At 46.5% G+C, this 106,687-nt stretch overlaps 1 long non-coding RNA gene across 2 annotated transcripts; it reads left to right on the top strand.

Moving 5' to 3' along the window:
• Window positions 1-21,928: 21,928 nt before the first annotated feature.
• LOC138845406 (uncharacterized) lies at window positions 21,929-59,136 on the top strand. 2 transcript variants are annotated; one of them, XR_011382500.1, is made up of 2 exons: window positions 21,929-22,053; window positions 57,150-59,136. It is a non-coding gene; the product is annotated as an uncharacterized lncRNA (long non-coding RNA). The 2 variants fall into 2 exon arrangements; XR_011382499.1 differs by lacking the exon at window positions 21,929-22,053 and adding an exon at window positions 53,870-56,741.
• Window positions 59,137-106,687: the final 47,551 nt, after the last annotated feature.

Here is a 106,687-nt window from a genome sequence, read left to right as displayed (position 1 = left end):
AAGTTTTATTGATACTGACAAGGCACTTGAATTTTGTTCAAGTACTAGACAGAGTAGTTTAAGTAGAATTTCAGCTTTGGGTGCTGATGGTGGGGCAAGGGCCTCCTCTCTCATGTCCCAGGGAGAGTTGATCTCCATTTCTGATTTACAAGATAAGGGTAATAATCTATACTACGGGGGCCTTCATTTAAGAATTTTATTTTCGATTAGGCTTGCAAGGGGTATGAGGATAAGAATAGTGGAGAAGTAAAGAATGGATGCTACTTGGCTGATAGTAATAAACGGGTGTTCTACTGGTTGTCCTCCAATTCATGTAAGTGTGAGGAGGTCTGCGATGAGAACTCAGAACAGGATCTGGCTGATGGGTCAAAATATTATGCTGTATTGTTTAGAAATGTGGAGTAGAGGAATAATAGCTAGGACTAGGATTGATATGACTAGCACTAGCACTCCTCCCAGTTTGTTAGTGATAGAGCGTAGGGTGGCGTAGGCAAATAAGAAATACCACTCTGGCTTAATGTGAGGAGGAGTGTTAAGGGGATTAGCAGGAGTATAGTTATCTGGATCTCCAAGTAAGTCAGGGGAGAATAGGCCTAGAAGAAGGAGAAGTAAGATTAGTATGAGAAATCCTTGGGCATCTTTAATTATGTAATAAGGATGAAAGGGGATTTTGTCTGAGTTGGAGGGGATTCCTAACGGGTTGTTAGAGCCTGTTTTGTGAAAAAAGAGTAAGTGAATTATGACTAGTGCTGCGATAATAAATGGTAGAATCAAATGAAATGTGAAAAAGTGAGTGAATGTGGCTTTGTTTACTGAAAAGCCTCCTCAAATCTATTCAACTAAGTTTGTTCTGATGTAAGGGATGGCTGATAAGAGGTTGGTAATTACTGTTGCCCCTCAGAATGATATTTGGCCTCATGGGAGAATATAGCCTATGAATGCTATTGTTATTACTGCAAATAATAGAATAATGCCGATGTTTCAGGTTTCTAGATATGTATATGAGCCATAATAGATTCTACGGCCTACATGTACATAGAGGCAAATAAAAAATATAGATGCTCTGTTGGCATGGAGATATCGAATAAGTCAACCATGGTTTATGTCTCGGCAAATATGAGTTACCAATGAGAATGTTGTTATTGTGTCTGAGGTGTAATGTATGGCTAGGAAGAGAACAGTTAAAATTTGAATGATTAAGTATAGGCCTAGGAGAGAACCAGAGTTTCATCAGGCAGAGATGTTTGATGGGGTGGGCAGGTCGATCAAAGAATGGTTAACAATTTTTAATAGGGGATGTGTTTTACGAATGTTGGTCATTAGGTTCTTATAGTTGAATAACAACGGTGGTTTTTCATGTCATTAGTCATGGTTTGAGTCCATGTAGGAACTATGACATATGTTGTATTTTCATTAAGTGTAATATTTGTGGTTGGTTTTGTGGGATTCTCTTTTAAGCCATCTCCAATTTATGGTGGGCTGGGATTAATTGTTAGTGGTGGAGTAGGCTGTGGAATTATTTTAAGTTTTGGTGGTTCATTTTTAGGCTTAATAATATTTTTAATTTGTTTGGGAGGAATGTTGGTGGTGTTTGGGTACACAACTGCAATGATGACTGAGGAGTATCCTGAAACTTTGGGGTCTAATGTCATGATTTTGAGTATGTTAGTGTTGGGGGTGATGTTGGAGTTAGGATTAATTATGTTTATGATGTTAAGTGATGAGGTGGAGGTTGTGGTTGATTTTAAAAATATAGGGGGTTGAATCATTTTTGAGGGGGATGAGGTGGGTTTAATTTGAGAAGATGCTGAGAAGATTCTTTCTTTTTTTTTTTTTTTTTGACAGGCAGAGTGGATAGTGAGAGAGAGAGAGAGAGAGAGACAGAGAGAAAAGTCTTCATTTTCGCCACTGGTTCACCCTCTAATGGCTGCCACAGCTGGCGCGCTGTGGCCGGTGCACCACGCTGATCCGAAGGCAGGAGCCAGGTGCTTCTCCTGGTCTCCCATGGGGTGCAGGGCCCAAGCACTTGGGCCATCCTCCACTGCCTTCCCTGGCCACAGCAGAGAGCTGGCCTGGAAGAGGGGCAACTGGTACAGAATCCGGCACCCCGACCGGGACTAGAACCCAGTGTGCCCACGCCGCTAGGTGGAAGATTAGCCTACTGAGCTGCAGCACCAGCCTAATTTGAGGAGATTCTATAGGGGTAGTGGCATTGTATAGCTATGGGGGCTGATTAATGGTTGTTGATGGTTGATCTTTATTTGTGAGCATTTTTATTGTGACTGAAGTTACTCATGGAGGGGGGGTAGGAGGGTGGTTAGGCTAAAATGAATAAGGCTAAGAGCAGAGAGATCAGGAAAGATAAAGAATAGTATTTGATGAGGCCTTTTTGTGTAGATAGGGAAGTTGATGTGGAGATTTGAATGCCTGAAATATTTTTGGGGATTGCTTTTTCAGTTCATGACATATCTAAGAGTAGTGTGGCTACATTTTGGCTCACTGAAAGATTAAGGTAAGGTATTAGGTGGGGTGTATTGTTTAGGGAAAAATCCTAGTATGTTTGAGAAGTTGAATGAGGTAGATTGTGTGCTCATTTTTAGGTGAAGGCTTAGTTGATTAAGTTCTATGGCAAGGGTAAAACCTAGAATAGTAACAAATAAGGAGATTATTTTTATATATAGGGGCATGGTTATTTGGGGGGTTTATTTGGCTGAATGAGGTTGGAAATTAAAAATCCTGTGAAAATACTTCCTGATGTGAGGTGATTAATGGAGTTGATGAGTGAGGGGTTGTTTTCATTAATAATAATAAGAGCTGGGTAGTAGGGTTGACATAGGAGAGCAAAGAAAATAATTCATGTGCTGTAAATGGCTGTTAGGGAGGTAGCAATAAAAGTAATAATAAGGGTTCAGGCATTGGTATAAGATGTGTTTGCAGATTTAATAATTAGGTCTTTTGAATAGAAGCCTGTTAGGAATCCTATACCTGTGAGAGCTAAACTGCCAGTTGTAAGAGCGGAAGATGTAAAAGGTAGTGTTTTATACAGGCCTTCTATTTTTTGGATGTCTTATTTTTCATTAAGGCTATGAATAATTGATCTGGAGCATAGAAAGAGCATGGCTTTGAAGAAAGCATGGGTGCAGATGTGTAGAAATGCTAGATGGGGTTGGTTGATTGTGACTATTATTAATCCAAGTTGACTTGAAGTGGAGAAAGCTATGATTTTTTGAATGTCATTTTCTGTGAGAGCACATAGGGCTGTGAAGAGGGGGTGATTGCCCCCAGGCATAAGATTAGTGTTTGGGCAGTTTTATTGTTTTCTAATAAGGGGTGAAACCAGATGAGGAGGAAGATTCCAGCTACTACTATTGTACTTGAGTGGAGTAAAGCTGACAATGGAGTTGGACCTTCTATTGCTGAGGGTAGTCGTGAGTGAGGCCAAATTGTGCAGATTTACCTGTGGCAGCTAAGATAAGCCCAATTAGTGGGAGGATTGTAATATTGTTATCTGTAGTAAATATTTGTTGAAACTCTCATGTGTTGAGGTTAATAACAAATCAGGCTGTGGCTATATCTCCAATGCAATTATATAAAATTGCTTGCAGGGCTGCAGTATTAGCATCTGCTTGGCCATGCCATCAGCCGATGAGGAGGAAGGATATAATTCCTACTCCCTCCCACCCAATGAATAGTTGTAAGAGGTTATTTGCAGTAACAAAAATTAGCATGGTAATAAGAAATATTAATATTTGAAGAATTGATTAATTTTAGGATCTGAGTGTATATATCATATGGAAAATTCTATAATGGATCATGTTATGAAAAGTGCGATTGGGGTGAATAGTATGGAAAAGTAATCTAATTTAAAGCTGGACGTTAGTTTTAGGGTGTGAATTGTTATTCAGTGTCAGTTGGATACTATAATTTCTTGATTTGTTACAATAAAGATTAGTGTTGGGATAAGGCTATGATAAATGCATAGGATACCAAAGTTTTTACATAATAAGGGTAGTTAGTATTATTAAAAATGCTAGTGAATAAGGCTACAATTGGAAGGACAGCTACTGAAGTGGAGAATGAGTTAATTACTTTTATTTGGAGTTGCACCAATTTTTTGGCTCCTAAGGCCAATGGATTACTTCTATCCTTTAAAAGTTGAGAAGGCCATGGGGTTAAGCATGGGTGCATGAGTTAGCAGCTCTTACAAATATTCTTGGTAAAAAAGGAGGGATGATCTTCTATTATTAGCTTCACAATCTAATGTTTTTTTTTTTAACTATATTTACAGAACATTGGGCCTAAAATGATCTTTGGATTAATAGCTAAAAGGAGAAGTGGGGCTAGGTGAAGTATTATCAAAGTATTATCTCAAGTGAATGTTGGGGAAAGGTTGTTTGTATGATATGTAAATTTGCCTCTTTGAGTGGTTGATAATATATAGAGGGAGTAGAGTGCTGTAATTAGAACATTAGTCCCTATTAAAATAATAGTGAGATTAGATCATGAAAAGGATGCTATTGGCCAGCTCCGCGGCTCATTAGGCTAATCTTCTGCCTTGCGGCACCGGCACACCAAGTTCTAGTCCCGGTCAGCGTGCTGGATTCTGTCCCTGTTGCCCCTCTTCCAGGCCAGCTCTCTGCTGTGGCCAGGGAGTGCAGTGGAGGATGGCCCAAGTGCTTGGGCCCTGCACCCCATTGGAGACCAGGCTAAGTACTTGGCTCCTGCCATCGGATCAGCGTGTTACGTCGGCCGCAGCATGCCGGCCGCGGCGGCCGTTGGAGGGTGAACCAACAGCAAAAGGAAGACCTTTCTCTCTGTCTCTCTCTCTCTCTCACTGTCCACTCTGCCTGTCAAAAAAAAAAAAAAAAAAGAAAAGAAAAGAAAAGAAAAGAAAAAAGAAAAGGATGCTATTATGATGAGAAGCTCTCCTAATAAGTTGATGGTAGGTGGTAGGGCTAAGTTAGTTAGGCTGGCAAGTAATCATCATGCTGCTATTAGTGGCAGGATGGTTTGAAGCCCCAGGGCTAATAATATAGTTTGGCTCTGAATGATTCATAGTTAGAATTAGCTAGGCAGAATAGTAAAGTGGAAGTAAGGCCGTGAGGGATTATTAGAGTAGTGGCTCCTATAAAACTGCATGGGGTTTGAATTAGAATCGTGACAATTACTAAGGCCATATGACTTACTGAGGAATAAGCAATAAGTGATTTTAAGTCTGTCGAAGACAGAGCTGGTTATAATTCTGCCTCAAAGGGAGAGTATAAGGAATGGGTAGGCTATATAATCTGTGACTGGATTAAGTAAGATAGTGACATGTATCATGCCATAGCTGCCTAGTTTCAGTAGGATAGCTGCTAGAACTATTGAACCTGCAATGGGGATTTTGACGTGGGCTTTTGGTAGTCAATGGTGGAGCCCATAGAGTGGTATTTTGGTATTTTAACTAGAAATGCTAATATGCATGCTAATCATATTTCTTTTTCTTTTTCTTTTTTGACAGGCACAGTGGACAATGAGAAAGAGAGACAGAGAGGAAGGTCTTCCTTTTTCCGTTGGTTCACCCCCCCAATGGCCTCTGTGGCCAGCACACTGCGTAGATCTGAAGCCTGGAGCCAGGTGCTTCTCCTGGTCTCTCATACGGGTGCAGAGTCCAAGGTCTTGGGCCATCCTCCACTGCACTCCCAGGCCAGAGCAGAGAGCTGGACAGGAAGAGGAGTGACAGGGACAGAATCCGGCGCCCCGACCAGGACTAAAACACAGTGTGCCAGCGCCGCAGGTGGAGGATTAGCCTAGTGAGCCATGGCGCCGGCCACATGCTAACACATGTAATCATATTAATGAATTAGATCATGACATTGACAGAGGCTCATTCAGAAATTGCATAAGGAGGAAGTTAAGGGATCCTGTGGAGTTTTGGAGGTAGATTAAGGCGACTAGAAGAGGTAATGATCCTATAAGGGTGTAGAATAGGAAATAAGTTCCTGCGTTAAGTCGTTCTGTCTGATTACCTCATGTGTAATAATGATTAGTGTGGGAATTAGTGTTGCTGCAAATAGAATGTAAAATAGAATGAATTCTGTGGCTGAAAATGTTATTATTAGAAATACCTGTAAGGGAATTAAAAGGGAAATATACATTTTCTTTCATAGTAGAGTCTGTTTATCTAGATGATGTTGGCTTGCTAGGATTATTAAGGGGAGGAGTCAGACCACTAGTATCAGGAAGGGGGTAGATAAGGCATCTGAAAAGAATGTTGTTGAGAAATTTAGGATAGTATCATTTGGTTGATTCAATAAAAAAAGGGTGGTTAGGCTAATTAGTAGGCTATGTGTCATCGTGTTAATTCAAATTATGTGGTTCTTAGATCATCATATGGTAGGAATAAGTATAATTGTGTGGAATAATAGTTTTTAGCATTGCAAGAGGTTAAGGTTTTGGAGATAGTCCATGCTGTAGGTGTTAGAGACTGTAACTAGTAGAGCTAACCCAACAGTGGCTTCACAGGTCGCAAACACTAGGAGGATGATTAGAAATATAAAAGACAGTGTAAAGTGGGCATTTAGGGCTATTAATATAATTAAGATAAGTGATGATAACCTCATTCCTTCAAGGCATAGTATAGAAGATATCAGGTGAGACTGGTAGACTAGTATGCCTAAGAGAGCTAGGAGAAATGCTAGAAAAATATTAACATAGATTGAAGGCATTTTGATAATTATGGCCCTGCCAAAGTCTAATGAGTCAAAATCATTTGTTTTAACTAAACTAATTATCATATTCAACTCATTCTAGGCCCTTTTGGATCCATTCGTAGGCCAACCCTAAGGCTAGAATTGAGATTAGTAGGAGTGCTATAATGAGGACTAGATTTAGATTATTGAATTGCACAGCTCATGGGAGAGGGAGGAGGAGGGCAATTTCTAGGTCAAATAGCAAGAATATAATGGCTACTAGGAAAAATTTTATTGAGAAGGGGAGGCATGCAGATCCCATGGGGTCGAATCCACATTCATAGGGGCTTGATTTTTCTGAATAGATATTTAGTTGGGGTAGTCAAAATGCAATGGTCACTAGGATTAGTGAAATGGTCGCATTAATTAATAAAACTAGAATTAGGTTAATTACTCCTTTTTGGTTATACCAAAACGAACTGATTGGAAGTCAGATGTACTAAGTAATACTAAAAGAGTAAGACCCTCATCAATAAATTGACACATATAGGAACAGTCAAGTTGTGTCAACAAAATGCCAGTATCATGCAGCTGCTTCAAAGCCAAAGTGATGGTTTGATGTAAAGTGGAAGGTAAGTTGTTGTAGAAGGCAGACTATAAGGAAAGTCGATCCAATGATGACATGAAGGCTATGAAATCCTGTGGCTATAAAAAAGGTTGAGCCATAGGCTCCGTCTGAAATAGTAAATGTTTCATAGTATTCAGATGCTTGGAGGAGGGTAAAATAAATGCCTAGAAGAATAGTGGCATACCTGAATAGTGATAGCTATTTCAGGCAATAGTGATAGCCTGTTGCATATTTTTATGGTTACCTTCTGTTAAGCTATGGTGGGCTCAAGTAATTGAGACTCCTGAGGCCAGAAGGACTGAGGTGTTGAGTAGGGGTACTTCAAGGGGGTTCAGAGGATTAATGCCTGTGGAGGTCAGCAGCCCCCTGTTCTGGGGTGGGGGCTAAACTTGAGTGGTAGAAGGCTCAGAAGAAGCCTGCAAAGAAGAACACTTCTGAGACAATAAATAGGATCATTCCATATCGTAGGCCTTTTGGACAATAGGAGTATCATGGCCTTGGAATGTGCCTTCTCGTACAATATCTCATCATCATTGATATATGGTGAGTGTATTTGTTAGTAGGCCAATCAGGAGAAGTGTAGGGAATTAAAGTGAAACCATATGGCTAAGCCTGATGTTATGAGAAGGGTGGATAGGGCTCTGGTAAGTGGTCATGGGCTTGGGTTAACTATATGATATGCGTGGGTTTGGTGTGTCATTAGGTATTATCATGTAGATACAGGCTTACAAGAAATGTGAAGATGTAGGCTTGAACCTAGGCCACGGCAAATTCTAGATTTGCGAGGAGGATAAGAATAATAAAGGTGATTGCAGCTATTGTAGGACTAATGGAGATTAGGACAAGTGCTGCACCTCCAATGAGATGCATAAGTAGCTGAGCTGCTGTGATGTTAGCTGTGAGTTGTACAGCTAGGGCTATTGGTTGAATAAAGAGACTAATTGTCTCAATAATTACTAATATAGGGATAAGTGGAATAGGGGTTCCCTGTGGAAGGAAATGGGCTAGTGATACTTTGGTTTTGTAGTGGAATCCTGTGATTACAGCCCCTGCTCATAGTGGGATCGCTATCCCTAAGTTTATTGACAATTGGATTGTTGGTGTAAATGAATGAGGTAGTAGGCCTAGGAGATTGGTTGAGCCAATAAATATAATTAGAGAAATTAGTATTAAGGATAAAGTTCATCGTTTAGGGGAATGCATTATTATTATTTGCTTCAGAATTAGTTGGGCTAATCACTGTTGGACTGAAATAAATTGATTATTGATTAGGCAAGTAGGGGCAGGAAATAATAGGGTGGGGAATATAATGATTAGTACTATGACTAGAAGTCCTATTATTGTAGGGGTAATGAAAGAGGAGAATAGATTTTCATTCATTTTGTTTCTCATGGGGAGGGAAAAGAAGTAGACTCAAATGCCTTTAACACAGGGTTCGTAGGGTAGGTGTACTTATGAAATTTAAGTTGAATTAAGGCAAATAGTGAGAGAATTGTAGCGATAATAGTGATTAGTCATGTGGATGTATCAAGTTGTGGCATTTCATTATGGAGAGGGTTAGTTGGCTCTCATTCTCTAGCTTAAAAAGCTAGTGCTAGTTTAGCTTCATAATGAGGTTAAATCATAGATAGTGATCAATTTTCAAAGTGTTTTAGTGGAACTATTTCAAGAACAATAGGCATGAAGCTGTAATTTGAGCCACAGATTTCTGAACATTGGCCATAGAAAAATCTTGGTTGAGTTGAGATAAGGGTGGCCTGGTTAAGACGTCCAGGGATAGCATCTGTTTTTAGTCCTAGTGAGGGCATGGCTCATGAATGAAGCACATCTTCCGATGAAAGTAGTATACAGATTGGCAGTTCTATTGGAAGTACAACTTGGTTGTCAACTTCCAGTAATCGTAGGTCACCCGGGTTTAAATCGGATGTTGGGACCATATATGAGTTGAAGTTCAGGTCCTCATAGTCCATATATTCATAACTTCAATATCTCTGGTGGCCTATGGTTTTTACTGTCAGGGAGGGGTTATTAATTTTGTCTATTATGTACAAGATTCATAGGGAGGGAAGTGCAATTAAAATCAGAATAATAGCTGGGAGAATAGTTCAGATGGTTTCTACCTCTTTGGCATCTATTGTGCTTGTGTGAGTAATATTTGTAGTTAGTATTAGTGAAATAATATAGAAGACCAGTGAGCTGATCAGAAAAATGATCATAAGCGTGTGGTCATGGAAGTGGAGTAGCTCTTCTATAATAGGAGATGAGGCATCTTGAAAGCCTAGTTGAAATGGATACACCATGAAGATATATAGGGGTTGAACCTATAAATTAACTTTGACAAAGTTATGTAATAGTTTTACTAATATCTTATTGAAAAAGTAATAATGGTTATGCAGCTGGCTTGAAACCAGTCTTAGGGGGTTTGATTCCTTCCTTTCTTGACCTAGGCCTTTTGGTAAACAGGTTCTTCAAGTGTGTGATATGGTGGCGGACATCCATGGAGCCACTCTAGATTTGTAGTGGTTAATTCAATGGTTTCCACCTCTCGTTTCAAAGCAAAGGCTTCCCAGATTATGAAAATTATTACTATTACAGCAGTGAGGGAGATGAAAGACCCCATTGATGAAACAGTATTTCACTTAGTATAGGCATCCGGGTAATCTGAATATCGTCGGGGCATACTGGAGAGTCCAAGGAAATGTTGAGGGAAGAAGGGAAGAAGGTTGACTCCTACAAATATTACAGTGAAGTGGATTTTAGCCCAAGTAGGGTCTAAACTGTAGCCTGAGAACAGGGGGAATCAAAATCCTCCTATGGATAAGACATAGTGGAAGTAGGCTACCACGTAGTATATGTCATGGAGAACAATATCTAGAAAAGAGTTAGCTAATACAATTCCTGTAAGGCCACCTACCATAAATAAGAAAATAAATCCCAGAGATCAAAGTGTGGCCGGGGATCACTTAATATTTCTGCCATGTAGAGTTGCTAGTCAACTAAAGATTTTTATTCCCGTAGGAATGGCAATAATTATAGTAGCTGGTGTGAAATAGGCCCATGTACCCATGTCTATTCCTACTGTGAATATATGGTGAGCTCAAACCCAAGGAAGCCAATTGATATCATAGCCCATACCATACCCTTGTAGCCAAATGGTTCTTTTTTGCCAGAATAATGGGTTACAATATGAGAAATCATTCCGAATCCTGGAAGGATAAGAATATATACCTCAGGGTGTCCAAAGAACAGGGGGGAATTTTGAAACTATATGTCTCCATTCCTCATCAAATTTTCAGTTTATTCACTGATTGGTTTATAATGGTATGTATTCATGCTTTCTTATTTTTTGATTCAGTTATAATCTAGTAATGTAATTTATTTTGTTTATCCAAGATTGGGCTGTTGAGGACTTTTTCAAGCTGGCTTCTGCGTTCCTTTGACATGTCCTCCTCATTCCTTCAATACTTCTTTGCTTTTTGACAAGCAAGATGTCTCCAACTTATTCAGTGCTTTTTCTGTCCCAAGCTAGAAACATGCCCTTCCCCTTTTCTCAAAGTACCCTGGGTTCCTTTTAGTGGAATGGTATTTAGAAGCCATGATCTGGAGGTTAGATATTGCTTATTGCTGTTGTGTGCCCTTAAGCTCTCTGAGGTATGTGTGATATGTGTATGTATGTATGTATGCATTTATGGGTGTTTATATACATACTTGTGACTATATTTCTCTATCTGTATGTTTTAAAAACTAAGTTCATACCCATAACTTAAGTTCTGTTCTAAATGCAACATTACTCTTTTCCCACAATTTATACATCCCTTCTCAGACAGAAGACTGGTTTCCATTTACCTTAATGCATTCATCACTTGATCAATCCCTGGGGGGGAATAATCAGTTTCTTTACCACCAGTCGCTCCCTTTGTGGTGTGGTTCCTCTGCCCAGCTCCCTTGGACCTTGATAGAGTGTGCTGGGCCTTGCATATTTGAGGGTGCTCTCCTCACCCTACTGAGGTGTGAATCTCCATGCATGGCTGCCCCGTACCCTCTACATACAGGCGCTGGCTCCTCATCACCCCTTGGGCTCTGATATTCCATCCCGGTCACCCTCTCCATGTAGATGCCTCCTGTGCTGCTTGGGCTTTGACACCACATGTTAGTTGCTGCCCACACATGAACAGGTTTCTGGTTCTGTTTGGGTGTGGCGCATGGCACCAGACCCTTTCCTCTTTATCCCATGGGAGGTGTGGCAGCGCTTGCTGGGCTGCTCATCCTTTGCATGTGCTGTCATCTTCCCACTCAGGCTTGACTCTGGGATCATCCAAGCTGTTCCACAACCCCACGAGGCTACTTGCTCACTCTGTGTGGAATCGACATACAATGCTAAGCCACCCTGCTGCAGGACCATGTTTCTCAACCTGTTTAGGCTCAAAAACTTCCTGGTAAATGACCAAAAAAAAAAAATCTAAAAACAAAAAAAAGCCCAGTACCACAACAGAAACCACACAGCCAACCAACCAACAAACTGAAAACAAGCCTCAAGAAAATGAGTCCAGATTCACATATGTACAAACTAAATATTTAGGTTTAATTAACAACATTCTAATCAGTTTGAATGCCATGTGGATATTTTTGGTTTTTGCTCTAAAATTCCTTTGCCCTATCTATTGTGATCACCTCTTCTCTAAAGTGCTTATTGAAAATCAGGCGCTATGATATAAAAGTCTGGATTTTTAAAATCCTCTTAAATGTAGCTTGACTCACTAGATTTAAAATCCCATAGGTAAATGATAATAATACTCAAAATTTGAATTTTCGTTCACATTCTTGAATGTATGTGGTATGATGTGTTGTGATTATTCACCCATATCAAAATGATACGTCTGACACCTGGCTTTGCAGGCAAAACAATGGAAGCCTGATGCTGGTGGAAAGGCAGCTTTAGTCTGCTGAGAGAAAATGAACTCCACATCAGAATTCTGTAATACATGCAGAGAAAGAAAGAATATATTTTTAGAGCTTTATAAAAAGGATGGAAGAAGAAGTTCAAATGACTAGCAAATATATGAAAAAAATGCTGACTATCACTAGCCATCATGGAAATGCAAATCAAAATCACAATGAGGGGCCTGCACTGTGGCACAGCAGGTTAAAGCCCTGGTCTGAAGCACCAGAATTCCATAAGGGTGCCAGTTCTAGTCCTGCTGCTCCTCTTCCAATCCAGCTCTCTGCTATGGCCTGGGATAGCAGTAGAGGATGGCCCAAGTCCTTGGGCCCCTGCACCCACTTGGGAGACCCAGAGATTTCTGGCTTCAGATTGGCACAGCTCCAGCCATTGTGGCCATCTGGGGAGTGAACTAGCAAATGGAAGACCTCTCTCTCTGTCTCTACCACTCTCTGTAACTCTGTCTTTCAAATAAATAAAATAAATCTTTAAAAAAAATCACAATGAAAGAAGCTCCTAGCTCTTGGATTTAGATGGGCCAAGCACAGGCCATTGCAGCTATCTGGGGAGTGAACCAGTGGATAGAAGACTCTCTCTCCCTCTGTCTCTCTCTTTCTGTCTGTCTCTCTCTCTCTGCCTCTGCCCCTCTGTAACTCTGCCTTTAAAAATAAATAAATAAATTTTAAAAAAAGAAAAAAAAGTTTTGAAAAGGAAAAGAAGACCTCTCTCTTCTCAATCTGCTCCCTTTGCTGTGAGGCCTCTAGTGGTTGTGTGGTCTCTCTGAAACACAAGGCAGCTTTGTGGACATCACTGATGATGCTTGTCAGCAGGGATGGGGCCACACTGCCAGACTGCTTTGTTAGTCATCTCAACTGTCCATGTCCATTGCAGCTGCTCTGGAACTCATAGGAAGATCTCAGTTTTTGCAAACTAATGGAAGAACCACTTGGGTAAGAGGGAGTTTGTTACAGGGTTTTCCGACAAGTTAATGCATGGAAGTTACATCATTAGAACAAAAGAATGCCTTAATTCTATGTTGAAAAAGAAGAGTGGAAAGTGGTTTGCTGACAGGAGTCCTCTACTGCCCTTATACTAGAGGAAGGTTTATCCATCTTTAAAACTAATGAATGTGTTAGCATTCTAATTGCATTTAGAATTCAGAGTATAACTTGTAGAAATTGCTAAGATGCTTCGCTCAGTAAAGATGCCTAGAATACTTGGAAAATCAGAAAACATAACTTTTTTTCAGTTGGTGTGAAATTTTTTATGTGATTTTTGCCTCTGTGCATTTATTAAAAATATTTATGCAAAATGTTTACACAGTGCCTGGCACTGGATAAATGTTGGCTCCTTCGTGTCATGTGAAGCATAAAAATTGCATGCATGAAGTTATTTATTCAGTAACATTTAAAAAGAGAATCTTTTCCTTCCCATTTCATGATTTTTTTTCTCCCTAATGCTTAAAGAAGCATTTCTCAAACTGTTCAGTAATTTTGATGTGATTGGACACTTTTATCTTAGTCCAGGTTTAATAGACAGCACAGTCAGTGCTCAATGTCAAAGTTATTTGGGAGGGTGGTTTTATTAATCAATTCAGTTAATGATTATATTCACAATCTTTAAAATTCTTGTGCTTTGATAGAAATAGTTTTTCCCCTATTTGAGCTGGGACTTACACAAAGAAATGTGGTAATAGGTATGCCAATTACTCTGATCATTTTATACACATTTATGCACTCATAGCAATGTCACACTGTACCCCAAAAATATGTATGATTACTGCATGTCAGTTAAAAATAAAAATATATTAAATTTTAGAAGTAATTTTTCTGTTTCTACAAAAAGAAAATGCTGCTGGAATCTGTAGTGGAATTTAGGAGTTGTCTCCAACAATAGTGAGTCTTGGAATCCATTGATATTGAGTCTCACAGTTGTGAAGAAGAGGATAGCTCTCCATTTAATTCCTTCTGATTTCTTTCATATGTATGCACGTGTATATATAAATATATATACATATATATAGTTTGTACTTTGGATTATTTAAAATGGCAGCTTTTAAGAAATTAATTTCCAGTAGTTCCTTGTCACAAAAATAGTTGATTTTTAAAATTCATTTGTTTATTTGAAAGGCAGAGTTTACAGAGAGATGGCGGGAAATGTGGAAGGTAGAGAGCTTCCACCAGTTCACTCCCCAAATGGCTGGAGCTAGGCCAGTCTGAAGCCAGGAGTCAGGAGCTTCTTCCTTGTCTCCCATGTGGGTACAGGGGCCCAAGGACTTAGACCATCTTCCACTGCTTTCCCAGGCACATTAGCAGGGAGCTGGATTGGAAGTGGAGCAGCCAGGACTCAAACCAGCACCCATGTGGGATGCCAGCATAGCAGGTGGTGGCTTTACCTGCTACACCACAATGCTCACCCCCAGTAGTTGGTTTTGTATATTGCTCTCATATCCTTTGACTTTCTTAACCTCATGTATTCTAGGAGTTTAAAATTCTTTTTGTTAATATAAAGAGAATAGATGTTATGTATTACATAGGTACAGTTCTAAGAAGGTAAGCATACTTCCCTCCCTCCACTTTTCCCTCCATCAGTCCCCTCCTTCCTTTATTGTTTTTCTTTAATCTTTGCAGATACATGCTTTCAATCTACTCTGTAGTCATAGGCTTAATTCACACTAACCATAATATTCAACAAGTAAAAAATAGGAAGACCAGAGTTCTACAATAGTATAAACAAGGGCTAAAAGCGACAATCATATCACAAAATGTTTGTTTCATTCCTATAAATTTTTGATATTCTATATTAACAGCCACATATCAGAGAAAACACATTTGTCTTTTTCGGACTGGCTTATTTCACTAAGCATGATGGTTTCTAGTTGCATCCATTCTGTTGTGAAAGGCAGGATCTCATTCTTTTTTATGGCTGAGCACCATTTAATAGTGTACACACACACACACACACACACACATATATATATATCGCATTTTCTTTATCCAGTCATCAGTTGATGGATATCTGGGTTGATTCTAGTAGTTTTATACTTTGGGATTATCTGCACCAAAAATTTTACCATCTGAGTGAAAACAGTTTTCTTTGTTTTTTCCTATTTGTCTTTTATTTGTACTTGCCTTGCTGTTATGGTGACTAGAAACTCCAGTAACTACTGAATAGGAGTATCTTGTTCCTAGTCTTAGAGGTAGAATATTATCTTTTACCATTAAATATGATGCTAGAGTAGTTTTTTTAACTTTCATTGTTATTTTAAGTTTAATTTCACTTTATTGGAGAGAGAGAGAGAGAGGTACCCATCTTCCATCTCCTAGTTTACTCCTCAAGTGCTCACAACAGTAGGAGTGGGTCAGGCTGAAGCCAGGAGCCTGAAACTCAAGCTAAGTAAACTCAAGCTGAATCTCTCATATGGGAGGCAGGAACCCAAGTACTTGAGCCATTATCTGTTAATTATCAATCATATTTATATCATGACTGGATGTTGAATTTTGTTAGGAACTTTATCAGCATCTATTGAGATAATTATGTTTTATTTCTTGATGTGGTAAATTATATTGCTTTTTGACAGTTGAATGAGCCTTGCTTTTATAGGATCAACTGCATTTGTTGAAGATATGTTTCATTTTTATATATTGTTGAATTGATACTCAGATATATTTATTAAGGACTTTTGTATCTTTGTGAGGGATGTTAAGCTGTGGTCTTTTCTACATTTGTTAGGATCAGGATAATGCTAGTCTTATTTGATTTAATTAATTTATAATCTAATTGGCTTTATTTTTATTTTCCTTAAGAGTATGTATCAAACTGATACATGTTGACCCTTTAAATGTTGGAAGAACTTGCCAATAAAATATCTAAAGCCTTAGGTATTTGTTTCATGGGAAGTTTTAAATTATGGATTCATTTTCATTAGTAGTCAATAGGTTTGCTTAGGTCATCTACTTTTTTTTTTTTTTTTTTTTTTTTTTTGACAGGCAGAGTAGACAGAGAGAGAGAGAGACAGAGAGAAAGGTCTTCCTTTTGCCGTTGGTTCACCCTCCAATGGCCACTGTGGCTGGCGTGCTGTGGCCGGCGCATCACACTGATCTGAAGCCAGAAGCCAGGTACCTATCCTGGTCTCCCATGGGGTGCAGGGCCCAAGGACTTGGGCCATCCTCCACTGCACTCCCTGGCCACAGCAGAGAGCTGGCCTGGAAGGGGGGCAACCGGGACAGAATCCAGTGCCCTGACCGGGACTAGAACCCAGTGTGCTGGTGCCGCAAGGTGGAGGATTAGCCTACTGAGCCACAGCACTGGCTGTCTACTTCATTTTTGAAGAGTTTGGAGAGTTTATGGTTATTGAGGAATTTCTCCATTTTATATAAGTTGTCAAATTTGTGTACATGGAGCCATTAACAGTATTACTACCTTATTTACCTTTTTTTTTTTTTTTTGACAGGCAGAGTGGACAGTGAGAGAGAGACAGAGAGAAAGGTCTTCCTTTGCCATTGGTTCACCCTCCAATGGCCGCTGTGGCTGGCACGCTGCGGCTGGTGCTTTGCGCTGATCAGAAGCCAGGAGCCAGGTCCTTCTCCTGGTCTCCCATGTGGGTGCAGGGCTCAAGGACTTGGGCCATCCTCCACTGCACTCCAGGGCCATAGCAGAGAGCTGGCCTGGAAGAGTGGCAACCGGGACAGAATCTGGTGTCCCGACTGGGACTAGAACCCAGTGTGCCGGTGCCGCAGGTGGAGGATTAGCCTATTGAGCCATGGTGCCAGCCCTCTAATCTTCTTAGTCACAATGATAATTCTCCTCCAATTTAATATCTATAAAATAAGTGCTTCCAGTATTTTGTTTTTCTAAAACAAGTGATATAGAGCATTTTTCAGATTACATGTGTGTTTGTGAGAACTATTGGAATCTTGACAGTGACCTTAGGTGTTTGAGCTAGCTTCTGGTAGACTTGTGATATGCCACATAGTTATCTGTCTAAAAATTACTTAATGCATTGCAAATACTTGAGGGAGAAATTGGAAAATAACACAAGAATAGGTAGCGAAGATTAAAATGAATAAGTGGTGTAGTGAAATCATCTTTAGGGAAACTAAGTGGGCTAAACCTCTGAACCATTGATTGGAGAAAATTTACTGCTCATTATTTTATCTGATGCAATTATATAGCATTTGAAAGTTGGAATTTATAAATCTTTTAAGTTCTGAAATTAAATAATTTTTACTTAAAAATTTGAGTTGCTATTTTTGAGAATATATTTAGATTAAATTGTAAAAGTTTAAGGTAGCAGATAAGGAATAAACTGAAGGAAGTCAGAAGTACTGAATATGTTATCATCTACAAATGAACCCTTAGACATTCTTTTTAAAATTATAGTTAGATAAATTATAATAAACCTTGTGACATACTTTTTTCTTTTAAAGATTTATTAATTTATTTGAAAGGCAGAGTTACAGAGAAGGGAGCAGGGGGAAAGAGAGAGATAGAGATCTTCCATCCACTTGTTCACTCCCTAAATGGCTACAACAGCCAGTGCTGCTCTATGCTGAAGCCAATTGCCAGGAACTCATCTAGATCTCCTATGTGGGTGCCTGGGCCCAAGCACTTGGACCATCTTTCAGGCATATTAGCAGGGAGCTGGCTAGGAAGTAGAGCAGTCAGGACAAGAACTGGTATCCACATGGGATGCCAGCATTGCAGACGGAAGCTTCACCCCCTACACCACAGCACTGGACCCTGTGGCATGCTTTAAAGTAACTGTATCTTGGAGGATACATGAAAAATTTAAGAAAACAGAAAAATGAGCTCATTTAAATAAACTGAAGGGGAATTGTGGCCTCACATGCACAGCAAACTTTGTGAAACTTGGCAGTTCCTGTTCTTGATTCTAGAGCTTAATGTTGGTACAGTTTGTCTCTGTAGATTTAGAGAGCTGGAGAGGATTTACTGCTAGTCATTAACAGCAGTGACACGCTGAAGCAGACATCTTATTAAATGAGTTTTAAGGAGAAACATGTCTTTTTTGCAATAGGGCATTGGAAGTCATTCAGGAAGATTATAAAGGTATAATGTTTACCTCTGAAACTCTAGAAAATCACTTGTTCAAATCAGAAGAATTTAAAAGGTATAAACTATTGAAAGTAGAGATTTGTAATAGCATTTTTCACATGATCAAAATTAAAATTGCCCTTCTATTTAAAAATTCTTTTTTTACATCTTTAGGTTACTTTTTGTAAATGGGGGAAAAGGCACAAGAAAAGCCATTAATAGGAGTCAGATGACTTTTCTTGTCTCTAATATTAATTTGTTTAATGACTTTGGCAAATTCTGTTACCTCTTTAGTGCTTTATCCATAATGCAAAGGTTTTCTTGATGATTTCAAAGTTGTCTCCTTCCAGTTTTATACTTCTATGTTTTCTTGTCATTTTATAAGTTATACATTCTTTTTTAAAACTTTTATTTAACAAATGTAAATTTCAAAAGTACAACTTTTGGATTATAGTGGCGTTTCCCCCCATAACCCCCCTCCCAACTGTAACCCTCCCATCTCCCACTCCCTCTCCCTCTCCCATATCATCCTTCATCAAGATCAACTTGGTATATACTAAGTAAGCATTTCAACAGTTTGCACCCATACAGATGCACAAAGTATAAAGTACTGTTTGAGTAGTGATTTTACCATTAATTTGTTTAGTACAACACATTAAGGACAAAGATCCTACATGGGGAGCAAGTGTACAGTGACTCCCATTGTTGATTTAACAATTGACACTCTTATTTATAATGTCAGTAATCACCCGATGTTCTTGTCATGAGATGCCAAGGCTATGGAAGCCTCTTGAGTTCACAAACTCTGACCTTATTTAGACAAGGCCATAATCAAAGTGGAAGTTCTTTCCTCCCTTCAGAGAAAGGTGCCTCCTTCTTTGATGGCCCATTGAGTAGTCTTGGTGGGAAAGGTATGCATTCAATTGTAACCTATGCATGCATGCAACATTTGGAAAAATAAAATGACAGTATAAAGTGTTGAATTCTTGTTTATGTGATGCTGGCTGATACAAAATTAGATTACGATGCCTTGAGAATTTACCTGAAAGATAGAGAGGTTTGACTATTCAAATCTTATTCCAAAATGCTAAGAATTATTGTTATTTTCTCCTCAGAACACTAATTAAATAATAATTTAGATGTATTTGTACATTGAAACCAGCATAATTTTGTGAAATTACTGGTGTAGAATTTTAACTATGGAGTCATAGAAAGTGAAACTCAGGTTAAATAGGCTAGAAGTATCTTTGAAAACCCACGTTAGACTTGGGTTCAAATCTTGCTTTTGAAGCATATCTGTGGGGCCTGTGCCATGGCTCACTAGGCTAATCCTCCACCTGCAGCACTGGCACATGGGGTTCTAGTCCTGGTTGGGGTGCCGGATTCTTTCCCAGTTGCCCCTCTTCCAGGCCAGCTCTCTGCTGTGGCCCGGGAAGGCAGTGGAGGATGGCCCAAGTGCTTGGGCCCTGCACCCGCATGGGAGACCAGGAGAAGCACCTGGCAACTGGCTTTGGATCAGTGTGATGCACCAGCCACAGCGCGCCAGCCCAGCGGCCACTGGGGGGTGACCCAATGGAAAAAGGAAGACCTTTCTCTCTCTCTATCCACTCTGCCTGTCAAAAAAAAAAAAAAAAAAAAAAAAAAAAAAAAAAAAAAAAGAAGAAACATAGCTATGTTCTCTTAAGGAAGGTATATAATCTCTCTCTCTTGAGCCTTTTCTGTACATGGGAATAATAAAAATACTGATGCTAGAGGGTTGTGGGAGTTAAATGAACCATGTATTTAGTTTATTGGCCTAATGCCTGGCCCAGGGGTGTAGGATAATTAGTAACTCTTATTTAATGGCTTGCTCCAAATGACCCAGCACAAATCAATGTGTGTCTTAGAATGTTTTAAATCCCTAACTAAAAGTGACTTAAGATACAAGAACATTTGTAAACTAAAATAAAAAGAAAGTATATAGGTCCCATCCAGTTCCATGGTTACTTATTGGTTATTTGGTTAATGGTTGAAGTTCTAGTTTGGCTTTTCTAGAATCCTTGTGGTTTTCTCTTCCTTTGTAGAAAGTCTTTTTAGCTGTGTCACATTCTCACAGGGTAATACCCAAAGGTTGGTGTAGAACCCATTTTCCCTAGTAGATCTGTTTAATACTTGTTTTTAAAATGGACATGCTATTTCTCAGAATACCTCAGACTTTCCTCCTGTTTTATTAGCTACATTTGAGTTCCTTATCCTTTCCTAAGCATACATTGGTTCAGATTAATCAAGATCTATTTCCTTGGAACAAGAGGGAAGACATACTTCCTCAAAGAGTACCATGTGAATACAATCTGTCAGCTATTACAGAAAGCAGGTGGAGAGGGAGTGATTTGGGCAGTTGGTTTACATCTATTGAAGTGTTACTAAAAACTAGGCTTTTCCAATTATGGAAGATTGAAACATCTAGTATAACTCAAATATTACTCTCCATGTGTTAGCAAAAAAGATATTATCTCTGGAATTGTCATAATAAGGATGCAATAAGTAGTGAACTTGCATTCTGATCAGTGTTTTATATTACTTTTCTCCTCTGTACATACCTCCCCTATATGTTAAAAATTAAGTCCTATTACAGTGAATTCCCAGAGACTTAGTTGACTTGCATTTGTAGTAGTGAGTTTTGTTTCAGCAATTATCCCATTGCTTAAGGATGGAAACTATGTAATGTAGAGATTGTTGTTTATAGCTGGATTTTATGTTCCATAGGAGATTGGAATAATCTGAGTACAATTATGAAAATTTTAATATTGGTAAATATTTTAAAAATAGGAATGTGTAATTTCAACTTGATGTAGTAATCAAGGATTTCTTAGGTTTTTCTATGAGAAAGTATATTTACCTTCAGTGGGGTTGCTTAACAAATAATTTGGTTACATTTCAGCTTTACATAACAGTGAATTCTCATTTTCCATCTTTTCATTGTATTTGATGATGATTTGAAAACACCAATGTTTATGCAGTATATACACTGTGTGCTGTATAATTGAGTATACTTTGAGAGGCATCACATGTAAAGAATTCATTTGAGAATTGAGAGGGACAGATGGTCTTGTGGTCTTGTCAAAGGGTAGAGATGCTTCAAAAAATTACAGTCCAGTAAAGAGAACACATCATTAAAGAGGCTTGGTAACATTGCACATATGAATAGGTAGCCTGACTTATGAATTGGTGGTATTTAGTAGCAAGTAGATTCCCATCAAAAATGCATTCAAGAAGAGTACAATAATGACTATATAGCACCATAATCATTTAGAAAACTATAAAATTTGCAATTGTATTCTTTATATACTGTATATCACTATATATATCTATATACATAATACTGTATATATTTTAGCACATAATTACACACTGTGTGAATTATATGTAGTATGTTTTTGAACAATTTAAGAGGTTGCCAAGCATAGTTGGACTGTTTGAAATTCTGATCTCACTGGCTGACTCAAACTCAGTCCCTGAATAAGATGAGGGACTACTGAGTAAAGACTGATATTTGCTATAAAAGTTTAGAATCATTTTGTAATGTGTAACTTTTTTCTTGATTTGGTTTTTTTACCCCCTAAGAGAGCCCCTAATTACTTTGTGTGTGTATGCAGAATGAAACCAATGTAAAAATGTGTGTTTTTGTTCAAGCAACTCGGTGTAACTGTCACCAAAAATCTAAAGAGGAAAAATGCACTTATGCTGACAAATATACCCAGACTCCCTGGAGAAGAATTCCTGTGAGTAACAAATGCTCTCACCCTCCTCTCCTGTCATTTGCTATTGATGTTTTGTCCACTCTTCTTACTCTTAATCACTAATAATTTTGAATCTGCTTATGGCTTTTAGTTTTTTTTCTTAGGCAAGTTGTTTTTTCTAGTCTCTTAGATGTGAATGTGCTGCTTTCTCAAGCTTCACTTGTATGTCCCGCACAAGTGAATGTGCCTTTAATAACTTCCATTCTGCACACTGCAGCTCATTTTATTTGAATGTCTTCTCTCCTGTCATTGCATGTATCTATGAGAGTAATATTTGCAGAAGCCCTACAATAAACAGAAGTCCCATATGCAGCTGTTGCACCTCAACAACATACCACATTTTGAAAATATATTATGTCAGCAAAGTCCTTTTTTTTGCTGAAACTCTCAAAGTATGTTTTAATATTTAGTCAAATGAATGTTGACGGTATCAGGAAATAATGAATGGGAAGGTATAGGCAGTAAAGATTATGGTTTAGAAATAGTTAGGGAATGATTTCCCCTAAAACATAGAGAATCTTGTATTCCATACTTTCTGTGTTTTTCAAAAATGTTCTATAAAAATGGTTTAGGACTAACAAATAACCTGACCATCATTTAATCTGAGTTCTTTAGAACTTAGTTCGAGATATGCTTAAGCCACAGAATCATCATCTAGTCAGTCATCTCATTTTACTATATGGAGAAAGGTAATAGATGTCTATTTCTTGTTAAGAAAATGCCTACTGGGCCAGCGCCATGGCTCAATAGGCTAATCCTCCACCTAGAGGCACCGGCACACCGGGTTCTAGTCCTGGTCGGGGCGCCGGATTCTTTCCCGGTTGCCCTTCTTCCAGGCCAGCTCTCTGCTGTAGCCCGGAAAGGCAGTGGAGGATGGCCCAAGTGCTTGGGCCCTGCACCCACATGGGAGACCAGGAGAAGCACCTGGCTCCTCCCTTTGGATCAGCGTGGTGTGCCGGCTGCAGCGCACCAGCTGTGGTGGCCATTGGAGGGTGAACCAACGGCAAAGGAAGACCTTTCTCTGTCTCTCTCTCTCACTATCCACTCTGCCTGTCAAAAAAACAAAAATGCTACTAAGCCAGCCTTTTTCCCCACTTGTATTTAGCAATGCATCCTAGCATCATACATGAAAAGGGAAATATAATGTTTTATGCAATCAGCAAACCAGTTTATAAACTCAGCTACTAGCCTTCAAAATTTATGAGTTATTTTGTTTCTTTTTATCTATTAAGTATTTATTTGTATGCTCAGTACAAGGTAGGAATATAAGAAATTATTCAACAGAAGTTCAGTGATCCTGTCTCATCCCCAATTTTAGGCTCTTGAAATAGAACTGGGGAGGGAACTATGCAGACAAACCAGAGTTCCATTCACAAGTACATTTAAAATGAACTGGTAATGTATTGATTTGAAGTGTTGCAACATGCAGAAGCTTCAAAATGTGGGGAAGTCTAGTTGAAACAAGGAGCTGGGGCTGGCGCCATGGCTCACTTGGCTAATCCTCCACCTGCAGTGCCAGCACCCTGGGTTCTAGTCCCAGTTTGGGCACCGGATTCTGTCCCAGTTGCTCCTCTTCCAGTCCAACTCTCTGCTGTGGCCCGGGAAGGCAGCGGAGGATGGCCCAAGTCCTTGGGCCCTGCACCCCCCCCACACATGGAAGACCAGGAGGAAGCACCTGGCTCTTGGCTTTGGATTGGTGCTGCACACTGGCCTTAGCGGCCATTTGGTTGGGGGGATGAATGAAAGGAAGACCTTTCTCTCTGTCTCTCTCTCTCACTGTCTAACTCTGCCTGTGAAAGAAAGAAAGAAAGAAAGAAAGAAAGAAAGAAAGAAAGAAAGAAAGAAAGAAAGAAAGAAAGAAAGAAAGAGAAAAGGGAAGAGAAGAAACAAGGAGCTGGATGAGAAGGTGAAGCCAGTGTTTGAATAAGTAGAAAGCAAAATATGCCCACAGAGATGATGTAATATCAGATGTGGAAATGGATCTACTTGGAGATAGTTGCAAAGTAAAAGATTGTGACTCTTGTTTCTGTATCAGGAGTGGGCAATGTATTTCTGCCAAGGCCTATTTGGATATTGATAGCATCATTTGTGGGCCATACAATATGATCAACTTAAACTCAGGCTGCTACAGATTTGTGAATTTTGAGTCCTGCTTACAGCTGCTTTGGCAGGGCCAGACCAAGTGATTCTGCTTGCTTTATGTGGCCCATGGGTCAGATGTTCCCTACTCCTGTTCCAGATGGAGATTTGGGCTTTCCATGTTTCTTTTTTTTCCCCACACAATAGTTTGCACCTTCTGACTGTGTTGCTAAGTACATGGCTGAGAAGTTCCATTTTGCCATTCTCCATGGAAGTCTTTATAACCCTCTGTGATTCTTTCAGCCTCACTGTTCTGGAAACTGGGTATTAGTCTACCTCTTCCCTAGCCAAAAGTGACTGGTTTAAAACAATCCTAATACCTATGAAATATAATCATCGTGGGTGAAATATTTGATCATGGGTGAAATAAAGATAATTTCTCCAGCCCACCACCCATAAATTAAAAGAAGAAGGGAAGAAGCAGACAGAGTGAGAACAAGGAAGAACACACAGCAGGCTCATGAACTACCATTCTGCTAACATCTGATAGGTCCAGGAGGACAAAATCTGTAGAAAGGAGTGTGCAGGGCCAGCGCTATGGTGCAGTGGGTTAACACCCTGCCCTGAAGTGCCAGCATCCCATATGGGTGCTGGTTTGAGACCAGACTGCTCCACTTCCGATCCAGCACCCTGATAATTGCGAAAAACAGTGCGGAAGACACCCGTGGAACCAGAGGTGGCCATTCACCAAATTAGGATCACCCTGAGCAGCTGCAACATCAAGTTCCTGGAGAAGGTGTGTGTTGACTTGATCAGAGGAGCAAAGGAGAAGAATCTGAAAGTGAAAGGATTGGTTCAGCTGCCTACCAAGACACTGTGAATCACTACAAGAAAAACCCCTTGTGGTGAAGGTTCTAAGACATGGGACCAGTTCCAATATGCTTGTGTCTTTTTGGAGAATGTGGGACAGCCCACTTGGTTACCAGCCAGAAACATCAAGCCTACAACTGACAGCCAACCAGAACCAGCTGAACAAGACTGACAGTCCGCCTTATTAGCAGATGCACCTGCCCTATCATCCTACCCCGAGGAACTACCCATAGCCACATCCACTACTGCTTTATACCCACTAGCTCTGGTCAGCCACTCAAATGGCCCACAGCCTGTGTGCAGTCATGCCATTCCTGATTACCATTGTTCCTCATTCCTATGCCCATCTGAGCAAGTACTCCTCTGGTCTCTCATTTTGAGCACTGGTTAGTCAATGATGGGTAAGATCCCCTGGGGGACAATCTAAGACAGGCACAGCTGCATACAGAGACCACATGGAAACAGGGTCAACAATGGTATGGCCAAGAATCATGCCTCCCATTGCTGAAAAATAAATGAAAAGGGGGAAATGTGGTGGAATGAGAAGGCCATGACAAGATGGCCACTGGCAACAGAAACTGCCTGGCAACAGGCTGTGAATGGATGGTTTTGGAAACCATATGACAATGGAGCCTGCCTGGCAACAGGCTGTGGTTGGATGGCTTTGGAAACTGCCTGGCAACAGGGTGTGATTGGTTAGGGCATAGACCGCCCCTTGACCAGATTGTCTGCCTTAGCTATATAAGCAGCTGTAGCAACTAAAATAAATGAGTCTGCAGGCTACTTGCCTCAGGCCTGCTTTCACCCGACTCCCGGGGTCTGTGTGGTGACTCCACACCTCTTGCCCCCACCACACTCCTCCTCTCAGAAATGAATCCACAGCAACAATCATGGGTGAAATATTTAATCATGTGTGAAATAAAGATAATTTATCCAGCCCACCACCCATAACAAACTCAGACTTCAGCTTTCCATGTTATCTGTTACTACAGGAACCACCTCACTAAATGCTTTGAGGCAATAAAATCCAGGGAAAGCAAATGGCATATTAAAATTCCTGTAATTAATAGCTCAGCTAGCATTTTAAATTTAGGACTCCTGACAGCTAGTCCCAGATCCCCTTCTGCAAAAGCATACTGAAAAGCTTCCAGGATGAGAGGTTTGTGGATTGAAATGGGAGGACTTTCCATGTAAAGGAGCAGGACCAATAAAGAACAAGTAGGAAGATACAGTTGGGCAATAGTAATTACCTGATAGTGGCTGGAACACAGATGTATGTTTAGGGAGAGTGGAAATTAGTGTTAAAGCTAGTTGTTGATTATTTTTTTAAGATTTATTTATTTGTTTGAAAGGCAGAGTTACAGAAAGCCAGAGGCAGAAAGAGAGAGAGAGAGAGAAAGTGAAAGTCTTCCATCCACTGGTTCACTCCCCAGTTGGCCACAACAGCTGGAGCTGAGCCGATCCGAAGCCAAGAACCAGGAGCCAAGAGCTTCTTCTGGGTCTTCCATGTGAGTGCATGGGCCCAAAGACTTGAACCATCTTCCACTGCTTTCCCAGGCCAGAGCAGAGAGCTGGATTGGAAGTGGAGTAGCCTGGACTCGAACTGGCGCCCACATGGGATGCCGGCACTGCAGGCATTGGCTTTACCTGCTATGCCACAGCGTCAGCCCCTAAAGCTAGTTTTTAAAAACCATTTATCTTATTTATTTGAAAAGTAGGGTTACAGAGAAAGAGACATAAATTTTCCATGTATGGTTCATTCCCCAAATGGCTTTAATGACTGGGACTGAGCCAGGCCAAAGCCAGGAGCCAGGAGCTTCTTTTGGGTCTCCCACATGAGTGCAGATCCTCTGTTGCTTTCCCAGGTGCATTCACAGAGAGCTGAATCAGAAGTGAAGCAGCTGGGACTCAAACCAGTGCCCATGTGGAATGTTAGTGTCATAGGTGGTGGCTTTACCAGCTGCCTTACAGTGCTGGCCCCTAAGGCTAATTTTAAGGTAAAATTCAGATGTTTAGTCCAGGATTTACTGGAAAAGCAGTTTTGCTGAGTTGTATTGAGTTAAATAAATCATTATATGTTTAATTGTTTAAATGGTAATTATTAAATATTGAACATATTCTCTGATTTTTTTCTTCTGTTCCTTGGGCTTTTGGGATCAGTGGGATTAATTTGAATGACATCATTTTGGAAATGACTTACTATATTTACAATGATTTTCTTTTCCTACTAAAAAAGTTACTCTTTAAAAAATATTCTTTTTTTTAGCAGTATTCTTTGTTAGCAGAAACCCAACATACCTTAAATATGCTTGTGATGAGGGGAATGTGGAGATGCAATGTCATTCTTTGTTGGAAATATTTAGTAATTTGTCGGATTAAAACATATTACAGTGAAAGTCCTCAAGCATAGTTTGTGTAAAATTTTGAATTTTGAAACTCTAGCTTAAGCCATGGAAAAAGTTGAAAATTATTATCTCAGTTTTGGTTGTCACCATTTCTTATACTATACTGAAAAATTTAAATATCTATTTATTCATTTATTTGAGAGGCTGAGTTACAGAGAAACAGAGAGCAACAGAGAGAGAGGTCTTCCATCTGCTGGTTTACTCCCCAGTGGCCACATCCAAAGCCAGGAGCCAGGAGCTTCTTGCGGGTCTCCCACATGGTGCAGGAGCCCAAGCACTTAGGCATTCTTCTGCCACTTTTCCAAGCCATCAGCAGGGAGCAGAGTCAGAAGTGGAATAGCTGGGACAAACTGGCACCCATATGGGATGCCGGCACCATGGGTGGAAGCTTAACTTACTACTCCACAGCACTGGCCCTTAAATGTCTTTCTTGACACTGTCTCAGTCACATATTGTAGAATCTTCCTCAGATTTGTGGGGTGTATTAGCATTTCCTCATTTTTTGTGGACACAAAAAAATCAGTTTGCGATGGAAGATAACAAAAAATGGTGGAAAAGAGTTATTCCCTATAACATTTGTTGGCAGCCATTTGGGAGGTGGAGAGACATACTGAGAGATATACTGAGAGAGAAAATCAGACTCAGCAGTCAGAGCTGCCAGTGGAAGCAGAGTGGTCTACCGACAGCCAGAGGAAGGTATACTGTGCCCGTGTAGATTCGCATAGATTTGTCCAAGCCGATTTTGGTATCACCTGTTGGCTAACAAATAAGACCTTTGGTGTAGACAGCCTTTGAGGCAGAGAACTAAAAAGAAGATGAACAAAGCAAAGAGCAAAAGCAGGGAAAGGAAGAGAAGCTGAGGAGACTGGGAGGAACAGAGAGGCGAAACAGATGATCACTCTTGGAAGGGAGAGAAAGGGTTGATCTGGATGAGTGATCATGATAAGGACTTAATTCTCTGACACAGAAAAAGTGCATGCCCAGCTTTACACTGTATGGCAGAGATCTTAGTAGTCCATTGTGATGATCCATGGCAACACACAAGGGATCTGTAAAAAGTTCATGGAAAATATGTATTATGAAAACATTATGCTTGACTTTCAAAATTTTTTGCACCAAAATAAATAATGTTTGAACAGGATTTAGTTAAAGACACTAAGAAGCATAAGACATTGATTTGAAAAGAACTTCTGTCAGTGCTGCATGAACTCTGCTAAAATCAAAGCATGCATCAAATTTATTGTGAAACTTGGGAGAACAGTGAAGTTGCCAATGGTTTATAAAAAGCTTATATGGCCAAAGTCCCAAAGAAATCAGCAATTTGTAAGTGAGTAACTCATTCTAAGGGGCAAGAGAATGTTGAAGATGAAGCCTGTGGTGGCATACCATCCACATTGATTTGTGAGAGAAAATTTATTCTTGTTCATACCCTACCTAACTGAAGAGGACCAATAATTAACAGGAACTGTAGCTAACACCAGACCTCTCTGTTGGTTCAGTTTTTACAATTCTGACTGAAAAATTAAGTGAAGCAATTGTTCTGCTCAATGGGTGCCAAAACTTTTGCTACAGACAAAAGCAGAGCTTTCAGTAGATGTTTTCAACAAGTGGGATCAAGACCCTGTGGCATTTCTTTGAAGAAATGACCTACATTGAGATGAAACATGGCTTTAAACCTATGATCCTTAAGACAAAACACAATCAGAGCAGTGGTTACCGAGAGGTAGAAGTGATCCAACCAAAGCTTAAGTAGACCAATCAAGAGCAAAGACCTGGGCAGAAGTTTCTAGGGACGCTCAAGGCCTTTTGCTTGTTGATTATCTGGAGGACTAGAGAAAGATAACATCAGCTTATGAGGAGAGCGTTTGGAGAAAGTCAGCAGACGCTTCAGCAGCAGCACACCTAGGAATGCTTCACCAAAGTGTTTCTCCCCCACAGGGCTCCTGCTTGTTCCTCTCATCAAGCAAGGGCAGTTTTGCCTTTTGATGGGAAATGATTAAGCATTCACATGACAGCTCTGATTTGGCTCCTTCTCCCTTTTTATTTCTTACCCTGTAAAAATCTGTAAAGAGTACCTGTTTTGCTTTAGTTAATCATGTTTAAAGAAAAAAAGACTGCCCTGACAGTGTTGAACTTCCAAGACCCTCATTTCTTTAGGGATGGGCTGAGTGACTGGCATCACCACTGACAAAAGGGTCATGACCTTTGAAGTTCCTTTGTATTTGGAATATTTAAAATCTCTAGGAGAAAAGTATTTATTGTTGAAAAGTGTAGTTTAGATAAGAGGGTGAAACAAAAATCCTCCTCAAGCTAGTTTGTTTCAATCTAGTGTTAGAGGAGAAAAAATCTATTGACATAGTAAATTATATGTCATTCTATCAATTAAATAAATTCAGCGTCTTTTCTTAAAGCACTGAAACAAATAGAATGCTAAAGATGTTTATGGATAACAATCAAAGAATTTATGCTTAAAAGAGAAACAGGCTAAAATAGATATTCCTTCCCTGTCCATTTTATTGAGAGGTAGCAGTCTATTCCATAGCAAATAGAAAGTAAAGAAGCAAAAGCAATTTAAGAGAAATTTAAGGTATTCAAAATCTGCTAACACTGACAACCATTGTCAACATTTCATTTGTGGTCTTCCAGACCTTTTTTTATTTTTTATTTTTATTTTTTATTTTATTTTTTTTTTTTGACAGGCAGAGTGGATAGTGAGAGAGAGACAGAGAGAAAGGTCTTCCTTTGCCGTTGGTTCACCCTCCAATGGCCGCCACGGCTGGTGCGCTGCGACTGGTGCAATACACTGATCGGAGGCAGGAGCCAGGTGCTTCTCCTGGTCTTCCATGGGGTGCAGGGCCCAAGTACTTGGGCCATCCTCCACTGCCTTCCCTGGCCACAGCAGAGAGCTGGCCCGGAAGAGGGGCAACCGGGACAGAGTCTGGCGCCCCAACCGGGACTAGAACCCGGTGTGCCAGCACTGCTAGGTGGAGGATTAGCCTATTGAGACGCGGCACTGGCCCCAGACCTTTTTTATAATATGAAATATATGTGTACATGTGTTGCAGATCTATCATATAGCATTTTAGATAGAATTATGTGTTGCATGTATTTTAGTCTGCCTAGTGGTAGTGGTTGCTATTACCACTATTTTGTTTGGCTTATTACTAAGCCAAACTTGTAGTAATAGATTACTTTTATTGAATAAGAATGATTTCCCAGGGACTGGCATTGTGGCATAATGGTTAAGCCACCACCTGTGATGCCAACATACCATTTAGATGCTGGTTTGAGTCCCAGATGTTCTACTCCTTATCCAGCTCCCTGCTAATGCCCATGGGAAAGCAGTAGAGGAGGGCCCAAGTTGTTGGGCCCCTGTACCCACATGGGAAGCCCAGATGAAGCTCCTGACTCCTGGCATCAGCCTGGCCCAGCCCTGGCTATTGTTGACATTTGAGGAATGAACCAGCAGATGGAAGATGTCTTTCTGTGTCTTTCCTTCTCTCTCTATAACTCTGTCTCTCAAATAAATAATTAATTAAATAAACAAATAAAAATGAACTCTATTACTGGATTGTTTATTTTATTTGAGAGAAATAAGACAGAGAAGAAGAGCTCCTATTCACTGATTCACTTCCCAGATGCCTGCAACTGTTAGTCCAGGTCTCTTATGTAGGTGGCAGGGACTCAGCCACTTAGCCATCACCATTGCCTCCCAGGACCTGCATTAGCAGGAAGCTGGAGTCAAAAGCCAGAGTTGAGCATCAGATCTAGGTACTCCAACGTAAGATATAGGTGTTTTAACCACTAAGCTAAACATTTGCTCCTGGATAATTTTTTTTAATATTTATTTATTTTGAAAGTCAAGAGTTAACACAGCGAGAGGGAGAGACACACACAGAGGGACATACAGAGAGAGAGACATCTTCCATCTACTAGTTCACTACCTAGATGGCTGTAACAGCCAGACTGAAGCCAGGAGCTTCATCTAGGTCTCTGAGGAGGGGAGCAGGGGCTCAAACACTTGGGCCACCTTCTGCTGCTTTTCCCAGGCCATTAGTAAGAAGCTGGATCTGTGGGCTGGTGTTGTGGTATACTAGATAAAGCTGCCACTTGTGATGCTGGCATCCTAAGGGCATTGGTTCATGTCCTGGCTGTTCTACTTCTGATCCAGCTCCCTGCTAATAGCCTGGGAAAGCAGGGGAAGATGGCTTAAATCCTAGGGCCCCTGCACCCACATGGGAGACCTGGAGGAAGCTTCTGGCTCCTGGCTTTGGCTTGGTTCAGCTGTGGCCAGGCAGCCATCTGGATATTGAATCAGCAGATGGAAGATCTCTGTCTCTCCCTCTCTAACTCTGACTTTCAAATAAATAAAAACATCTATTAAAAAAAAAAAAAAAGAAGCTGGAAGCCGTTGTCACAATTGGTAGCTTAACCTGCTATTACACAATGCTAACCCTGGGTGATTTTTTTGTTTTTAAGGCTCTTGAAATGTGTGACCACAGTTGTTTTTGAAAGATTTAGACATTTTATACTGCCATCAACCAAGTATGATCAGAAAGTGGGTTGGTGGCCGCAATGTTAGGATGCGTGATTCATTATTTGATGTCATTAGGTTATAAGATCCTATGGTATTTTCCTCTACAAAAGTTAAATATCTGCTGTCATGACAGGACAGGTGACTCCTTAGCCAGGAGAGCTCCCTGTTGAGCCACACAGAATCATTTCAGGTGGGGAAGCCATTCCAACTTGTATTTCTATTGTGACCATTCCTGTTATGGACTAGTTCTTGTCTTATTAATTCTGCCTTTCTTCCTGTTAGCCAAGAACCATTTCATTATGTTGTTTTCTGCATATATTCAACTTCACCTTTTACGTATTGGTTATGTTTTTTGATCCTCAGTATTCTGGAAACATCTGTGTGCTTGTAGTAACATTTAGCTTTCATCATACAGGTATTTCTGGTGCTTAATGTGTACTGAAAAAGATCAAAACTGTTTTGGGTTTGGTTTGGATGTTACTTCTGAGATTGAACCCAGCAGTTCATTTAGAGGCTGAGAAAGGTAGCTGCTGCCTTAGGAAGCTGCCTAAGACAAGCTGTGTTGGCATATGAGAGGATACTCTTAAGTATCAGGAATTGTATTTCCAGCATTAAGTACCGCAATGAAGTGCTTCTTACCTATTAGAATGAAGGGGATGTGAGGTCATCCTCTGCTTAGGAAAGGAATAATACAGTCATATAAAGTACCCTAAGCCCTTGGGACTGAGTTCCGGAATTGATATGAACAAAGCTACTCTGTGCCATCCCCTCTAACTTCCTGCGCTGTGCAGTGCGGCAGCTGTTACTCACCTGTGACCCTTGAGCAGTTCAGATGTGGCTGGTGTGACTGGAGGAGATACTTTTCATTTTATTCAGTTGTACTAATTTTAAGTGTATGTAGCTATATGTGGCTGGAAGATCGTCTTTGAGCTAAAGTAGCCAGAGAGCTAGTGATGCTTCGGAGACAAACGCACCTGAGGGAGTCGGTAAAGGGTGGATCAGCAAAGGCAATTTCTGAAGAAATGAAGGAAAGGAAAGGTGGAGTTTAGAATCAGGTAGCAGGGGAAAAGAGAGGAGAATGCTCTGTAGGAGAAAGTGGTGCCTCCAGAGGAAGGTGGGCGTCTTTCACTCACCTGAGGGAACACACGTCCAGATAAAGTGGCGATGTGGGCAACATGGGAAGAATCACAACGTGGAAGGGCCCTAATCATGCACACAGAAGTGGTTGAAGAGACCAGGAACACTTCTGGAGGATGGTGAATATATGAAAAATCAAGAAAAAATCATTCTGAATATACATGTTTATAAATGTTTTTAAAAACAGAGTGAGATTTCTGACCCTTGTACAAGCATATTCTCAAAAATGGCATTATCTTGGAATGAACTTTTGTTTTCATATATTTTCAATATTGTTTGAAAAAGCATTTAATATGAGTAAAGCTAGGAATAATTACTTTACACATGAAGTAAATTCTAAATTTTCACGTTAAATATTTATTTATTTAAAAGGCAATATTACAGAGAGGCAGAGGCAGCGAGAGAGATAGAGAGAGAGAGAGACAAAGAGGCAGAGGTCTTCCATCCACTGGTTCACTCTCCAGATGGCTGCAATGGCCAGAGCCAGGACAATCCAAAGCTAGGAGCCAGAAGCTTCTTCCAGGTCTCCTGTGTGGGTGCAGGGGCCCAAGCAACTGGGCCTTCTACTACTTTCCCAGGCCATAGCAGAGAGCTGGATCACAAGTGGAGTAGCTGGGACTTGAACTGGTACCCATATGGGATGCTGGCACTGTGGGCTGAGGTTTTAACCCTCTGAGCCACAGTACCAGCCCCAACACAGTAACTATTTTTTTACAGAACCATTTGTCTATCTTGTTAATGAGAGGAGCCAGAATGTCAGAAAAAAATTTCTAATTTCCCACCAAATCCTTTATTACTTATCCTCTTGACTCTGTAGGCAGGGAGAGCAAGATGGATCTAAAGCCTGTACCTGCCCTGTCATATGACCTGACCTGGATAATGTTGAAAACTGAGTGCAGGAATAGATAGACTCTTTTTTTTTTTTTTTGACAGGCAGAGTGGACAGCAAGAGAGAGAGAGAGAGAGAGAGAGAGAGAAAGGTCTTCCTTTTCAGTTGGTTCACCCCCCAATAGCCGCTGCGGCCAGTGAACTGCGCTGATCCGAAGCCAGGAGCCAGGTGCTTCTCCTGGTCTCCCATGTGGGTGCAGGGCCCAAGCACTTGGGCCATCCTCCACTGCACTCCCGGGCCACAGCAGAGAGCTGGCCTGGAAGAAGAACAATCAGGACAGAATCCGGTGCCCCAACCAGTACTAGAACATGGGGTGCCGGCGCCGCAGGTGGAGGATTAGCCTATTGAGCCGTGGCACCGGCTGCTTGCTTATCTTTTAGAAGATTTTTTTTTATTCAAAGTGTGAATTATTTCTCAAATTTATGTTCTATATTTATCAGATTTATGTTCTACAGACATTTTCTCCTAGTCCATTGCTTGTCTTCATGGCTTTTGAAGCACAGATGTTTTCAGTTTCCATGCCATCAGGTTGATCTGTATTCTTGCTGTGTTGTGCCTTGGGTGCCATATCTAAGAAATCTTTGTCAAGTCCAAGTTCTTGAAGACTTTATCCTGTGTCATCTGAAAGTTAATTGTCAGAGTGAGTGCCTGGCCCAGCAGTTCAGATGCCAGCCAGTTAAGATGTGCAACATCTCCGTCTTCTCCATCTTAGAATGCTTGGATTCAATGTCTGGCTCCTGACTCCAGCTTCCTGCTAATGCAGACCCTGGGAGATAGCAGGTGAAGGCCCAAGTCATTGAGTTCTTGCCACTCACATGCAAGATCTGGACTGAGTCCCCAGCTTCCTGGTGGACATCTGGGGGAACAAATAAATGACTAGAGATCTTTCGTGACTCTCAATTAATAAGTAAGCCCTGTATAAACTGATTTTAAACATTTCAAGTTGGTATTATTTTACTTTTTATGTTTAAATCTCTGGTCTATTTTGAGATAGTTTTGGTGTATGGTGTGAGGTAAGGGGTTTTGCATGTGGATATCCAGTTTCCCAGCATTATTTTTTAAAAAGACTGCCCTTTGCTCACTGGGTTGTCCTGAGGACACCTTGCTGAAAATACACTGTCAACAACTATAAGAATTTTACTCTGGAGTCACTCTGTTCCGTGGGTCCATGTGTCTGTCTTCGTACTTGTCCACACTGGGTTCAGAAATGTAGCTTTATAGTCAATGTTGAAGTTACAAAGATAGAAAGCTCCAATTCTGCTCTTGTTTTTTAAAATTATTTTGGCCATTCCTGATGCTTTTTTAATTTTTCATTTGTGGAGCAGAAAGAACAACATATAAATGCAGAGAGTGAGAAGGAAAGAGAGTTTCCATCCACTCCCTAAATGCCTGAGACAGCTGGTGCTGGGCTGGGCTGAAGCCAGGAGTCAGAAATTCAATCCAGATCTCCTATGGAGGTGTGGCAGAACCCCGAGTACTTGAGCCAACACTAGATGCCACCCTGGGTCTCCATTAGTAAAAAACTGAAATCAGGAGCTAGAGCCAGATTTTGAGCCTAGGGACTCTGATGTGGGACACACACATCTTAACCACTAGGCCAAATGCTGACCTCCACTCCCCCACATTCATATCTGTAATAATTGTATGTAAATTGTAGCAGTATCTTGTCAAGTTCTACAAAAATGCACAGTGTAATTTTGATAAGGATTTGGAAGGACAGTCACCTTTCCAATACCATGTCTTCCGATCCACAAGCAGGAAATAACTCTTCAGTTATTCCATCAGTCATGTTTTATATTTATCAGTGTGCAATCCTTACACTTCCATTAAATCCATATCTAAGTATTCTATTCTTTGGATGCTATTGTGAAAGGGATTGTACTCTTCTTCAGGTTGTTGATTTTTGCATATTAATCTCATCCTGAGGCTCACTGTGTATAATGATTAATTCTGATAATGCTTTTACCGGATTCTGTGGGGGCTTTCTACATAGAGGATCCTGCCATTTGCAAATTAGGACAGCTCTGCCCCTTCCCTTCCCATGTGGATGCCTCCCCACCCTTTGCTTGTCTGATTGCACAGCCCCATTTCCCTCTTAAGTCGTATGTAACTGAAGCCAGTCACACAGGAGTCACTGGCTCCCTGGGGCCCTGACCCTTGCTTGTGGCCCCCTTACTGATCCTCAACCCCCATGGCTGCCTCTGCTCTCTGACCATTGTGCCCTCAGAGGGGTGCTTGCCTGCCCTCCATGTGGCTACACTCTCTCTGCACAGGCCAGGAGCTCCCCAATCCCAACTACTGCACCGCAGCAGCGGGTGCAGATTTTACCAGCCCAGATGTGGGTGCAAAAAACAGGCATTGCATTCTCTACCCCCAAATTCTCCCTGGCTCAGAAGGCCCTGTTTCCTGCAGAGAGCCAAGGCCGGGGCCATCCCAGCATGCTCACGCTGGACAGGTGTGGCTGAGGAGCTGGTGCTGGGTCCCATCGTGGGTATTGTGGGCAGGGTCTGGGCCCAGCACAGGGATCCTGAAGCTCCAGCCTCCAGCCAGGATGTGCAGCCTGTGGGCCCGGGCCAGGGCCAGGCCACTCCCCTGGCAGATTGACCATTAGAACTCAGGGGTAGGGAGCAGAGACTCAAGGTTCCACTCGGTGGTGTGACCCACAGCAGCCCTCCATAGGACTCTGGGGGCATCAGGGCTGGGCCTTGGTCATCACTCTGGCCTCCCCTCCTTCCCTCACTGCTGACCTGGGCAAGATAGGGATGGCAGCTAAGGTTTCTTGCTAAGGCTGGAGCCCTCTCTAACCCCTGCCACCCCACATCCTTCCTGGGCATTGCTCTGTGCAAAGAGGAAACATGCCAGGGAGAGCTGTCAGAGTTGTGCCCCCAACAGGCCCCCCATGATGCCCCATGGCCAGAGTCCAAAGGCCCCTCTGCCAGGTCACATCCCAGGCTGGGGAGCAGGAATGTACCAGAGCAGCACCTCCCAGGACGCGGTGTGATGACATCGAGAGGGCAAACTGCCCTGGGCCATGGACACTACTTCCAATTTCCCCAGATAACAGGGTGGTTTCCTTTGTAACGAGGTCTCCGGCAGGCAATGTGCAGCAGGGCTTGGTGTCGTTACGCAGCAGCTTCTATATTAATGGCGACAGAGGAGGATGTAGGCATGGCTGTCACGGAGCGAGCAGGGTGACGGTGTTAAATGCTCCTGTTGCAGTCAGAAGACCTCAGTGCAGTTAAGGGGTGAACAAGCAAGGTTGGATCCATGGGTTCCTCAGACAGCCCCAACTCCCCTGCCCCGAGCACCCCACCTCCCAGCAAGTCAAGCAACCTGAGTGTGTGTGTCCATGCATGTGTGTGCAAGAGCATGCGTGTCAGTGCATGTGCATGTGTGTGTGTGTATGTGTAAGTCCCTCACAGGAGCCTGTAGGACACCCAAGGTCAGTGCTCAGAAGGGGAGGCAGGCCAGGGAACTCCCAGAGAAGGAGGGCACCTGTGTGAAGTCCAGGTGAAGTCTCAGCAGTGTGGGGAGGAGGTGCTGAGCCCAGAGCTCTGAGTGCCAGGCCCAGGCTTATCAATGGGTAACAGCTGTTGGGTGCAGAAGGCAGGCGAAGCTCAATGTCTCCTAGTGGTTCAAAGCTCTGCTTGCTTGAGCTCTTTTAAAAGTAACTGGAAGTGTAAAAGTTTGCATTTGGTGCTGGCTGGCAGTCGAGCTAATGGGTTTCAGGCTGCAATGAGGAGATGAACTTGGAGGCCAGCACCCAGAGGCCCCCAGTCTGCTGCTGCTGTGAGGTCGGCTGCTTTCTGGAGGGAGGAAGCTGATTTAGCTCAGTTTTGGAGGCTGAAAGCCCAAGATGAGGCAACACCTGTGGTCCAGCCTCACAGGAGTGGAGCAGGGGTGGAGCAGACAGGCAGCCAGAGAGGGTCTGGGCAAGGCCTGTGTTCTTAACAACTGTTGTCATGGGAACCAACCATGGAGGGGGGATGGAGGGCTACATCAAGTCCTTCCAAGGGCAGAGCCCCAGGGACCCAGTTACTTTGCAGCTGGCCCTGCCCACATCACCAGGCTGGGGATCAAATCTCTGACCTGACACTTGAGGGGACACACTCAAACCACATCCAAACCAGTGCATCACCTGGGCTCCTTCTATAACAAGTCCCCAGAGGAGTGGTGTGTGCTGCCTCCCAGCAAGAATCCAAGGGGAGCACCCAGCTGAGGCTACCTGGACTCTGATTATGTCTGTGCCTTCCTGAATTGCCTGCTCTTGGTGGAGTAGGGGGTGGGGGGAGCTCTTTAGACTCAGCCACATCAGCACAGACCATGATCCAAATGTGGGCCTAGGGGCATAGCCTTGAGCTTGGTTTCTAGTTGGAGTCACCAGCTCAGCCATTCTGACACAATCCGTCTACTCTAGGGCAGTGGTTGTCAAAGGGAGGCCCCCAGAGCAGCAGCAGCAGCAGCAGAGCACCAGGGAACGAGTGAGACATGCCAGTCCCCAGGCCCCTGATGTCCTGAGTCAGAAACTTGCAGGAGGCCCAGCGGTCTGGTGCAACAAGCCCTCCAGGTGACCCTGAACTCCCAGGTGATGCCACTGCTTTACCAGTCTTGGAATCACTGCCTCAGGTTGGTGGCATCAGACTTAGCTGTGTACTAGATTATGTGGGGTGGAGGTGTGAGTGGTGACAGTGATGAGGCTTCAAACCATAGTGAAGCCTGGATCTGGGCCCCTGGATCTGGTTTAGCCTTGAGGTCAGGTGGGTCACAGTTCTTGAGCACTGATGAGCATCAAGTGCAGCCGATGCTGAGAACCTCTGCAGGGAGCATTGCCCACTGGGTGAAAGTGAGGAGGAGCTTGCAAAAGGGAGGGTCAGGGCCCATAATGAGAGGGCATGAGAGCAGCTGCCTGCATTGTCTCCAAGCCACCATTGTCTCAGTACACACAAGGAACCACCCCACACAGCCCCTGCCCTTTCCTCTTCCTTTCTTTACATCCACCAGGCTTTGCTAAGAGTTCCACTTGATTGGCAGCCACGCTGCTCTGGGCTGGGGTCTCCTGCTGTGGTCTGATCTGCATTGCCCCTGCCCCCCCATGGCTCCTTCCAAGGAATTTGAAAGAGCTTAGGATAGGGAGCCTGGGTGGGCTGCCAGGTATGGAGCTGTCAGCTCACTTCAGCTTCCTGGGAAGGGTGATGGGGAGGTGAGGAGACATTCCCCGGGGGTGGGGCAGGAAATGAGAAGAGTGTGGCTGTCCCCAGGCTGTGCACTGAGGCTGCTCAGCCTGCCCCCCACTCTCCCCTGTGCCCGAGTCATTTGCAGGCTTCCATGTCAGGTGTGCTCAGCAGATCCCTTTCTTATGAAGCCCACGGCTGGCAGGGGTGGGCTCTGTGGTCTCCGCTGGGCAATTTCACTGATATAAAGAATTGTTAGTGTGAGTTGTCATTCACTTTGGGGGCTGGCGCTGTGGTGAAGCAGGTTAAGTCACTGCCTGCAACAAACACCTGCACCCCTATGGGCTCTGGTTTGAGTGCCAGCTACTCCACTTCCAATGCAGCTCTCTGTTAATGTGCCTGGGAAAGCAGTGAAAGATGACCCAAATGCTTGGGCCCCTGCACCCATGCAGGAGAGATGAAAGAAACTCCTGGCTCCTGGCTTTGGCTTGGTCCAGCCCTGACCTTCGGGGCCATCTGGGGAGTGAACCACAGGTAGCTGAGAGTCACGCTTCCTCTGCCAGCCTCGCAGCCTCCCTCCAGCGCCCCCTACTGGCAGAATCTAACAGAGCCATTAGCACAGCTGGGATGCTCCAGGCCTGGTCCCAGCCTCAGTGGGAGCAGGGGAGCTGACCACGATGCCTGCACACAGGGCACACTTCCCTGTGGACAAAGTGGAGGCCTCCTCTCTCGTACTTCTCTCTTTCCTCTCTGTGGCAGGCCTCAGGGCTTCGAACCACCACATAGCTGTCGTTTCTGTCCTGTGGGGTGTAGATGGCACAGGGCTGGTGTTCTGCCCTCTGCGATCCATACCAGGTACACAGCGCACACCTTGCCCCTGTGCCCTGCTGTCCACCCCGTGCCAGAGACGCTCAGCCTGGGCAGAGAGGGAGGGAAGCTGACTCCCTGTTTCTCTTCTGTCCCTCCTCACCTGTCCAGCTCCTTCCTGTCCTGTGTGTGCACCAAAGTGTGGCACCAACACCTCCCAGGGTCTGAGCTTTCCACAAAAGAACAATCCAATTTCTCAGGAAGGGAGCGATCATAAGGTAAGATTTCGCCACATCAGAGCAGCATGTCCATTAAATATGGGCCCAGGTGTTCTCTCTGGGCTCCCTCATTCTGAAAGACTCACAAAACAATTAACTCCCAGGTTACTGAGCTGAGAAATGCACGATTGTCTTGTTGGGGGCAATAACACAGGAGGGACTGTTCGGGCATCTAATTGGCACCCGGCCACACATGGCAGCATGTTAATCAGACAGCAGTTACCTCAGAGAGCTAACTGACATCCGATAAGCAGTCCAGTGACAGCCTAATTAAACGCCTCAGTGGGCTGAGTTTGGCAGCTGGGAGGGGCTCAGGAAAGGGCTGCATGCTCCTGGCAGCCCCCAGACATCAGGGGTCATCGGTGGAGTCTCCTTCCACTCCCGGGAAGTGCAAGGGTCCAGCCACTGGGCCAAGAGGCCGTTGACCTGCTGGAACCTAACGCCTACCTCAGCTCAGAAAATCCACACAGCCCCCAGAGCACAGCCAGTTTCTGTGTGATTCCGGCCCTGCCCCGATGGCTGGTTCTGGCTCCACTCTCCTGTGCAGAGGGCCCTCACTCCAGCGTGAGTTCCCTTCCCTGCCCACCAGGGACGGTGCCCAAATCTCAGGCCTGTTGGGAGGGGCCAGCCCAGTCCCTGCACAGAGCAGGAGCTGAGTGTCTTCTAGGGTCCGCTGTCCTCCCGGAGCCTTCCCTGCCACTGGCTTCTTCCCACGCCTGGGGTCTGGCTGGGCCGCACACCGTATGGCTGTGGCGCTGACACCACCTTCCCCAGCTGTCCACTGGGTGGAGACCAAGCTATGATCATCAAGTGTGGCTTGGACCTGGGATTTCTTTTTAATTATTTATTTGAAAGGCAGAGTTACAGACAGGGAGACACACACACACACACACACTCACACAGATATCTTCCATCCACTGGTTCACTCCCCAGATGGCCACAGCAGCTTAACCTGCTACACCACAAGGGCCTGCGCTGGCCCCAAGGGCCTGGGATTTAAATGCTAGTTCCACCATTCCTTAGCTGTGTGACATTGACTCAGTGGCTTCACATCTCTGTTCTTGAGTGTCTCATCTGTGTCTTCCACATCTGTGGGTTCTGCATCTGGGGATTCAGCCAACCACACATGGAAAGTTTGTTCAGAGAACAAACCTTGCTTCTGTTCTGACTGGGTACAACCTTTTGTCTCCTTGACAGTATTCTGCAAGCGATATAGTATAGCCATTATTCACCCAGCACCTAGATTATAGTTGATACTGTAAGCAGTGTAGGCATCATTTAAAGTGTGTGGAATGAAGTGCACAGATTATATGCACAAATACTCTGCTGGCTTTTGTAAGGGTCTTGAGCATTCATGGATTTTGGTATCTGCCGGTACCCAGGGACGGCTGTGCTCACCACCAGGGTTGGTGCAAGCCTTAGGTGGCTCAGCATGCACAATAGGTATTCAGCGTGTGTTGGCTGCTGCCATCTAGGCCCCCGGGGTGATGCCCCTGAACTTGATTCTCAACCAGGTCATTTGGTTTTGGGTTTTGTTTTTCCCTAGTAAGCATCGTTCTCATGCATCCAGGCTTCTCTCATCCCTCCCTAGTCTCCAAGTGGCCACAGGCTTCATCCTTACTTCTTTGTCTTGAGGGTTGCCCAGTCATTCCAGATTCTGGCTGCTGCAACACAGCCACCGCATGTTTTGTTAAAAGAGAGAGAGGGGTCAACACTGTGGTATAGTGGGTAAAGCCACCGCCTGCAGCAGCAGCATCCCATATGGGCACCAGTTCAAGTCCCGGCTGCCCCACTTCCAATCCAGCTCCCTGCTATGGCCTGGGAAAGCAGCGGAAGATGGCCCAAGTCCTTGGGCCCCTGTGCCCATGTGGGAGACCTGGGAGAAACTCCTGGCTCCTGACTTTGGATCTGCGCAGCTCTGGCCGTTGTGGCCAAATAAACCAGCGTATAGAAGGTCTCTCTCTCTCTCTCTCTCTCTCTCTCTCTCTCTCTCTCTGCCTCTGTCTCTTTGTAACTCTGCCTTTCAAATAAATAAATAAATAAATCTCTTTTTAAAGAAGAAAGAGCGTGTGTGCAGGCACAGGCATTCGTATATCAGCGCACACGCTGATTAGGTCAGCGAGCCCCAGTTCCCTTAAAGTATAAGAAAAATGTGAGTCTTTCTTTGCCCCTGGTTGGTATTCCATCTTAAATATCACTTGGGAGCTTAGATTGTTCATGGATCCAGGTCAACTCAATGAAAACTAATTTATCGAAAGGCTAATTTGCCATAAGTCAACTTACTGAGAGTTAATTTGCTGGAGATCAATTTGCTGAGTCATCAAATCACCAAATCCATCGAAACTGTCAGCCCCTCAGCAGTGGTAGGGTGGGTGGGTGCAGCCATCTGCTTCCAGAGCAAGAAGCACATGGGAAAGTAGTCTTAGATACAGAGGTAAGAGTAGGGCAAATGTTGGAATGATGAGGATGGAAGCTGCCTTTAGGAGCAAGTGCATGTGTCCACAGTGAACCAAGGTTGGATCCCCTGTGTAGCTGAGCTGGGCTAGTTGCTCTGTGGTTAAACAGCTGTAAGGAAATGATGATGAAACTAAAACAAAGTTCATTCTCGGGGACAGCATTGTGGTGGGGCAGGATGCCTACGTCCCATGTGAGTGCCGGCTCAAGTCCTGGCTGCTCCACTTCTGATCCAGCTCCTTGCTAATGCGCTTGAGAAAACATCAGAAGATGGCCCAAGTGCTTGGACCCTGCCACCTACATTGTGAATCCAAATGGGGTTCTGGGATCCTGACTTTGGCCTGGCCCAGCCCTGGATGTTGTGAGCATTTGGGAAGTGAATCAGCAGATGGAAGACCTCTCTCTCTGTAACTCTGCCTTTCAAATAAATAAATGCATCTTTTAAAAAAGGAATTCCCTGTAATATGGTGATACAGTCATCTACAAATGGGCTCTGATTTTTAGTGACTCAGGCTGCTTCCTCCTGCTGTGTGGCCTCGCCTTCAGGTGTGCTGGTTCTGAAGGGAGGACAGTGCTGACCCGGGGCCATGGGCCTGGCCTTTGCACCTTGGCCAAGGTTGTGGCAGGGAGTCTTGGGCAAGAGGATGGGGGGCCCAGGGGCTGGAGCTGAAGCTGGGGTAGCAACCTCTTCCTGGGGGTGTGCTTAGAGGGGTTCCAGACCCCTCCAGAAGCTCAGACGAGTGGCCTGGGCCCAAGGCAATGGACAGGGCCTTGGGGCAGAATCCTTCTTTAACCCCACGCCTTTCATCAGGAACAAACCAGGACTAGCAGAGGCTGGGGACAGGCCGCTGCACACAGACCAAGCAAGGAATCTCAAGACCCCTAAATGTAGACTCATCTATTCAGTAAAAAAGAAAATAAAGTCATTCTCTACTCACATGTTTAAAAATAACATTAACTGAATCTATTGAGCATGTTCTGTGTCCTAGAACCATGTTGGGCATTTGTGTGCTTAGCTCACTTAATCGTGAGAGCAGCTCTACAAAGGAGTCTCTGCTTTAAGTCCCAAGGGGTCAATGGTGCAGGCTACGATGTCTGTGCCCAGTGATACTGGCAAAGGTGGCTCCCTGGCCCAGTTCCGTGGAGCAGTTGAGGAGTAGTTTTCTGAGAAAAAAGCGAGCCTGATTTCCCTGGCCCTCCTAGACTTTCCACATATTTCCATACATTTCTTTCCATTTAAACTAGTCTAAGCTAGTGGTTCACATTATAGAGTTCTGGCTGCTACAGAAAAACAATGACAAACCGGTCTATTGCTCTTTGGGTAATTATTTGTAGCCACATCCACTGCTCATCATCATGGGACTTTTAACATGAAGTCTCTCATGATCAAAGAATACCATTCTATGACGTGTAAGTTAACATCATTTTATTTCCTTTTTTTTCTAAACAATGTACCAGATGAAAGGCTGGTACACAGCAGGGTCACTCTGGTCTAAGAAAAAGCAACTTCTTGCCTGGACGTGATCAGTCCCAAACTCCCTCGCCGACGCTACACAAACTTGGCTTTGTGGTGGCCAAAACAATGAGGACAGTGATTTGGGGCTAAAAGAGCACCAAATGGCTACTCACCCAGAGAAGCTGAAACTAGAAGGAACTAAATCGCTTGGAGATAGTGAAGGGAAAACAAAGCAGATCAAACACATAAAACCAAAGAACCCAGATCTGACTGGATTTTCATAAGTGAGGAGAAAGAGACCACGGTAAGAAGGTGAACCCAGAACGTGGAACCAGGAAGGACGGGAATGGATTGGGTAAGATGAAAACCAAGGGAGGCAGGTGCTGGGCAGTGATGGGTTGGCCCTCCTGGCTCGCCTGAGCTGACTGTGGTGGGGAGAAGCGTCCGATTGTTGTGCACTATTTTCTAAGCCAAGCCTCACTCCCGCTGTGGACTGGGCTCCTGCTCTGACTTCACCCTGCTGTTGGTCAGCTGACCTGCTCACTGCAGGCCTGCACTCCTGAGTGGGTGAAATGTTCTATCGCCCAGAGCCAGGCTTGCTCAGAGGCAGATTGGCCTATTATCTAATCACTGCCAGATCAGGCGTTAGAGCCATGTTCCAGAACCCGAGCCATCATTTCATATAAATGTCTGCCAAAATTTTAAAAATATATAGCAAACTTTTTAAAAGGTTTAGACACCTGAACATGAAAGCAAGGGAACCTTTATTTGCATGAGCGTGTGCATGGGTTTGTATATTTGTGTGTGAATATTATGTTTATGAACATAGAGGGGACTTCAAAAGGCTTATGGAAAATGGAATTAAAATATAACTTTATTTTGTTGCAAGAATTTGAAACCCATACCCACTCATGAGTATAAACACACACAAACACATACAAATTACTATATATATATATATATATATATATATATATAGGCATGGCAAATTCAAACACTCTAAAATGTATCCTCAGTACTATTCCTTAAAATTAACTACTACTAGTTACTTTCTTGAATATTTTATAAAAGGATTACATAATTATAGTGTATTAATATGTGTATTTATACATTTGTATCATTTCCTTTTTTAAAGTATTTGAAAGGCATACTGACAGAGAGATATCTTCCATCTGCTGGTTCTCTCCCCAAATGGCCACAGCAGCCAGGACTAGGCCAGGCCGAAGCCAAGAGCCCAAAACTCTATCCAGGTCTCCGATATGGATGGCAGGGGCCCATGCACTTGGGCTGTCTTTTTCCCAGGTGCATTAGCAGGGAGCTGGATCGAAAGTGGAGCAGCTGGGAATCAAACCAGGGCTCAGATATGGGATCTGGTATCACAAATATGGGATCTGGCTTAACCTGTTATAACACCCACCCCTGTATCATTTTCTTCTTGAATCCATATGAGACATATACTGCTCTTCCTTGTACTCTCCCCATTTAGAAAACATAAATTGGAGCTCTTCCTACATAATCCCTCATAAATCCCTCGTCCTTGTTAAAGCTCTGAGTGCTATTGCATTGCATGGATTTACTGAGCCACATTTGATTTAAACACATAAGGGAGTTCTGACTGCTGTATTTGACAGTGCTTGGGATTGCCAAACTCACTATGTTCAGAATTCTGGGGGGTAAATGGTGTTTCATTGTAGCTTTAATATGCGATTTCTTAATGACTAGTGTAGTTGAGTACATTTTAATAATAGGTTTATTGGCCATTTGTCTATACTTTTGGTAAAGTAGCTCTAAAAGTATCTTTCCTGATTTTCTGTTGTGTGTATACTCATTATTTACTTGTAGTAGATTTTTATATATGCTGGATTCAAGCCCTTATGAAATGATGTGTATGCGTGTGCTTTGTTTTGAAGATTTTCTCACTGTGTATTTGTGATTCTCTTAACAGGTGCCTTTTGGAGTATAAGAGTCCTCAATTTTAATTATGTCTAATTTAGCAATTACTTCCTTTATAGTTAGTGCCTTTTGGGTCCTATTTAATTAATCTTTCTTTACCCAAGGTAATGGAAAAAAAATCTCATGTTATCTTCTAGAGTTTTATGTTTCTGTTTGAATCTACAATCCATTGGGGCCGGCGCTGTGGCTCACTTGGTTAATCCTCTGCCTGCAGCACTGTCATCCCATATGGGCGCCGGGTTCTAGTCCCGGCTGCTCCTCTTCCAGTCCAGCTCTCTGCTGTGGCCCGGGAAGGCAGTGGAGGATGGCCCAAGTGCTTGGGACCTGCACCCGCATGGGGGACCAGGAGGAAGCACCTGACTCCTGGCTTCAGATCAGTGTAGCTCCGGCTATGGTGGCCATTTGGGGTGTGAACCAACAGAAGGAAGATCTGTCTCTCACTGTCTAACTCTGTCAAATAAATAAATAAATAAATAAAAATAAATAAATCTACAATCCACATGTGTTTGATTTTTTTTGTGTGTGGATGATAGAAAGTCAAGGTTAAGAATAAATTTTTCTCCAATAGCTTATTCATTCATCCCAGCATCACACTTACTAACAGACCATTATTGTCCCTCTGAGGTACAATATGGGTTTTGTTATAAACCCAGCGCCCCATATTCTGATGTGCAGTATGTTTCCAGGATCAGCATCCCATGTCATTGGTTTAATCGCTGCTTTCATTTTGTTGGCTTTCTAGGAGTTGATGTTGAGTAGCTCACGTTATCCCTGCTGATCCTTCCTCTTAAACCTTCCTTCGATTTCTATGAAACCTTCAAAGGCGCTTCACTTTTCTTGGCACTTTGCATTTCCATATAAATTTGAAAACCAGCTTGATGATTTCCAAGCTGAAATGGAAAAACCCTGCTGATATTTTGATATGATTGCCTTGACTCCACACATTAATTTGAGGAGAAATTAACATCTGCCCAACATTGCCTTCCAGTCCATGAATATAGCATGTTTCCCCAATTACTTAGGTTACCTCTAGTTTTTCATAGTGTTCATAATATTCAGCATCCAGTTCTTATAGCTACTTTGTTAGATTTATCCTCTGGTTTATTTTTTGTAATACTATAATTGGAATTTTAAAAAATTCTTCTCTATCTGTTTATCAAATCATAAAGCTACCACTACTTTTTGTTCATTGACCTTGTGTCCAGTGGTTTTGCTAGACTTCTCTGTTAATTCTAATAGTTTGGCTATAGATTTTCACATATTCTCTATTGCATACTATATAGCTGTCTGTTATGACTGTTCTACATCTGACTTTCTAGTTCCTAAATCTTTCGCTATTATCCTCGCTTCATCACGCAGGTGAGGATCTCTAGTATACTGTTGCATACGTGAAGTGACAGCAAACATTCTTGTCTCAGTTCCAAAGTCGGGGGAAAGCTTTCAGAATTTCACTTTTTTTTTTTTTTTTTGACAGGCAGAGTTAGACAGTGAGAGAGAGAGAGACAGAGAGAAAGTTCTTCCTTCTGTTGGTTCACACCCCAAAAGGCCACTATGGCCAGCGCGCTGTGCCGATCCTAAGCCAGGAGCCAGGTGCTTCCTCCTGGTCCCCCATGCGGGTGCAGGTCCCAAGCACTTGGGCCATCCTCCACTGCCTTCACGGGTCACAGCAGAGAGCTGTACTGGAAGAGGAGCAACCGGGACAGGACCGGCGCCCCAATCGGGGCTAGAACCTGGAGTGCCGGCACTGCAGGCAGAGGATTAGCCTAGTGAGCTGTGGCGCCGGCCCAGAATTTCACTCTTAAGTGTGATGTTGGTTGTTAGTTTTTTTTTTTTTTTTGTACCTTAATAGAATAAGAAGATTCCTAACCCTAATTTGCTAGAAGTTATGTTTTTGATCATGAGTGGTTGTTGCATTTATCAAATGATTTATCTTTATATGTTAAAATGATCATGTGACTCTTCGTCCCTTCTTCAGTTTACATGGTAAATTAAAACCATTGATTACCTAAGGTTAAGCTCCCGTCTGTCCTTGGAATGTACACATCCAGGCTGTGATGTGTTATTATTTTTATTGATTGCAGACTTGTGAAACTTTGGAGTCTCTGTTTTAAAGGACATTGGCTTTTTTTTTTTTTCTTGTAAAGACCTCCTCTGCTTCTGGAATGGAAATTTACGCTTGCTGCCTAGAACAGGTGGGACGCGCCCCGCCTGATGCTCCGTGGAAGGGGTGGGCATGACTGGTGTTACTCCTTCTTTCAATGTTTGCAAGAATCCACCAATGCAGTGACCTAGGCATGGAATTTTCTGAGAGGAAAGGCTTGCAGACATGGGGTTGATTTCTTTAATTAACCTAGTGCAGTTTAAATTCCTACTTGTTTTAGGGTTTCTTTGAAATCCATCCTTTCCAACTAAATATTCAAGTATATTGGCCAAGGGTTGTCCATCACTTCCACATCTCTTTTGAAGGCTTTGCTGATGTTGAACTTTCACTCCCTTCTCTATTCCTGATGTGATGTCTTGGGTCTGCTTTTTTTTTTTTCTTCCAAGATTAGTTTTCTCAGGGGTTTATACATTTTATTAGTGCATTCAAAGAACAGGCTTTGATTTTGAACTTTGGCTTCTTCATTCTTCCCTGATTTACATTTATTTTCCACTTTATCGATTTCTGTCCTTCTCTTTACCACTTTCTTCCACTCGGTCTGACTTTAGCTGGCTGTCCTTTTCCTAGCTTCTGGAGGTGGATGCTGAACTCCTTGACTTTTGACATTTCATCTTCTCTCATGTGTGCATTTAATACTAAACGTTTGCTTCTATTCATAGCTTTAACTGAATCCCATAAATTTTGATACGCCAATGCCAGTTCCAGATGTTTTCTAAATTCCATTGTAACTTGCCTCTTTCACTCATATTCTATATAGAAATATACTGCTTCATTTTGAAACATTGGGGGATTTTCTGTTTATCTTTGCACTACTGATTTCTAGCTTACTTCCAATGTTTCAGGGAATGTACTTTGTGAAATCCTAATCTCCTTTGTAAAAAAGAAGGCAGAATTACAAAGAGGGGAGGGAGAGAGAGAAAGGGAAAGAGAGAGAGAGAGAGCCAGCTGTGATCCACTGGTTCACCCCCCAGATGGCTGCAACAACCAGGGCTGAGCCAGGCTGAAGTCAGGAACTCGGAACCCCATCCAGGTCATCCACATTGACTTGGGCCTTGGGCCATGAGCCATCTTCCACTGCCTTCCCAGGAGCATTAGCAGGGAGCTGAATTAGAAGTGGAGCAGCCAGCACTTGAACCGGCACCCATATGAGATACCGGTGTGGTATACGGTGGCTTAACCTACTGTGCCACAATACTGGCCCCAGAAATTCTAATCACTTTTTTGGCCCCAGAAATTCTAATCTCTCTCTCTTTTTTTTTTTTTGACAGGCAGAGTGGACAGTGAGAGAGAGAGACAAAGAGAAAGGTCTTCCTTTTGCCATTGGTTCACCCTCCAATGGCCGCTGTGGCCGGCGCACCGCGCTGATCCAATGGCAGGAGCCAGGAGCCAGGTGCTTTTCCTGGTCTCCCATGGGGTGCAGGGCCCAAGCACTTGGGCCATCCTTCACTGCACTCCCTGGCCACAGCAGAGAGCTGGCCTGGAAGAGGGGCAACCGGGAAAGAATCCGCGCCCCGACCGGGACTAGAACCCGGTGTGCCGGCGCCGCTAGGCGGAGGATTAGCCTAGTGAGCCGCGGCGCCGGCCGAGAAATTCTAATCTCTTAAACATTGTTTAACTTGCATTACGAATCAGTAAGTAGTTGATTTGGATAAATTTTGTATGGTATGCTTTGCAGTTTGAGCTGTAGTGTAAATTGGGAAACAGGAGTTAATGTGTTTAAATATGATTTCCAAATTTTTGTATGATTATTCTGCCAGTTATGGAGAGAGGTGTATTAAAAGTTTCAAGCCCCAGGTATAGATTCATTTGTTTTTTCTTTTTCTCCTTTTAGGTTCATCAATCTGAATTATGTATTTTGATACTATACCAACAGTGCCTACAAATTCAATTTTTCACAATCAGAATGATTGTTTACTCTTTTTTTTTTATTTTTTTATTTATTTATTTTTTTTTTTTGACAGGCAGAGTGGACAGTGAGAGAGAGAGACAGAGAGAAAGGTCTTCCTTTGCCGTTGGTTCACCCTCCAATGGCCGCCGCGGCCGGCGCGCTGCGGCCGGCGCACCGCGCTGATCCGATGGCAGGAGCCAGGAGCCAGGTGCTTTTCCTGGTCTCCCATGGGGTGCAGGGCCCAAGCACTTGGGCCATCCTCCACTGCACTCCCTGGCCACAGCAGAGGGCTGGCCTGTAAGAGGGGCAACCGGGACAGAATCCGGTGCCCCATCCGGGACTAGAACCCGGTGTGCCGGCGCCGCTAGGCGGAGGACTAGCCTGGTGAGCTGCGGCGCCGGCCTGATTGTTTACTCTTTTACCATTACGAAATACCTCACATTATCACATAGAACATGTGACTGTAAAGTTTATTTTGTCAATACCGCCATACTATACCAGCTTAAAAAAACAATTCTATATTTGAGAAGCAGAGAGAAAGACAGAGTTCATTCCCCAAATGCCCTCAATGGCTAGGGCTGGTCCAGTGCACATGGTGGGAACCAGAATCTCAAACCAGGTCTCCCCTGCTGTTGGCTGGAACTAAATTATTTCCTGAGCCATCGTTGCTTCTTCCTAGGATCTGCTTTTGCAGGAAGCTGGAGTCAGAAGCCAGTGTCAAGAATCAAATCCAGGTCCTCTGATGTCCTCTCATGGGCACAGGGGTTAAGATGCCACTTGAGACTCCTGCATCCCACACTGGAGGGTCTTGGTCATGTCCTGGCTTTGCTTGTGATTCCAACTTCCTGATAATGCACTCCGTGGGAGGCATTCATTGATGACCGAAATACTTGGGTCCCTGGCACCTACATGGGAGACCAGATTGAGTCTGGGCTCCTGGCTTCAGCCCCAGCTGTTGGTGGCATCTAGGGCTTGAACCAGCTGATGGAAGATCTTTCCATTGCTCATCTCTCTCTCTCTCTCTCTCTCTCTCTCTCCCTCGCTCCCTCCCTCCCTCCCCTTTCTCCCCTCTCTCCCCTCCCTCCTCCCTCGCTCCCTCCCTTTCAAATCAAAAGAAAATTATTTTTCAATTTTTCATGGACAATGTGTACTATAAAAGTAGTTTTGGGGGCTGAAGTTGGGGTGTGGCAGGTAAAGCTGTGTCCTATGATGCTTGCATCCCATATGGGTGCTGGTTCATGCCCAAGATGCTCCACTTCCAATCCAGCTCCCTGCTAATGGCCTGGGAAAGCAGCAAAAGGTGACCAAGTATGTGGGCCCCTGCACTCAAATGCAAGACTTTGATGAAACTCTTCGCTCCTGGCTTTGGCCTGGCCCCACCTTAGCTATTGTGGCCAACTGGGGAATGAACTAGCTGATGAGTGATCTCTCTGTGTGTGTCTCTCCCTCTCTCTCTCTCTCTGTAGCTCTGACTTTCAGATAAAATAAACAAATCTTTAAATAAAAAGAAAAAGAAAAAAGTATTCATGGATTTCAGGATTTCTCACTCCAAAATAAACTTCTCTTCAATTCCCATTGTCCACAAACTTTGTGAAGCCCCTTTACATGAAACTCCACTGCTGCAGACATGCTCCACCTTCACACTGTCAGGCAGCAGCCAGGGTGATCAGGGCCGCGTGGCGCAGCCTGGCCCACTGCCCCCTTCCTTGCTCACTCGCTGGTTCAGCAGCATGCAGAGGGCTGTGGGTCCTCGGGGGTTGCTGTCAGGCATCCCTGGCAAGTGTGGGCCAACCCCTTCTCCATGCACCCTCAGCCCCAAGCTTGCAGGTCCCCTTGGGAGGGATGCAGGAGGGAGTCACAGTGCATCCTTGTGGCGCTGTCCTTGGTTCTTCTGAAAGTAGAGCCGGACCCCCTTGCAGTGCAGCAACTCCATGTGTGTGAAGAGCGCAGCGCTGGGAGCTGGGTGAGGTGCCAGGAATCTTCTTTGTAGTGGTCACTAGGCTGTTTTGTCTTTATTTGTTTATTGGTCAAGCAAACAGATCAAGTAAGGCTTTGGTAGTCTGCCAATCTCTTTCAGCTCTGGGGACCCCAAGAATATTTGACCGCTGAGAACTATCCCCATGGGACAAATCATTGTGATGAAATTGCTTAGACTCGCTGCTCCCCACTGCAACTGCCCCTCCCTCGTCTCTGAGGGTGAGAGCCCCTGCTTCATTTATTCCTTTCTGGTGTCGCTCTGTGGTCCTTTAATTGTGGACCCTGAGCCAACACAGCAGCATCACCAAGGAACTGGTCAGAAGTGTGAATTCTCAGGTTCTGCGGGCACCTCCTGAGTCAGAGACTCTGGGTCTGGGAGAGCCCTCGAGGGGGTGCAGATGCACACTGAAGGCTGAGACACCGCTGTGCCTGTCGGCCCCCAGCATCAGGGAGCCCACTTCAGAGGTGGCAGTCACTTTTGTCACTCCAGTCAGCCCAGGGGAGCCACCACAGTGCGCTGATGAAGTTGCAGGCCAGGTGCAGCTAGTCCAGTGTGTTTCTCCAGTCCTCATCAAAGACAGCTGTCTGTGCCCCCAGGGAGGCAGCTTCAGGGTATGGATGAGCAGGTCACACCTGAGAAATCCACTCTTTCATTCCTGTCTCCCTGATGTTTGAGTCATTTTCTCCAAGGAAGTGATCACAAGGAAATCCTGGCACTTCCACTTGATTTCACCTGGGCAGGGGCTGAGTCCAGGTTTCAAGTAAGCCACCCCAGAAGCTTGATCGGAAGCACTGACCCAGAGCATCGGTTAGAGCATCCATCCACAGGGTAACATAATTTGGAATCACAATTATCTATGTTCCTTCCTCTCCAGGCTAATTTCCTTAGAATCTCTTTCCATAACAACAATCTCTAGGGTATTTACCAATAAAAGTTGACAAACCAGGAAAACTACTGTAGCTCAGGGTGTTAGCTCCTTTTTAACATCATGTTTATACTCAGACATTTGTGCTCTGCTGGGATCTGATGCTGGTTAGAGGTCTTCAGGCAAGAAGGAATGGGGGTGGGGAGGGAGAGAGAAAGAGAAGAAATGCTTGTGTGTATTAGTTTTGCTGCAAATACAGTATTTTGTCAAACATTATCTTAAGTCTTTGTCAAACAAACTGACAGGAATTGTATACTACTGTAGTTTTAATGATTTTCTGACTATTTAAAATTTATAAGAGTGAAGTCAAACATCTTAGAATTTGATTATTATTTATAGCCCTTGCCTATTTTCCTGCTGGACTATGGTCTTTTTAGTTTTTATTTGTCGGACTCTTTATTTAGGAGAGCCATTAAGCCTTTGACTAAAATGTAAATTTTAAAAATATGTTATCTCAGGCCGGCGCCGCGGCTCACTAGGCTAATCCTCTGCCTAGTGGTGCCGGCACACCGGGTTCTAGTCCCGGTCGGGGCGCCAGATTCTGTCCCGGTTGCCCCTCTTCCAGGCCAGCTCTCTGCTGTGGCCAGGGAGTGCAGTGGAGGATGGCCCAGGTGCTTGGGCCCTGCACCCCATGGGAGACCAGGAAAAGCACCTGGCTCCTGGCTCCTGCCATCGGATCAGCGCGGTGCGCCGGCCGCAGTGCGCCAGCCGCGGCGGCCATTGGAGGGTGAACCAACGGCAAAGGAAGACCTTTCTCTCTGTCTCTCTCTCTCACTGCCCACTCTGCCTGTCAAAAAAAAAAATGTTATCTCAAAAAACAATAAATAAAGCATTAAGTTGAGAAAAACAAGGAATGGTGGGAGCTGGGTCCTAAGGGGTGTGAGGTCCTTCCCACAATCGGAAAGTTCTTGATCCCAAGCGAGGCCACTCTGGAGTCTTTACAGAAGGCTGAGCCACACACGTCCAAATCAAGGGGACGAGGAAACTTCTGTCGGCAAAGAAGGACTCTGAAGGCTTTAGGTGTCCGGGTGCTCAGAGGCAACCTGGTGCACCGGCATGACCTCACCCTCAGGGTCCACCCCTGTTGTGACCCTGGCTTTCCCACCAGAGGCCTGATGAGAGGGCAAAGCCCAGATGCACTGAGATTCTGGCTCTGAGGCGTCTGTGAAATTCTCGTTTATGTGGCAACTCCGCAGCCTTAGGAAAGGTGCAAAGCTACATAATTTGCAAGTCTAAGGAGAACAGACATCAGACTGAAAAGAGCAAAGTCGTAAATAATATTAAAAAACGGGGGTGTTACAGAACGCATGCAATATGTATGACAACAAGGAGACAATACCTTTTTAAAAATGTATTGATGAGGGTAGCAGGCTGAGTCATCACTCCCACGTCCGCTGAACCTGCAGGTGTGGTCCATGGATCCTGCAATGGGAGTATCTGCTGGACGTTCCAGGTGGCCTCAACCCATGCATCTAACAGCAAAGCACCTTCCCTCAGCTGCTGAGTGCAGAGGGATGGCAGCGAGGGGAAGAGGGAGGAAGGGGCCACAAACCCCAACATGCGGGCAGCCTTTGGAAGCCACTGAGGCAGGGACCAACTCTCCCCCAGGGCCTCCGGGAGTCAACACTGGCCGTCATCTCGGCTTTGGCCAACTTGAGATTCACTTCAGACTTCTGATCTCCAGGACGATAAGGAAGTCAGTCGTGTTGTCTCAGAGACTGCTCCTCTGTTACGGCAGCAGTGGAATGTTACCACAGCAAGAGACGAACAACCACACATGAAAATGGACGAAGAATTGGAAGGCACGATTCTCAGAATAAGACCATAGGGGCTGGCACTATGGTGCAGAAAGTTAAGCCACTGCCTGCCGTGCCGGGATCCCATATGGACACAGGCTGGAGCCCCAGATGCCCTACTTCTGATCCAGCTCCCTGCTAATGCACCTGGGAAAGCAGGGGAAGATGGCCTGAGTCCTTAGGCCCCTGCACCATGGGGGAGACTCGGAAGAAGCTCCTGGCTCCTGGCTTCAACCTGATAGGCAATGAATACTATAAATAACATGAAGATACATTGATTTATCTAAAACAGTTTTGGCTGTCTTTCCTACAGAAATAATAGGGCCATTTGTATTTTTCTGTAAATGTATGAGGAAATTTATTGCAGCAATCTGAAGGTCCATCTTGGGAAATGGATCAATGACGATCCATCCATAATGCAGAATAGTATGCATCAGGTAAGATTAATTAGACTGCTGTGTGGAGGTCTAGAAGGTTGTCTTTTGCATGCTAGTGCAAGATAAAAAAAAGCAAGCAGCAAGACTGCAGAGTATGAATCCATTGGGAGGCAAATGAGCGTATTTACACACACTTACTATGTGGAGAGAAAGATGTGGATGGAAGGGCTCCAAGCAATTAACCTGGATGATCTGTAGGCATGGCTCTGGGTGTGCAGGGGCACCAGGGAGAGCAAGAGAATTCACTGCTGCTTCTTACATCTCCATTGTTCATCTGCACCATGAACTCATAAAATTGTCCTAAGATGAGCCATCCCTGCCATGACATGTAGGAAAGGAAGAAGTCTTGCTTTAAGGGATGCACAGTCCTGCCCACCGATGGCCATGCGGCCGTTTCAGCCGGCGCTGGTGGCTCTGCCCAGTTTTGGCCACAGCGTGCCTTCTTTGTTGACAGAGCTGTGCAGCCTTATGCGACTGCTGCTACATTCACTGGCAATTTCTGCTCCCCCTCCCCCTGGATAAACATGAGGGAAGGTGAGAAAGATGACAGAGCAGATAAGAAGTGGGGGTTTCATAAACACAGAACAATAGAGGCAGACATGGAAATTGTTTGGCACACCTGAAGTGCTGAATCTCTTACCTGGAATGGATGCTCCCTGGGCGTGAAGCAGTTGACTGGTTCTGAAGGAAAAGGACAGAATTCAGGAACAGTGGCAAAGATACCGAGTCTCTCGAGAGCAGTCATTAAGCAGCTACAGAATGTTTTGCTCTCCCCAAGTGGAGATCATCTTGGAACACGGCATGGGAGCCCAGGCAGGGAGGGTCGGCTGCTGTGGGTCCTGGTCTTGACCAGCGGTGGGACTGTGCCTTAAAAGCTTTTTTCTTTTAACAAAATGTCTTTATTTCAATGAGGCAACATTGAGAGGCTCAACAAATAATTATTCTTTTGTGTTACTGTATTTTTGACATCTCCCCACCATGAACATGAATGATCAGTTTTATGTATAACAAATTTATATATATGTATGAAGAAGTGGACTGTGTTTAGATATGTTAATAATAATTGAAACTTGGTAACTAATACATTTCTTCTAATTTTGTGAACATTTATTTATTTATTTATTTATTTTATGTGAAAGGCAGAGTTACAGATGGAAAGAGAAGGAGTGACACTGGTTCACTCCCAAATGGCTGCAAGAGCCAGGGCCTGGGCAGGCCTAAGCCAGGAGCCAGGAGCCAGGAACTTCCAGGTCTCTCATGTGTGTGCAGTGGCCCAAGGACTTGGGCCAACTTCTGCTGCTTCCCAGGCACATTAGCAGGGAGATGGATTAGAAGTGGAGCAGCCAGGACTCGAACCAGTGCCCACATGGGATGCCCACAAGGCACCACAGGCAAGAGGCCTAACCTTCTGCACCACAGCGCCCTGCCTGCTCATATATGTTTTAAGAGGTGAGAAACTTTGGTGCATGTGAGAAATCGGAGACAGTGTGGACGCGGTACAGATGAGGTGGTGGGGTGACATAAAATATCTTGGGGACAGGCCTTGCATGTTGAATGAGTCGAGAGAGAGGAATATGGGGGAAGGGAAGAGTGGGCTGTCCCTGCAGACCAGCCAAGAGGAAGTACAGGGCCTGAAATGATCAGCAAGCTGGCAAGAGCGGACGAGAGCCCCGGGAGGGGGAGGAAGATGTGTTCCGCCTGGGTGGATAATAACCAAGCACGTGCGCACCAACAGAGCCCCCTTGTTAAGAACCAGTGGGAGCTGTTGGAACTGTGTGAGCTACACTGGGCACATTTAGCTCAATAATGAAACGTGAAGAGAGAAAATAGTCTGTGTTATTTCTCTCCCTCCCCCAGGTGCACACTTTCCTCGCTTGACTTCCAGCAGTTAATGTCCTGTGCCCTTTACATTTCCTGTGTAAGAGAAGACGCTCTCCACCCAGCCATTGTCCATGGAGCTGTTCAGTGACGATGGCCAGAAGACTGCTCCTGGCTTCATCTGGGGGGAAGGTTAATGCAGAGCCAAGGTCAGTGTCATAGTGAGAGCAGTAGTGACTGGTGGTCTCCGAAGACTCCGGGAGTTGCAGTCCTGGTCCGGACTTTTTCATCTCCTCTTTCTTCTCTTCCTCACCTCTCCTCCTCCTGATGGCCTTTTGGGCAATGTGGCTGTGGGGAAGAAGGCGATCCCAGCAAGAGTCTGTGCCACATGTGCTCCATGGCTCAGGGGCTCTGTCCAGGGTCACTGTGGAGTGATAGGCTTGAGTGTGGCCACTCAGCTTCACAACCTGTGTTTCCAGATCTGTCTCTGGATGGTCTGTGCCAGGCCCCCAAGGAGGAGGCATGAAGGCACCCGGAACTGGGCCAAAGGGAAGGGCCAGTAGGAAAGGCATGCACAGGAGTGCAGCCTAGCTGAAGAGAGCCCTGCAGCTGGGGTGACTTCACCTACAGTGAGAAACGAAGAATGGAAGAACAGCAGGTGCACCAGGAGGGGTGAGGGCCCACCCCTCCTCTCCATGAGCCCAGGGCTGCCTGAATACAGGGGTGGTGCAGATGGGGCAGTGAGGGCCCAAGAGGGAGGGAGGGAGCATGGGAGATGCTTGCACCCAGAGGCAGGATCTTAACTGGGAGTCCACGTGTGGGGGGTGGAGCTAGAGAGCTACACAGCAGTTTCACATGGCTGTGGTTTTCCAAACTGGGCCCATTGGGGGCTGCTCTGTAAAGCCTCACCTGGCTTCCTTACACACGTGTGCCCTGGCCAGAACTGTCGAGCATGTGAGGGGAGCCTCTGCATATATCTGGGGGGTGCTCTCCTGCATGCTCTGGCCTCGTCACCCTGGGTCTTGCCTTCTCTGGCTGCCTGGGCTTCCTGGACCCTCACTTCTGCTTCCTGGACTCTGCCTGGGCTCCTGCTGGGCCCTGCCTCCCACACCACAGCCCCCGAGCTCTCCAGGCAGAGAGGGCAACCCTGCTGCTTCTCACGTCTCGGGCGTCTCCGTCCTGCAGAGCTACATTCCAGCGTCTCCAGAACCCTGGCATCACACGTTTCACCCAGTGGTCCGTTGTTTCTGGCGAGACAGTAAATCCATTCTCAGTCTCCCCAAGTTTTCCAAACATGGAAGAAACTGTGTTTGGACTCTAGGTCAACCCCCCAGGCCATGCCTCGCCCACACCAACCCCCAAAGCACACTGGCATATGCACACACACTTTCCTGGCTGACGGAGATCGGGCCACCAAGTCTTAAGGGACTGGTACCTCCTGATTCCTGGTTTCCTGGATTGAATTTGGCCTCCTGCTGCTGTACCCCCACAGCTCCTCATCACCCCTGTGTTGTGTCACTGACTCCAACCTGAACTCAGCTTTGGGAGGGGCCCTGGAGGGGCAGGGGCTCTGCAAACTCTGGCCCAGTGAATGAATAAATGGAGGGATGGATGGATGGATGGATAGAAAAAAAATCACATCTCATTGGTCTGCTGAGGCCTTTGCAGACTGGGCAGGATCAGAGCTGGTTTGTGCCTAAGTTACCTTGGGAGGTGTTCCCTGTGATGTCCCCGGGTGACTGGCGTGTGTGTTGTGGAGAGGACTCGCATCTTTGTGTTTGCTAGCTTGAGCATGATAAAGGCACCATCCGGTGAGGTCAGCTTTGGCGCTCTCATGAAAATGACCCAGCTGATGGTCTGGCTGGGGGATTGCCTGCCTAGCCCACACAAGAGGGTAGGAGGGCATGGCACTCTATGCCTCCCAAGACTGTCTGGCTGCTGACAGGTGGCAGGAGCCCCAGGCACATTTAAAAGGTGCCCTTTAAAGGGTGTGCTTGATTGTTAATAATAGACATGTTCACTGAAACTTGTCCCCAGTGCTTCTTGTTGAAGGACACTGTCACCCCACCATCCCAGCAGTATGTGGGCCTCACAGGATGAACCCGCACCTCCTGAGACAGTGTCCCCTTCTCTGGCCACCCCTCCAGGGAGCCTCGCTACACCCTACAGCCAGGAACCAAAAATCCCCCAAAATATGTTTTCCTTCTCTCTTTCTTTCATTTTTAAAGTTTTCTTTATTTGAAAGGTAGAGTGACAGAGAGAGAGAGAAAGAGAGAGAGAGAGAGAGAGAGAGGAAGAGAGAGAGAGAATCTTCCATCTGCTGGTTCACTCCTCAGATGGCTGCAATGATCAGGGCTGGGCCAGGCTGAAGCCAGGAGCCCAGAACTCCATCTGGGTCTCTCGTGTGGGTGGCAGGGGCCCAAGCACTTGGATTGTCACCCGCCGCCTTCCCAGGTATGTTAATAGGGAGCTGGGTTGGAAGTGGACCAGCTGGGACTTGAGCTCAGGTATGGGATGCCATTGACACAAGCAGTGGCTTAACCCTCCCTGCCACGTGCTCCCCCACCCCCCATGCCAGCTCTGCTCTCCAGGGCTCCAGTGTTGCTGGAAGGCCTTTGGTGCTCTTCCAGATTTCAGACAGGGAGTGGGGCAGGGTCCTGTGTTCAGGTTCCCCCTTGATGTAACTCAGCTCTCCCAGTCCCTTCATGGGGGCCAGGTAATGTCCATCCTGCTGATGACCCAGGGTGGGAAAATGGTTCTTATTTGGCTCCTGCATCCTCATGCTCACCTCCTACTGCCCTCTCAGAACTCTGGTTCCTGCACATCCAAGCCAAACAAATCCTTTGAGATTCAAAGGAAAACCAGTTCCCTGTTAAGCAGGCAGCCCTGGGAATGGAGATCAAAAGGAAGAGCTTAACCCTTTGTTCTACTCTGACTCTTCCCTCCCTCCTCCTGGCAGGTGGACACAGGGTCCTGGGTCAGGGAGGCAGGGGTGCCTGGGAGCAGCAGCCCTGTGATACCTAGAAATATCACACCACTATGCTTCCTTTTAAAGGTAGGATATGTTTTCTCTGGAGAGCTTATTAAAAGTTGAAGATTATGTATGAAGTTCTGAAAGATGACTTTCTGTATGATAACACATGCTAGAACCCAGGTATTAAACTCAGTCAGAGGACATTCAATCCCAGGGTGGAGATGAACTTGCAGGAAATCTGTGGCTCATGACCCCAAAGTCACCCTGGAGCAACCCACTCTCTGCCCCCTCTCCAGCAGCTCCCAGTCCTGGGTTCCAGCTGCTGCTGTGCAGCCCAAGGTGTCCCTCCTCTTCCCTCTTCTGGGAGCCTCCCCAGGGGGACTGAGTGGGGCAGGGCAGGGGGAAGTGGACTGAGTGGGGTGGGGCAGGGGGAGGTGGACTGAGTGGGGCGGGGCAGGGAGAGGTGGTCAGAGGCTAGTACACCAGAATGTGTAGAGTGTACCCAGAAGGCAACACGTGCACCTGCTCAGGGCCATGGGCTTGGCTACCTGGCAGAGAAAGCCCACGATGATGTGGAGGACAGGTGCACACCTGAGCTCTCCTCACCGCAGCCACAGGGGATGTCGACTTAGGTGACCTTGACCAGGAGAAGGGGAATGAGTACCCTGTGTGCTACAAACATTTACTCTAAGATGTAACCTGAAAAATCCTGTCCTACCTCAAAAGAGATGACTTACCTTTGAGTGACCTGTGCAAGGACCCCCTTCTCCTTCTCCCCTAAGCCCACACTCACCTGTGCAGCTGGGGGAACCAGGGCACACTGCTCCCTAGCAGGAGAGGAAATTGCAAAGATGCCGTAGACGTGAAAAACAAGAGGCTATTTCGTTTTCCAGCCGGAGTTGCAGGTGTAATTTTTGACTCTGCTAATAAACAGGGAGATTGTTGCTTTGTGATTCGGGGTGAAGGGTGGCTTCCTGGGCTTTGGGTGCAGGATTGCAGCTAGGCCTGGGGACAGTCTGGACCGCAACTGAAGGCCACAGAGATGGCCTCTGGCTCCCACCTCCACCTCCTTCCTGGCGGCTCGGTCTCTCTGCCAAGGCCCTTACTTGCCTCTTGGCCTATAGGATGTCTAATATTATCTACTTTTCCTCCATTACAAGGCCAGACTCACTCCTTCCTGATTCTGAGTTTCCAGAGACAAACTCTCCTTGTCTCAGCTTCACTTTGGGGTCCTGCCAGAGTCAGCCGGCCCTGGCCCCAGCATAAGTGCCCTGGGGAGGGTGGTCAGATGTTCATGGCCAAGGTCTGGCTGCTTGGCTGGTACCATGTCATACCAGTGGTTAAATGTTTCCTACGAACACAGGACAGGACGAGGGCACATACTGGGCCACAACCTGCCAGTAACCACGGCTAAGACACCATGAAGATATCTGCTTCCCACACTGGAGTGCTAAGTTTCCACACTTAGGCTCCTGACTCCAGCTTCCTGCTCCTGCAGATCCTAGGAGGCAAGGTGGATGGCCCAAGTAGTTGGGTTCCTGCCCCTTGCATGGGAGGAGACCAGGACTGACTTCCCGGCTTCTTCCCAGGCCCAGGCCCAGCTACTGGGGTGGGGGTGGGGGCTGGTGAACCAGAGGGTGTGAGATTTCTCTGTTTAAAAAAAAATAGCCTTCTGCTGCCATCGGCAAGTGAAAGACCCTGAAACCCCGCAGCAGAGGCAGAGCAAGGCAAGGGGAGGAAGGGGACACCAGCACCTGGTCCCGCCTCATGCCTGTGCACCTGGCACCAACCCCAGCAGGCTCCAGTTCCCGCCTGTGGTGGGGCCCGCACTCATGGCTGTCCCTTTGCCCTGAGTCTGTAGTGGGTTCTTTTTGTGCTTCTTTGCTCTCAGGTTGCTTCTGCCCCACCCCCCCTCCTCGGGGCACTCCTGAGTGTGAGGATTGCCCCTTCCCGGTAGTTTATATTCCCATGGGGCACCCCCTCCAAGTATTAAAAGTAGTGTTGTAATAAGTTTTGCCCGTGACCTGATGTGATCTTGAGTGTGCATGCCTGTGTCAGGGTTACTCGCACAGACGTGACCCTGAGTGTGTGTGCCTGTGTCAGGGTTACCCGCACAGATGTGATCCTGAGTGTGTGTGCCTGTGTCAGGGTTACCCGCACAGACGTGATCCTGAGTGTGCGTGCCTGCGTCAGGGTTACCCGCACAGACGTGACCCTGAGTGTGCGTGCCTGCGTCAGGGTTACCCGCACAGACGTGACCCTGAGTGTGCGTGCCTGCGTCAGGGTTACCCGCACAGACGTGACCCTGAGTGTGCGTGCCTGCGTCAGGGTTACCCGCACAGACGTGACCCTGAGTGTGCGTGCCTGCGTCAGGGTTACCCGCACAGACGTGACCCTGAGTGTGCGTGCCTGCGTCAGGGTTACCCGCACAGACGTGATCCTGAGTGTGTGTGCCTGTGTCAGGGTTATCTGCACATGCAGGCATGCCCAGCCGGCCTCACCTGGTGATGGGGAGTCAGCAGTCAGGATTCAGATGAGCCCAGACCCTGAGGTTTTCTCAGTGGTGATGTTTTGGCTTTGAGAGCCAGGGGGACACTTTGGCCACCCCTGAGTCACGGGGGACACTAGGGGTTCATGCAGGGGCCACTCACTGCATTCCCCTGTGGCAGCTGATCCTGCCTGGACTCCAAGGCCCCCGCTAGGTGGCCCTGGATGTGACAAGAACTTGGCACTTGGGGCTTGAGGAGTCCTGTTGTGACTGACCCCACTGGGCCTGGGGTCCCTTCCCCTGTGTTGCAGGAGGGGCTCCAACCTGGTTTCCGGAAGGCAGGGTTGGGTTATGGGAGGGCATTTGGGAGGAGCAGAGGCCTGGGGCTTACCTGTGACTCTGTGTTTAGGGGTAAGCACCCTGTCTTGGGGAGCCTCAGTTTTTAATCTGTACAAGAGGTTCAGCAATGCACTCCTCTTTCCACTCCCACGAGAATCCAACAGGATGTCAGGTCCAGCCACTGTGGCATGGATGCCTCACTAGCTGGGCCTCTGCACGCCAGCCACTTCGCCCGCTTCCTGCTGCCTGGGGTGGTGGGAGGAGCCGCTGGTGGGGACAGTGCAGAGAGGCCTTTGCTGTTTTGAGTGATACATGGAAGCACGTCATAGTCTGAGTGCTCAAGCCTGAGAGACCAGCACATGTGTTTCTTACCAAGGAGATTTGCCTGTGGTATTTGGGAATTGGCGGTTTAGAGCCAGTGCCTTGAATTCTGGCCTGGTGCGGCGGGAGTGGAGGGAGCACCTGTTGTCCTCCTGCTGTGTGTTCAGGGTTGGGTTGGCATGGTCAGGACTCTGGGATAACTGCTGCTGGTGTCAGCTCCATCCTGTCTCTGGGCTGACCAGGAAGGACATGAAGGACAGGCAGAGGAGCTGCTGGAACTGAAAAACCCTCAGGGTGAGGGGGCGTCAGCATCTGGGTCGGGCTGGAATTCTGGTGCCTGAGAGGAATCCTGAGGAGTCAGAAGAGGGGAGGCTGCCTTGTTCCCCCCACCCCCACCCCACCCCCACCCCCCCAGAGCTGCTTCCAGCTGGAGGAGACTCTGGGTCCCACATCACCAGCCCCGCAAAACAGCAAGCCCCAGACACAAGTTGTATTGCATCAGAAAATGATTTATTCTCTGAAGTTAATGATCTGGAACACGAGATTGGCCTTGGTCAAAAATCAATGTTTATTATTTGGAGCAAGGGCTGGATCAAGTCTCCATTCATGATCAGGCTCCCAGACAGCAGCCCTGAATGACAGTTGGTCAAGGATGAAGCTTCAGTTGAGCTGTGCTCTGGGCACACTCACAACTGAGTTGACAGAGAGAGAGAGGTCTTCCATCTGCTAGTTCTCTCTCCAAATGGCCACAATGGCCAGAGCTGGGTCGGTCCAAAGCCAGGAGCCAGGAGCTTCTTCTGGGTCTCCCATGTGGTTGCAGGGGCCCAAGCACTTGGGCCATCCTCTGCTGCTTTCCCAGGCCATTAGCAGGGAGCTGGATTGGAAGTGGAGAAGCCAGGACTTGAATAGGCACCTATATGGGACATCAGTGCTGCAGGCAGTAGCTTTACCTGCTATGCCACAGTACTGGCCCCATTCCTTTCATTAATTCTTAAACTTAAATGCATTCTTGGTGATGACTTGTGTAACTCCTGCTTAGAGTAAGTCGGCGAGATCTGGCTTTCCCTGGAGAAGAGTGGCCAGCGGCTGAGTGGTCAGGACGCAGGGTTGTGCTTGTGGACGGCCTCTCAGAACTGGGGAGTTGGCTCAGGGGTTCTCAGCTGTGAGCAGCTCCTGGCTCTGTAAGGCACTTGGAATGGGTCCCAGAACTGTCACAAACCACAGGTCACTGGGTGGGCCCCATTCAGTAGAGGAGGTCCTGGAAGGCAGAGGGAGGTGACAGGTGGCCTGGCTGGAGGCTGCAGAGATGGCCCTGGCTCGGGCCTTCGTGTCCCTGATGCTCTGGGTCTGCTCCAGCACCCTCTCTTCTGTCCCCAGAGCTGGGAGCCCCTGGGTCATCCTGGTGCTCTCTGCCTCATCCTGGCTCAGCTGCCCTTGGGGTCTGGTTCCTGCCTCCCCTCCTAACCCCACACACACCTCGGCACCCACTGACCTGGACCTTCTCTGAATTTCCAACGTCTTGTCATCTGTGATGTTCACCCCGCCCCAGCCCAGCCGGGCTCCCAGGTCACAGAGAACTCTGCCCTTATAGCCAGAGCTGAGAGCCCAGAAAGGGGCTGGGGCAGTGGGTTGAACCACTGCTTGTGGTGCCGGCATCCCATATTGGAGTGCCGGTTCAAATTCTGGCCACTCCAATTCCAATCCAGCTTCTTCCTAGTGAGCCTGGGAAGGCAGTGGAGGATAGCCCAAGTGCTCGGGTCCCTGCCCCTAATGTGGGAGACCCAGATGGAGTTTCTGCTTCCTGGCTTTGGCCTGGCCCAACCCTGTTTATTGTGCACATTTGAGAAGTGAACCAAAGGGTAAAATATTTCTTTGTCTCTTCCTCTCTCTCTGATGCTGTTTCAAATAAATAAACCTTTTAAAGCAAATGGTGCCTCTTCTCTGAATCTTACTGGGGTAGGGTGTGTGTGTATGTTGCATGTGTTGCTTGTGTGTATGCATTGAATATGTATTTATGTTGTGTGTATGTGTGTGTTGTGCATGCATGTGTGTTGTGTATATATATGTGTGTTGTATGTGTTGTATGTGTGTTATGTATGTGGGTATGGTGTGTATATGTGTGTAGTGTGTGTGTTTTGTGTATGTGTGTTGTGCATGTTGTGTGTTTGTGTTTTGTGTGTATATGTGTTGTGTATATGTATGTGTGTTGTGCATGTTGTGCATATGTGTGCTGTGTGTACATGTGTGTGCTGTATGTATGCTGTGTGTATCTGTGTGCTGTGTATATTTGGGTGTTTTATGTGTATATGTGTATATATGTGTTGTATCTATAGGTGTTGTGTGTTGCATGTATGTGTGCACTATGTTACATGTGTGCTGTGTGTATGTGTGTGCTGTGTGTATATGCTTGTGTGCTGTGTGTGCTTTGTGTTTGGATATGTGTGTGTGTGCTGTGTGTTTTGTTTGTATGTGTGTATGTGTGTGTTGTGTGTGTTTTTGTATGTGTGTGCTGTGTGTTTTGTGTTTATATGTGTGGATGTGTGCTGTATATGTGTTTTGTGTTTGTGTGTATGTGTGTGTTTTGTGTGTGCTGTGTGTTTGCATGTGTGTATGTGTGTGTATGTGTGTATGCATGTGTGTTTTGTGTTTGTATGTATGTATATGTGTGCTGGGTATATATCCATGTGTGTTTTGTGTTTGTGTATATGTGTGCTGTGTGTATATGCATGTGTGTTTTGTGTTTGTATGTGTGTATGTGTGTGTTGTGCATGGTTTGTGTGTGTGTATGTGCTGTGTGTGCCGTCTCAATGTCCCCAGGCCAGCAGCATCCACTTGCAATAAGATAACTTTGGTGTTGGTAACCAGAATGCCGGTGGCTGGTTAGTCCCACAGCAAAGACAGGATCTCAGCCTCTGGCCCGTGCTTCAAGTTCTGGGGGACTGTCCCATGCACACCCAACAGGCACCCCAGTTTCTTCTGCTCTGATCTCCTTGCTGCTGGCCTGAGAGCCGCACCTCCATGCCCTTTCCTCTCTGCCCTCTCTTAGACCCCCACTTCCACTCTGGCAGCTGCTCCCCAGAGCTCTGCAAATGGCAACCTGCCCCAGGGGGCTCTGCTCCCCTGCACATGCTTCAGTCTTCTTGGGTCAGAGCAGGTCCTGTGCCACCTTCAGACCTTTGCCCCAGGCCCAAGCCTGCATCTGAAGGTCACAGGTGCTCCGGACAGCCTCCATCAGCTCATACCTGCTGTCACTTTGCCTCTGCAGGGGACCTCACACTGGCCTTTATTCTTCTCTCCTCTCTTGCCTAGAAGCTCCCATGCCAGTTCAGGTGCCCAGGTCCCTGGGCTGGGAGGGGCTTATTCTGATAGAGGAGAGGCACTGGCTGGACCCAGAATCCCTGTGTGTGTGTGTGCATGTGTATGTGTGTCAGTTTGTATGCACTCATGTGTGTGCATGCGAGCTACTCATCTATAACTACTGGCCTTTAGCAGATGGCCCAGTGGGTCACTTGAATTTGCTTTTTTTTTTTTTTTTTTTTTTTTTTTTTTTTTTTTGACAGGCAGAGTGGACAGTGAGAGAGAGAGACAGAGAGAAAGGTCTTCCTTTTGCCGTTGGTTCACCCTCCAATGGCCGCCGCGGCCGGCGCGCTGCGGCCGGCGCACCGCGCTGATCCGATGGCAGGAGCCAGGAGCCAGGTGCTTTTCCTGGTCTCCCATGGGGTGCAGGGCCCAAGCACCTGGGCCATCCTCCACTGCACTCCCTGGCCACAGCAGAGGGCTGGCCTGGAAGAGGGGCAACCGGGACAGAATCCGGCGCCCCGACCGGGACTAGAACCCGGTGTGCCGGCGCCGCTAGGCGGAGGATTAGCCTAGTGAGCTGCGGCGCCGGCTGAATTTGCTTTTTACACCTTTCTTTCCTGCCTGAGGTTCATGCATGAGATTATTAGACATGAATAGGGAAGATGCTAGGTGGAGTCTGCTGGTGACACAAGAAGGAGACCCAGGTGGTCACGATGGTGAGGCTGAGCAGGTGGGAGGGGAAGTGCATGGGATCAGTGCCAAGGTGGCCAGATGGGAATGAGGGCAGGTATGTGGGGAAAGCAGCTCAGGTACAAGTGGGCCTAGAGTCCCTGAGCAGGTTCGTGTCCTGGAAGCCACCTACCTCCTGGGACCTGGGGACCTGCCCCGAGCTCCACTGGGGTTGCTGTGCTGACCAGCTTCCTGTCCCTGTCACTTTGGCTATGGTATTCCGAACATTGGCTCCACATTCAGGTTTCCTTTGAATCCAGGTCTCCATTGTCACCACTGCATCCCATTCTCTTTTCCTCTGTCGCTCTCTGCATCCAGAGGGAAGGAATTTGCCCTCCTTGGGCACTCTCTCAATGCCTGCACCTCCTTTAAACACGGTCTGATTCTCTGTGAGGACCACACCAGGTGGCTAAGCCTATGTCCCCAGAATGCTGCTGGTGGGAGGCAGAGTGAGGGCATAGCCGAGTCTGCTGGCTAAGCTTGTGTGCCGCTGGCTTCTCCTGTTTCTGATCAGTGTGTGATGGGGACACTTCCAGTGGTCGGGGCTTCTCAGCCAGAAGAGCAGTATGGGATGTTGTTCTGCACTTGGCTCTGGAATTTGGAAGCACAGCTGAAGCAGCTGTTGGGTGGGGGTGATAGAAGGCCTCACCCAAAAAGGAATTCAACTAAGAGGGGCATTTTAGGCTAGGCGATATGAATGGGAAATTAATCTTGTCAGGTACTTACGTTTAGAAATATTTTGTGTATTATATTTTTGGGATGTAGAACTAGAATACTAATTCAGCTGAATCAGACAAATATATCTAGGTCAACAACACACTAAGAGAGGCAGACATTCAAAAAAGTGGAAGAGATAAGCTTTAAGAAGTTTTAAGAAACTTTTTGTTATGGAAATTCTAAAACCTATCCAAAAAAAAAAAAACAGGGAAAAGAGACTCCTATCTGTGTGGGCATCACTCAACTTCCACAGTCATCAGCCATAGCCAGTCTTTTTTTTTTTAAAGACTTATTTGTTTATTTTTATTATAAAGAGAGAGCAAGAGAGAGGTCTTCCATCCACTGGTTCACCCCCCAAATGACCACAACAGCCAGGACTAGGCCAGGCTGAAGCCAGGAGCCAGGAGTTTTTTCCAGGTCTCCCACATGGGAGGCAGGGACCCAAACACTTGGGCCATCTTCCACTGCTTTCCCAGGCCATTAGCAGGTATCTAGATCAGAAATGGAGCAGCAAATTCTTGAACTGGTGCTTATATAGGATGCCAGCATTGCAGGTGGTAGCTTAACCTGCTGCACCACAGCACCGCCCTGGTCTTGTTTCTTCAATTTCTCCTGGATTGTTTTGAAGCAAAGATAAGAACATTTTAAGTTACCAAAATGAAATGATTACATCTAAGAATTTAATAATATTTCCTCCAAGATCAATATATAGTTGACTGACGTTCACATTTCCTTGACTATTTAACAAATGTGATTTATTATTATGGTTTGTAAGGTTAGGATCCATGTAGATTCATCCTTAGCAATTAGCCGATGTCTTTTTTTTATTTTTAAGTTTTCCTCTCTCTCTTTCTCTGAGATTTTATTTATTTATTTGAGAGGCAGAGTTACAGAGAGAGGGAGAGACAAAGAGAAAGGTCTCCCATCTGCTGGTTCACTCCCCATTTGGTGGCAAAGGCAGGAGCTGGGCTGATCTGAAGCCATGAGCAGGAGCTTCTTCTGGGTCTCCCATGCTTTTTTGCAGGGGCCCAAGCACTTGGGCCATCTTCCGCTGCTTTTTTAGTAGGGAGCTGGGTTGGTAATGGAGCAGCCAGGACTTGAACTAGCACCCATATGGGATGCAGGCACTGCAAGGCGGTAGCTTAACCTGCTGCACCACAGGACCAGCCCCAAGACCCCATATCTTAATAATTTCTGTGATTTACTTTGATTTTCTTACATCTTTGATTATTTAAGGGGAAAAAACACATGAGTCTTCACTTTCAAAAGAACTAACACTCTTCACAGCTTTCTCACACCCTTTGTCCATTTTTATTTATTTTCTTTATTTACTTTTTTTTTTTTTTTTTTGAGGTAGAGTTACAGACAGAGAAAAGGAGAGACAGAAAGGTCTTCCATCTGCTGGTTCACTCCCCAAATGGCCACAACAGCCAGAGCTGGGCTGATCCAAAGCCAGGAGCCAACAGCTTCTTCTGTGTCTCCCACACGGGTGTGGGGGCTCAAGCACTTGGGCCATCTTTTATCCCAGGCCATAGCAGAGAGCTGGATCTGAAGTGGAGCAGCTGGGACTAGAACCGGTGCACATATGGGATGCCAGTGCCACAGGCAGAGACTTAGCCTACTGCACCACAGTGCGGCCCCTGGCTGATGTCTTTAAAGCCTCTCTTCTTTATTCAGTGCTTTTTGTTGTTGAAAAACACCTGGTACTGCTGCTGCAGTTTCCTGCAGCCTGGTTTGCTACTCGCACCACGAGTGGTTCCATGTTCCCCATCCCGTGTGTCATCTGCAAGCAGATGTGAGGCTTCGAAGACATGTGGCAGGTGTGCTGGCAAGGCTGTGTCCTCCATGGTGCATAGTGCCCACTGCCACAGCCTCTGCCTGTTTCTCTTTTGCCATCAGCAGCTGCTGATGATCACAGGCTGGGCACATTACTCACCAGGAACTGGGCCGTATGTTGCATTCTGATTTTATCAGCTTCCTCCTGTATAGGCTGGAAGACCTCTGGCGAGAGCAGCTTCACCCCATTCCCTCCTGGGTTATTCAGAAATGCAGTTTGTGAGGGAAAGAGAATTCCTCTGCCCAGCAGTGAGCTGACTCTGCAGCAGCCATGCAAGGGGACCAGTGAAGCTGCTGCTTTGGTTGAGCGTCTTGGTGGATCTCATGGGTTGAAGTGTATTTGATGTGCTTGGATCCTTGGAGTTAGGACCCTTACTGGTGCTCAGAGGGATCCATCTTTGCCTGGGAGAACTGGCTCAGAGTGGCTTCTGAGTCCTGTTGACAGAGCCCCACCAGTCATGGAAAGCTTTCCTCCTGTCTCATTGCACAAGAGGTACCAGGTTCATCTTGCTCATGGCTCCTTGTGTGCTATTTATTTATTTACCAGTGAGAAATAGAAAAAGAGTGCTCTGATCTGCTGGTTCACTCCCCAAATACCCACAATGACTACAGGCCAGGAGCTACCACTGGGGACTCAATCCAGGATGCCCATGTGTATCAGGAACCCAACCACCTGAGCCTCTCCACGTCTGCATGAACAGGAAGCTGGGGTCGGAGCTGGATCCAGGTACTGAATCCACACATTTCAATATGGGATGCAGGCTTTATAATGAGTTTCTTAACTGCAAAGCCAAATGCCTTCCCCTTTCACATCCTGATCTGGAACCTTCCATTTCTCATTGGAATCCCGCTGCTTTCATGGAGGTGGTATTTGGAGACCACCATCTGAGTACTAAAGGTGCTTGTTGCTGTTGGCTTGGTTATTGTTTCTGGGTTTCTTTAGTAAGCATAACTTGGAAGTGTTTATCAGTTTGAAAATACAACACAAATCCAAACTGCTGCTTCCAATTTTAACCCTGGATTGCAGAGTTTTCACTTCTCCTCTCAGTCTGTTATCTGCATCACCTTTTCTTCTGCCGAAAATTCCAGGTCTCATTGAAGCCAGCGTAAGCACTTTTTTGCATTTTCCCACAATCCACACACGCAATGGAGGGTGAATGTTAAAATTTTCTGGCAGTCATATAGAGAGAGGAAGTGGCTGGCAGATGGAGAAGAGCCTGTGGAGACCATTAATGCGGCTCTGCACGCAGGGAGACATTCTGACCCGAGGCTATGGAGACCTGAGGCACTGGACCCGAGACACTGAAACCTAGGAAGTTCCTGCCTGTGGGTCACCCACTGGCTGGGCGGCAGGTTGCTGAATGTGCTGAATCCACCTGCCCTTCCTGCCACGCTGCCACACCAGGGAGCTGTGCACCGGTACACGTATGCATACACAGAAGTGATCCTGCCCAGTGCCTCTGGTGAGCCAGGGCTACTCCTGCTGCTATAGCTGGCTGCCTCGATTCACATTTCTGCCCTTGAAACCACCAAAGGGAGTTGAACTTGACTATCCCTCAGGGGTAGAATAAATTAGAGGAACCACCCTCCCTCCACCACCACACAGACTCTCTGTTTCTATTGCCGCATATTCCTACCAAACTGTTCCCTCCCTGCTTCTCCAGAGCTCATTCCCATTTACACATGTGCCATGCATCTCCAGCTCCACTTGGCATTCTACTAAGACAGTTGGATACTAACACAGGGTAAGGAGAGTGCCCAGGTGCCTTCCCAAGGACCCAGCCCTTCTCTCTGCTCATGGCTGCCTCCAGCCTCCTTTGAGGGATGAGGGGCAGAGATGGTGCCCCTTAAGTAAGATGGCTTACTTACTAAGGAGTATGCACAGAGCAGGAAAATGCCCCTGACCTGTCCAGATTCCACTCCACAAAGCCATTCGGTGTCACCAGGGAGTCCTAAGAGTGTGGAGACCAGATGAGAAAGTGACAAGATCTGCTTTAGGATTTAGGAGGAATCAAAGGGCTTCTTTGTTCTCAACCTTAGGCCAAAGATTGGACTCTAATTTACTGGTTCCCTACCCTTGGTTCTTGACCTTGTCCCTACTCATATGAAAGCGGTGGTTTTCTATTTTTGTATTTTCTATTCTCATTGTCTGGGTCTGCAGGATCCTTGGAGCTGGGTGAAACTTCTGCATCTTTAATTCCCTGCACATAGCATCTTTTAACAGCTTCAAAACATCACCCCTATTTTTTTTTTAAAAAAAGATCTCTTTACTTATTTGTGAGGTAGAATTAGAGAGGGGGAGAGGGAGAGGTCAAGGGAGAGGGGGAAAGAGAGAGAGAGAGAGAGAGAGAGAGAGAGAGAGAGAGAGAGAAAATCTTCCATCTGCTTGTTCACTCCCCAAATGTCCACAACAGCTGGACTTGTGCCAGGCCAAAACCAGGAGCCGGGAACTTCATCTGGGTATCCCATGTGGGTGGCAGGGACCCAAGGACTGGGGCCATCTTCCACTGCTTTCTCAGGCACATTAGCAGGAGCTGGATGAGAAGTGAAGCAGTTGGGACTTGAACCAATGCCCAGATGGGATGCTGGCATCCCAGGTGGCAGCTTAACCAGCTACACCACAATGCCAGCCCCCACCCTTATTTTTAATATTAAAAAATGGCAAGGTTTTCATGTTAAAGGAGTTATCTAGTCACATCAAGTCTACTTTCCGGGTTGGACTACAATAAGCTGTGGAGGTAGCAGCTCTTTGTCACCGTGGTGGCTTGGGCTGGGATGGAATGGAAATGACTTCTGATACTGCCACTTCCTGAGCAGATGACTGTGGGTAAACTGGCTGGCCTTGTGGCATCCCTGTTCCTTGTCTATAAACAGGGATGTTGGGATTAACTTCATAGAGTCTTGGCGCTCAATGAGCCCAGGGCCAGCACAGGCACACGCCGTGGATTCCCTTCACAGTCTGCATCACCCTTGAGTTACTAAATACAGAGAGTACTTCCCACCTGGGAGCCCCCCCCCCAGAGGGCACCAACCTTGCTTAGTCAGGGGAGTCAGATGAATGCATGATCAGTCTCGCCCTGCACCTGTAAGAGTGCCTGTGGGAGTGGGTGTTGTGGTGCAGTGGTTAAGCCACTGTCTGGGGTGCCCACATCCCATCTTGGAGTGCTGGTTCTAGCTCCCTGCTAATGCATTCTGGGAGGCAGTGCTGGGGCCAAGTACCTGGGCCCCTCCTACCCCTGCAGAAGATCCTGAGGAAGCTCCTGGCTTCTGGCTTCAGCACCAGCTGTTGTGGGCATTTGGAGAAGTGAACCAGTGGATGAAAGATTGGTTTCTGTCTCTCTCCCCGCCATCACCCCATGTCTCTTTTGCTTTGCCTTTTGAATACATGAAAGTAAATAAATGAATATTTTTAAAAAGTGCCTGGTGGGTCGAGTTCTTCCTCCCCCTTTCCTTGCTTTGAAGCACCTTTCCCCTCTGTTATCTGCCCTGCCTCTTTTAGCTCTCCCTCTGTCTTCTTCTCTCTGCTCTGCTCACTCCCCCTCCTTCTCCCTTCTGCTCCCTCCTCTTATGTTGAACAGGAGGACCATATAATATGTGCTGATATGACTCTGGATATGTTTTCCTTTTAAAATTTATTATTTATTTTGTTCATTTGAGAGAGAAAGAGTGAGGGAGAGAGAGAAAGAGAAAGAGAGAGAGAATATCATAGAGAGATTCCCCCATCCACTGGTTCACTCCCCAGATGGCTGTACCAGGCCAATGCCAGGAATCTGGAACTTCATCCAGGTCTCCCATCTGGATGTCAGGATCCTGATTACTTGAGCCATCACACCTGGCATCTCCCAAGGTGTGCAGTAGCAGGAAGCTGGAAGGGACAGTGGAGCAACTGGATCCCAGACCTGGACCTTGCCAGATATGCAATGTGGACATCCCAAGTGGCAATGCAGCTGCACCACCAACCCCCTGCCCCCTCCTTTGTTTGTCTTTAAAGTGATGGTGCTCCAGGCCGGGAGCACCCACCTCTGGGGTCTCAGTGGAATCTCTAAGATGCAACCTGAAAGAGTTCTCCACTGCCATTCATTGTTAGAGACTCAGCAACTGACTGTGGCAGCCCCACAGTGCAGGGCATGCAGGAAGAACAATCAGACACAGAGCTGGGACATGGGTGGGGCTGAAAATGGCACAGTCTCAGAACAAGAAAGCTCCTGGACAGGGTTTCACCATGAGCCTCATGTGCTGCCCAGGGAGAGACAAAGGCAGACCTGGCATGCTGACGGCTGGCCTTCCACACCAGTCCTTAGGCACGCACTTTTCTTCCATCTGTCATCTTCCTCAGTCTGGCTAAGAACTCAGCCAATGAAGTGTTGTAGGGGTACAGTGAGCCCCTTGCGTATCTGTCTCCTGCATTCAACAACTGTGAATGTTTTGCCAAATTTGCCCTTTTTTTTCCTGCACCATTTCTTTTCTTTTTTTTTTTTTTTTTTTTGACAGGCAGAGTGGACAGTGAGAGAGAGAGACAGAGAGAAAGGTCTTCCTCTGCCATTGGTTCAACCTCCAATGGCCACCGTGCCCGGTGCGCTGCGGCCGGCACACCGTGTTGATCCGATGGCAGGAGCCAGGTACTTCTTCTGGTCTTCCATGGGGTGCAGGGCCCAAGTACTTGGGCCATCCTCCACTGCACTCCCAGGCCACAGAAGAGAGCTGGACTGGAAGAGGGGCAACCGGGACAGAATCCGGCGCCCCGACCAGGACTAGAACCCGGTGTGCCGGCACCGCAAGGTGGAGGATTAGCCTAGTGAGCCGCGGCGCCGGCCTCCTGCATCATTTCACAGAAATTTCCATCATCATTAAACCTTAACTCTGGACACTTCTGCACGTATCTCCTAAAAATAAGTTCCTTCTCCCACCTGGCCACAATACCCTGTTCACACCTGAGAAGATTGATAATACCCAACATCATTGAAACACAGTTCACTCAGGCACTCCCAGTTGTCATCCAAACATCTTTTGTGGCTTTTTTGTTTAGATCAGGATCCAGTTACATTTCATACACTGAAATGCTCACTTTTATTTAAGGAGGTGGAAACCAAAGTCTCCCTTCTGCCTGACACAAATAAACTTATGGATATGGCTCCACAACCAGTGGGCAGTGAACTTGAGACTCTTGGCCGTGGCTGTGGGAATCCAAGTCCACAGTTCCCTATATATGATTTTATGGGCCAAGGTCACAGAACTTTAGATCCCAGCCTAGGGCTACTGGACTTCTATTTAAAAACAAACAAACAAACAAACAAAAAAAAAAAACAAAAACAAAAAAAAACCACTATGGTTTGACCATTCAACCTAAAATGTTTCAATGCCAAAACTGCAGGCCTAGTGTCAGAACACAGGTCCAGGAATCTCAGGTCTCAGAGGAGGATTCTCTCTGCCACACTGCTGAGCTCATGGGCTGGGAACTGAGGACCCACAGAGCTGATCTGGGGGTGGTGGGGACACCGAAGAGGACCTGAGTCCTTAGGAGCTTTCAGGTGAGCTGCTGTGCCTCTGGGTTCCATCCTCTGCAGGCCCACATGTTCAAACGCACAGCAAGGATGAAATAATTCTACCATGAGCATTCACAACAGGTTGAGCCCATGACCAGCACTGGGCGTCTGTGTCTACTAGGGCCATGTAGTGGGGGGGGGGTACGGTGCGCCCCGCTACCCCTGACCTCCATTGTATCACCTCCATCTGAGTGGATGATGTGCTTGCACAATGGCCTCATCCACGTGGAACCTGATCGCAAGTTCCCATTGCATCCACACACTCATCTGGCTGTGAATTCTTTTTTTTTCTGACAGGCAGAGTGGACAGTGAGAGAGAGAGAGACAGAGAGAAAGGTTTTCCTTTACTGTTGGTTCACCCTCCAATGGCTGCTGCGGCCTGCACACCGCGCTGATCCGAAGCCAGGAGCCAGGTGCTTCTCCTGGTCTCCCATGGGGTGCAGGGCCCAAGTACTTGGGCCATCCTCCACTGCACTCCCGGGCCACAGCAGAGAGCTGGACTGGAAGAGGAGCAACCGGGACAGAATCTGGCTCCCTGACTGGGACTAGAACCCGGTGTGCTGGCACCGCAGACGGAGGATTAGCCTATTGAGCCGCAGTGCCAGCCCGGGCTGTGAATTCTATTGGGTTCTATTCACTCTTGATCTGTTGAGTGTGCAGGATAAATGCAGCCAGTTCAGCCCCAAGTCAGATCCTCCTTTACAGCCTGTCAATAGCCAGGTTCCCACAGTGGCAAGGGTCCTCATTCTCAGCTCCATGGAACCAACCCTGGCCCAGGTGGGACACCTTTAGCACTTGGAGGCTTCTACTTGAAATAGTGAGTGATTAAATTTAGCTATCCGGGATGCACAGTATTTGGGAGAGAGAAAGACCAAAAGTGGAGCAGAGGCCTTGATTCTCCACCTGCCGGTCCCTCCCAGGTTATCTGGGACACACAGCAGCCATGGGAAGGCGCTGCACCCAGCCCCATGCTCCCTCTTACCTTCTGACAAGCTAACTGGGGGCTGTGCTGCCTCAGAGATGAGCCTGGGGTCCATCCGGCTTTCTCACCAGGAAGTTGGGAACTCAGGGGCTTCAGGACCATGAGTTCTGCCTCTGTTTGTCTTCCTGTCCTCTTGCGGCTGCTGTCTTGCACAGTGGGTCACAGGTACTCAGAGAGACAAAGCATGGGATCGACAGGCTTGAGAGCCAAGAGCCATGGGCCTAGGGACCCAGCGTGAGGGAAGGTGGACCAGAAACCGTAAGTGTCATGCAGGCTTCTTGCCTGGAGCTGGAGACTGAACGTGGGCATCTGTGTCTGAATACTGGGGCGTCCTCCTGCCCCAGCACAGTGGGAATGAAATTGGGCCATGGGAGACTCCCTATCCCCTCAAGGTTTGGGGAGCCTCCCTCTTGGGGGTCTGTGTGGGGACTTGATCCAAGAGAAGACAGAGCTTCTCACATGTCAGGATCTTCCCCCACATTGCCTGGGCACCACAGGGGCCTGGGCAGGTGCTTCTGTCCCCAGGTGGCCCCAGCTGTCCTCTGAACCCAGCACTCAGCATCCAGCCAGGGTGCATCACCTGCCAGGAGGAGCAGGGGGAAGCCAGGCAGCCTCCAGGACACCTGCTCTCAGGCAGCTGATTCCTCAGTGGGAAGATAGGGCCAGACGGCTTCTCTCCAAATGTACCCTCAAGTGTGGTTGGCCTCGTTGCTTCCAGAGGCGAGAGCACACAGGGGGCAGGCTGCACACAGCCACACACATCACACAGCACACCCACACCGGACACACAGCATGTACGCACACCACACGCACACACACACACACACACATACAAATAAACAGTCAAAGGGGCTGGCGCTGTGGCACAGTGGGTTAAAGTCCTGACCTGAAGCGCCAGTATCCCATATGGGTGCCAGTTCTAGTCCTGGCTGCTCCCCTTCTGAAATAACTCTCTGCTATGGCCTGGGAAAGCAGTAGAAGATGGCCCAAGCCCTTGGGCCCCTGCACCCATGTGGGAGACCCAGAAGAAGCTCCTGGCTCTTGGCTTAAGATCGGCACAGCTCTAGCCATTTCAGTCATTTAGGGAGTGAACCAGCAGATGGAAGATCTCTCTCTCTGTGTCTCTCTCCTCTCTGCCTCTCCCTCTCTGTAATTCTGCCTTTCAAATAAATAAATCTTAAGAAAGAAACGCAGCCAACAGGAAACTATTTTGCTGAGGCAGCTGCCAGAGAAAAACAACTTTCAAAGAGCGCCTCAGCCAGATTTTGTCACCGTGTCCCTGTGAGTCATCTTCATCTTCAGCGAGTGTCACTAATGCTGCTGAGGAAGGCAGGGTGATGGAATGGGCAGACAGCCCCATGGTCACTCCCAGGTTACGCGACACCCTGCACGTGGAAGCAATCTCCTCCTTGGACCCGAGACAAACATTCAATTTGTCTGAACGGAGAGTCAGGTTTCCTTTCTTCTGATGCTATGTCTACATGAAAAATGTATTGGCTTTGAGAGGCCCGATGGCAGAAGCCCACACAGAAGTCCATGCTGTCTTGGGGTCCTAGCAAGGCTGGTGACACTGACACTTGTTCAGCACCTCCCAGAAAGTCGGCCACTAATTGCTCAGTGCACCTCCCCCCACCCCACCCCTCCCCTGTCCTGGCTCTCAGTGGCTGACTGTTCCTCTGAGGCTCTGTGGTCCCAGGGCGGCAAGCATCCTTGGTCACAGGAGAGGCCCTGGGCCCACCCTTCAGTGCAGTGGGGGTGGGGTGGGGGAGTGCAGGAGCTGGAAGAAGTCTCCTTGGGGTGCCCCGAGCTTCTGCAAGGAGGAGGTCATGGGTGGGACACACCCGAGGCTGGAGAAGAAGCTGGACTCCCAGCAGGGATTTTCTCTGAGCAGAATCTGAGGCCTGGATCTCTTTCCTGTTGCTGGTTTGTGACTGGCCTGGCAAAGCCACCTACCCACTGCGGCTGCTTCAGGACCAAAACGGGGTCCAGCACCACCTCTCCTGGCTCCCCAGGGGGCACTCTGCAGTGGAGCTGCTTGGAGGGCACAAAACACTCAGTCCTTCTCCACTTCCTGACTGCTTCAGAGCAGCAAAGAAACGACACGAAAGTCAGAACGACAAGGTTATGGGGCAGGGCACACAGTAAGGGAGGGGGGCAAGGAGACAGAGCAGTTTGACCCGAGGAGACCACAAGGAGCTGCCTGCTCACCCGAGGGCTGCACACACGCCCACAGCAGCCCCTTGAGGCACACTTTCACAGGACAAAGTGGCCACCTTCATGAAGCCACCTCTCCCCCACCTCTGCTGTCTCAGTAGCCCGTGCCTCCCGCCCCGTGCCTTCTCTTCTGCCCTGAGAAAAGTAGCTCAGAGCTGCTCTGTAAAAGGCATCGGGGCATCCATTAGAAAAGAGTGGGTGGAGGCCTGGGAGGTGGAGGGGATTTCTATGCTCTCCAGAGAATTGGTCTCATGGCTAATCCACCTGGAACCAGAGAGGCGAGAGAGCAGGACTTCCTCTTGCTTTAAAAGTGTTTGCTTATTTGAAGCTGAGGCAGGGGGATCTTTCATCCATTGGATCTACCCTCAAATGCTTGCAGTAGCTGGTCTCCCACATGCATAGCAGTGACCTCAACTACCTGGGCCATTACCAGCTGCCTCCTAGGGTCTGCACTAGCAGGATGATGGAATCAGGAGCCAGAGGTGAGTATTGAACCAAGCACTCACATACAGGATTCGGATATCCTAATCCACGTCTGTTATGTTGGGCACCTGCTCCAGACAGCTGGACTTCTGTGGGGGTGTGTGGCAGAGTGCCAGTTCGAGTCCTGGCTTTGCATCTGATCCAGCTCCCCGCTAATGTGCCTGGGAAGGCAGCAGGGGTTGAACCAAGTGCTGGGGTCACTGCTACCCATATGGGAGACCCAGATGGAGATCCAGATGCCTGGCTTCAACATGGTTCAGCACTGGCCATTGTGGCTATTTGGGGAGTGAACCAGCAGATGCAAGATTCTCTCTCAATCTCTCTCTCTCTCTCTCTCTCTCTCTCTCTCTCTCTCTCTCTCTCATTCTGCCTTTCAAATAAATAAATAGATAAATCTTTAGGGAAAGGAAAGCAGGACTTCTGTTAGAATAGGAGGGGGCTTTTCCAGCCCAGGGAAGAAGGACATTTATGTCTGAGGATGTGTTGACTCTCCGGGATGTGTCAAAAGGAGAAGATCTGTAGCAGCCCTGTGGTCTGCTCCATGAGTGGGGGCAGCCTCTTTTCCTGGCTGGCATGGAGTGGGTGGGAGATTGGGGTTGCAGTGAGCTTTTGCAGAGGGGAATGGGCTTCTCTGAGCACCCACCCTCTGGGATGCACACGGACACCCTGTTCAACCAGCACAGCTGGGATGCAAGTTTGGGTCAGACCTAGCAGAGTTCCGTCCTCCTGGGAAAGGCTACACTGCTTGTGCAGTCTGGCACCTGTTTCCAGAAGGTGCTGATGCTGAGCTGTGCCAGGGTCAAGCTTGGAGGAGCACCCTTCCTGTTCTCTTTGCAGGGCCAACCAGTATACAGCTGCACTGAAATCAGAAAATTCGGAACAGATCAAAATTCAGAGCTAAACTTTTTTTTTCAAATGGAAGACTTCCCAATCTGCAGAATGAAGTGACTGAACTTGGCAGACAAAGTGAGAATAAAGAGGTTTCTCATTGGAAGAGGAAATGGCTTCTGAGTGATGTGGGAGGAGCAAAGGGAGGAGCTGCACCTGTTCGGGAGTTTCTGCCATCTTTTTTCCGTCTCTGGCAGGGCTGCTGCTGGTGTTGACTTCAGCTTGCTGCCCACAGAGGTGGTGATGTGTCAGGATCCCCAGGCCTCAGAGGATCCCAGGTGGGGGCTCAGCAGTGCCAGTTACCCAGCTACCGTCTTGGTTGGGGTAGGGGCCAAGGCAGTCACTCAGTGACCAGAGCTGTGCATCACCTCCTCGTGCAGAAGAGGCCCTGCTCGTGTTTGCTTTCTCCAGCTGCCACAACATTTGCTTGGGGATGGTGGCATTCCCCTGGTGAAACTCACAGATGCCTCGGGAGGGTATGTGAGGGGGCCTGGCTATGAGTGATGGAGTTTGGCTAATTGGCAGAGCAGCCCATGTCACCTGTTGATGTCATGATCTAAACAGTCTTCACATACACCCAGCTTTCTGCAGTCTCACTACACTGACTTAGTTCAGGCTGGAAGTTGTGCAAAAAGTTTAACATACCTTAGGATTTTTTGAGTGTAAGCAATGGAAACTTAGGGAGAGAGAGAGAGAGAGAGAGAGAGAGAGAGAGAGAGAATGAATCAATCAATCATGTTCTCCCTCCTCATGGAATGCAAACTTAAGGCTAGGCTTGGGCTTCAGGAGTGGAAGGAGAGCCTGGGGCAGTGCAGAGCCCCAGCCAGTCCTTGCTGGTGACCTCTCTGCTCTCTTTCTTCTGCACTGTTTGCCTCATTTCCTGCAGAATAGCTCCTCCATGCTCTAGTTAGTCTGGCAAATCAGACCTGTAGCTAGCAGGTCACAGTCCAGTGCCCCCAGGAAATGGAAGTAACTTTCTCTGGTTCCTAGTGCCTGGTGCCAGGGCACGGGACCCACTGGCAGCTCAGGTCAGGTCCTCTGGCAGGGCTGGGTCAGCAGAGTGCCTGGGATATCCAGGCGATATAAGAGTTTCCATTTCTGCACTTGGATGGAATTAATAGATAACTAATGTCTGGGACAATGCCCCAGGGGACTTTCTGCCCTCACTCTCTCTTGCTCCCTACACGACTCTCCAAGGGTTCCTCTGCTTCTGCACCCAACTGGCCTCATTTGCTGAAAAGAGGTTTCCTGCCCCCTCAGTACTAGCAGCAGAGGAGGCTAAGCATCTTAACCTCCTCTGGCCAGGGACCCCCACTGCTCTCCTTTTGTGTTTGCTCTTTGGCTCAGGCTTTGCACAAAATGCTCTTTTCTCCCACCTACTCTGTGCTCAATTTGCAGACACTCAGCTCAGACACACCTTCTCATGGGCAGCCCACCCCAGGGACAGGAGCTGCCTCTGCCCTCTGCCACCTGTTGTCCCACCCGACAAGGTCCAGATGGCTCCAGAGTTCAGCCTGGTGTCCAGGTGTCTCTCTCCTGCAGCGGAACTTGCCAGGCTCCCATGGGAGCTGATGGGCTGTGCCCCTTGGGAAACATCGACTGACTTTGTAGGAAGACAAATGCAGGAGCTATGGTGTCACTTGTGGTCCTGGGTGACAGCAGGGGACAACAAGGAGAGGAAGGGACAGTACTGCTTTTCCCATGCTCTGGGTGCTCTGGGACCCCTGCACTCAGGCCAATAGGGGCTGTGGGGGGTTTTTGGTGCCTCCAGTGGGCTCCTTTCAAGCTGCCTGGCCATTCGGAGGCTGCACTGCTGAGTGCTGTGGACAGGCTGGGGAGGGGAGGCTCGGACTCAGGCTGCCCCGGTGCTGTGTCCTGGGGAATTCAGGTGAAAGGAGAGGGAAGAACAGCAGGGCAGGGACAGCAGACCCAGCCACCCACGCGGGTCGTTGGGTTTTTCCTGGCGCTCGCTCCTTCTGCTGCCAGGCACCAGGCAGGCTCTGCAGAACGCGGCCACCCTGCAGCCCCATGCCCTTTGAAGTGCACAGGAAATGGGCAGCGGTGCGGGGTGCAAGCCGAAGCTGGGCTTTTGGTGTTTTTGCCCTTCTTTGCAAAGTGATGCATGACTATTGTGGAAAATTGTGAGATACAGAAAAGTCAAAAGAAGAACAAAACAGGCAAGCAGGAGTCCATCGTCCAGAAATAACCACGGCTAGCAGTTGGTGACTTTCCTTTCTGGCTTTTTCTCCACTGACTTTTTTTTCTCATTTCTGATCACGTGCTATGCATGCAAAAATCTGTCCTTTATTATTTGTTTTACACACATACATTTAGTTCTATGGCCATAAAATATGATTTTAAGGGCTCCATAATCTTTTATTTCCAAAGGAGCTACTTTTGACTGAATGTTAACTGATTGGGATTTTTCAGTCAGTGCCACCACCATGCTCAGGCCTTGAAGAATGGGGAGGTGGCCAGGACCCACTGGGTCAGGCACGGAGTGCAGTGGGGATGTGGAGAGAATGGCTGAGGTCCTACATCCACAGGCCATGTCCTGGTGGTGACCCTGAATGAGACCAGCCAGGAGAGCTGATACAGAGGAAAGAGCACAAGTCTGAGTTGCAGGCAGAGGTAGGTTTGCATTCTGTTTGTCACTGTTACTGGATGTTACCCACACCTTCTGGGCCTCAGTATTCTCATATGAAATATGGGCTGATAAATAAATGCCTCCAAGCACTGCACTGAAAACATCAAGTAAGGCACCATGGAACAGATAGCATAGACGGTGTAAAAGAATAAATATACAGGGCCAGTGCTGTGGTACAGCCCATATGGGAGCCGGTTCAAGTCCCGGCTGCTCCACTTCCAATCCAGCTCTCTGCTATGGCCTGGAAAAGCAATAGAAGATGGCTCAACTCCATGGGCCCCTGCACCTGTGTGGGAGACCTGGGAGAAGCTCCTGGTACCTGGCTTTGGATCAGTGCAGCTCTGGCTGTTGCGGCCAATTGGATAGTGAACCAGTGGATGGAGACCTCTCTTTCTCTCTCTCTCTCTCTCTCTGCCTCTCCTCTCTCTATGTAACTCTGATTTTAAAATAAATAAATCTTTGAAAAAGTAAATATACATGAAATGTGTAATATGTGCCATAGGATATAATTTTATCCTATATTCTATAGAATATGGGAAACATGATATTAAGAAGTGGCAGAATATGAAGGTATCTTAGCAAGTTGGCAGAAAAATGAAATTAAAAGATAAGTGTAGGGCTGGCATTTTGGCTGCTCCACTTCCAATCCAGCTCCCTGCTAATGGCTTGGGAAGGGCAGCGGAGGATGGCCCAGGGGCTTGGATCCCTGCTACCTACATGAGAGACCTGGAGGAAGCTCCTGGTTCCTGGCTTCATGACCTGGCTCAGCTTTGTCCTTTGTGGCCATCTGGGGAGTGAGCTAGTGGATGGAAGAGCTCTCTATGTAACTCTTTCAAATAAGTAAATAAATCTTTAAAAAAAGTAAGTCTAGGGGCAACATTTGTCCCACACCCCGTATGGGAGTGCCTGAGTGCAATCCTCAGCTCCAGCTCCCAAGTCTGGCTTCCTGCCAATGCAGACCCTGGGAGGCAGCAGATGTTGGCTCAACTGATTGGATTCCTGCCATCTACAAAGGAGATCTGGATTGAGTTTGTGGCTCCCAGCTTCAGCCCCAGCCCCAGCCCAGCCCTGAGCATTGCAGGGAACATTTTGGGAATGAACCAGAAAATGAATGATCCCTCCCACCCTCCCTTCCTTCCTTCCTTCCTCTCTTGGCCTCTCAAATAAAATAAGGGAAAAATAATCAGTTCATTTTAGTGCAATACATTTTGAAACCCCTGCATCATCTTTCATAACAGACATTTTCTGTGAACTTTTGGAAGACTTGTCATATGCCTGGATTTCAATTTTTTTTTTTTTTGCATTAAAATTGCCTTTTAACTCCACTTCCATGAGCAGTTTGGAGACCCCTCCCACCTGAAGGACTCGGAACAGCACCTGGCATGGGAAATACTTGCTGCTCCCTGCTAGGCCATGGGGGGCTCCTGCTGGACTTGGTGAATGGCTGGGGGCTGGGCTGGGCTGGCAGCAGCACCGTGCAGTGGAGCAGACGCAGAGAGGAGGAGAGTCAGAGAGCCCCAGCAGTGAGCGTCGCAGAGCCTTGTGTGCAGAGCTCAGTCAAGCCCCCAGCAGCTCCGTGAGCAGGAAGGGGTCTGGGGGTTTCCTGGTGTCCTCACCCCTTCCTCCCAGTTCATCTCCCACTAGGCCCTCTACAGACTGGACCTGTATTTTGCTATGGGCTCTCTGAAAGGCTGGGAAAGCGCTGACACATGTATTTGCTTCTGTCTAATGGCAGAGGGGCAGGGTTGCCCTGGTGCATGCTGGAGGAACTGTCCACACAAATAAACACCGTCACCAGACTTCTCCCTATGGAATGAGGGCACTCGGGGTCGGCGAGGCTCCAGCACAGAGATGGGCTTCCAGGCTCCTCATTTGCCTAGTGCCAGCTTCCTGCAGAGGGGACTGTGGAGAAGATTGGCCTGAACCATGGCTGTGTCCGCCATTCCTGGTGTGTCCTCGGCCAGTTCACTTACCTTTCTGTCAAATGGGTGCAACCCCACGTAGGTGGCAAGGCTTTTGTGTGGACTAAATAAAAGTAAAGTATCTTGGACAATCATTTACTCTCCTGCTTCTTCCTCTCTCTGTCCAAGAGATACATTGTTGGCCCATAACCCTTAGGCTGTCACATAAGCACACATGTGCACAAAATGCATGCATCTGCAAGCATGTCCCACACACGGTCACACATATCAAAGCCCGTGTGCACACACACAGGCACGCAAGGCACTCAGTGCATGGATGCCCAGACATGCACACACATGGGTACTTCACAGAGTTGGTGGAAAAATGAAATCAAAAGACAAGTTTTCTTTGGTGTAAAAAGTTTTTGAAGTTCCTGCAGTGCTTTCTTAATATGCATTTTTCATGAACCTTTTGAAGACTTCTTGTATGCATGGGTTTCAATTTTTTTTTGCACCAAAATAAACTTATCTTTTAATTCAGTTTTCCATGAACTTTCTGAAGCCCCTTCTGCACATGGGTGCATGACTATAGGCATGTTCACAGACACATGTGCAAAGATGCAAGCATGCAAACACACATGCATGTATACATGTGCACACCCACATACAAACACACACATGCATGCATGCACACACGCACACACATGCCCTGTAGTTTGCACTCATTGGCCTACTCAGCTCCCTAATCGCGTCATGCATTTTCTCACTTGTGAGCTTTGGAAGCTTCTCTCTCCCCCCTCCTTCACCCCATAAATCTGTTCTCCTGCAGGATCCACGTCAAATGTCACACCATCCGTGGGGCATTTCCTGGCATCCAATGCAGACCTGCTGCTTCTCCTTGTCCCCAGGAAACAGCCAGTGACCTGGGGGATTTGTCTTACTCAGCTGTGATCTCTCTATCTCTCTCTCTTTTTTAAAATTTGTTTTATTTTGCTGGCGCCGTGGCTCAACAGGCTAATCCTCCACCTAGCGGCACCAGCACACTGGGTTCTAGTCACAGTTGGGGTGCCAGATTCTTTCCCAGTTGCCCCTCTTCCAGGCCAGCTCTCTGCTGTGGCCTGGGAAGGCAGTGGAGGATTGTCCAAGTACTTGGGCCCTGCACCCCATGGGAGACCAGGAGAAGCATCTGGCTCCTGCCTTCAGATCAGCGCGGTGCGCCGGCCACAGTGCGCCAGCCGTAGCAGCCATTTGGGGGGGGATGAACCAATGGAAGGAAGACCTTTCTCTCTGTCTCTCTCTCTCACTATCCACTCTGCCAGTCAAAAAGAAATTTGTTTTATTTATTTGAAAGACAGAGTTACAGAAAGGGAGAGGCAGAGAAAAAGGTATTCCATCTTCTGGTTCACTCCCCAGATGGCTGCAATGGCCAGAGCAGCACCAATCCAAAGCCAGGAGCCAGGAGCTTCTTCCAGGTCTCCCACGTGGGTGCAGGCTTTCCCAGGTGCACTAGCAGAGAGCTGGATCAAAAATGGAGCAGCTGGGATTAGAACCAGTGTTTATATGAGATGCTCCTGTTGCAGGAGGCGCTTTACCTGCTGCACCACAGCACTGGCCCCTAAGGACCTCTTTATAGTTTTTTTTTTTTAAAAAAACTTTATTAATTTGAGAGGTAAAATAACAGAGAGAGAGAGAGAGAGGGAGAGAGAGAGAGAGAGAAAGGTCGTCCAACCTCTGGTTCACTTCCCAGATGACTGCAATGGTCGGAGCTGGGCCAATTCAAAGCCAGAGCCAGGAGCTTCTTCTGGGTCTCCCACAAGGGTGCAGGGGCCCAAGGACTTGAGCCATCTTCCACTCAATTCCCAGGACACTATCAGGGAGCTGGAATGGAAGTGGAGTAACTGTGACTCGAACCAGTGCCCATAGGGGATGCCAGCCTCTACCACATGCAGAGGCTTAACCTACTATACCACAGTGCCGGCCCCTCTCTTTACACTCTTAAAATTTACTGGCGTCCACCAAAATTTTGTTCATGTGAGTTCTACCTGTTAATATTTACCATGTTAGAAATTAGAGCAGAGGCATTTCCTGTGTATTTATTTATGAACTCATTAAAAATAAAATAAGCCCATTACTTCTATCTGCAAACCTTTTTAATAACTATTTTCTCATGTAAAAATTTCATAAACATGGCATTGCTTTAGGTTTTTGCTCCTTCCCCTAATGCCTGGCTGTTGAAGGACAGCAGGGCTCTCCTCTCTGCCTCTGCAATCATAGCAGTGGATTTGATAGGATAAAGTGTGCACCTGCCCTGTCAACCCTCAGCTCTATCCTGCACCAGGTCACTCCTGGAAAACCCACTGCATGCTCAAGTGACAGTGAGCGTGATGGAGCCAGGTTGTCCCTGAGCAATGTGATGGGAGAGTTATGAGTTCACAGGTCCCCTGAGAGGGTCATGGGCAACTCGTGGGTCCCCGGGTCAGTGTGAGAAGCAGTGGATGAAATCACATGGGAGTCTTGGTGTTGGATTGTTTCTCCCTCCAGTGGAGACTGACAGCCACCTTAGTCTTGACCTTGACCCTCCAACACTGTGGGCTTGTTGCTCTCTGAGGGGCTGATGAAGCTGCAGGCCCTTGATGTGCTGTGAGGCCCCTGAAGACTGCAGGGTGAATGTCCTCCCAGCCTTGTCCTGCTCACACTGTTCTGGTTACTTCCTCTTAAATACATCTGGATCACGTGACGCCCAGCAACTGAGCAAAGCTGGTATCTTTCGTCTGGCATTTGAGGCTCTCTGTCTTTCCAATAGCGTCTAGTTCTTGACTTCTCTGCCCCCCACTCTGGGCTCTCCCCAAACCAACCATGCACACCCTTCTCTTGTACTGAAGGTCCTAGGCTAAGCCCCCCTCTCTGTACTGAGTCTGCTGCGCAAGGCCTGGGAATGTGGACTTGTGCATTACCACCTTGCCTTTGGGACAACTCCCAAGCATTCTTTGGATTTTGGACCCCACAGCACTTCTCATCCTTGGGCTGCATGGCCCTGCCTCCTCTTTCCTGCCACAGCCATTAAACATGCCCAGAGTAGCACTTTGCCCATCTTGCACAGTAATTATGCAATGCTTGTTAATGCCCCCAGTATCACACCTGAGTATTAGCTGACTGGCGTGAGCCTGTGCTGGGAGCCACTGCCCCTGGCAGAGCTGGTTCTGCACTGCCCTGTGATGCTTGGGGCAGGTAGAATTGCAGACCACAAGATGTCAGTGTTGTCTCAGCTACAGAGGAGTGGCCAGGGCCGTGGCTCCCATGCCTTGCCTTGCCTGGTCCTAGCAGAGCTGAGTGCTGCCAGGAGCTGATGGGGTTAGACAAACATTCCTCCAGCTGCTGTCACTTGGGAGGGAAGAGAACCATAGGGTGAGGGTGGAACCGCATCAAGAGGGAGGAACTCGTAGGGGCTGAGCCGGTGCATGGTCTCAGGCTACACTCCATGTGACAGATGGATTAACCAAGTTGGAACAGGTACAGAAAGGCCACTTATTATCCTGCCAGATATCCAGCTGAAAGCACTGTGGGGTCAGCAAGGGCCATTCAGTGGGTTTGGCAGAGCCAAATTTAAACAAAATGTGTGTGTCCACATGTAATCTTTTGTCCGAGCTGTAAGCTAGCATCCGGCAGAGTAGGAGCCACTGACTACCTTCCTCTGTTGTCTCAGGTGTCTGTGGGAAACCACAGGGGCTTGGTCTGTCCAGGCTCTGCACCCCTGTGGTGGCGGGAAAGCTGAGGGGTGTCCCAGGCTTGTCCCAGCCTCCAAGCCTCGCACTCCGCATTTCCCCTGGCTGAGCTGCCTCAAGGAACACTGAGCCACCTGCTTCCCAGGTGCAGCTTCTGCCCTGTGATCTGTGTCTGCTGCAAGGCTGCCTACAGGTGTTTCTTCTCACCCTACGCGGGAGACCCAGATGGAGCTCCTGGCTCCTGGCTTCTGCCTGCTCCAGCCTCGGCCTTTGTGGGCAACTGGAGAGTGAATCAGCAGATGGAAGATCTCTCTCTGTCTCCACCTCTCTCTGTAACTAACTCTGCCTTTGAAATAAATGAATCTTTTTTAAAAAGTTAAAATTCCTTCGAAAGAGGTTTTAAATTTTGAATGGCAAACATCAATGCCCAATAAATCTAATTTTCCTCAAATTTTTTTTTAGGCAAAACTTTTGCTGGCCTGGATGCCGTCCGTGGACCTCTTCCCTTCTATTCCAGATCCTAATGTGATATTTCCCAGAAGGCCCCTCACCTCAAGGTCTCACAGGTGCTGGGATTTTGTGCAGATCCTGTTGAAAAACATCATTTCCACAATAAAGTCTGGGGTGATTGTATTATTTAAGATCTTCTAAAGGCATCACAGATGACTTATTGATTCTTTAAAATTAAAATTAAGAAGAGAAAGAAATCTCTACAATTATTTGTAATTCACCAGATGTGAGGACGCGGGGGCTGCTGAAGCAAGAGCCTCAGTGGGAGATGCTGGGGAAGGTTTTCAATGCAGAATCGATGAGACATAGGACAGTCATGAAAAGGTGAATCAGGATCTGAAACAGCCCTTTCCTCTGAGTCAGTTACACAGAAGCAGGGGAAGCATCCGAGATTTCACTGAACCGTGCGGCTAAGGCTGGGACTGGCAGTGAGGAGGGTGGGGACAGCAGAGGCAAAGGGACAGGGGTCCAGTGCCCATTGTCCCGGGGACTGGGCCAGGCATGCCAGAGTCACGGCTGTTCCCCTGTGCTTGAAATGTGAACACACGGACTTACCTCCATGGCTGTGGCCCTAAGCTCTTCCCATCTAGCTGGGTAGACTCCCAGAGATGAGCCCAGGAGGCTCGCGTGGTGTTGGAGTACAGCCCACAGCACCACAGTGGTACTCACGTGTCACCCCCTCGCCTGCCAGGGTTTCCTCAGAACCGGAGCGGTTGTTGTGCATCTGGTTCCTATAAAGGCCCACAGGGACGGAATGACCAGTGATGTCACACGTCACTTTATAGGGCAGAGCACGGCCACTCAGAGAGCTTAAGTCCCACAGGATCACATGGCTGGTAGGTGTTGCAGCAGAGCCAGGAGTTGAACCGCGCAGGGTATGGCTCCGGAGGCTGTGCCCCTGACTCTGTGTTATGCTGAGTGGTGACGGTGCCATCGTCTGTGGGTGTGCACCTGGATCCTGAGGAGTGGAGATTTTCCAAGGAAGAAACATCAGGGTTTCACTTTGTTCTGGGAATGCAGTGCCCAGGAGGAGCTGGGTTACGCCCTTCACAGCGGAAGGGCCAGGTGCTTGCCTGAGCCTCTGTACATGCCAATGGGGCCCACCCTCATCCATCCTTTATGGCTCTATTTCTGGTTGGGCCCACAAAACCTAGAGAGGACACTGTATGTTACAGAGATGTGTGGGCGTGTGGGTGCATGCATGCGTGTGTGCATGTGCATCTGTGTCTGGGGGTTGTCGGGAGAGGCTCCCTGATAGCTGACATTTAGCTTAGCAGACAGAGATGAGCAGGAGACAACCTTGAGCATAAATTCAGGGCCAGGTGGTGAGGTCAGAGGGTGGGGTTGGGAAATGACATGTTGTGCCATCAAATGGAGCAAATCTTTCAGAATTGCTAGACAGTGAAATAGTCGCGTGTGAAGAGTTCAGGGTTACAGCCTCACATCCAGAGTCAAAGACTGGTGAAAAGCATGCAAGGAGGCAGCAGTGGAACCAGAGGGGGGACAGAGGAGGGTCTGCCAGCCTAAGTGAGCCTGCAGTGATGTGCTGCTGGAGTGAGTGTGTAGATCTAGATTGGCATCTGACCACACAGCCAAACCCTCCATCCTCTTTTCATCTGGGATAAATTTTACCAGGTAAAAGTCATTTACAACATGTCAATATGCTAAAGTTAACATCTACCTTGACAAAGCCCCACTCTTCCTCAATCTTCGGTGGTGGTCCAGTGAAATAGCTTTTCCCTTGAAGGGAAAGAGGTCTTGAGGCAGGTTTGCTAGACAGTGAGCTAGCATGATACTGAGAGACATTAGAAGCTTTATTCCCAAGCTTGCCATACAAATACCACAAAATCCAGAAGGCTAGAAATAGGGGGAGGAGCAGAGTGGGGAATTAGACAGGCAAGGTAGCCAGGGCTGATGTGGTGTCCATGCAATCATCTTTCCACCCATCTACCCATCCATCCACCCATCCGTTCCTCCACCACCTGTTCAACCATCCATTCAGTTATCCACCCCCCAGTCTACCCATCCAGCCATCCACCCAACCACCCAACCATTCATACACCCATCCAATCTTCATTGAATGTGCCAAGTACTAGCCTTAGAGTTGGGAGCAAAGGGGTAAACAAGACAGGCATGATTTTGCTCCTATGCAGCTTACATCTAGCAGAGGGAGAAACACATTAACTTTGTCACCTCCATGGGTGTGGTCCTCCTTAGTGTGGTCAGGGAAGGCTTCCACAGAGTGACAGCAGTGAGCAGAGGGATCAGCTATTCAGGGTCTGGGAAGTGGATTCCAGCATGAAGGAGCCAGTGCAAGGCTGGGAATGAATGGAGCAGGCAACAGAGAGAGGAAATAAATGGCCAGAAGGCAGGAGCAGGGACTGAGGTGGGGAGCATCCACACAGCCCCTGACCTGAATTCCCCTCTAAGAGAGGTGAAGCTGGAAGATGCTGTGACCTCACTGCAGTGAGCTGATCTCTGTGGCTGTTTGTGGAGCATGGAATATGAGATGTGGTGAGAGAAGGAGACCAGGGCAGATGGGCTTGGAGAAGGAGACGCTGGTGCCTGCCCTGCAGTTTAACCTTGTCCAGGTTCTTGTTATTGAAGTGCTGCCTGGGTCAGTAAGGTGGAGCCTGCAGGAGCATGTGGCTGGGATGGAGAGACTGCTTACAGGTGGGGACAACCGAGCCTCCCCAAGCTGTGATGGTGAGAATGGGGAGGAAGGAATGGGTTGAAATGATGCACCTGGGGAAAAGGATTCAAAAGCCGCCCCTAAGGAGGACCTGAGCTGCTCAGGGAGTCTCCCTTTCTGTTGCACAGCCCAGGTGGAGGCAGGGCTAGGCTCTTCCCACAGCTGCTGTCACCCCTGTTCACCTGCCCAGTGCAGAGTGTGCTCCAGGAATGTGTGGGGAGACTGGGTCAGCTCTGTGTGACCAGCAGTGCTATGTGCTGCTCCAGGCCTCTCCTGCACCTGGCAGAGGTGAGAAAACTCCCCTTGCATGGGCTCCTGGGCATCTCCGGTGGTGGTGGTGGCATCTGGGGGTGTTGAGGACCCCGCGGGTGGTTTCAAAAAGAAGAAAGAAGCCAGCCATTTTCAAAGACACTCCAGTCCAGAGCTGGGCTCCCCCAGGCTTAAAGAGTGGGGCAGGCATCTTCATCCAAGTCTCTGTCTCCCTAGTCCCTGCTCTTCCAGTGCTTCAACCCCACTTAGGGGCTGGGGCCAAGCTTTTGATTCAGATTCACAATACATAGGAAGCCTTGAGAATGGAGGGCAAAGCCCAGGGGGCTCTTTTACTCAGCTTCCTGGGTAACTCAAGGCTTCACACCCTGGCCTTCTGTCAGGAATATTTTCCCATCCCAGAGCATGTGGAAGGGAGCTTAGTGCCTTGGTATTTCCCCAGGAATGGAAATGCAAGGACATGGGAGCAGGAGGGACCCAGGTAAGGTCTCCTTTGTTCTAATATGTAACAAGGAAAATGTATCTGTGTTTCCATGTTCTAGTCTCTGAGTAATTAAATACCATGTTATATTCTCCAAGATTAAAGAGTGACTTCACATCTGTGTCCAAGATGAATTACTACACCTTGAAAGCTGTGTAGGCTGTTATGAGGGGAGCAGTTGCACAGGGAGCACGAGGCTTGGAAGGCACAGCAAACCCAACAAGGCAGGAGGCACAGCTTTAAAACCAATTTATGAAGACAAGGAGGGTTTGAGGATGGGATACGGGACACCGTCCTGGAGCACAGAAATCCCAAGAAGGGAGATTTTTAGGAAAATTTAGGTTGGAAGCTCTTCTCTTATAGGTAGGACTGTCAACAGCCCTAATCCTCCACTCCTGTGTAGCAGCCAAGAGAAGGTGTTCTGTCTCAGATATCTGCAGAGTGCTTTGGAAGGAAGTTCCAGTAATTGCATGCATCTGTCTCTAACAAATGGAAAATGGAAATAGCTCAAGAAATAGACTCACACTTGCCGGAGTTAGCACTTTCAAGGCTAAACTCGAAGCAATTTTAGACACGGAGGATGAAGACTCTCAGCAGGAAGCGTATCGACTGCTGGTGGAGGAGAGCAACTCAGGAGAGACTGGTTAGAAGGGTGTGGGTTGCACTAGTGTGTTCAGCAAGATGTATTCTTGAGGTTCAGGCCTGATAGGTGGGTGCAAATCCAGGCATCATCACACTCATTTGACCAGTAAGGAATCCAATGTCCAGAGAAGCTAGTCACTCATCCTCAACCTAGAGAATTGAGCCAGTGTCTGGACAAGTCCACATCTCCCTGCCCATTGGTGAATGGTGGCCAGGGGAGAGGTAGACCAGACAGCTGAAGAAGAAGAGAGTGAGAACATGGCTGCAGTAGGCACACTCTTTGGCCTCCCTGGCACACTCTTCTGCCACTACCATGGCTTTCAGCCTTTCTCAAACCAGGTTCCTTAATTGATTATTGTATTTCCAATATTCCATGAAATGTTAAGAAATGTTCTCCAAGGAGGACTTGGTGCTTAAGGAAATTTGGGATAAGAAAATGATCCTTTATGGAGGACCTTGCCGCCTTTTAATAGGCGTGTTCATCTACATGGTAAAGAGGAGATAAGACTGCTGCTTCCCAAATTGATTTGGTCTTGATGGCCTCTGTTTCTGTAGCTATAGCTATATCCATGTATCAGGCTCCTTTATTTAGTGAACTGTATGAAGCTACTTCAGAAAGTTTGTAGAAGGAGCAGGTGATGTGGCTTAGCTGGAGACACCCACATCCCATGCTGGAGTGCTGGTTTGAGTCCCAGCTGCTCCACTTCTAATTTGACTCCATGTAATGCACCTGTGAAAGCAGCAAATGATAGCTCACGTACTTGAGTCCTTTGCCACGGACATGGGAGATGTGGATGGAGTTCTGAGATGCTGGCTTCGGCCTGCCTGTGGTGGCCACATCAGTGAAAAAAAGATGGAAGATCTGCCTGTCATTCTACTTCACAAAGTTTGTGGAAAATGAATTTAAATGGTAGGTCTGTTGTGGCACAGAAAATTGAAATTCATGCTTACATGGGATTTTCAAATATTTCATAGAAACCATAAACCATATTATGAAGAAAAACCACATGGATTTAAAAAATATCTTGGAGTCAGCACTGTGGCATAGCAGGTGGGGCCGCCACCTGCTGCACTGGCATCCCATGTGGGAACCGGTTCAAGTCCCGGATGCTCAACTTCCTTTTTTTTTTTTTTTTTTTTTGACAGGCAGAGTGGACAGTGAGAGAGAGAGACAGAGAGAAAGGTCTTCCTTTGCCGTTGGTTCACCCTCCAATGGCTGCCGCGGCCGGCGTGCTGTGGCTGGTGCACCGCGCTGACCCAATGGCAGGAGCCAGGTACTTATCCTGGTCTCCCATGGGGTGCAGGGTTCAAGTACTTGGGCAATCCTCCACTGCACTCCCTGGCCACAGCAGAGAGCTGGCCTGGAAGAGGGCCAACCGGGACAGAATCCGGCGCCCTGACCGGGACTAGAACCTGGTGTGCCAGTGCCGCAGGTGGAGGATTAGCCTAGAGAGCTGCTGCACCGGCCATGCTCAACTTCCAATCCAGCTCTCTGCTATGGCCTGGGGAAACAGCAGAGGAAGATGGCCCAAGTGCTTGGGCCCCTGCACCCAATGGGAGACCTGGAAGAAGCTCCTGGCTCCTGGCTTTGGATTGGTGCAGCTCCAGCTGTTCCAGCCAACTGGGGAGTAAACCAGTGGATGGAAGACCTCTCTCTCTCTCTCTCTTTCTCTTTCTTCCTGACTCTCCTTCTCTCTGTGTGTAACTCTGCTTTTCAAATAAATAAATCTTTAAGAAAAGTTTTATTTTAGTGCAAAGATTTGTCTTTGAATTACATTTTCTTCAGTTTTAAAAAATCATTTGAAAGACATACACACACACACACACACACACACACACATCTTCTATCCACTGTTTCACCTTCCCAAATGCCTGCAATGGCCAGGACTGGGTCAGGGTGAAGGGTGAAGCCAGGAGCATAGAACCCAATCCCGGTCTCTCCAGTGGGTGGCAGGGACCCAATTACTTGGGCTTTAACCTGTTGCCTCCCAGGGGGCAAATTAGCCAGAAACTGGATTGGAAGCTGAGGTAGGACTTAGTCCCAGGCACTCCGATACAGGATGTGGGCATCCCAAGTGGCGACTCAACCCCTGTGCCGAATGTGCACCCCTTTCACAAACTTATTGAAGTATCCTCATATATGTAGTTCATTCTATGCAGTAGTTTTCCTTCCTTTTACTTTTCTTGAAAATGCTCTTTATTACGAGAGCGTCTATGCAGCTGGCCGTTCAGAACTTTGTTGTGGTGTATGCAAAGGGAGAGGGCAGGGGCAACACAGATTCAGCTCCATGAGCAGCAGGTGCACAGCTGGGAGAAAGAAATGACAAGGCTGGTAGCAGCCCAGACAAGGGGCATAGGACAAAGCAGACTAGGAGACAGGAGGCTTGCAGAGATGCAGAGAAAAAGTAAGCAGGGCAAAGAGGGGAGAAGGTGGGTCCACGGCACTCAGCCCTTACTTCCTTGTCCAGGACCCCTGTGTGAGCTGCTTCTCCCTGCTGGAGCCACGCAGGCTGTTTCCCAGGAAGTGCGCTGACAGACAAGCAGGGTCTTTGCAGCTAGATTTGTGTTCAAATCATGCACTCCGATTCCTGGCTTGTGACGTGAGTAGATTGCTTCACCTCTCACCTCAATTGCCTGAGAGGTTCAAGGAAGAATGCATCTAAGCACAGTGCCTGGGTCCTTACTGGAGAGACTCAGAGTGCTGCCCTTAGCTCGTTCCTTTGGGTGTAAGTTCAGAGTCCTTTTTGACGGTCATACACTCTGCCTCGCTTGTCTCTCTGTCTTCCACCATCTGGGCTCATCTTCCCGTCACTCGTTTGGGCTCTGGGCTGTTGGAGCATGGAGGATTCTGGATAAGCACCTTCCTGGGCTCTGGTGCCCTGAGAGCTGATTGCTCCTGGCCTGGAGTTTGCACTTGAAGTTGGAAGCTGGGTGAAAGGAGAGGCTGCCCATGCCTTAAGTGCCCTGTGGCTCCTTTGCAGGTTGACGGAGGGCAGCCATGGTTCTGCTGAGGACTGAGGGCTGCTGGTCCTGGTTGATCTGTTTTGCTTTGCTATGTTATATTCTGCCAAACAGATTGAAAGAGAAATCTTATTATATATTTTTTAATTTTTATTTTTTACAAAAGATTTACTTATTTGAAAGGCAGTTACAGGGAGAGAGGGAGAGACAGAAAGATCATCCACCTACTGTTTCACTCCCCAAGTGGTCACACAGCTGGTGCTGGGCCAGGCTGAAGCCAGGAGCCAGGAATTCCATCTGGGTCTCCCACATGGGTAGCAGAGACCCAAGCAATTTGGCCATCTTTTGCTGCTTTCCCAGGTGTGTTAGCAAGGAGCTGGATTGGAAAGGGAGCATCTTGGAGTCAACCAGCACTCATATGGGGTGCTGGCATTGCAGGCATTGCACTGGCTTAGTCCAGTGCGCTACATGGCAGACCCCTGAAGGAGAGCTTTTTTTAAAAAAGCTTTTATTTAATAAATATAAATTTAATAGGTACAACTTTCGTAATACAGCAGTTCTTCCCCCATACCCACCTTCCCACCCCCACTCCCATCCCACCTCCTACTCCCTCTCCCAGACCATTTTTCATTAAGATTCATTTGTAATTGTCTTTATATATAGAAGATTAACTCTACACTAAGTGAAGATTTTAACAATTTGCACCCACAGACACACAAAGTATAAAGCATTGCTTGAAGACAAGTTTTATCATTAATTCTCATAGTACAACACATTAAGGACAGAAGTCCTACATGGGGAGCAAGTGCACAGTGACTCCTGATGTTGATTTAACCATTGACAATCTTATTTATGACATCAGTGATCACTCAAGGCTCTTGTCATGAGCTGCCAAGGCTATGGAAGCTTTTGAGTCCACAAACTCCATCAGTATTTAGACAGGGCAATAAGCAAAGTGGAAGTTCTCTCCTTCCCTGAAGGAGAAATTTTAACTCCCATGTGATGGCTGCATTGGCAGCATGGCATCAGGGAATTTTTAAATGATGTGTTTTTTTCCCCGATTGAGCCTATTTGTTACATATTGTCTTTTAAAACTGAGTCAAAACTTTATGGGCAGTTTTACAAGACTTGTAATATACTTGTGCAGGTTTAGCAAGAAGTGCTTGCTAGAATATAAATTCCCCATTGGCGGGTTAAAAGGAAACAACTTCATTGTATACTTTTTTCCTGCCAGTGTGTTATATTATGTTCTGTGTCAGTTAGATCAGAGCCAAAAGGAGGTGGAAGGTCTGAAACTGTTGTGGTTAGCCGTTGGAATTTTGGAATTTTGGACAGATGACCTGAGTTTATCTGAATGAATAATGGATTATTTGGGAGTGTGCTAAGGTGCTAACTTTGGAGGCAAATGTGTTTTTAAAAAATACATTGGAAGAGTAAATTTGAAAGATTTATTATTTTCCCTTGAATTTATAAATGTAATCCATGCTCACCGTAAAACCTGAAGTGCAGAAAAGGAGCATGGAACAAAATTAAATTAGGATGTATTTTCTTATTTGCTAAGCCAGTCTCTGTTTCTCCTCTCATAAGCCAGCAGGTGAGTGGACTGCACACTGGGGCTGCCTTCACCTTCTCTAGCATGCCTTGGAGACTCACCCACTACATAATCTGCTGCCCGGTACTGTGTCACTGTTTCACCCTGGAGTGAGCCACTGATGATTGCACCTGTCCCTTGCTGCTGCACCATCATCTGTTGGTAGATATTTAGGTTGCTGCTACTGGTTCTGGTATTATGGATAATGCCTGTGATGGATGTGATTGACAAGCATCTCATGCACTCCTCTAAGTAGTTTCTTACAATGCTTCCTGGAGCATGTGGCCTGATAAGACACCCAGGGTCCATGGCTCAGAGCAGTTCCTGGAGAGGCAGCCCGGGTCTGCATCCTCTGCCAAGACGGATGGCCATCCTGCTGTGCCTCACTAACCTGGGTCCAAGGCCACTCAGAGCAAGGCAAAAACAAAAACATCCACGGTCCATCTATTGTGCAAACCACACCGCCTCATTGGTGTGCTGTGCTCCATTATTTTGATTTCATAGGAGCTGAACTATTCCTTTATGTCATGCTTACATTTCATTCATTTCCTTAAAAGTTGGCTTCTTGTGCCCTTTGCCAGGCTGTCTGCTGGAGAACCCACTACAATGCAAAGTGCCTGCTCATGTATGAGATAAGAGAATCCTTAGAAAGGTTGCGTGTGTGTGTGTGTGTGTGTGTAGCAGGTGTGATGCTGTGGCACTGTGGTGTTGTGGGTTAAGCTAGCTCCAGTGTCACCAGCATCCCATAGGAGTGCTGGTTCAGGTCCCAGCTTCTGATCCAGCTCCCTGCTAATGCACCTGGGAAAGCAGTGGAAGATGGCCCAAATGCTTGAGCCCCTGCCACCCACACAGGAGCCCTGGTTGGAATTCCTGGCTCCTGGCTTCAGCCTGACCTGCCCCCTTGCCCTGTGGCCATTTGGGGAATGAAGCAGCTGATGGCAGACCTATCTGTAACTCTGCCTTTCACATAAAAAATAAATAAATCTTTTTTTTTAAAGAGAAAGTTTGTGGAAAAATGGGATGAAAAGGTAAATTTATTTGGCTGCAAAATATGTTGAAATTTATGCAGTTTCTTTATAAATATGCATTTTCCATGAACTTTTCAAAAGCTGCTTGTATACACAAATTTAAAAATTTCCTTGCACCAAAATAAACTTATCTTTTGATTCTATTTTCCACAAACTCTTTGAGTATCCTTGTATATTTCATTTGCTGTTTATTTTTCTATTTCACCAGTACTCTCAGTTTTGTTTAGGGTATTTATAGATGTTCAGAAGCTTAAAAATCCGGGGTAGTAAAACTAACCAGACTTCTCCTGATCCTTTGGTCCTTTATTCCTATGTTTACAATGATCTGCTCTACTCTGAGGTCACAGAGCTATTTGTTAGCAGGCCCTGGGCCTGGTCACCTGTGGGGCCTGGGAGTACTCAGCCTCCACAGGTGCTGTTGGAGAAAAGCTTTGTTTCCTGGGGACAAGCAAAGGTGACTGTGGAAAAGTTTAGTCCCCTAAAGAAACTGCCTCCACCAAGAAGCAGTCTGCCTGGGCTCTTGTAGCAGGGGTTAGGGGAGTATCCAGGACTTAGTGAGCAGTGCACAGGCCCTTTTTGTGCAAGCATTACCCATTGATTGTCATTCACAGCTCCAGGCTGGCTGGTGTCTCCCAGCTTTCTGTGCCTTTAGAGGTCTGGCTCCTGCTGAGTCCAAAGTTGCAAGATCAGCTTTCCTGGAACAGCCCCTGAAGAGCCAGCTCCCTGCAGGGAAACTGGAGCAGGTCCCCTGCTCCTGTCCCTGTGCCCCCAGCCCCTTGTCTAAACCCTACACTCTGGGCTATAGACTCACTCTGTCTTCTTAGATTTAGCTCATAAATGCTTTGCAATTTATTTTAGTGTGTGGTATTAGGTAGAGGTCTAATTTATTATTTTTAAGTGTTCAAGCAATTATCCCAGCATGATTTATTAAATAAAGCTCTTATGCACTGAACCCCAATGCCTCTCTTACTATATAAGTAGTATTACAAATACATTGGTTATTTTCTGAGTTTCTCCATTTTTTGCCTTCCTTAATGCCTTTTAATTCTTCATTACTGCCACATTTATGTGATCAGAAATACATATTATTCTCTTCTTTTTAAAAGTAGAAATTTTTCTTCCTCAATTTTTATGAGGAAATACATTTGTTTTGGTGAGCTCCTCAAAAATTCCATTGCTATTTTATTTTATTAATAGGCAAAATAGTTTTGTACTTAATTTTCCATGTATGGTTATGATATAGCTTTTTGTTTTTCAAGCTTTATTTTTACAGAACATTAAATAATTTTCTTCACATAATTTTGTCACATATTAATTGAATGTTAGGTGTTTTACATTATATTTGTTGTTATGAATGATTTTTACCCATATTAAATTATCAATGTTTTTCTATTGTATAAAAATTGGATGGTTTATGCCTATTTATTTTGTAATTATCGTCTTGTTGAGCTCTCTTGCTGTATTTTTGAAGATTTATTTATTTGAAAGGCAGAGTTACAGAGGGAGAGAAAGAGAGAGGAGAATCTTCCATCCACTGGTTCACTCCTCAAATTGCCAAAATGGCCATAGCTGGGATTGGGCCAGGCCAAAGCTAGGAGCTTCATCCTGGTATCCCACATAGATACAGGGACCCAAGCACTTGGGCCATCTTTGGCTGCTTTCCCAGGTGTATTAGCAGGGAATTGGATCAGAAGTGGAGCAGCGGGGACTTGAACCAGCTCCCATATGGGATGCTGGGGTTGTAGGTGGCAGCTTAACCCATTATGACCCCTCTTAGTGGTTTGGATAGCTATTTTGGTTGATCTTTGAACATAGTAAATATTGGAGCTAGTATTATGGTACAGCAGGTTAAGCCACTGCTTATGATGCCAGCATCCCGTATTGGAGCACCAGTTAGAGTCCTAGCCACTCTGCTTCTGCTCCAGCTCCCTGCTAATGCACCTGGGAAAGCAGCAGAAGATGATCCCAGTGCTTGGGCCACTGTATCCACATGGGAGACCTGATGGAGCTCCTGGCTCCTGACTTCAGCCTGGCCGAGCCCTGGCCATTGCAGACATTTGGGGAATAAACTAGTGGATGGAAGATCTCCCTCTCTGTAACTCTGCCTTCCAAATAAACAAATAAAATATTTAAAATACATATGCTTTAGTTTTACTGAGATGGTTTTTTTTTCCCTAGCTGTGAATAGGATGTTGATTTTATCAAACATTTTTCCTGCTTCTGTTCAGGGAATAATATAGTTTTTCTTTTTATAACTTATTGATATGCCACAGTATTTTCATTGACTCACAAATAGTAAACATCCTTTTTTGGCATAGATCATTATTTACATAGCCCCCTTGTATCTTTAGTTGACTGTATAATAGATTCAATTTTACAAATCATTTCATTTGTATTTCCAGCTATTTTATGGGGGGTTTCTTTGTTTTGTGCTCCTTTCTCAGCTTTGTAACTGACAAATTTTTTAAAAAAAGATTTATTTGAAAGGCAGAGTTACAGAGACACTCAGAGAGAGAGAGAGAGAATCTTCCATCCACTGGTTCACTCCTCAAATGGCTGCAACATCCAAGGCTGGGGCAGGCCACAGATAGGAAACAGGAGCTTCATCTAGGTCTCCCATATGGGTGCCAGGGGCCCAAGCACTTGGGGGCATCTTCTGCTGCCTTCCCCAGGCACATTAGCAGGAAGCTGGATCACAAGTGGAGCAGCCAGGATATAAACTAGAGCCCATAAGGATGCTGGTATCGCAGGCAGTGGCCTAATCCTCCATGCCACAACACCAGTGCAGAAGAATTTTTCTTAAGAGATTTGAAGGCAGGGTTTAGCGTGATGCAGCAGATTAAATGATGTTTCAGAGACCTGCATCCCACATTCTAGCACTGTTTCAAGCTCTGGCTACTCCTCTTTTATCCAGCTCCCTGCTAATACATCTGAAAAAGCAACAGAAGATGGCCCAAGTACTTGGGCCTCCGTACCCATGTGGGAGACCCTGATGGAGTTCCTGTCTCCTGGCTTTGGCCTGGCCCAGCCCTAGCTGTTATGGCCATTTGGGGAATAAGCCAGTAGATGGAAGATAGTCTGTCTCTCTCTCTTTCTCTGTCTTTCTGTGTGTATGTCCCTCTGCCCTTCAAAATACAGTAAATGTTTAAAAAGAAGGGAGTTACTGGGAAAATGATTAATAGCCAAGATCTTAAGTGAACTTAAATTTTTAGCAATATTTTCACATTTTTTCCCTGTATGTTAATGTTGTCAAATTTTCTCACTTAATCTTGGATCAGTGTTGTTCATTTATGCCTTTATATTTCTAAGTACGTATACATGGACTTTTAAAAAATGTAATTCTCTATTAAAAAACCCTCTGCCTCTCATTCTCTGTCTTCTCTATTTTTAAAGTTGTGCAGGTGTGCTCGCTTTCTCTGCTTGTATTTCCTATCTTACATTTTCACTTCTGTGTGGAATTTTCCAGGCAGGAGGGTTGACACATCTTCACCCTGCCTTTATCAGCTTCTAGCCTGTTGTGATGCATCACGGTTTACCTGCTCCCGGCTAGGTTGATGTGAATATAATGTTCTGGCTTTAACAAAACTCATTCCTCCCAAATGGAAAAGAGGATTATAAAGATTCTTGCAAAACGATCTGAGATAGAAGATGATCCTAATGAGGTGAGCACTAGTACACAAAGCAAAGCAGGAGAGTGATGCTTCTCTCAACCCCAGGTGGGTCTTCCCCACTCGGGCCTGGGAAGCAGAAGGTGCCGGGTGCAGCTGCTGCCCTTGGAACACTGCCTGCAGTCAGCAAAGCCTCAGGACAGTAGGGCCTCTCAGGCCTGAGCCATCAGGCCCCCACGATAAGTGTTTGTCACTTTCTCAGCCATGTCTAAGCCCCATGAGCTTTATCGCAAATCTATTAGACTACATAAACCATTCTGAGATTTTGTTTTGTATAGTGAAAGACCAAACACCACCCATCATAAGGGACATATTTATTTTTCCTTTCATGGCAAAAGTCTTTGAATTTATACAGAAAGACCTATCTTGACAGAGTAAAAGGGCATTTCTTTGTCAGTAAAACGTATTTGAAGGCAGGTAATGTGGGGAGCAATCCGGACTAGACTAAGTTACTCGAATTAGGACTTATTCTATGCATCTGCTCTCCCACAATATGGCGCTGGGAGAGAAGTAAACAGCTTCCGCACAGCTGCCTCCAGTTCAACTAATAAACTGTAGGACTTGCTCCTGATTGGAGAGCAGCGTACTCGGCGTGTGGGCAGCCGAGTTAGGATTGGCGGAGGAGGACTATAAAGGAGGAGAGAGACGGCATTCACCAGGAACATCTATGGGGAACATCTAAGGGAACCCGTGCAGCCCCCGAGAGAGCCGGCCGGCGGTGTGCCGCTCCCCTGCGGAAGTGGGGAATGCGGCCAGGGGGAACTGCCCTTCCACGGAGGTGGAAGGGATAGTAGCCAACCCGGGAAGAACCAGCAGCAAACCCGGGGAGGGCCGAGCAGACGAAAGAACAGCGCAGGGTCCTGTGTCGTTCCTCCACGAAGAGGGGGAGCGACATAATGGTGCCGTGACTCGGATATGAAGCCTAGGCAGGGTTTAGTGTCGTTCCTCCACGAAGACGGGGAGCGACAAGGTAAGATCTGTCGTATATTTGAAGAAATGAGTTTCAGAACAGATTCTTTGATAGGGAAGGTTTGCTCTGTCGTTGGACGGAAGATGGGTGTTTCCGAGGTGTTTCCTTTTAGACCAGGATAGACAGCAATTCACTGCCCAGTGCACTGTGTGTGTGTGAGAGTACGTGCACACGTGCATGTGTGTGTGTGTGCTTGAGCACATATGCGTGCACATGGGTGTGCATATGTGTGCGTGTGTGTGCACATGTGTGTATATGCATATGCACGAGTGTGCGTGTGTGTACATGTGTGTGTGTGCATGAAAGCTGAGCCACTCTAATGCACTAGAGAAGATGGTCTGTCAACAGCCCATCATTCTTTAATAGTGATTTTTAAAACCCTGCTGTTTCATGGGGTGCAAGGCAGGAAACTGCATCAGTGCAGCCACAGAGGGAACAGGGGCTACTGGGGAAGTAAAAGGGAGCAGGAGTAGTCAGGGGTTGTGCCAAGTGTGAAAGTCTTCCATTATCTCTTCTCAGGTTAGGACACACCCCAACTAAGGTGGGTCCTGAAGGGCCATTGGCAGCAGTTAGAAAGCCAATGGGATCTTCTGCCCCTGGTGGAGAGCAGGGGGTTGCCCCTCCTGGAAGACAGCCAGGTGTCTCCAGCAAGGGTTTCAAAGATTCCTCAGATTCAGAGATGCATTGTTTTCCCATACAGAAGGGTGGTCCAGGGCCAGCGAAGTGGTGTAGCGGGCTAAGCCCCAGCCTGCAACACAGAGGCACAGGGTTGAATCCTGCCTGCTCCACTTTTGATTCACCTTCCAGCTAACATGCCTGGGAAAGCGGCAAAAATGTCCCAAGTGCTTGGGCCCCTATACCCATGTGGGAGGCCTGGATGGAGTTCCAGGCTCCTGACTTCAGCCTGGCCCAGCCCTAGCTGTTGTGCCATTTGGGTAGTGACCCAATGGCTGGAAGATCTCTTTATGTCTCTCCCTGTCTGTAGGTTGCCTTTCAAATAAATAAATTAGATAAATAAGTAAATGAATATATATATTTTTAAAGTAAGATAACCCAAAATCGATGACTTCCTTTCATCCAAGCAGGTATTTTTAAAGAAACAAACACATTTAATCTGTCTCTTTAAGGCAAAGATAATCATTTAACAAGTGAGAAACTGCTTTCTGACAAAAGGCTGTGCTAAGGAAAAGTGCATTTTGAAAACAGATGTCTGAAATGTTTCATTGTTACATGATTTTCCTACTGAAAACAATATATGCCTCTTAAAATATTTCTTGCATATGCCTACCCTCCCCCAAACCTTAGAAAAACAAAAAAAAGTCTTAACTCATTTTAAAAACTGTTCCAAAGAACACTGTTGTTTTTGAGCTTCTTTAGCTTAAAAAAAAATCAAAACACATTACCTTCCAATTACTTATCAATTGCTGATTGACAACTGGGATATGGAAATTTGCTAACAGAATTTCAGCACAAAAGCCTTTGCGTGGTGAGCTCAGAATGTGCACCCAGCCACACGTCTCTCCCCTGCGTGCGGGCTGCAGGGGTTGCTGGGATCTTGCTGTATACAAAGAGGCACTAAAGCTAAATTCTAACCTCTCCCGAGGTTGGACCTGGCTTTCAGAGTGGTGTCATGGGATTTGTAAACTGTAGCACAGAACTGGGCCTCACTGCTGTCTCATGGCTGTTCTCTCCAAAAGGCAAGGTCAGGGACAAGTGACCCAGGCAGGGAGGGGTCTGAGCTTGGCCTTCTGTTGTCTTTCCTTGGCCCTCCTCCTGGCTGTTCCTTGGACAGTTTGAAGACTAGGACTTGAGAGCTTCATTTCTTTAACTTTCCTATTTTGTCTTTTACAGACGTTAAGTGGTGCAGAATATAACAGAATGTAACATCGCATTTTTGAAAGTCTCTTTTATTCCCAACAGATTTTGCTTCATTCTATTTGAGGCTATGTTATTTGGTGTATAAACTTTTTTCCTGAATATTAGCGTGTCCTGGTAGAATGTACTGCCACCAAAGGCAGGATAATCGTCTTCGTTCAGGTTAACCATTTGTGTTGCCTCAGAATGTACATTGGTGACAATCTAGCAGGTTGGGAATTTGTTTGGATTTATGTTGGTGTAGAAATAGAAGCATCACACCTCTGATCCTGCTGGCTGGGGGACCTTGGGCCAGTCCTAGCCTTTCTGTGTTACTTTGTTGTACAGTTTTGAAAACAGCTTGAAACTACACTTTTGAGGCAGAGAGCAAGTGGTCTTCTTGGTTTAGGATGGTAATTTAGTGATTTATACTTGTCAGGTTCATTCAACCTAATTTTTTTCATTTTGTTTTTGCTTTGCCAAAAGTCTTCCCACTCCTATTCCTTTGCTACATGTACTGTCTTATTTGATTCTCTCTTTCCCTTGTCATGATTTATAGATTCAAAACACTTTTTGAATTCTACAACTGAAAGGATTTAATTGAAAATGCCTCATTGGGAGGTAGGCCTTGTGGTGCGGCTGGTTTGGCTGCTCCCTGGGAGGCCTGCATCTCATATGGTAGTGCCTGGGATCCAATCTGACCTCCGCTTTCCTTTTGGCTTCCTGCTAATATGAGTAGGGGAGCCATGGAGGATGGTCCAAATACTTGAGTCCTGGCTCCTGGCTTTGTCCTGGCCCAGCTCTGTTACAGGCATTTAGGGAGTGAGCCAATAAATGGAAATCAATCTCCCTCTCTCTCTTTCTTCTGCTCTCTGTCTCTTCTCTGTCACTTTAAGTAAATAAACAAAAACTTAAAAAAAAAACCTTACTATAGTTTCCTTTAATCATCAGCATGAAAATTTAAATATAAGAACACACATTTACTTTCCCTTAAGTTTCATATTCAAAAGTTATTTTATGATATCATGTTTTATTCATTTTTACCTCCTTTTTTTCAAGATTTATTTATTTATTTATTTGAAAGACAGAGTTACAGAGAAGCAGAGAGAGAGAGAGAGAGAGAGAGAGGAGGGTCTTCTATCCACTGATTCACTCCTGAATTGGCTGCAATGGCTGGAGCTTAGCTATCTGAAGCCAGGAGCCAGGAGCTTCTTCTAGATCTCCATGCAGGTGCAGGGGCCCAAGGATTTGGGCTATCTTCCACTACTTTCCCAGGCCATAGCAGAGGGATAGCTGAATTGGAAGAGGGGCAGCCAGGTCTCAAACCTGTGCCCATATGGGATGCTGGCACTGCAGGCAGCAGCTTTACCCTCTACACCATAGCACCAGCCCCCATCCTGTTTAATAATAGATTTTGGTGTTTCTTGGAACCATATTTACAACAATTTTTTGAAGATTTACTTATTTGAAAGGGTGAGAGAGAGAGCGAGCTCCCTTTTGCAGGGTCATTCCCCAAATGGCTGCAAAGTCAGGAATGAGCCTGGCTGAAGCCAGGAGACAGGAGCACCATTGGGTCTCCCATGTGGTCTGCAGGGACCCAAACATTTAAGCCATCTTCTGCTGTCCTTTTAGGTGCCCTGACAGGGTGCTGGATCAGAAGCGGAGCAGCCAGAACTCAAAGCAGCACTCTGATATGGGATGCTGACATCACCAGTGGTGACTTGTCCCACAGTGCCGCAACTCTGAGCTCTACAACAAATATTTAGACCAATCTGTACTTACAGAATCTCATTATTCACTACCACATTTCCTGGTTTCCTTTGTCTCTG

Source organism: Oryctolagus cuniculus, chromosome 15, assembly GCF_964237555.1.
Source record: "Oryctolagus cuniculus chromosome 15, mOryCun1.1, whole genome shotgun sequence".
In the NCBI taxonomy this organism is placed as follows: domain Eukaryota; kingdom Metazoa; phylum Chordata; class Mammalia; order Lagomorpha; family Leporidae; genus Oryctolagus; species Oryctolagus cuniculus.
Note: the sequence above shows the minus strand (reverse complement) of the source record. Positions and strands in the feature narration are given on the sequence as shown.